At 48.2% G+C, this 121,896-nt stretch overlaps 2 protein-coding genes across 6 annotated transcripts in view; both read right to left on the minus strand.

Annotated features, from left to right (window-relative positions):
- SYT2 (synaptotagmin 2) overlaps positions 1-34,401 on the minus strand; it is an 82,919-nt gene extending 48,518 nt beyond the window's left edge. Inside the window, exon 1 of the mRNA XM_027096059.1 lies at positions 34,301-34,401. The gene's annotated coding sequence lies outside the window, so the exon portion shown is untranslated. The remainder of the gene's footprint in view (positions 1-34,300) is intronic.
- A 10,823-nt stretch (positions 34,402-45,224) lies between these two features.
- On the minus strand, positions 45,225-121,654 carry KDM5B (lysine demethylase 5B). Of its 5 annotated transcripts, XM_027096017.1 has the most exons (27): positions 121,311-121,651; positions 96,668-96,745; positions 95,193-95,315; positions 94,368-94,538; positions 78,781-78,915; positions 76,905-77,001; positions 75,458-75,567; positions 73,775-73,933; positions 73,175-73,294; positions 70,955-71,113; positions 70,131-70,312; positions 68,690-68,852; positions 66,527-66,646; positions 65,359-65,553; positions 62,298-62,479; positions 62,059-62,183; positions 61,029-61,179; positions 60,783-60,897; positions 60,008-60,363; positions 58,634-58,772; positions 56,309-56,488; positions 55,479-55,637; positions 51,484-51,969; positions 49,798-49,909; positions 48,965-49,119; positions 47,424-47,744; positions 45,225-46,964 (listed from the first exon to the last, which is right to left on the minus strand). In XM_027096017.1, exons 1-27 carry the CDS (start codon positions 121,497-121,499, stop codon positions 46,827-46,829), a joined length of 4,620 nt encoding a protein of 1,539 aa, XP_026951818.1. In that variant the 5' UTR covers positions 121,500-121,651; the 3' UTR covers positions 45,225-46,826. The 5 variants fall into 5 exon arrangements, with proteins under 5 accessions (XP_026951818.1, XP_026951820.1, XP_026951819.1 ...); XM_027096019.1 differs by lacking the exon at positions 55,479-55,637 and having other exon boundaries at positions 121,311-121,654; XM_027096018.1 differs by lacking the exon at positions 73,775-73,933 and having other exon boundaries at positions 121,311-121,652.
- Positions 121,655-121,896: the final 242 nt, after the last annotated feature.

Consider the following 121,896-nt stretch of genomic DNA (forward strand, 5'->3'; position numbering starts at 1 on the left):
CCGTGGGCCAAAAATACCCCTCACCCTCATGGCCCGCGTAATTCTTTATTCACTGACACGTGGACTCGTTCATTCTCCTCATTCATTTGCTCACTCAATCATTCATTCATTCACTCACTCATTCATTCACTCATTCATTCAACACTTCTGCGAGCCTGCTCTCTACAAGTCACGACACTAGGGGCCAAGGTTGACACGTGCAAAGCCCCCCTTGTCAGAAAAAGGCCAAGGAAGTGATGGTCCTTAGAAGCCACATGCCCTCGGGGACCCTCAGCTCCAAACCCAAGGGCAGGCTCAGGCTGACTGCCCCCCACCCCACCCAGGAGGCGGCAAGAATGGGCCCCCTGGGCTGCCCCTGCTTGCCAGGAGGAGAAGCTGTCTGGAGAGGGGGATGGCCCTCCCCAGCACACTCACCGTCACTGCCAGGTACAAAGTACTTTTTCCTCCGATCCAGCCCTGTCCCTTTACATAATTCTATGCCTTATAATTACGTGTGAGGACGGGCCAATTCCCCCAAACACGGGCGCTCCCTGGATCCGCTAGGCAGGGGAGCTCGGCCATGGCCTCGATTCTTCCTGTCGCCCCGCATCCAGCCTCTGCTCCCAGAACAGGCTGCAGGCGCAGGCCACTCCCCCACCCACGCCGTGGAGCTCAGAAAGCACCCAACCCCCTCATCCTGCAGAAGGGCGACAGGCTCCGAGCGGGGCCTCATTTGCTCTGGGTCGGTCACAATCTAGTCCATTTCCTCCATTCACCCCTCATTCATTCATTCGCCCAACACCTTGAGAGTCTATCAGGTACCGAGGCCGTGCTGGGCATCGGACACACGAGGATGACCAAGACGTGGTCAGCACAACTGCCAAAACACAGCACAGGAAGTGCACTGAGGACGGAGAGGGGCCAGGGCTCTGGGCGAAGGCTTAGGGAGAGCAGGTACAGCACAGGAAGTGCACTGAGGGCAGAGAGGGGCCAGGGCTCCGGGCGAAGGCTTAGGGAGGACGGGAATCACACCAGCACATGGCATGGGAAGGGCACCCGGGCACAGGGAGTGGCAAAAGGCTGGCGGCAGATTTGGGGCCAGGCCCAGATCCTCAGGTTCCGGTGTCTTCCTCCTGCCTCCGAGGCCTCGCTGCTCCCTAAGGCTTCCTGACCCCCTCCGTGGACCTGGGCCTGCCTCGGGGAGAGCTCTGCACGCAAGGCGCCAGAAAGTTCACACCCTCAGGTTAGCAGCGATGTTCAGAGCAGCCCTTCAAGGGCGCGTCAGGGCCAAGGGCTGCCCTTCACCCACTCAGGGACAGGACAGCCAGGCTGCCCCAGGACACGGACCGGTGGTGCCCCCAGCTTCTCTGGGCAGGTGCCAGGTCACTGGAGACACTGTGCACAGAGATGACAGACGCAGCTTGGGCATCACACACCGCTTGTTTCGACCGCTGGCTCAGCCACCGACCATCTGAGGAGACGCGGCAAGTCAGGTCACCACTCTGAGCCCCAGATCGTCATCTATGAGAGGGTCAGTAACAGCCATTTAATAAGGTTGGAGGAGTAAACAGAAGGTACACAGACGGTCAGCATAAGTGCACAGGGTCAGCAGGTCTGTGTGATGGGGTGGAGGGACACGTGGCTCGTTCCTTCCCAGAGAAGGGGCAGCAGCAGAGGCTCCGAGTCCCCGGAGAGCCTGTCCTCCACCCGAGTCACTGTGTGGACCTGCGCGAGTTGCTTAACCTCTCTCGGCTTATCTCTGGCTCTCTTGGGTTTTGCCCTAGTGGAAATGGAAATACTTCCAGGGTTATTATGAAAATTAAATCCCCCTACGCACGGGAGCGCCTGCCTGCGGTGAGAGTGCAGTGAACACTTTCCTTCCTTCTACAGAACCAGGCTCCTGCGCCACCCTCCTCAGCATCATCTCAGGTCCTATGCCCTGAAGTTTTCCTTCCTGAGACTGAGGATATGGGATGTGGGGCAAGGGATGGGGTCGAGGTCCCAGCCCAGCATGGGGGGTACCCTTCGCGGTCACCGAGAGACAGAACTCAGGCGTCCTTCTGCTCCAGGATGAGGGGCATCACCCTTGGCAAGAAGAACGATTCTCCCCATCGAGCGCCCCAGCTTTGCCTCCAAACGGGCTCCTCCTTCAGGATTCCCAGAGCCCATTCACGGCACCTCGGGCTTCTGTCTGCTCTGCTTCAAAACTCAGGGTCAACGTCTCACAAAGACATTTTATTACAGACATCATCAAACTCATGCAGAAGCAAAAAGAACGGCCTCCTGTGCTTGGCCCCCAGCTCCAACATTTATGAACATTTTCCAATCTTGTTTGCCTAGATCCCTCGTGCTTTGTTTTTTGTTTTTTTTTTCCCCCTGGAGTATTTTAAAGTGAGTCCAGATATCATGTTATTTTTTCCCATAAATACTTCAGTATAACTAAAAGTCCTTTTTAAAAAATATCTCTCTCAACGAACTTATGGTTACCGGGGGGAAGGGTGGGGTGGAGGGATAGACTGGGAGTTTGGGATTGACACGTACACACTGTTATCTTTAAAATATATAACCAACAAGGACCTACTGTATAGCACAGGGAACTCTGCTCAATATCCTCTAATAACCTAAATGGGAAAAGACTTTGAAAAAGAATAGATACATGTATAACTGAATCACTTTGTTGCACACCTGAAACTAACACAACACTGTTAATCAACTACACTCCAATATAAAATTAAAAAATTAAAAAAATATATATATCTTTTTATGACTATCTGGCCATTATCACACCTAGCACAGTAAGGTTCTTTAATAGTATTAACACCCAATCCACATTCAAACTTCCTTGATTGTCTCAAATTTTGCCCTTTTTTTCTAACTCCTATATTTTCTTCTAGGTTTCAGGTCTTATGTTCAAGTCTATTTTGAGTTGACTTCAGTATATGGTGTAAGATAAGGGTTCAGTTTTCCCAACACCATTTATTGAAGAGACTGTCCTCCCCCCTTTGTATACTCTTGGCTCCTTTGTTGTAAACTAATTGACCACATACATGTGGATTTATATCTGGGGCCTATTCTGCTCCATTGATCTGTGTGTCTGTTTTTATGCCTGTGCCATAACGTTTTGATTACTGTAGCTTTGTCATATAGCTCTTTTTATAATTTTATTTAGTTTTTTGGCTGCATTGGGTCTTCATTGCTACACACGGGCTTTCCCTAGTTGCAGAAAGCGGGGGCTACTCTTCATTGTGCGGCTTCTCATCATGTGAGAAGCCCGGTGTGCGGGCTTCTCATCATGGTGGCTTCTCTTGTTGCAGAGCACGGGCTCTAGGCACGTGGGCTTCAGTAGTTGTGGCACACAGGCTCAGTAGTTGTGGCTCGCAGGCTCTAGAGCACAGGCTCAGTAGTTCTGGCACAGGGGCTTAGTTGCTCCATGGCATGTGGGATCTTCCCGGACTAGGGCTCCAACCCGTGTCCCCTGCATTGGCAGGCGGATTCTTAACCACTGCACCACCGGGGAAGTCCCTGTCACATAGTTCTTATAAACTGATGGTTGGATCTCGAGGCTCCATTAGCTGCAGGTTAGATTTCTGCCATGACCCACTCATCTCATGTTCACCCCAACTCTCCTTCCCAGCACCACCGGCCCAGCCACAGCTGTGTGCCCTCTACACTGCGGCTTCCTCAACATCTTGTAAATCCTAGACGCAGGCTCTCTTTCACCTCTAGGCCTTTGCACCTGCCGTCTCCTTCTTCTGCTTCCCTGGGTGGGATGTAACTTTTCGGACGCAGTTCAGAGACACTTGTGTGGGTGGGTGCGTCCCCTGCTGTGCCCACTCCCCCTCACATTTCCCGGCTCCGGGCTCCTCACTTACCTCTGTCCTTGAATGCATCCCCCACCCAGACTGGGAGCCCCTGAGCTGCAGGACTGACACTAGTCCTCTTCCTACCCCCAGGGCCTGGCACAGAACAAGCATTTAATCAGTGTTTAGGAGTGGACGCAACTTGCCCAGCAGCAGCGCCGGCTCACAGGGTGGTAGGGCGGTGATGGGGTTTTAGAAATGTTCTCAGGCCGGGCGCTGGATGAATGGCTAGCACCGGGCAGCAGCAGAAACCCACAGGCCAGGGAGAGCCCGCCTTCTGCGGGGGTGGAAGAACAATCCAGCCAGGCTCTCCTGGGCCCCAGAGCCCGTCCTGCCCTCAGTGAACTGGAGACCAGCACTCCCCAGGCTGCGCTGCGTAAGGAGAGCCTACTCTGCCTCGGGCCGGTGGAACTGTTTGGGGACCCATATCACAGGCCTTCAGGTGGAGTCCACAACCACAGCCAAAGAGTTAAACGTCCCCAAAGGTGTCCAGATGGGGCGTCTTGACTGGTCACAGCAGGGGCCTGACAACATCACACGTCACGTCTTCCTTCATTTCTCTCCTTTCCGCTCATTACGGCCTCCAAGCACGTTCCCCCCACCCCCTTCGCTCTATCTCCCTTCCCGTCTGTCTTCACACCCATCACACCATCCCTTGTTCTGTTTTTCCACATTAATTGGTCATCAGTCCAACATTTATATTTTTATTACTTGTTGTGCTTATTCAGTAGAATTCCGTGGTCACAATTCCTAATTTAAGAAGCAGATAAATGGGACACCAATGTGTTTCTTCAAAGAGCTCACTAAAATAAGTCAGTTTTGTCAGCAGCTCTCAACAGGAAAAAAAGGTTATCTGGTCCCTGGTCCTTACGATGCCAAACAATTCATTTAACTTAAATTTCCCCAGGGATCTGACAGCTTCACTGGCTGTTTCAGCAGAATCTAATCCAAGCTGCTAGGGGAAATGGTAAAATTCTCTTCACCCAGAGAACTTCCCATCCAGGAAACTGGGGCAGACTGACGCCCGCGGAGCAGCCCGATGGCTCAGGCCTCCCTGGGAACCTGCGTCTACTTTGTCTCACGCTTAATACCAAGAGGAGGGACAGTGTGGGGGCAGGAGCCAAGCAGGGAAACTCTCCCCCAGAGGGAGGCGCTAGTAGGAAAGCAAAGCTTCTCCAGCTGGCAGAGGGATGGCTGCAGGGGCAGGGGGCGGGGAGGGGACGATGAGGGCCAGAGTCTGGACCACCTGTTAGGAACTAGAGCCACAGAGGACACCCAGGTGGCTGCCGGAGCGGCCTCCTGAGCAAAGGGAGAGGGGCCTCCCCCCGCCCTCCAGCCTCAGCCTCCAGCCTCAGCCTCCAGCCTTGCCAGCGCCTACCTTAGAGCTGAACATGCCCAGGTTCCAGTTGGCAAAGGAGCCTGGGAGATGTAGTTCCCTGCCTTCAAGGCCGAGAAGAGGGCAGGTGGGGAGTGGGTCTCAGGGCAGCAGGCGACCAGCACAGCGTGTGTGTGTGTGTGTGTGTGTGTGTGTGTGTGTGTGTGTGTGTGTGAATGTCGGGTCTGGCCCGAGAGAGGCACTGACACTTTAGTGCATTCTGGTTTCCCAAGAAGCCCCACGAGGTAATGACCTGAGCACACAGCAGGACCCTCCCCTCGCTGTCAGGGCCCCGACACCACGAACGGGGTGGACAGCTCAGCGGGAGCAGAACAGAGGCCAGGGTCTCGGGCCCTCCGGGACGCAGTGCCCTGAGGGTCCAGCAACAGTGCAGTCGTACCCACGGACACGTGTAAGCAAACGCCACGCGCACGCCTCCTGACTCATACGTGCACGGCACACTCAGACACGCACAGGAACTGTGGCTGAAACTCCTCGCATGCGCTTTAAATCTTCTTCCTAACGTGGTCTAAAACTCTCAGATGTGGTGTGTGGGGTGAACAGGTAATCGTACCTGTGAAAGTGTTTCTAAAGTTCATGGCGCGTCTCACACAAGTGCAGAAACGGCACCTGGGTCGTACCGAACCTCTGTCTGGTCTGTGCTCCATCGGCTGGGAGTGGAGGCGACACAGACGTCACAGGTGGAGTCACTGTAAGGGTCACAGGGTTCAGAGGTGCCCCTGACCTGGGGGAAGGTCGAAGGACAGCACCGCCCCCCGTGGAGCCCCCCAGGACCGGGTGTCTCACAGGCGTGGCTCTGCGTCACCGGGAGCCCCTGCCTGTCAGGTCAGGGCGCGAGCCAGGCCCCGCTGTGGCCTGGTGACACTTCCCCGCAGCCGTGGGAGGGGCTCCAGGGAATGCAGCGCACGGGCTCGGTGAGGGGCCTACAGCCGAGCAGCCCAGGAGGACGGAGGCCCAGGGACCAGCCTGGCACCGGGAGCCGGGGTCACAGCCAGGGCTTTCAGGGCTCCATGTGAGCCTGGACTTAGAACACAGCCCCTGCAGCTTGGCACGTCCCCTGCACGACCCCACCTTGGGGCTCTGCGGGCAGACAGAGGGGGCCCAGGGGCGCCGTTACCCCCAGACCCAGGCGGGCGGGTTGCAGGGAACAGAAAAGCTCTTTGGCCAAGTTTCCTTTGACACCAGGGAGCTTCTGGCTGACACTGGGGTTAGGTTCCTGAGACCCCCGTAGCTGAAGACCCGCAGACCCCCCAGATCCCCAGCTGCCATCTCAGGAAGGACATTCTTCCCGAGCCATTTACGAGTAGAAGGAAGGGGTCAGGCGGGGGGCGGGGCAACTACACCAGCCACTAAATGGAGATCAATGAAGTTCCTGCCAGGACTAATTACTGCACTCTCGAGCCGGGAGCATTTCTACCGGCCAAACGGCCTCGTCTGCCTTGAACAGTGTGGGTGGGATGTGCTGGTGCCTTAACCCCCTGGCGTCTCCGGTTTGGACGCAGCTGTCAAGGAAGCAGGGTGAAGGGGGGCACAGCCGGCGGCCCTGGGTCGCGGCTCTGCATTGAAATTCATCACGGTTTGTCCAGCTCCCACATCTTTGCTCAACACAGGCGCTGAACAGGTCACGCAGCCACTGGTGCAACAGGCTGGTCCACACACGCCCTTGCTCCCCGCCTGGGTCCACACGCGCCACACCGAGGCCTCCCCACCATCTGCTCACGTGGGCAGTGCTGGCCGAGGCGAGTCCAGTCAGGACCAGTGACAGGTCACACCCACGGGCCACTGGCTGGTCTAGAGAAGCAGCCAGTGCAGCACAGCCCAGGGGTGCCGCCCCCTCACTTCCCCGCGGCTTCCACGGCCGGGCCAGCCCTCAGCCGGAGCGAGCGCAACGTGGTCTTCCTCCGACTCTTGAAGAAAACCTGAAAGAGGTTTTGGGGAGAACAAGGACCAGAAGCTCCGAGCTGAAGAGCAGCGTCTGCAACAAACCCCCAGCTCCAGATGCCAGCCCGGTGTGCCTCAGGCCGAGGCAGCCGTGTGTGGGCAGGACAAAACAGAGGGACCCCCTCTCAGTAAAGGGAAACTAGGCAGCTAAGATCAACCCTCCTCGAAGGCAGCTAGGAGAAGTGTGATGTAACAACAATCATCTTAAAAGTATCCAAGACGCAACAAGGTAAGAAGGAGACACTGGGCTGAAATCTGGCATTGGGAGTCCAGAGGTAAAGGCACTTCTGTCCTGAGAGCGTCCGTCCACCGTCTGGCAGGAAAATCAGCTGAGCAGCCTCCCTGGGGTGGGGCCCACCCGGCAGGGACTTTGATAAAAACGCCTCATCACGGATGTGCATTTCAGAATGGACCAGACGGACTTCTGCTCTGACCTTTCACCCTCTGGTGATGGAAACCCAAGCCTTGAACTTGAATTAAGGTGCCTGCTTGAGGAATGCCCCCAGCACCTGCCGAAGCAAACAAAAATCCTCTCTGGGGGAAGAGAGCAAACGATTTGTCACACTCGATGCTCAGCAAAAAGCTGAAGATGAGGTGCAAAAGGAAACAGAAGCCTTGAGTGCAGGCTGTCAGGAAGGACAGTGACAGGAGAGCCACAGGGCGCCAGGGGGTCAGGATTCGCAGGTGCCGACCCTAAATACGAAGCCTGTAACTGCTAAATACAATAAAACCCGGTGCACGGAGCTCACTGCAGGTCTGATGCAGCTCAGGAGGAAACTAATGAACTGGGAGACAGCTCAGAAGAAGGCGTGGCGCACAGCGGCGAAAACTCGCCAACGCCCCAGGAAGGGTAAAAGACTGTGAGGAAGACGTAGACGTCCCTGGAGTTAGAGCGAGGAAAGACAGATGACGGGGCAGAAAGGTCGAAAAGGATGCTCAGGGCTGAGAAAAGACATCAGCGCACAGACTCAAGAACCACAGCAAATCCCAAGTAGAAAAAATAAAATAAACGTGCATCTAGACATATCAGAGAGAAAACAAAGAAGAGAGTTCTAAAAACAGAGACCGAAAGACCAGGCGCAGAGTGGGAGAGAGGCAGGTGCCTCCTGATGTCCAGGAGCTGCTGGGACAGAGCTGACGAGACCCTGCCCCTGCTGGACACCCAGGCCTGTGGGTGGGGTGGGCAGAGTTAAAAAGAGCAAAGAAACCCTGGGGCCAGAAACAAACGTAAGGGTCCCCCGACAGCAGGTGGTGGGCCTGGGTCCCTGATCATTGTAACAAACCTCTGGAAAGGGGGAAGGTGCTTCTCAGGCTGGCTTAGAAACTGACGGAGGACAGAGAGCAGGACAGCCTCCAGGACAGGCCTGTGTGGCCCAACAGCTTCAGGGCTGGAATGCATAAGTTAAAAAGCGGGTGTTGGGGATGTCCCTGGTGGCACAGTGGTTAAGAATCTGCCTGCCAATTCAGGGGACACGGGTTTGAGCCCTGGTCCGGGAAGATCCCACATGCCGCGGAGCAACTAAGCCCATGAGCCACAACTACTGAGCCTGCGCTCTAGAGCCCACGAGCCACAATTCCTGAAGCCCACGCGCCTAGAGCCCGTGCTCTGCAACAAGAGAAGCCACCGTGATGAGAAGCCCGCACACTGCAACGAAGAGTAACCCCCACTCGCCACAACTAGAGAAAGCCCGCACGCAGCAACGAAGACTCAATGCAGCCAAAAACAAATAAATAAATTAAATTTAAAAGAAAAGCGGGTGATGACGGCCCAAACGATCATACAAAATCATGGGCCTGAAACCTCAGTTACCTTCCAGGAAAGAATCAGTAATCTGTGCCTAAATGAGGCCCAAACAAACCAAAAACCAGATCATCTTGCCCACGTACTCCAAGAGCAGTCTGCAGCGAGTCTGGACTCGACTAGCATCGAATGACGTGGCTGTTTCTGTGTCAAGAAGACCTACCCTCACGCTGGGACACGTCGGCTCCAGCCGTCCGCCCTGGGGTGACCTCAAGGGAGCCGTGTCGCCACACGCCTGGCCCCTGCCCCGCTCTTGGGTGAGCAGGGAGCCCAGATGCCGGCCGCCCCTCGAAGATCTACTGCTCTGTTCCCACCACCGTCTCCAGCCACCTCCAGTCTCTCAGCCGGTAATGCATTTTCTACATCCGTACAAGATTTATTCGAGGGGGGGAGGTTTATTCAGCACATTCAGGCCAGCAGAGAGGACGGCTCCTCCTCGAGCTCCGAGCGCGTTTGCCGTTAGAAGCCTGGATGGGCGGCTCGGGTACTGGGCGGTGGCGCAGGGTGGGGTGACGTGGGGACACGTTCACGCGGCCACGACGCTGCTCTGCCGTCCCGAGGGGACGGGCCGGCGTGCGGGCACCCAGGTGCATTTAATTACGCACGGGCCCGGCGTCAGCTGGCCTGCCGAGCACAGGGACGCCTGTGTGGAAGGACGCAGAAGTCCATGGCCCGTGTCGCCTGTGTAAATACAGGAGCCGAGCTTGCAGGCTGAGTGCACGTGCCACCACCACTGCGCAAGTCCTTACCTGTGCACCTGGCGGCCGTACGACCCACCGCCGACCAGATCATCCTGCCTCTGTCCAAACCTCTCCCACAGCTCCTAGTCTGAAATCGCATCTCCCAAATCCCACCTCGAAGGCCTTCCACGGTCCAGCCCTGCCCTCCAAGCTGAGCTCGGCCCCGTCGCGTTGCCCTGCACGTGCTGCTCTGGTCCCACGGCACCACCTGTCGCTCTCAGGGCCCCCGAGGCCCTGTGACCACCCCGGGGTCTCAGTCTCCCCGGCTGCTGTAACAAGACACCCCAGACAGCGGCTAGTCAACAGCACTGATTTCTCACAGGCTGGAGGCTGGATGTCCAAGGTCAAGGCCCCGGCAGATTCTGCGTCTGGTGAGGACCCGCGTCCTGGTTCACAGCCGGCGTCTCCTGAGTATCCTCACGTGAGGATGGGGCAGGGGGCTCCAGGGCTCCCTTCTCATAAAGTCACTGACCCCAGCACGGGGTCCAACCCCCAGGGCCTCACCACCCGCAGAGGCCCGGTGTAGGTCGGGGGTCAGCGCAGGGATTCGGGGGCCCGGCCTTCAGCTTGGAGCCCCGTCCCTGCCCGTCTCGCTTTCTTCGGTGCACTCAGCCCGTCCGAGGCTTTCCTGACTGTCCCGTCTCCCACGGATGCGGGCTGCACAGAGAGCTGCTGCCTGTTTATCGCCAACCCCCGGGACTCTGTACGTGAGACCACACAACACACGTTGGGGAAAGTAAGAGGCAGTGAACGCCGTGCTTGTGGGGCATGTGAATGAGAATGAGCCGTGTTGCCACACATTTCAGTTCAGTCATTCATTCAACAGACCCTCCGGGGCACCCACCAGACGCTCCAGCCGACGGTGGGGACTTGCGGCAGGCCCAGCTCCCACTGAGCTCACGGACGTGGACACGACCGGACGTGAAATCACGCGAGACTCTGGATGCCGGCCCGGGGACGTGGTTGCACAGGGGCTCCTGGGCTGCGGGCACAGCGGGCGCAGAAGGACACTGGGCACTGCCTGACCCTCACGTGTGCGCGTCCACTCGCCGGGGTCTGAGCGCCAAGCAGGAGGACTGTGGTCCTGATGAAACACGTTCTGACCCCCAGGATTCCTCTCTGGCCTCTGCGCAGTCCAGCCGGCCGGGCTGACACAGCCGAAGGGCACCGACAGGGCCGGGTGAGGGCTACTAGGCTGAGGTTCGGGCCGCCTGTCACCGGGCCTGGCCTCAGCAGGGGTCACTCTCGCCCTGTCCAGACACTCTGCAGTCCCACCCCGTCACGGGCCGTGCTGGGCAGTGCCTCGGCCTCCTTCACAGACGGGAAACCAGACCCTGAACAACCCCAAGGACCAGTCCCTCAGGGGCCTCTGCCCCTGCAGCCAGACAGGTGACCCGCCCTGCTCCAGCTGTGACCCAGCCGGGGCCCCTCCCCCTCCCCCCATGCAGAGTCCACTCAAGTCCCACCCCCTGCACCCGATACGCACTTCGAGGTTCTGGGGACTGGAGGGAGGCCGGATGAGAACCCTGTGGCCCGGGGGGCCCAGAACATCCCTCACGAAGCCCACCTGGCCCACCCGCTCTGAGCGCCACACAGCTGACAAGCTCTCGCCACCCCCATGGTGGTGTGTCTCTCCCGATGGGTTGCTGGTTTCTCCAGGGCGAGAACCTGCCTTATATTTCTTGTCCACCTTCCAAGTCCTGGCACACAGACCCTCCCTCAACTCATATCGACTGATTACGTTTCTCTCGGCCTTTTCTTACTGAGACTAATGCTTTAAACAAGTGGCATGAATCTTGCGTTTCATACCAGACAACCAGGCTCAGCTTTTTGGATATAACAGCTCTCATCAAAACAGAAGCTTTGGGCTTCCCTGGTGGCGCAGTGGCTAAGAATCCGCCTGCCAATACAGGGGACGCGGGTTCGAGCCCTGGTCCGGGAAGATCCCACATGCCGCGGAGCAACTAAGCCCGTGTGCCACAGCTACTGAGCCTGCGCTCTAGAGCCCGCGAGCCACAACTCCTGAAGCCCGCGCGCCTAGAGCCAGTGCTCTGCAACTAGAGAAGCCACCGCGATGAGAAGCCCTTGCACCGCAACGAAGAGCAGCCCCTGCTCGCCACAACTAGAGAAAGCCCGCGCGCAGCAATGAAGACCCAACGCAGCCAAAAATAAATAAATAAAATTTTAAAAATTGTTAAAAAAAAAAAAAAAAGCTTTTCACTAGGCTCGCATTTGGCCTTAATGATAAAAGGCTAAGCTGAAGCCAAATTCATGGATTTGCTGCTAATCGCTCTTCCTGGCTGCCTGGACCTGAACTAGACTTGACAGGCACAAAGGAGTCAGCTCAGTTCTGAACCCCATGACGAGATGCTAAGCAGGAGAAGCAAGCAGAAGAAGAACACGGACTACAAAACGCTATTTGGGTAAAGGCTGTGGACACACAGCCGGCAGCCCGTCTCCCATCAACCTCCTCTTTCCACGTGACTTCCACACTGAGAGAGGCCTCTGTCCTCCCCTCGAAACAGGGTGGATTTGTGACCGACAGATCACGTGGAAGTGACGCTACATGGCGACGGTTAGATAACGAAGTGCGTTTCCACCTTGGTCTCCCGGTACACCTGCCCTCGGAACCCAGCCACCATCGCCCAGAGAGGGACGGAGGTCACCCACCTCCAGCGGACGGCAGCGCCAACTCGCCACACGTGATGAAGCCGTGCGAAGTGGACCCTCTGGGCCGTCCCGTCCCCGCGCAGGTGTCAGAGTCTCAGCAAAGCAGTCACTGCTGTCGCCGGAGCCACGGAATCAGGGCGGTTTGTTACCTGGCATCTCCCCAGTATTAGCAGGTCCTCTGCTGTAACTGATACCAAGGCCAGCCCGCCACGCTCCGTGGGCGGTCACAGGGACAGGACCGGAGGGGACGCTCCAGCGGGGACTGTGCCTTACCCAGGATGCTTTCCGTCCATCCGCACATTCTTGTGAAGGAAGAGAGCATGGGTATATTATTTGTGTTGTTTTTAAAATATGGAAAAAAACTGACGAAACATTCATTCTGTGAAAATGGATGTTTGTTATATTTCCCTGCTATTTTAATTTTCTAAATTTCTTTTAATATGGTAGCCTGTGAAGACTGATTCTATGACCGCGTGAATCCGGATTTAGGGTCCGTGACTGGGAGGCAGAGACTGTTCCTCCCGACGTGTCTGCACCCCTTCTCCTCTCTTTCCTTCCGCTCTGAGGCTCCCCGGACCCGCCTCGTCACGGCATCGCCATCTCCGGCGTCCTCTCTGCCCGAGCCCCGCTCTCCTGAGCCGCCACCTGCACCGTCCCCCAGCCCGCTCCCCGCTCTCCCCAGGCTCTCTCCTGCCCGGCCCGGGCCCCACCTCCTCCGTGCGCACGCGCTCAAGCGCATCCCATCCATGAATTCACACGCGCGCCCACGCACGCCCCGCCCATCTGCACGCTAACCCGATCCCTGGCGCCGGCGGCCTCCGAAGTGGTAGTTCTCGTCCGACCTCAGCTGCCCGTTACCCCGTCCTTGCTGTGGCGCAGCACCCGTCTCCTGCCCTCCTGCACCTTGCCCCCCTCGGCCTGTCCTCCTGGGGCTGACACCGCCACCCCTTCTCCTTCCCTCCCTGCCCTGCTCCCGAGATGCCCCAACAGTGAAGACCCCGCGCCCCCTCCCGCACTCCCTTCCCGCCCCCTCCCGCACCCCTCCCGCACCCCCTCCCGCGTCCCCTCCCGCGCCCCCTCCCACATCCGATGGCCAGAGCCAAGCTCTTCCCCACCCCTCAAGTCGCGTCCACCTTCCCCCTCCGTTTCTGGCTCAGCTCTCGGCATCGCCTGGTCCGGGGCTCGGGGCTCATCTCCGGCCTTCTCCTCCCCTCTCCCGCTACCAGGTCTGGGGCATTATTCTCCTAATCAGCCCCCAGTGCAGGCACACCCCCAGAGGCCCAGGCCCTCACCGCTCCTCACCTGGATCCCATTACCGCCACCCCCCCCACCCCGTCTCCCTGCCGCTCGCCTTTAACCAGGAAGCACGTCTCTGCCAGAGAAAACTTTCTAACACTCACATCTGGGCCCACCTCACCCGTCATCATCCTCGATGGGTAACACGCAACTCCCAGCCCTCACGTCGCCTCCTGCAACCTTGCGTGCAGCTCACGCCTCCCTGCTTTCTCCTGCGGGACTCCCTCCGCCCAGGACGCCCCGATTCCTCAGGTGACCCCTACTCCTCCTTCAAGGTCAGCTCCAGTCAGAGTGTCCTCAGCACGACCGGAACCTCGTCTCACGCCGTTGCCCAGGATACGGGCTCCTGAGAGCAGCGCGGTGGCCCTTTTTCCCGTGTCTCAGAATCCAGCATGAACATATGGGGCTCCATACATTTTGGCTAAATACAGAGCTTCCTAAAATCAAACCTGAAAATCCAGAGGATTCTGATTAATGTGGGCCGTCGTGTGACTGTTGCTGAAACACGAGAGCAGAACACATGGCTCCGCCCCTTGGACACTCGGCGCTGGGGACGTACCTCTGGGGTCAACGAACCCGCGGAGCCAGTGGCGACAAGGTGTCACTGCTGGAACCGAGAAGTGCGTCCCGTTGGGGCGTACCCAAATCCCGCACCCCAGTCTCAGCCCTGCCCACGTCAGACACGCCTGGTGCCGTCCACCAAGTGATCCTGAGGACGGACGAGCCACAGGGGCAGGTGGACGGAGGGGCGGCATCCAGGGCTGTGTGCCCGCTGGGGGCCCCAGGCTGCAGGGCGCTCTGAGGGGCAGGAGGAGAGCCCTCGCAAAGGTAGCGTTTCACGGCGCTCCTGTGCCACAAGGCTAGGGCCACGGCCACGCCGTCCAGCCGGTGCCTGGGGACCGCGTCCCACACACACGTCCCTGGCCACACACGCACACACGTGCCCCTGGCCACGGCCAAGCATCGGGGCCCGACTTCCCTTGTTGCCACCCGCCCGCTGGCCTGACTCCAAGGCCATGGACCGTCCCTCAGGCCCTGCGGCCACGGGGAGTTAGAGGAAGGGCCCTGGGGCAGGAGCCAGAGATGTGCCCACCCTCCACAGGGGGACCCCACGGTCCACTCGGGACGTCGAGTGGAGGCCCCACCGAGAGCCCATCAGCCTCCAGGGCTTCAGACCAGACCACAGGAACTTGGCCACGTGGGCAAAGCCGGGGCAGGGTCCCCAGAGCAGGATGGGCCCTCCCCAGAGCGGGGGCAGGGATGCTGCCCTGACCTCGGGTATGGACGGCAGGCCTCAGGTGGCTGCTTGGGGGACTGCTTCCGTCCAGCGGTGGGCAACGTGAGGGCTGAGCTACGCCCCATCTCCTAGCACTGCCTGCCGTGGAGTGGGGAGTGGGGTCCTTGGTGCCGAGCTTTCTGGAGGGCAGCTGTGAGCCTGGCTGAAGGGTCACATCTCAGATGGTGCCCTCGTCAGCGGCCCATCGACCAGCCAACCAGGGGCCTTCTGGGTGCAGCATCCCTGACGCGGCAGGGGCTGCAGCCGGGGGGCCCCTCAGGCTCTGACACCACCCCCTGGCTCTCTGGGCCCCCATCCCATCTCCCCACTGAGACGGCCCCCATGCAGGGCAGGAACCACTTCCCGCTGCATCAGCCCGGCCGCTCGCACAGAGCTGGCGCACAGTAGGTGACAAGCAGGGCGTGCTGGCTACCTGGGGGCACGCACAGGGAGGGCAGGAGGAGCAGAAGCTGCCCTGTGGCCTGACTCCGGCTGCCCCACCCTTCCCAGCCCAAACAGGCTCCCAGAGAGGCACCACCAACTCGGGAGACTGGGCGCAAGTACAGAAAGTCAAACAGTGCGACACACAGCCACAGGGGTCACGGCAGAAGAGGGTGAGCTGCTAAAGGACACCGTACACAGCCACAGGGGTCACAACAGAAGAGGGTGAGCTGCTAAAGGACGCAAACAGACAGGAAGGGCCGAGGGAGCTGTGTCGGCGTTAGAAAAGGCTTCAAGGAGAAGCGGGCTTTCGTCTGAGCCTTGAAGGTGGGGCGGGGATGTGCAAACCCAAAACGGCTCCTAGTGAGCGACGGCCCAGAAGTGGGAAAGCCTGCGGGGGGCGGGTCTGGGTAGCCTCAGCGGACCCCCACGGTTCAAGGTGGGGCAGGTGGGGGGGAAGGCCGGCGAGCAGGGACCAGCCCACACACAGGACAGGCAGGAACCTGACCCAGCAGGCGAGGGCAGGAACCAGGGAATACTCAAGTAACCAGGCAGATCCTGGCCTCCGGACTTCCCAGCCCTTCCGCCTCAGGAAGAAAAGCACACGTGAAGGATCACAGCCCCCGCCTTCAGGAGACGTAGGGACGCCGTCCACGAATCAGTAAGGAAAAGACAGGTGACCCCGTAGCGAAAAGAGGAGAAGACTTGGGGGGGGCAAGAGGCACTCCAAGGAAGGCCAGCAAGTGCGTGGAAAGGGGCTCCACCGCTCAGTCACCAGCAAATCAAAGGAGAGACCACACCCACCCACCCGAAGACGGCTGAATCGAAGACACCAAGGGTTGGCAAGAATGCGGGACAGGAGGAGAAACTGGCAAGAGTATTCGGGGAAAATGCATAACCGCCCATGAAACACAAGACGCACACAGCCGGGTCGCAGCAAGAGGAAGGCATTTATCAAAAGCATAGCAAGCGCTTTGAGCGTGGGGCGGGGCCCAGGCTCAGGACCCACGCAGCCAGAAAAGGCCTTTGCCGGCAGGGCCTGGGCGGGGCCTCTGCTTAGCGCCTGCGCGGAAGGGGAGCCGCAGCACGCGGAAAGGAGGGCCTCTGCAGTGGGGGCTCCCGAGCGTGAAGGACCACGTGTTCCAGCAGAATGTGCTTCCTTTAGAACTGCCGAACAGACTTTTACAAGAGTAAGTACTGATGATAATACTGAAAGAAATTCATCAACGTTTATGAAGGAGATGAGAGAGCCATCATCTATTAGATGAGAAAATGAGTCACCATAATAATGATGAATGAAAATACTGCTCATTAGAAAGTCAAGGGAGCAACCCTGTGAAACTGGGCTATCATTCGGCAGTGTTGAGTTTTCCCTTCTAAATTCAGGTTATAGGTTGTTACAAGATACTGAGGGACTCCCCTGGTGGCGCAGTGGTTAAGAATCCGCCTGCCAATGCAGGGGACACAGGTTCGAGCCCTGGTCCGGGAAGATCCCACATGCCGCGGATGCAACCAAGCCCGTGAGCCCACACGCCACAACTACTGAAGCCCAGGCACCTAGAGCCCGTGCTCCGCAACAAGAGAAGCCACCGTGATGAGAAGCCCACGCACCGCAACTAGAGAAAGCCCGTGCACAGCACCGAAGACCCAACGCAGCCAAAGACAAATAAATAATAAATAAATAAATAAATGTTTTTTAAAAACATAGAAAGCAGGTTAATGACAGCACCAGACTGGAAACTACCTAAAGGTCATCAACAGTAGACGGACGGGTAAGTGGAGGTGCATGGACGACGAAACACGACTCTGCCGTGCGAAGAAATGAACCGAATGACGGGCAGCGAGACCGTGAACGTCGCAGGCGAAGCTCTGCGTGAAGGAAGACCGTCACAGGTGAGGGCGTTGGGGGCCGCGTTATTCCAGATCAAAACCAGGCAGAACTAGTCGATGGTGCCAGAGTGAGGCTGGGGAGATGCCCCGAATCCCTGCCCACCGTGGGGCGCCGGGGATGCTCTGTCCCCTGGTCTGGCTGCAGGTGGCGCAGGCGTGTTCCGTTTGTGACCCAACCGGGCTGGCAGTCTGTGCGCTCTCCTGGACTGATGTTGTAGGTCAGGCAAACGTCTCTCAAAGGAGAGCACGTGCAGAAGCTTGTCCGGGGCACCTTCTCTCCGGCATCCCCCGGCCCTGGACGTACGGCCCCTCCTGAGCGTCACACGTTTCTTCACACGTGTGGCAGAGCCTCCAACTCCCTCTCCGGCTCCCAGCATCTTAGCTGGACCCCTCCCTCCAGCCCTGACACCCTCCAGGAAAGAGCACTTGGTTGTGGGGGCGGTGACCTGCCACGTTAACGCAGCAGTGGGCTGGGGGCTTTGCCCAGGGGCCCAGCCTGCACAGGAGGGAGACAGAGCCCTGGCGCCATTGGCTCCTGGGATCCCACCCTCTCCCAGCAAACCGCCTGCCCAGGAAGTAACTGTGGGACAAACAGCACTTTTACCTCCTAAAGCATGAAGTAAACGAGAATAGAGCCGTTTCTGCTCACCTGGTGGCATCACTCACTCTCTGGGCAAAGTGTGTCTAGAGGTTATGAGAGGTGGGGCTGGGGGTATGTGTTGAGAGAGACTGATCTCACTAGTGACCCCCTCCACCCCAGGCCCCCATCCTCACCGCCGCTGCTCACGCCAACAGGAAGTCCACTAGCGATTAATCCACCAGTGACGCGGGGAGTCACCGGCGCCCACCTATCCAGGTCCAGGCATTCAGCACCCCATGCTTCCATACTCCCAATGCCGCCATCATTCTGGAAATTCGAGGCCCAGGTCCCCTGGTGTCTCTGCCCCCGAGGGCCCTCTGGAATCAGCCTTTCTTAAACATTCACAGTCTTCCCCATGTACTTCACCCCACTGCCCCACCTCACCCGCAGGCAGGGATGCCACGTGAGGGAGAGAGGAAAGTTCGGGGAAACGTACCCTTGGAAGCTGGTGTCTGGGTGAGGGGCCTGCGTTTCTCCTTTTTAATGCTCTGTTGCAAAATGCACCAGGTGTTTTATTTCAGTCCACACTGAAGCACATTCCAGGGCAAATTTCCTATCGCCTGTCACAGCTCAGGGGAAAAATGAACGCACGTTTCCCAGCTCCATCACCTAAGGAAACAGGCTCGCGGCAGAAAGCATGTTCCCTGCAGGTCAGGTGAGGGAATGAGGTCATCGGGAAACAGTCTCACGGGGTCCGAGGCGAGTGCCGGGTGCCCCTGGGGCCGGAGAGAGGACCAGCTCGGGGGACGTGGCCGTGGTCCCCGTTAGCACGTGCTCCCCGGGTCCTTGCTTCTCGCCCTCCTGCTTCAGCCTGGCTTCTCCTTGTCACGCCGCCTCCCATCCTAACCTCGGACAGACAGGGTCTCAGGGAAAACAGACAACTTCTCTCCTTCTCGAGGGTGGAGTCCCTGCCACCTGGGTCTCCAACGGCCAAAGAAAGAGGGGCCAAGGTCTGGGGCAGGGGCTCCCCACTACCAGGTCCCCCACGGGGCCGAGGACAAGTTACCCTGAAACCCATTCCCGACACTCTGCCGGGCGGGGCAGGCGGAGGCCCACCACCCCTGACCGCCGGCCCTGGCCCTCGGCCCGCACACCCCCTGGCCACTCCCCGGCCCCACACGCGGCCCAGCTGCGCCCCCAGCCCCTGCAGTCTTTGTTCCGTGACGCCCTCCGGCTCTCCTTCAGGACGCCTTCCTGACTTCCTTGGGCAGAACTGACAGCCCCTCCTTTCACCACTTTACCGTAGGAGTTCATCTCGACACACCGTCCTGACGTGGCACGGGGCAGGGACCATGTCTGCCACCTCCACACACGCAGCGCCTGCCCCCTGCCGAGTCCCCACTAAAACGTCGGCCACACGAATGAGCGAGGCTGGCAAGGACCCCGCCCGCCGGCTGCGTGTCCTCGAGAAGGTCCCCGGCCCCCGCAGTCCCGCACGTGCCGGGTGTGAGATGCCGCCCCGTCACGCCCTCCTGCCTGGAGCAGAGAGGAGCTCAGAGCGCGGCCCCGCTGGGCGGGTTGTGGGCCTTCAGCTGGACTGGGGGCTGAGTGACTGGTGGGCAGAGAAGGGGGCTGTGAGGGGGGCCCCCCACCGGACACTGGAGAGAGAGCCTGAGGGTGGTGACATCCCGGCCCGCCTGCGCAGACAGGAAGGGCTCAACTCTGAGAAACAGCCTCGCTGGCTTGTTTTTAAAGAATAGCTCCTCTTCCATGCCATTAATTCTTCCCTTTGGGAACCTGAGACATCAAAGCTATGCTTTCTTCCCACTCCCGTGCCTTCCTATTTGCCAAGTCCTTTGCACCAGACACTGAACTGAAGCTGAAATAAGGAGAACGGCCGTCTCTTCAGCCATCACAACCCTGAGGGCACATTCACAGAGGGGGGACAGCGCCCCAGACGGCCACCGGTCAGCCAGTGCCCCTCCTGCCGCGGCAGAGGCTGGGACAACAGAGACGCCATCGTGGGCAAGAGCTCGTGGCCACGGCCTCTGGTCCCCGTCACCTCTCGGACCCCGGGCTGGACTTCAGGGCACAACACCAACGTGCGTCCACCCCCCCCCCACCTGCAACGTGAACTCCGGCCACGCTGCTGTGAGTCTTGGTCGCCCCGTCTGTAAAGTGGGCTGATGCACTGCCTGCACCCTCCTCCTCCACCCCTGGCACCAGCGAGGAGGACCCTGTCACTAAAACACTCTGCCCACCCTGACGGAGGACACAGGCACAAGCAGGGCACAGTCCTGGGAGACCTTCTACTGGACGGCGCCCAGGTAGCAAGGGCAGACGTGCGTCAGGTTGGCAATGAGAGAGCTACCGAGGGATCTGGCTCTGCACCCAAATCCCCAATCACATGTTCCTCTCTGCCGAGCAAGCATCACTCACTGTCTCCCCTGCCCGCCACGTTACAGGAGAGCTTGCGGGGGGTGGGGGAAGTGCAGACCCAGGCGGCTGCAACAGGGGGGCGCGGGCTGGAGCCCGGGAAAAACTTCTCGACCACGGAAGGAGCTTGCAGGACGTGGAAACAGATGGTCAGAGGAACCGGCCCATCTCTCGGGGTCTTTCAGAACTGGCGAGTGTGGGCCGAGTTAGTCTTTGCGCCTGAAGCAGTGTCCGCAGGCAGCCCTCGCCCGCCTCCGGCAGTGATGGGAGAGCCGGGACAGCGCGGCACAGGGAAGATCAAACGGGGAGTCAGGGTGTGCAGGCCCTGGTCGTGGCCTGCAACTCCGTGGAGGGTTAAACGCTCATGGGAGCAGCTCCAAGGGGGCCGACGCCACACCGACAGAGCGGGGGGCCGTGGAGGCTCCGCCGGGGAAGGCTCTCCCTCATCCCCACCATGGAGCCAGGCCCCGAGCAAATCCTGGCCCAGGCTCCTCCCTAAACACGGTCTCTGCTGTACTGTGCACCCTGCAGAGCTGATCAGCAGTGGTGGGGCGGGGGGCGGGGGGAGGAGGCTGGTGCCGACCCCTGAGCACACACCCCGAGCACAGCAGACTCTGCCCGACACACACACACACACACACACACACACACACACACATACATACACACACACACACACACAGGCACACACACACACACACACACATTCCCATCCTCCCATCCCCCACAGGGACCAGCCAGCCTTCTCAGTCGCTGTGGCTGTAATTCTATCCCGGGATCCCAATGACATCATTTACTACCCACCAGCCATATGACCTTAGGCAAATCACTTAAATCCTCTGAGTGTCCTTCCTCATCTGTAGAGAAGGCCATTCTCCAGGACTGTCCACCCTCAGTGTCCCACTGCCTCGCAGACACCCCAGGGGCTGCCTGCCTGCCCCCTGCCCCGCTGCCCGCCAGTTCACTGACATTCCAAACACTGGGCAGCAGAGACACCCCACAAAGCAGGCAAGTCCTGTCCCCAGAATTAAGGACTCTGGGCCCTGCCCCTCCCCCGCAAAGTTCACCCTGAGAAGGCTGCCCCACCGGCCCCCTTGCACAAAACCCCGTTCCCCCCGTGGAAAAACCCCCCACCCCAGGGCTCTGAGAGTCAGGGAAAGCCAGGAGTCCCACACGTCCCAGGAGGGCAGCGGGAAACATCTGATTACCCCAGCCTGCTCCAGCCCCGCTCAGTCTTTCATACAGGAGCAGTGGTCCATCAGTCACCATCAATTATTCATCCATGTCAGGGCCAGAGCCAGGCACGCAGCCCGGGAGCCGCTGGAGCGGGTCCCACCGCCACCCTACCTCCACTCCCCCAAAGGCAGTCGATCACCTCTCCCATCCCGCCCCCCCCCGCCCCGCCCACCCGGGGTCTCACGAGCGCCCACCTCTGGAACGTGTACACGATAGTCAGATGGCTATCACCCCGCTGAACACATGGCCAGCACGTCACAGGCCAAGCTAAGGCCGGCACACAGGAGCCTCACAGCAAGGATTTCCAAGAACCAAGAAGCAGAGAGACCTGCTCTCTGTCAAGGTTGACAGGCATGTCTGGTGGCAGAGGTGCCTGCACAAAAGGTCCCAGGCTCCGTGTCCCCAGAAAGACGCCCACTGCCAGCCCAGCCCCGGCCCCATCCTGAAGGTCTCCTTTCCGCAAGGAGAGGTCACAGGATCCTGGACTCCAAAAGTCAAAGAGGAGGGACTTCCCTGCTGGTCCAGTGGTTGGGACTGCGCCTTCCAATGCAGGGGGTGCGGGTTCGATCCCTGGTCGGTGGAGGAGGGGGTGGTGCTGAGATCCCACATGCCTCGCGGCCAAAAACCGAAACATAAAACGGAAGCGATATTGTAACAGACTCAATAAAGACTTTAAAAATGGTCCACATCAAAAAAAAGATCTTTAAAAAATAAATAAAATAAAAGTCAAAAAGGACAGGCCCTCAGGACCGAGCCAGCAGTGCTGCAGGGCCCTCCAACAGCGCAACCACTGAACCCACCCGCGGACAAGGCCCTCCCGTCAGCATTCGCCCAGTAAACATTTACTCGGCATCTTCCAAGGACCAGGCGCCAAACACGACACTAGTTTACACCCAGCACAGCGCAAGTCCTTGCTGACCGCCTTCCTAAGAGTGGGTCACGGTCAGTCTTTGTGGATCAGCTGCTGTTCACTGGCCCAGCAGGAGATGAGACGGGGAATCAGTTCTCCTTTGGACCAGAGCCTGGAGCTCGCAGCAGTGAGGCCGAGGCGCCCAGCTTGCTCCCCCAGGGCCCCCGCCCACAAGAACACTGTACCCATGCGTGCGCCCAGCTGTCTTCTCTGCCAGGATCTGCCTCACTGTCCCTGCCCTGCCCTACTCCCGGACCTGGTTCTGCCCACAGGTAAGGAAGGCAGCCGTCCACCCGGTGTTATGAATGGCACGAGGAAGCACTGCCCCAAATACAGCCCGGGGGGCGCAGGGGAGGGGAGGCCTGGGTGGCAGGGACACCAAGGAGGCACTGGCATATCTGAGCGGAGTTTGCAGGGAAAGGCACCAAAGGGGAGACAGCAGGTAACCGGACTATTGCGTGGGTTCTCCCTTTTGTTAGGTGAGTCCTGGAGGGTCCTAGTGACCCCATGAGGAGGGTGGCACCTGGGCTGCCTGCCTCTCATGACTCAAGGGATGACAGTTACACCTTCTGCCCTGGCCATGTGCACTAGACAGGGACACGGGAGGGCGTGGATTATCCATTTTGGAAGGTATGTGGTGGTCCAGGTGGAGCTGTGGGTGGGGAAGGAGAGAAAGGGAAGGAACAGAGGCGGAAGAGACCTCCTCCACCTTCAGGGCATCCTGAGCTCTGGAAGCAGAGGAATGAGCCTGTTCAGATGAATCGAGAGGCCGGAAAGCAGCGCTGCCCAGCTACAGGGCCCTTAGAGCTCTGGAGAGCCGCCAGCCCCTGCCCACCTGCCCCGGCAGCTGGTCCCGCCCCCTCCTACCCGGCCACGCCCCACCCCGTCTGCAGGCGGCCCCCAGCTCAGCCCTCACGCCCGCTCTGACCCACCAGTCTCGAATCCTGGTGCAGCCCCCGCTCCAGGGAGGCCCACCCCAGCCTCGCTTCCTGCTGGGTCCCCGCAAAAGCCTGCCCCTCCCACCAGCCCAGGCTGGTGTCCGCACGAGAGGAGTGGGCAGTGAGGCGTCAGGATAAGGGCCAGAGGGACCGAGTCGCTGACACTGGGAGGCCGCAGCCGGATTCCAGGGCCTGAGGTCGTGTGTCGTGTGTCCCTAACGCCCACAAGCTAACCGTCCCAACCCAGGCCACGCGCGTGAAACTGCTCCTGAAGGCCTCCTGCTAAAGGAGTCCCAGACACGGGCTCACGGCAGAGGTGCTTGGAGCCCGTGCCCCCATCTTATCGTAAGAAGTGGGACCCAGGGGGAAAAGGCGGCTCGGCCACGGTCTCAAAGGGAGGGAACAGTATCCACCACACTGGTTGTCCCCTCGCCCCCGCCTCTGTCTCCGCCGAAGGTTAGGACGCAGCCGGGACCCTCCATCAACTGAGGCGCGCGGGGCTCTGTCCGTGGTGCTGAACCGCCGCCGCCCCGCGCCGCGCGGGCCTTGGCATTGCGGGCGCCGGGGGCGGGTCCATCCTTCTGCAAGGAGGGGGGATAAACAGGCAGATGTCCCAGAGCATGGGAACGGGGAAGCGCAGCACTCCAACACCTCTGCTCGTCACCTGAACTGGGCGTGTGCACCTGAGCGGAGATGCTGAGATACGGTCCGTTCAGAGAAGTTAAAAGTGAGAAAACAGGACTGATCTGGTGAGTCCCAGGGTTCCCAAGGGGAAACTTTCAAAGAAGGAATTCACAAGAGAAATGTGGAGGATATGCGACAGGAGAACCTTTCAAGGGTGTGGGGGGATTCTGAAGGGTCCTGCCAAGAAGCTGGAGGTCAGGTGTCAGGATCTTTCAATGTCACACGTCCAAAGTCCAGAACCGTGACCGTGACCCTTCTGGGGTGCGGTCCTTGGAGTCTAGTGGGCAGAGTGCCAAAACATTAATGCACTGTCCACCCGTCCTCTGTTGGTGGCAAAGTAACTTCAGATTAGGTTTATGTGTTTCTAGCATAAACCCTGAGACTCGTTGGGAACATTTGGAACAACATCAGGGTTGTGTTGAAAAGAAGGGGCTGAGTCTATCCTGAGCCCCAGCCTGGAGTCCTTGCTGAAAAACCGAGAAGCTGTATTCCTCAGGGACCTGGTTCTCCACTGTGCCTTCACTACTGAGGTTGAGTGATGGTGGCCTGTTGCAGGGCAAACATTCCACATGTGTGAATGGACCACATACAAAAGAGCCGTTTCATGCACAGCCTCCTGGATTTAAATGGGCAGAACAGGTGGTGGGAGCATCTGCGAGTTCTCCTGCAGGTTTCACTCTCACAACTGAAGTCTCCTGATACTGAGTCCACACACAGACACACACACACACAGACACACACACACCCACGCACACCACCCCTTACCCTGGAGATAGCGTCACGGCACGGATGAAGGGGGCTTTCACCCTGCTAAGCCCCTCTCGCCCAACGCTGTTCTCCCCACACACACACTGAGATGCACCCACTGAACACGGTGACACCGGCACGTAGCTCTCCCCACACAGACCCTAGGAGGGAGGCAGTTGTGGTGGTCAGTCTACCCTCTCCTGAACCTACCCTGGCCCAGACTCTCCTCTGGGAGGGAGGACTCACCACCTGCTCGGTCTTCTGTCACAATGTCTAACAACATTTATTGTTCAGAAACTCCTCTTGCATCCACTTGAAATACTTCACACTTTAGGTTAATCCTATTGCCTTTCTGACATCGTGAATCATTTTTAAAGATGTGGAGAGTCTCCCTCGTTGGAAGTGGGGCACGGACCCCCCCGACCCACATACACACGGAGAACCTGTGGCCACGGGTAACGACAACAAAAAAGTCCAAGGACACAAAGGCCCCTCGAGAGCACATCTGATCCTCCCATTTCCAGGGACAGCACTGCCCCAGGGTCCCCTGAGGAGAAGCCCTGGAGGAGCCTATCTCCCACCCTTGTTTCTGGGTCTGAAACGTGAAACACCCTGGCCTCCCTTAACCCCCAAGCCCAGCACCCCCCACCCCAGCAATCACATCACCAGCAACTAATACACTTCTCAGAAGCCATATTTCTATTACAGCAGGACAAGAGAGCAAAGGTGTGATTGGGCTCCATGTGACTGAGTGTGACAACTGCACAGTTAGCCACATGTGTCATCAAGAGACAAGAACTAGGGACAGTTCATGCTCAAAAACTCATTTCCAAGAGGACCTGACACCTCCCCCCATCTTTTGTTTACTGTCCTGCCTCCTCAGACTGTAAGGGCCGCGAGGGCAGGGACCCGTAGGCTCTGTTCCAGCAGAGTGCCTGCTCGTGGGTGGAATGAACGAGTGAGTGGGAGGCTGGAGGGGCTGCAGGCCTGGCCAGGGACACACAGGGAGGGGCTGTGAGGCCGGGGGCCCTGCTTCTCTACCAGCTCCAACACTGAGGACGGAGGACAGGCAACGTCGTGACTTTCCTTCCCTGGAGAACTCAAGCACAGAAAGGATGCTTGACACTGGGGGCTGGTTTGAGAGGCCCCTGCTGCAGGCGAGGCTTCAAGCTGCTGGAAGGAGGGAATGAGTCTACATGCTTTTGTACGTGCCTTTCCCCCCTCATCCTTCCCCAAACACCTCTGTCACCGGGGCAGGGCGCCAGGTCCTGACGCAGACACATCATCTCACCCACCCCGCACCAAGCCCCTGCAGCCCCTGAGCGACGCCCTCCAGGAGGAGCTGCAGCCTGGACATACGGCCTCAGGGTCAATTTCGTCCTCAATTTCCAAAGGATGTGAGAGAGAGGAACCCGTGCCCACGGGCAGGCTGCCAGCCGTGTGTGCACAGCAGGTGTGCCTTGAGTGTTTGTGTGAAATCGTGGCTCCTTCCTACCCTGAGCCACATGCCCGGAAGTGCCGCAAACCCCAGACAAGAAGGAACTGCTCTCTGGAAAGGGGGCCGCTTCGGATCTCTCTCGTTCATTAAGGGCCAGAGCCCAGGGCCCCAGAACTGAGAGTCCTGGGAGTCCCAACCCGCCCTAGGGAGGCCCTGCCATCCTCTGAGCACCTCCAGTCACTCTTGAGTTCTCTGCCCACTAGTGCCAGCCCAGGGCCCACCGTCAGCTCCTGGGTACAAGGAGGATGAGCCGGAGGGGAGGAGAGCTGGAGAGCAAAGAACTCCCGCTGCAGCTGGAAGACCCCACGGGACACGGCCAGGGTCTGAACGCCCACCACCCTCCTCAGGAAAGGACCAACTACTCCAGTGACCCTTCTCATCCGGGGCTGGCGGAACCCATCTTTTCCTGTCTTGGTCTTTCCCCACTCCTGGACTACGGCGGGTGTAGCCCAGGATGGCTGAGTCGGAAGCAGCCACGTGCCAGCGCGTCACTCACCTGGTGTGGCCGCGAAGAGCAGGACGTGGGGCCCCACACGGCCCAGTGCGCGGGTGCAGACACCTACCCTTGCCCGAGGCAGCCCTTCCAGCAGCCTCCAGGCCTCCCCGCCCTCTGCTCACCCTCCCGGGATGATCTGACCCCAGCCTCTCAGAGCCAGAGCCCGGAAGCCGTGGAACAGACAGCAAGACTTCCTGTCCTTCCCACCCCGGAGACCACGGCGCTGGATCTGCCTTCCCATACCCCCCTGCACCCCCGCTCGCCACCTACCCCTGGGGGGAGCCTGGGGACGCCTCCCAACCTCTGCAGGGGGGGACCTGGCTTCTGTCACCGTGACCCCTGGGCGCCCCTGCTGCTCCTCCAGCGGGAGCCCTGCTTGGCTGAGGGTGGGCCCGGGTCTCCCCAGGAAGCCTCAGACCTCAGGGCGGCTGCCGACCGCGGGCTGGGCCCTGTCCCCTCCCTGACCCCAGCAGCACCCAGGTCCCAGCATCAAAAAGCTAATCCAATCTTAGCTGTGCTCCCCTCACAGGGCCAGGATGGATCTGTGCTCCCTCCCTGCAGGGCCAGGGCAGCCTCATTAAAGGGATGCCTTTTCCTCCCCGTGGGAGAGTCACACTGGGAGAGCCAGCCCTGTCCCCTCTCATCACTTAACCCCGCGCTTTCTGCTCACAGCGAGCCGGCCACACCTCCACCTTCCTTGGGTCCTGGCGGTGGGGCTGGGCGTCAGCCCCCAGCCCTCCTTCCTGGGAGCCCAAGCACTCGGCCCCCAGGTTCTTCTTTACCCTCCCTGCACCCCTCCCTCCAGGTGCGTACAGGGAACCCAAGGGCCTGGCCTCTGACCTCTGACCCCATCACTGGGCCTGAGGTGGGCTCACGTCAGTGGGCACAAGGGACCACAGCTGACAGTGAAGGGGGAGCCAGGCAGCCCCAGGAGGACAGAGATGCAGGACGGTGTGCTGGCTTTTGTGCAAACACACACAGGAGGTCACAAAGGTCACAAAGGGCTTCATTTTTGCAAACAGCAGGAAAGTTGCTCCCTCGGTCACTTTCCAAAAGAAGGACACGCCCAAGACTCGGGGCCATCAGTTCAGACCAGAGTCAAGGTCAGGAGGAGACACTCCACGCACACCTTCCCGCCCTCGGGGAGGGTCCTTGCAGTCCAAGGCTGACCTGGGGATGTCACCTCTGCTCCGGGAGGGGACAGACAGGCAGCCCCACGGGCCCCAGGCCACACACGCGTGCCCACCCCACCTGGGGCCGACAGCACAGCATCTGCGCTTCAGAGGAGCCCGAACCTAGGAGCGGGCGTGAGGAAGGGGCTACAAGGAGAAAGCGGAAGACAGGGGCTGAGAGCTGAAGGTGCAAGGCAGCCCCTCTCGCTCGCACACCCGCCGCAGTCAGTGCCAAGTCTGCTCTTTCTCCACACCGAGCAGGAAGCTGGGTGCAGGGCCATCTGCCCCCCGCCTCCCCAGCGACCAGCTGCCGCTGTCACCCCCCTGCCCCTGCCGGGCAGCCTGAGCTAAAGGGCATGCAGGAGCCTGGGGTGTGCTTCCATGACTTGGCCTCCGTCCCCCTGCCTCTGCTGGGCTGTGGGGAGGGTTAAGTGCCTCCGGCCCCCCATCCTCAGTCTCAGAGCCCCTCCCACTCCTCCGTTCATCTCTGCTCCCATCCCCCTAGCGCCAGGCTCACAGTTACAGCCGCTATCCTCGGTACTAAGTGCGTGGCATGGGTGAACTATGCTCTAATTGCAATATTCCCTAAGTGCTAAATTCCAGGGCCACGGCATCAGCCCAGTTATGGGAAGCCCTGCTAGGGCGCTCCGTGGGCTGAGGACGCCCTGTCCCACTCAGAGGCGCCTGGTCCCCACAAAGACCTCAGGGGAGCCTCCCCATGCCCGGCCACGGTCCTAGCCCAGTCCCGGGGTGCCCAGCGATGGGGTTCAGGCTTCCCAGCTTCTTGGTGGAGGGCACAGAGGGCTCCACAGTCAGAGGAAACCCGGCCTTGGGGGGCAGCTGTCCTGGGCCAGGAGCGCCTGGAGGCCCAGCTCCCAGGTGCCACGCCCTGCCCCGCGGAGGCGCTCCCACGCTGCTCCCTTCTGCGCCGGCACCTTTTAGGAGTAGGTCTTAGCCCATCTGCACTGGGAGTGGAAGGAAGGGAGCAAAGCAGAGCCTGTGGGTGGCTCTAGCCACCCTCGCCGGCCAGGCCGGGAGCAGGGCTGTGAGTTCCTCAAGGATCCTGCCTTCTCAAGCCCGCACGTGAAGGACAAGCAGTCAGACACCAACTAGATCCCATTTCCCTCTGCTTTCCAAGGAGCCCCTCTCTATCCAGTCGGTCCCCACGGCCCCCAACATGCATGCGCACACATGTATGCGTGCACACACGTGTATACACACGCGTGTACACAGGCCTATGTCCTGCTGCTGCTGGGAGGCAGAGGAAGCCTGCAATTAGAGAATTCGGACCTTGCGGAGGCTTCTGGTGCCAAGGCAGCATCCCACTCAGACGAGGCTACTGAGGCCGGGGCCCCACCGTCTCTCTGGCGCACCCACCACGGCTCCCCCCGCCCCCTTCAGGGCAGGCGCTCCTGAGGTTGCCCAAGCCCCATGGCAAGTCCCACGAAAACCCAGCACCAGCAAAGGAGGCCGACTCAACTTTGCCAAGGGGGCACCCCCTCATCTGGTAAACATCTGTTGCTCGTGCTCAGAGTATGAATGGCCTCATCCCTGAGGACCCGTGAGCGTGTTTGTCGAGGGCTCCACAGGCGGAGTTGGTGGGAAGGGGCGGGAGGGGAGGAGAGCCCCCAGGACGCCCCTCGTTGGTGTGAGATTCTGAACAAGTCAGATAACTTCCCTGGGCCTTTGCCTCCTCATGGTGAAACGGGACAGGGATGGCTGTTCTGAGGACCGCAGTGACGAGAGATGCAAAGGCTTCGTCACAGGGGATGGACTGAGGGAGAGGAGGGCTTGATGAAGCAGCGGGTCGGCACCCAGCTCCGTGTCCCCCCGGCCACACCGGCCACTGTGGCTCTGCCCACGGTGAACGCTGAGCTCCAAGGCCCCAGACAAGTAGCCAGAGATGAGTCTGTCCTGACTTCAAAACGGCAGTCAGGCTCCTTCTTCTCCTTTTGCCCGACCCCCAATCTGGGGGCTGCCCGGTAGCACCAAACCCTCTGAGGTTCAGTAACCATTATAATGGCCCCGGCAACTCGTACCCCACCTTCCTGAGCGGCCAGGTCTGGAAGGGACCTAGCATCCAACCTCCGGACCCTGGTGTTCGGTCAGAAAGTCCCACGGCCAGATAGGTGAGGAACTCTGGTGGAGAGTATCCGGAGAGGGAGCTTTCAGGACACCTCTGCGTCCCATGCGTTTGGGGATCCTCCTTGGTGTGTAACTTTGGACCCCTGGCTGAAGTTCAGACGTCTTTCGGGGAGGGGCTGATGGCCAGGGGCTCCCTGCAGTCCGGACTCACAATGACTGGCCAGGATCCAAATCTACCCATCACTCTGGCCACTACCCTGAACTCTCAGTTGCAGGGATGAAAATGAAGAATTCTGGGACACATCCTTCCCCAAAATTAAGCTTTGGTAAGACACGGCTGGGGAGGCATAAATAGCTACCTGCAAGTCAGATGGATGAAACGCTGGAAGAGCGCCCAAGGAAGCTATAGCTGCTCCTTCCCTTGAGTTTTTAAGAAAAGCCAAGGGGGAAGTGCCCAGTCCAGCTGCGGAACCCAGAAGGAGCCATCTAAGCGCTAGGAGGCAACACAATAATGATAAAAGCGCTTCCACAGTGCTCCCGGAGCTGTGCACTGCTCCAAGCACGTTCCTGGAATTAATTCATTGAATCCTCACCAAGAACCTGTGTCACACGTGTGAGTTTTAGCTCCATGCTACTGATGGGGAGACTGAGAAACAGAGTTTGGTTAACTTGCCCACAGTCGGGGTGAGTGGCAGAGCCCGAGGGAACCCAGGCGATCTGGCTCCAGTCACCACCCGGCCTCAAATAAACATCCACTGTGACACTCCTCCAGGAAGCCCCGTAGCTCCGCGCGGGCTTCCTCCTCACTGAGAGCGCAGGACTGGACCCCAGCTCCTCTGACCGAGTGGATGACGGATATCAACCCGCTGTCTGTGCAGTGATTGTTCACGTGGAGAATTTAGAATTTTATCTGTCCGGCGGGCTATGTTAACAGTTACCAGTTATTGAGTGCTTACTACCCTGTGGAGTGAGTGTTACCACCTCTGTTTCATAGATGGAGCTCACCAGACCTGGTCAGGTTAGCCCATTATGTGCTCTCCAAGCATCCTGTACGTGCGCCTAACACCTGTCACAGCCGTGATTAATTACCTATGTAATTATCTGTTTAATTGTGTTACTCAGGTGTAAGTGCCATGAAGACAGGAAGCAGGTCTGTTTCGTTCCCACTGAATCTCCACTGCCTAGCATAGCCCCGGCAGATAGCAGACTCTCAGAAACTAACGGCTGAGTGATGCTCAGAGCAGCTAAGTAACTTGCCTCGGGCCCAAGGAACGCAAAATCCAAAATGCCAGGGATTCCATCTGCTGTGCTCACCGTGGCATCCACAGTGACTAGAACAGAGCCTGGCACATAGCAGGGCTCACCAACAAGCACTTGTTGAATTCATAAAGTCACACTCTGTAATTAGTGGCCAGGAGATTTGAACCCAGGCCTGCAGGGCTCCCAGCCTCTATGCTTCGCTGCCTCCTATGTCAACCACACCGCCCCCGTACTGAGTGAGCACCTGCTACTATTCCTTCTGGCTGCCATTCCGGTTCTGAAAGAGTGTCCCCATCACCCTGGACCCTGTGTTGTCCGGCTCAAGAAAAGTGAGCCCAGCTTCAGCTAGAACCTACATCATGAAAGTCCAACTACCCAACCACAGCGCCAGGTGAAACAGTCCCTCCTCATCTACAGCCTTGGACCACCCGTGAGGAAGCTCTGTCCAGGGAGGGGGCGGCGAGTCCCACTGTCCCAGCCCAGGAGCCCCAGCCTCCTCCCCCACCATCCCCACCGTCCCCACACCCGCTCCCAGCCCACACACCTGCTGCCCTCTACCTGAGGGGACCCAGCTGAGCGCCCAGCGGGAGACAGAGGGGCCAGTAGAGGTCGCACTTGCCTGGGGCTGGGGAATATTGATTGGCTTGGAGAGGACAGGGAAGAGGCTTCTGCAGGTCTCTGCTGTGCCAGGGACAGCCCTGTGGCATCTGCCTGGAAGCCGCCTGAGGGTGAAAGGGAGGATGCCCTCCGGCTGCAGTACAAAGTCAGGAGAGCCTGGCCCAGCTCCACAAAGGGTCTCCCTGCCCCTGCCAGGTCTGCAACTAGGGGCGTGCTTTGCCCAGGGATAAAACCAACACCAGTTATGAGATGAAGCCAGTTGCAAGCTCTTCTGTAGGGAAAGGGCAATGTTTACAAACACTAACACCTTTCTCTTTCCCTGGTCCTGATCGGTGGGTATCAGGTCCCAAAGCTGAAAAAATGAAAATTGTATTTGCATAATCCCCCCCACCTAAAAACTGTTGCCTGGAAAAAAGTCCTGGACTGCGGAACAAAACAGACTCTCAGTACAGCAGGCTGGGCTCTACTTCCCGGGGACGGAGGGCCCGGTCCACGTGAGGCTAGAAGTGGAACGCTTACCTCTGCGTCAGCTCCTCCTTGGACAAGGCAGGGAGGGGAGGGGGCGAGCCTCAAGCCCAAGAGGTGGTCAGAAAAAGCCGGGCCCCCCAGGGTCATCTGTCCAAGAGCCAGCAGGGCAGGGGAAGTTCACCCGCAGCGCGGAGCCTGGGGTGAGGACCCAGGTAGCACTGGTCATTCCCTGGGGCCGTGGAGAGGAGAAGGGCTGGGGCCAGGTTCTCTGGGCCAGGCTGCAGCGTGCCGGGCCAGGACCCCTGGCGCTGACTCACCCCCAGAGCCCAGACACAGGCCGCAGCTTGCAGTGCCTGCCAGGCCGCTGCTCACCAGGACGCCAGGCACGTCCCACTGCATCAGAGCTGCCCTGCCCCTCCCACCGGCCCCTGTGCCTGGGTTGCAGGGGCACTGGGCACGGCTCTTTGGCTTCTCTGGTGGTAACAGAGATGCTTCTAGCAGCCTGGAGACTGGACTTGTCGGACCTAAGCAGGGGGAGATGACTTGGGAGGATTAAGGCTGCCCTGTTCTTACGGTCACACCCTCTGATGAAGTGCCCAGGTTATGGGGAGCTGGATGGGTGGGTCGAGGACCATCTATTATACATGGGAGCCTCCCCCCAGGGCCGAAGCAGGGGTGGGGTGGGGGGAGGGGGGAGGGGGCCCCCCAGCTCTCCAGGTCAGACCCTAGCCCACCCTCCCGTCTTTCTGGGTAGCCCTGGATCCTAAGGACTTCCTGGGCCTTGAGCCCACCCCACTCCAATCTGGGCAGCCCTCTCTCCCCACTGCAGTGTCCCCTTCTGGGCCGCCGCCTCCTCTGTCCTTGTGCCGCTTTCTCTCGGCCACCACAGGAGAAAGCAGCAGTGAGTACTTAATCCTCTACCCTAACAGCGGCGGGGGGAGGATGCTGCAGAGGGGAGAGATGGGGCTTTGGCGGCCCCCCTCACACACACACACCATGGGCTGGGGGTGTCCTGGAGGCACCTGTGGAATGTGGGAATGAAAAGGGGGAAGGAGAAACGATAAATCACATATCTTTTTAGTTAAAAAATAAGCACCCGGTGTCCTGAGACGAGGAGGGAATAGAGGCAGGGGAAGGGGGAACCCCAAGCGGGAGAGTAAATGAAGGAGCCCAGGAGGCGGGTGGGTCTGGGCGCCCAGCGGGGGCGGAGGGCTGCCGTGGGACGGGACGTCCTAGGTCTGCTGAGTCATGAGATTTGGAGGAGGTGAGGGGCGCCTCCATCCCCTTCGCGGCCCTTGTCCCAGCTCCTCCGGACCCTCACTTCCAGACAATCCCCGTACTTTGCCTCCTCGCCTTCTCCCCATCCAGGGTCTCCGCCTCCCGGAGCTCTAGGACGCTCCCCGCCCGCCCCCCTCCCCCACGACGGCGGGGCCGGCGGTCCCCGAATCTTGAGGCGGGTGCAAGAGAACCTCCGTTGGAGACCGCTCAGGCGGCAGGGGTGGGCGAGACGCGAGTGAGGGTGTCCCGGAGACGCGGGAAGGGCGGGGGGCGCAGAGGCCGGGGGTTCAAGGGACGTCGGCCGCCCCTTTGCCCTGCAGCTCGCCCCGGGGTGCCCAGGGCAGAAACCTGCCCCCTCCTCCCGCCCCAAACCGGCAGCGCAGCCGACTGCTCGCCGCTCGGGTCCAGCTCCCCAAACGAAGCTTCATCCGGACCCGTGCAAACTCCCCCCAAAGGACGGGGCGGGCGCCAGGCCCCCTTGGCCTCAAAGTTCCCCGACCCCACCCACCGACGGGAGCAGACCCCACCCGAGGCCCCTCGCCTCAGTAGCAGAAACTTCGGAGGCGGAGGCCGGTGCCCCCCACGGCGCGGGGGTACGACTCACCGGGGTGGCCAGCCAGGAGAGACCCGGATCCCCGAAGTGAGGCGCGGCGGGCTGCAGACGACGGCCGAGGGGGCGTCCGCTCCCGGCCCGGAGTCCCGCTGCGCCCCGGCCCCAACTCGGCCCGAGTGTCTTTGCCGCAAGACTTGCTGAGCTTGCAGCCTGCGCCGCTGCCAGGGAGGCGCGCGACCCGTGGTGCGCGCTGCAGTGCGGGGAGGAGGCTGGGGGCGGGGTCGGAGGAGGGGGCGGGGTCCCAGAGGAGGGGGAAGGGAAGGGGAGGAGGGAGAGGGGACCAGGAGGAGGGGGCGGGGTCCGGGGAGGAGGTGGAGACCTGACAGGAGGGGGCGGAGCCCGGGAGGAGGGGCAGACCTGACAGGAGGGGGAGGAGTCCGGGAGGAGGGGCGGAGTCCGGGAGGAGGGGCGGAGGACGAGGAGGAGCGGGGCGGTCTGGAGGAGGTGCAGGGGCGGGCCTGCTCTGAGCAGACCCGGGTACCCCTTCGCGCAGTCCCTCTGAGCCCGCCCCCTCCCCACTTCCTGCTCAAGGTCACGGCTGCTGCTCAGGGTCAGGGAGAGTCGAACCGGAACCAGGTCTCTTAGTCCCCGCCCGAGATGGGCTGTCTCCGTAGGGCCAGCTCATTCGCCCCAGCCTCCCCAGCCCAGTGCAGCTCGAGGCTCCATTATTGGCCTCAGGAGCCCCGTAGCCATTTGGGATCTCTAAGCCCCTCTCCTCGCCGTCCTCCTCCTCCTCCTCGTAAGGCCACCTCTACCTGCAGTTGTCACCTGGAGGGAGGGGCTTCTGAGCCTAAAGGATTGGGGAGGAAGGGGAGGATGCTTGGGAGAAGTTAAAGGTGCCTGGGGCAGGTGAGAGAACGGGGAGGGTGGGCAGGAGGAGGACCCAGAGGGAGTGCGGATGACCATTCACCACATGACAGGGGTTTCCACACGCGCTGGCCTCTCAGTGCCAAGGACAGCCCTCTAGGTGGGTACGAGGGCGGTTCGCAGGGAGGAAACGGCCCCCGATGGTACTTTGGCCAAGGAGCCGCAGACTGTCCGTGGTGGATAGAAGGGGCAGGGGTGGCAAGCGCCAAGTGGAGCTCTTCCTTCCCGGGCAGCGGGAAGGAGCCCGCGCCAGGAGCTCCTGGCAGCACGGTGCGACTATCTGAATATTCACGAGCTCATTTCCAGTCAACTTTACAACAGGACTGCGGGCACCTGCCTCTCCCAGGGATGCCCAGAGAGGTTCCCGCCAGAATGCGCCTGACCTGACGTCAGTCCTCAGTACATACTTACTGAGTGAGGGATGGAATACCGCAGTAGGCGGGAAGCAAAGAGAAGGTAAGCTTCGTGGAGAGGGGAGGGGGGAGGGGGGGAGAGAAGCAGGGCTTTTCCAGATCACTTGGCCGATAATACGAGCTAGAACATGGAGGCCATCCCAGCCAGCTTGCCTCAAGGGGATGGAAGGCCTGGGGGATCCTAAATGAAACTGAAGCTGTGCCCGCCCACGGCCTGGAGGTCACCCCCACTCACCGGGCAAGGGGCAGAGGACGAAGCCGGGAGTGGAGTCTGAATCCGCGGCCACGAGGGAGGGTGTCATCAGGCTACCCACCTCAGCCAGTACGTCCCAGGACCCCGCTGCTTCCCTAAAAGGCTCAGGTCACTCCTTCCTGCTCTTCCCAGCTGATGGTGAATCTGCAGGACGCAGGCCAGAGAGAGGGCTGCGGTCTTCTGCCACAGAACCCGGCCAGGCCAACTGGGCCGCCGTGCCGCCCACCACTCCACTCAAAACCTGTGTCGCCTACTGGCCCCGCATCTGTTAAATGAGCCCGGGGACCTGGGGCAGAGGGAGCCAGCCTGCCTCCCGGACTATTTAGAGAGTCAAGGCTATGGTCAATCTAGTTACACGAAAAATGTGGTGTCCCTGGCCACGGCCTCCATGTTCTTTTACTTCATCAGGACCAGCAGTGTCGGCCACAAACCTGACTGGGAGCTCAGCACCCCTGGCGTCCACTCCCCGGGGCTCAGGGGCTAGAAAAGGAAAGGGTGGGAGGGACGTCCACCACCCACCCGCCAGTTATTAGATACTTCCTTTTCAACTGTTTGTCCTTTGAAAGAAGAGTCCGTGGTCGTCCTAGACCACCGTCTCTGAACTGCTGCTCAACTAGGCCACCAAGGCAATCCCTCTGTCTCCGTGCAGTACCATTTGAACCCATGAAGATGGGGGAGGGCTGCCTAGTTTTGAGAGTTCTCCAGGGAGAAAGAGCCCATAAGCCCCCGGTTACGCGGCTTCTCCACTTTCTACTGGACAAGAGCTTCCTGCTGTTTCATTTCTGGTTGTTCCCAGGTCGGAGACAGGGCACAGAGGGAAGAGCAGCATCTCCCCCATCAAGGCTCTCCCCGGGGACCCAGACTCCCTGCCCCAATGTCCACCGGCCGCTGATCTGCTTAAATAATCCCATTTTTGCCCATCTTCTTCTCTTACAGGTCTGCTGGCACTTGGATTGCTCCCGCCCTCTGTTCTGGTGATGTCTTTGTCCTCACGAAGCTGTCAAAGCTCTGCTGTTGCCATCAGAGCAGACAGAACACAGCCAGAGCCGCCATAACACCGCAGGGCCTGGGCAGCTCCCGGGCTCTGCTTTCTCTTCACACCCCTCCCAACATAAACCGCTCCCAACCCTGCCCTTCCCATCCTCCCGCGGCACCCCCGCCCGCCCCGCCCATCCTGTCACTCTCGGGAGCAGTTTGCATTGTTCCTGACAATTCGGCAGACCTTGGTGAAGCTCTCCACTGAGACACCTGCTTTCCTGCTTGTAAGAGAGTGAAGGCTTCTAACACTTCTGTGCAATTCCTGCCACTCAGGTCTTGGCGACCTTCATCTAATCTGATTTCGTAGACATACCAAGCTTAAATGTATTTTGAATTTACTTACATCAACATATTTCACACTAAAGTCCACTTAATTTTAGCTATTGCATAAAAATGCTTTTAATACAGAAGACATTAACTCATTAGATGGGGCGAAAAAATGAAACATGGATAAAGTTAAATATCATACAATTCACGTAATATCTTACATTTTAATTTAAAAAACCCCAAAAACCCAAAAAAGCCGGTGAAGGCCAACTCCTCCAGGAAGCTGATTAAGTGAACTATAATTGTTTATTCCCCATGCAATGAACAAAATAAAAACAATTTTTAAAAGTGAGTCCAATGAAACTTTTAAATACTACAGAATGGGGAGGGTGGAGGAGGCCTTCTCATCTCTAATTTCACACTGCCAGAGAGGGGGCATCTTACGGTTTTCAGGACCATACCTGGCATAGAGAAGAAACTAAGTCACAAAGATAACGATCTCAGATTCTCATCAGATCGAAGGACCTAGTGAACATCATGGGGCCTTCCTCTTTTCACATTCTTCCATCCCCTAACTTGGCTGAAAGTGAACGTGATTTCTCTTCTTTCTCAGAGTCAAAGGGAGTAATAATTTTAAACACCGGATTTTATCACTGTATTTCCTCCTTCCTCGGTGAAGCTCCAGTCAGTCCTGTATCCCAGGTAAATCCTCTGAGCCCGGGTTCTCACTCCCCCCAGAGAGGAGAGGTTTCTCCTGGACTAGGCTGCCCCTTCCCCAGACCCCCCGGCCCTCTTCCAGTGAATCCAGAAATGCAGGAGGGGCTCTGCACAGAGGGGCGTGCCCCCTGGCATGTGCAGGGCACGTGCTCCGAGCTGGAAACCACAGCGGGCAGGACGACTCCTCTTTCCCAAGGGCAACCATGGCTCTCAGGACACTGACCATCGAGGGGGTGAAAAGCAAATCAGTTGAGACATTTTCTGAATAACTCACCCGGGCCCTTTACCATGCCCGCGTCCATGAACTCTCTCTGTGTTGAGGTCGTGTCTCAGAGCGGCCTGGTGGGGCCCGGCGAGGTGAGCGCCGGAAGCTAGAGGAGAGGACAGCAGGGGGAGAGGCCTCGATGGACACAGGGCCGGCTTGGGTGTCCCAGGGCCACCAGCCACCCTTCTCCGGGCCTCGGGTGCAAATCTGGAGCAAAACCTCGACTTCAGCCTCATTCGCGTGCCTCATCTTGTCCAGTCAGAGCTCTCCCATCACTGAGGATGTTGTCTATCAGGCACCCGCCAGGGGCTGGCGGCACGGAGGCCAACACTTGCACGCCGCCCAGGGCTCACGGCCTCCTTAGAGAAGACGGTGGAAGCCATGTGCACCAACTGGAACCCGAGAGAGACCCCCAGGGGGACGGCAAGGGTCCCGCAGTGACTGACCAAGTGACTTTCCAGTGCCTCCAGGCCAGATGGCAGCAGCGGGTCAGGTGGACAGTTGAACTGGTGGGTCGGACAGGAAGCCGCATGGCCAGGGGCGTGTCTCCTAACTCTCTGAAGCTCAGCCCCCGAGTCTGTCGGATGGAGACTCCAGCACCTACCGAGGCACTGCTGTCACCACTGAGAAAGGACTTCAGAAACCCTGAGCAGGACCTTGACAACAGGCAACTACTGTTCTGACGCTTTAGGGACAGGAAAATAGACCCACCGGGGGCCACGTATGCTGGGACTCGGGGGTTGTGCAAGGTCAGACGCGAGGGCAAGACCAAGGTGGTCGGGCTCTAGACCAGGCTGTTAGGATTTTCTTCAGAAGAGAACGGAGACCACTGAAGGCGTCTACACACAGAAGGAACCTGGTCAAGTTTGTGGTTTAGAAAAGCCACTCATGTCAGGTGGTTGGAGGCCCAGGCTGGTCCCCTCCCCTGCTGGCTTATCAAAGGGGGCCGCATGTGTGTTGCCGGCCAGTTTGGGTTCTGAAGCCCAGCCGCCTGGGTTCAAATCTCAGCTTGCCTCCCACAGGCCTGGGTCCTTAGCAAGTGAGTTCACTTCATGCGAATGAGGGGAGGATCAATGGAGGGGGTCCAAACACCCGGCCCAGAAGGGGCTCCATCGGAGCCAGGGAGTACGTCACTCTTATGTCATTCTCGTGTGTATGTGTGCGTGCGTGTGTAAGCTCACAAGCGGCACGGCCTGATGGGTCCTTTATCTGGGCTGCGGGTGTTGACTGTGGACTTCTGCCCAGATAAGGCCCTGCTACCACAGAACCCTTGCTTCAGGCCGGGCCAGTCAGGCCAGTCACCTGGAAGCCACGGCCCTCCCATCGCTAAAGGCCTTGTTCCCTGGCGCTGACTTGCTCTCGTTGCCAGGATCTCAACGGCTATGCCTGGCCTCCATCCCAAGTGATGTGCCTCTGCCCACCCCAGGAGCCCCTAAGGGCAGGGTGCCGGCACCCAGGCCTGCATCCTGAAGCAGCCGATACCCAGACCTTAACGAGGCAGCTGAAATGCATTTCCAACTTGAATTAGCCAAACAAGTTTAAGGCGAAAAACAAAAGGTCACTCAGTTCTCTAAAAGTAAGGCTTCTGTGAGCTGTACCCTACTGGTGGTGGAAGAAAACCCACAGCCTTTAAGGGCATCAGAAACTTTGCTGTGGAGTTTTTAGGAATTCTTTATTGCTCTGGGGAGCCACACATCCCAAACGCTAGGCTCAAGGATACACAGAGGCCTTCCATCTTGTTTGTATGGGTTCAGACTCTCGAATCAGACTGTCTGGGTTTGAATCCTGGCTCCTCTATACCAGCTAGATGGCCTTCAGTCTTAACCTCTCTGAAAGCCAGTTGCCCATCTGTGAAATGGGTACGAGAGTACTGACCTCATTGGGAGGCTGCGGAGATTGAGTCACTTTATGCAAGGCTTTCAGAGAGTGCCCAGCATGTATGAAGTGTCGGCTTTTATTTCTTGTCGTTGTTCGCCCCACACATACATCTTGTTCTGGCCACACCGGGCGTCCTTGAAGGTGTCTTCTCTACTCACATGAGCAGAGTTTGTACCCAAGGGTCCCACTCGGAGGCAAGGCCTGCCCCTTCCCCAGAACAACGTGCAGTCAGCATCTCTGATTCCCTTAGGTGGGAACTGGGTGGCAATTGGGTCGGGGGTGGGGGGGGGGCGGGGAAGGGAGTCAAGTGGGCCAGGCCTTCATCCTCAGCATGGCCACACGGCCAGTTTGTAGTGAGATAACCCAAGGGCAGCTCTTCTCTGACCCCGTCACAGTTGTGACGCCCATGAGAGCAAGAAATCCCAAAGATCTGTTTACACAGGCCCCTCCCCCACTGGACTTGAGGTGCTCGGGGAAGGCAACCACGTTCTGTGGGCCCCGAATCTACAAGATTCGCGCGGGGCACAGAACTGGGACCAGCAGCAGCTTAGGTAGAAGGCCTGACTGCCCATCTGAAGTCCACGACTCAGTCTCCCCTAAACGGAGCAGAACCTCTAAGGTGCTCCACGTTGCAGCCGCTGGCGTAGAGGCAGGACGGAGAGGCCCAGGCAGGGTTCCAGCAGGGGCCGCAGAGGCCCGGCTCAGGGACCTGTTAGGAAAGCGGCCCGGCGCCGGCCCTCTGCTGCCCTCTGCCGCTCGCGAGACACTCCTGCAGGATTGTCCTGAGGGCCACCCGACTGTGTCGGCGCATTCAGAGACTGCGGTCGTCGGCCAGAACTGTGATTGCCATGAGCTCAGGCTAGGACAGAAAAGCCAGGCCGGAGGCACAATCTCCTCAGGAACCTGGACGTCTCTCCCTCGACTGATACCCACCTGCTCCCTATTTCCAATCCTGAAGCTCAGGATTAAGGGCACAATTTGGCATCAAAATTCCGGCCATGGCCGCACACCCAAGGGGGAATGTCAGCTCCGGAGCTGGGGTAAAGCCTTAAGAACGGCACCCGGCCGCCGTAAAGCGCTGTGCCGTGCAGCGGTCTCGGCACAGTGGTAAGGCCTGGCTGCGTTATTTCTAGGACACAGGCTTGGGGTCCGGCTCATGAGTGCCCCCGCAGTCCTGCTCAGGCCACACCCCCACGATGCTTGCTCGGGGCTCTGGAGTCCGGAACCAGCTGGGAGGCTCCCAGTCATCACAGCTCAGTCCTCTGCCGGCCCAGCCTTTCCCTGTGGTCATCCTGTAAACTGTGATCCCTGCACCGAGGGCCTCGGTCCCCAATCCCTCCCTCCCCATTTCCCGAAGACTGAAGTTGGGGAAGGGGGCATGCGAGGCAGCGCTGGACCCTTGGTAAGGTCTAAGGCGGCCAGAGACTGCCTGAGCCCACTCTGCTCCTCTCCTGGCCGATCCGACCAGGGAAACCTCCGCCCGCACCCACGAGCAGGGCTCCAGGGGCAGAGCCTTGGGCGGCGGTAGGGTCTCGCTGAGCCGAGAGCCCCGTTCCCAGGCACGCTGCCTCATTCCCGCCTCCGTCTGCTCTGCTTTCTGGGAACTGCTTGCCCTTCATGCAGCAACAAGTGCTCACTCTCTAACTTGCTCACTCTCCCTCCTTGAGAAGTTTCTTGGAGGGCGGGGGGTGGAGGTGGGAATGAAGAGAGCAGGAAACGGGCTGGGCACCCACGTCCACTACGACCTCAGCTAGTCAATGTCTCGAGCACAACAAGGTTGGGAGGCCCGTGCCCAACAGACCCTGGCCTCACGGGGAACACGCAGGCACAGTAAGGCAAGCACCGTCACAGACACACCGCTGTCCTTGACATCTGTGGGGAAAAGGAAACTTAGTGAGGAATTTGGGGGGCGGCTAGATTTCAAGGCATCTCTGTAACGTAAAAGCCCCTCACAACCAGGGCCACAAAGGCACAGATGACTCATCGATGGCAGTGACCTAGATCATCACACTTGCCCCCTCTAGTCCCTGCTGTCTAGGAACAGAAAACAGTGGGGCACGGGCAGAGGGGTGCAGCAGGCTCGCCGGCCCCGGGCAGCACGCTCCGATCTTTGAGAGCCCCGAGGCTGGCTCTCACTTAGAGTAGGTGTAGGGCCAGACCAGGCTCATCCAATTCCAAAGCCCACGCTCCTAGGACTGCCGCCCCTCAGCTCTCACACCCGTGAGACAGGGATGCTCGCCACCCGCGCTGAGAACAGAAGCCCCGGTGGGCCGCACCCGGCCGGCAGGTCAGGACGGCCCCGCCCAGAGGACACCGAGCTATCTCCCAGGAGCTTATGAAGTCTTGCAAGAGCTGGACCAGGTAGCTGTGAACACAGCAGACGCCCGACTGGCCAACGGCAGCTTCTCCCCAGCTCGGGTCTTCCCTGGCCCGAAGTCGGCCCTCTTCCGGTCTCACCTGTTCCTAGTTGCCCACAAGTCAGTCTGTTGTAGCCATTATGTTTTGATTATTACATAAACCTATGAGTGTGAAGAGCTGTTTTTATAAAAACTAGATTGAGTTGCTTTAAAAAGTTGCTGTTAAATTAGGTACAGGTGAAAACTCTAACAAAAGATTGGAGAAAATAAGTATCTTGAATTCTAAAGTCAAATTCCTTCACAATGTCTAAATTCTTTATCCATTTTAAAGGAAGCCGAAACTGAAAAATCATACACAATGCATGTGATTACTGTAAAGAAAAGCCCTTGCCTCTCCAAACTAATTTTTCTCAATTTTAGTTTAAGTGGATGGACATACAACTTAGGTAAGCATATCTTTTTTCATCTGTTAACTGACTTTTTGATGAACTGTCCAACGACCTGTTCCGGCCCTATGCAGAAGGGGCCTCCTTCTGTGTATGTTCCTACCAGGATCACCGGCAGACAGGAGCCAGTGCTTTTGAACCCGCACTCCCCCCAACCCCAACATCCGGCTAGGGGAGCTTGCAGGAGCCCCACATTTCCTTGCGGGGAGAGGGTGTCTTGGGCATTTCTTTTCAACAGAGCAAATAACATTGTTCCCTGATAAAGGCCATTTAAAATTTCTCTGTGCTCCCATTCAAGGGAAACAGAAAGAAGAGTCCTTTGGCCTCCACTCACCTGCAGCAGCTCCAACGACCTCGCAATCCCATTCTTCCATCCAACGCAGCGGGTCCTCCTGAAAGTTAAGAGCACATCGCTCGCCACCCTTCATCCTAGTACAAGTAGCCCAGAACAGAAGAGGGAGCTGGGTCACCATCTAAAGGTTCCATCCTAACTGATAAAAAGGTGAAGATGTATTCCTATGTAAGCAATCTTGAAACACGAAAATGTTTACAAAAATTTGGAAGAAGTGAAAGGTACACTTTACAGATGGACTCATTATGCTTTGGAAGTGGATTTATAATGGTACGACTTCATACGAGGTCCAGGCAGCTTCTCTGTCCCACGGAACCGCCCAGAGAAGTCGAGGGCCTCAAAGGATCCACGTGCTGGGCTAGAGAGGGTGGAAGATGGGAGCCATCGCCCCGGTGCTCAAGGAAAGGCACCGGGCTCTTCATCCTTTTCCTCGGCTCTTCCTCCCAGCAGGTGAAGTTCAGCAGAAAGGAACTGTGTTCTCTGCATCTTTACGCCGAGGAAGGACCATTCTAACAGAGGCCAACGCGCAGCACAGACTAGGCACAGGTACTGAACAACAACAGGCAACGACGGTTAAAATCCCTGCTGTGCCATTCCGCCTCCTGTCCCAGGTACGTGGCATCGACAGTCCACCCCAGTCTGTGTCACGTGGCAGGAACCCCAAGTGGGGCTGAGCCCAGAAAAACACCCACAGGCACGAAGGCCTGGTGCAAGCCGAAAGCGGGTCTCCATTTGAGAGGGCGGTGAGATTAAAGGAGCGGCGGGGCCCATGATGAGAGCCCAACCAGAGGGACAGGGGGGCCGGTCTTCAGCCCTCCAGGAGACACCCACCCTGTCCGCAGGCTTACCCCTGCCCAGGGACCCATGCTTCCACCGAAGACCTCAAGTCTCATGAACACCTCTGCCTCTCGTTACTAGAGCGTGCAGGCAGAACAAAGCAGGTTTCTACCAACTGCCACAACCTCAGGTGGCATCTCTGGCTTCAGATTCGCTCTGAGAGGGGTAAACAAGCCCCTCCTCCCAGGATGCTGAAACGAAGCGGTAAAGCAGCAGACCTTCCTTTTACAGCGCGTCCAAATCCCAGGCTTCCTGCAGGACAGAGGCGACACACAGGCAAGCCCTTTGCGCTTGGTGAGAAATCCTACAGCCTGATTTGGGAGGAAAAACAAACACAGCAGTCACGGCACTGAGGTGGGGGCACCAGATTCTTCACCCACGTGCCCTCCTGGCTTAGGCTCCAATCTCACTCAGCCCTTTCTTCCTCACACCTCACGCAGCTGCAAGACCCGGGACGGAACAGTGTCAGCTTGCGTGTGGTACCGTCTCGCACGTGTTGCCTCGTGCATCCACGAGGGTACAGGTCAGCCTGTACAGCTCACACGCACAAGCACGGTTTGTAGACAACACACCCCACTCCGGGGTCTCGGTGGGTCCCTCACAGAAGGCGTCCATCGGGGGTCCGTGTTTCCACATCATGCTGGCGTGCAGGTAGGATGGAGGCTCCAGGAGAGCCGTCATCATTCACTAGCAGGATAACTGTTGGCACGTGACAGGCCTTTAACTTCAGTATCGACGTGTGTAACAGACCATGGCCCCACCTGGGTGGGAGGTGGTTTACATACACACACTCCTGCCCACCCCCCCTAACCGGGGCAGAGACTCTTCAGCACAAGGGTGCTACTGTCAGGGACCCTCCAGGTGAAGAAGAAAAGCTCGTGGGGCAGGGGAGGTGCACAACAGATGGGCAGAAGCTCCCTCCCTACAGGCAAAGGCTTTATTCCAGGAGCAAAGTCCCCTTTAACCTTATGTTCTCCGTGGAACTGGGAGAGTCAGCATCGTGCCCCAATGTCGGGGAGTCTAAGAATCGGGGTGCTTAAAAAGGCCAGAAACCAGCGGAGATTGGCACAACGTTGTGAATCAACTACACGTCAATGAAAAAACAAAGGCCAAAACCCCTGCCACTCCAGATCGGACTCTGGAGATTGCTCTTCTCCACTGGCCCCAGAAGCCCATCAGACAAGGAGAAATATGACAACTCTGGGAAAACTGCAGACGATTCAAAGTCATTCTTAAAGAGATTTAATTATCTGAATTGCATAAAAGGGGGCAGTACACATTTAAATCTCTGCTACATCACAAACTGCTGTTTTTGTTGTTTTATTAAAGACCCACTGTTTCTACCCATCTTCAGGTTTATGGCTATATAATGGAGGGAAAACAGGTATTATTAGCAACAGGATAGCAAACAGCAAGCAAGAGTCTGTTCACCAGAATGTCTTCTCCACTGCAGAACAGAGTCCTTTAAAAAGAAAAGGCAGGGAAAGGCTGTGAGCCATCCATGACCAGTAACAACAGTGAGAGAGAGAGAGAGATATAGCAAGGAAAGTGAGAGGGCAGAGCCTGGGTGTTCAGAAGTGTTTCCTCGACCCACACCCTCCTAGCTCTGTGTGAGGGTGCACTCTCCTTACATCTCCCCTTCTGACATCTCAACCCTAAACTAAGTTTCCCTGTCAATTCAAATATAATAAAGACATCATTCCCACGAGGAGGGCCGATCTGAGGACTGGAATGATTTGCCAACATTCTGAGAAAGCTTATTTAAAAATAGCATGGCTTTAAAGACAGGTTCTATTCCTTGAAGACGGGAGGAAAGAGGGGTCTTTGTGAGTGGGGACTGGAGGCATATGGCCCACCGAACAGAGCAGGATACAAAAGAATCCCCTAATGTCTGCAGGCTACCAGCCACCGCTACTGTAGCCTGGCTGGGCAGAGGCAAAAGCAAGCAACCCCGCCGCTCTTCAAAGCCCACAGGTGGAGGGGCAGAAGCAGATGTAGGCTAATGGCTCTAAATAACCAGCATTTAGTGTTATATTAGGACCAAGGATTTATTCCACAATATAAACTGCAACATTTGATACAAGCTACCAAAAAAACAGGCGAGGAGGGAAGGAGCAAGGAGAAAGCCAAAATACAGCTGTGGCAGGTACTTACAGAGCAGCCTCTTTTCTATGTCACTAGGTCACCAGTGACACTAGAAACTAGACGTTTGCATTCTGACATCAACCAGATGCTAAAGCACCAACACACTGTTTGGAAGTTTGTTTTAATTCCAGCCACTGAAACCAACATGGAAGTTATTGCTTAGATAAATAAACCTAGTCTACCGGGAAAAAAGAAAAATGGATAAAAGAAACAAACAAGACCCCCAAAAGTGAAAAACTTAAGCTCCCCAATATGGTAACAGAGTAAACAAGAGAGAAATCCCTCAAATGAGGATTTACTGGAATTTCTGGTGCTCTTCTGGGCACTGAAACTGAGTTGGACTCTTAAGCCGGTAAATCCCAGAAAGAGGTAAGATTTTAATGCTGTACATGAAAAGGTGCAAGCTCCAATCCTTCCACATTGGTGGGAACCCCTGCAAAAAACAGTCAGCATTTCAAACCTCAACAATCACAAACGGCTCTTAAGGAAAAAAATACAAAAAGTGTCAAAAAATTTTTTTAGTCGTTTTTTTCTTTTTTTCAAAGAGTTCTGGAAAAATGATCCCGTAAGGAATAGAAATAGCACCGTTCACAGGCTGGTTTGAGTGCCAGGCCTGCAGCTTTGCTGCGACCCTGGAGGAGTCCTCTGGCCGGGTCCTGAGTTACAGTCAGGGTCCGTTGCTCTAGCTCCGGCCTGGCGCGCCCGGCGCCGCACAGCACGCGCACACGTAGTCCTCCTCCTCGGCCGTCTCGGGACAGACGCCAACACAGACCTGATGGAACCACCGATTGCAGCTGCCATCACACTGGACCCAGTCCACCTGGTTACAGAGAGCAGGGAGACGGGGTTTTCAGGGGGAGAACAGGCCCGACAGACACCGGGCAGGCAACTGCCCCAGCACTGGGACCTCGGGCACAGCAGCCCAAGCGACCGAGTCAAAGCCAGTCTTCAAGTGGTGACTGCTCTGGGGCTAAGACAGCGCCGCCCTGTGACAAGGAAGCAAAGGGCGTGGCAGCAGCATCCCTCCCACCTTCTTAGCGCTGGGCGGTGAAAGCTGGAGGAGCAGGAAAAGGAAAAAGGGCAGAGGAAGAGTTTCTTCAAGAAAAGGGAGAAGACCCAGGAGCGATGTGAGAGCAGAGGTACCAGTGGGGGAGGGTGAGCAATCCACTCAGATGGGCTCAAGGCAGGTAAGCAGGAGAGACCCGGCCAGGCGAGCTGCAGCTTACAGGGTTTCTGAGTTAAGGGAACGCACGTCCTCCGCGGCCCAAACCTCACTGACCTCGTCTCCCTCCGGCTGCAGGCAGCTCACGGCCGGGCAGACGGCGTCCTCGTCCCCAGAGTCCTCGTGCTCCGAGCAGGACGCGTCTGCGGGCAGGGACTGAGTGTCGGCAGAAGGGACCAGCTCGTGGCCACGTGCCCGCTCTAACTTGAAACTGTTCGTGTCCTTGCGGTGGCTCAGTTTGATCCTCTTCTTTTTAGGGGTCCGCGTTTTGGCGACTCGATCCCACCGCTCACTGGAGAGACCTTCTCTTTCCAGGCGTCTCTTCAGTTTGCTCTCGAGGCCGCTGACTCCGTCTCGCTTCCCACGGCAGCCGTCACTCTGGGTGGAAGATGGCAAACTCCATTTAGCCCCTCGCCAAAACCAGTGATGCCAAGAACCGGCTGCACGAGAAGCGGGTGCTCCCCATTGACACCGACACGTGCTGCACCGCCCCCCCCCTTCACATCCTACAGGACCACCTAACTTCACTGTTTAGTCTACCAAAGCAACACTGGAAAACAGAAATGTCACAGACCCAATTCGTTTCAAATTAGTCAACCAGCTCCGGGAGAGGGGAGATGCCACATTCTTTTGGCCAAACCCACGAGGAAGTCCCTGACATCCACAGAGTGTTTTCTATCTAGGTGTTAACCCACACACAGCTAAGGAACCAAGGCAATACCTTGCTTCTTTATGCACATCTCCACCCCTTATAGGAGGAAGGTGCATTAACTGAACACAACTGATAACAGTGCTACACTATTTGGTGTCATAATGAAAAACAAATCCTAAATGCCAGCGTCTGCCCTCATGCTGTTTTCAGTGAGATTCCTCCCTATCTGACTACATTCTCAGGGGCATTAAATGTTACAGGTCAGCAAGTTCACTCACAGGAAGCAGCAGCAGCAGCATCTTACGCTGCTAAGAAACAGGACATTATTAGTTATCCCCTTCAAGTAAGTCAGCACTCAAAACGGGCACCCTTGGGACTTCCCTGGCGGTCCAGTGGTTAAGACTCCTTGCTTCCACTGCAGGGGGCATGGGTTCAATCCCTAGTCAGAGAACTAAAGATCCCGTATGCCGTGCGGTGTGGCCAAAAAATACCCAAAAAACAAACAAACAAAAAAAGGGTGCCCTTGGTCTAGTCACCTGGTCCTCACACCAGCTGCTGGGTTTGGTTTAGAAGAGTTAAAGCATTTGTTACATGTTGACTCCAAGAATGAAGGCTTTATCCCAAAGGCCTTTCCAGCTATAATTACATTTTCATCTCTACAGTAATTCTCTTACTGAAGAAAAATAATCCTACTCCTAGCTATTATCACATGGAAATGATGAGAAGCACACCTTGCTAAAAAGAAAAAACAATTTCACACAGTGGCTTAAAAACCAGCATCAAAATCCAGGTTGTGAGCCCAAAGTGCTCAGTGACAGCCGTTGGAGCAGGGCTGTGGGGCAGGTGGTCTGCATCCTTTCCTGGACCAAAGACAGCATCTCGTCCCCGAGCTATTGAAGGATGATGACACTCCGAAGCACGCTGCCGCCCAGACCCCGACGCCCACCTTCTCACTGCTGGGTCTCACTGGAGAGCTGCGGTCAGCTTGCTGCGCGGGGCTGGGCTTTGCGAGTAGCATCTGGTAGAGCTCCTGAATTTCAGGAAGGGACACCTGGAGCAGCTGGGCCTCCATCAACAGCTCACTCACTTCTGGGCTTAGGCCTGTCGGAGACAAGACCAGATCACGGTGACACCCGCCTGAGACATGAGTGGAGGAAGACCACCGCTCCCATTACCACCCTTTCCCTTCAAGTGAGGTTCACTCCACAGGTCCGGAGTCACAGCGTAGCAGGCCCAAACTGGACTGTGTAAGTCCATCAGTGACTAGGAGGACTCCCGCTGATGCAGGAGGGAGATACCTCTGCTTTCACAGAAGCACAGAAGAGCCAGGGCCTGGGCACTCTGAGTGGGCCCAAGGTTCCAGGCACAACTCATGGGGGAGAGTTGCCCTCAGGGAAGGACAGGAGGAAGGAGGTAGGGTCTCTAGAGCCCCCTCAAGTCTCCTAAGTAATGAAGCAACAAGGGAACCCATGGCTTAGCATCTGATGACCAAGATGCTTGGTGTTTAATTATCAGTTGGCATGGGACGAACCCTTTCGTCCCTGAAAGCAACGGATATAAAGACTTCCTTTCTGTTTCTTTTGCATTTATGAGCCTTTAACTACGATTCTTCTCCTACCTTGCAAATACATAGTAATCCATATCCTACATATGAGGATAAAATCCTTTTTAATGGTTCCTAGTTTATCTGCAACAAAAACCTACTGCACCATCACTTTTTACTCTTCAGCCCTCAAAATCATAACAATAATAATGGTGATGATGATAATAAATACAGACCATGGAGGGGGATACAGCTCCGTCCAGCAGAGAAGGGAGAGTGTAAATATGAGGTTCTGCCGTCCCAGGCACCGGGCAAGGAGAAGGACGTGGAGGCAGGAGGCTGAGATAGCTGGCGGAAGGAGAACATCGCACAGTGAGGCTTCTCCAGGGCTGAAGCCACTCCCACCACCCCAAGAGAAGTAGCTTGGGTTATCAGGCAGCAACCAGCAAAGAGAAAGGCTTGATTTTCCCAAACTGAAAGAAGTCTCCTGGCATCTCAGATTTGGCCAAACCAACTCATATCCACCAAGCCTTTGGTCTTCCTGGTTGTACCTGGACTGACTGCAGAGGTGAAGAGCACCACTGGGAAATAAGTCATTTTCTCTGCGTGGCAACAGATCACACAGCCTTTTAATCTTTAGGTAATCCTCCTTCTGAAGATTATAACCCGACTGACACAGACGTGTACCCGCTCTGGGTAAACCAACTGAGGAACTGCCAGAAAGCATTCACACCCACGTCCCCACCTTCACCAGAGCTTATGAGAGGAGCTGGGAGAAACAGTCCTTTGACCACAAATTACTAAGTAAATAACAGCCGTGCCTTTCCCTTTTATTAACATAGGTGAACTCCTAGCACATCGTGTGTAAGGAACACAAATGTCTCCAGCGTAGGCTGCCCAAATACCCACAACTCAACTATGAGACAGAAATGTAACACATCGTTTGCTAAGTGCCAGGCACTGTATTTCAGAAGCCTGGGGAGAACTTAAAAAGACAAGGAAACAAATACAACAGAGACCAATCTTCTGTCCTTGTCCCTAATCTGTATGACCTTCAACTCCTACACTTCACACATCTCTGCTGGTGCAGCACAAGGGACGCGTAGTATCTGCAAGAGAATCTGCCAGACTTGGAAGTCACCAGGTTAACACTATGAGAGGCCTGAGTACTGCCTGCCTGGCTGCACTCCTTGTCTCCCACGGAAGAAGACAGAAGCCCGGCCGTCCCAGTGACACTCAGGGGAATCTGGCTTTGGCAGAAAGACCACAGATGGTATGAAACCCACCGCCTCTGCTCTGAAGCAACTTACTAACACTCAAGACACATCAAAAGCTCTTCTTCCTCAAAAGGCAACCAGAGACTGGAGGAGGCACTTTCCCTTTCTCCTCGGTGACTTACACGAGAGGAAGCAGGAAAAAAACAGCCAAGCAAAGAATTTTAAAATACACGTATATTAAAAATACATCTGGGACTTCCCTGGTGGCGCAGTGGTTGAGAGTCCGCCTGCAGATGCAGGGGACGCAGGTTCGTGCCCTGGTCCGGGAAGATCCCACATGCCGCAGAACGGCTGGGCCCGTGAGCCATGGCCGCTGAGCCTGCGCATCCGGAGCCTGTGCTCCGCAACGGGAGAGGCCACAACAGCGAGAGGCCCGTGTACCGCAAAAAAAGACAAAAACAAAGAAACACATCTGGTTCCCACACATCAATGGAAAAATCCCATGCGCATACGAAGAGGTGAAATCTGCTCCACAGGACGCGTGCCCGGCTATCGGGAGCAGAGGGAACTGAGGCAACGCGGCAGGTGCGCGCAACCCTCGAAGGTAAAGCGGGCGCTGGTACCGGCGGCACCACCAGAGCTACCGGCTCCGGAAGAAGGCACAGAGCTGAGTCCGATAACCAGCGAAGGAGCGTTGCGGCTCACCTTGCTTGTCTCTGGTGCCTGTCCTGCTGCGGCCTGCCGTCTGCCACATAACAGTCCTGAGCCCGTCCGCTCCTGCGTGGGCTGGAGGTTACCTGACGAGAGCAGCTGTCGGGCTCTGTGCTGCCAGTTCACGGTTCTTTCAATCATATACCGCAGCGCATCTCCCTCGGGAAGGCGAACTCGGATACGCTGGAGGGAGGCCAGCAGGGGCAGAATTTTCTCTAATGGAGGTTTCTCTGACCTCCGACAATGGGGACACAGCCAGATCCGGGGGCCCTGCGCAATACTGGGTACTGCCACACAGCCGGTGTGGAAAGCATCCCTGCAGAGTTCACACTGGATCATGGGGGCAGCTGGGGCCTTCTGACACAGGCAGACCTTCATCTCCACATCCTGGACTGGCGACAGCAATTTCCCCTCATTGGCTTGTCTGAGAGACTGCAAGGCTTCCATTTCTCGTAAGCGGGCTTCCCCAAGCGTTGCCATCTAGAAAGGAGAAAACAATCAGGGACAATGTCACAGAGAACTCAGCCTTCTCCTAAAACTAGGGTCCTGGTGGCTAAGAACACTGGGCTCCAGAGTAGACTCTGCCTGCCTCACTAAGTCAGGTGGGCAACAACATCCCACTGTGGCTAAATTTCCACACGTATAGAGTCGGTAACAGTGCCCACCTCACAGGGCCGCCACGACGATGACACGGGCTGTGTGACAGACGCTCTGACTGGCACCCAGCAAACCCTCGGTGTGAGCAGCTACCTAACACACACCATTCTTCCAAGTCCAAATTCCTCACACATTTCTTAGAAAATGTACCTCTCTTGAAAGATACAGGCTTTTCACAGTCTGGGTGTACTAATTTCTGAGGTTTTCGATTTGTTTTCAGTTCCAGTAGCTTTTGAGTTCTTCCAGAAAGGCACGTTAGATGAGAAAGTCTGTTAAACAGCCGTAGTAACCTGTGTCTCTTACTGCCTTTAACATTACACCTTACAAGTGTGCTGGACACCAGAACTGTGTGTAGTGAAGCTGGGTCCCTCACGAAAGAAACAGAACCACTTCACCAGACTTCCCTTACATACATGCACACACACACACTCACACGCTGGAAGACCACTAGGGCAGAGATGAAAGCAAGCCGCTTTTCTGCAGCGAGTGGCAGGTGCACTCATCATGAAGGCTTTTCTCTCTGCTAAAGCGAGAGCCACGTCTCAGCGAAGTTCTGAGTTCAGTTTACCTGTATAAGCGACTTGAAAACACAAACATAATCAGCTTCACAACGAAAAGCTGAAGTGACACTGAACGTGTTTCTGACCAGTACGTGCAAGCTGTCCATACAAGGGACTTCTACGTGAACAGACCAGGCGCCCACTACATAAACCAGTCCAGGCATTACAGACTTATTCACCTCGCACCATGAAGTAAAAGCTGCCTAAGGGTGACCAATTCAAATCACTAGCTATGTCAGAGTTAGTCACTACCCCCTCGAACTTAACACGTCCATCTTCCACAGAGGAAGGCTGGACCACCAAAATCCTAATACTTCACTGAAGGAGAAATACAGAGCAACAGGGGGTAAACATAGGCCTTTAAAACTGAGCCTTCTCCTTTAGAAATAAAAACTACAGGCTGCAGGAACCATTCCCTTCCCAAGTCTATTCCTATAAGCAAGTCCTTAAAATGTTAATTTGTCATAGTTAAACCATTCTGGATGATCGGATCCAGCCACCACCAGATCCATCCCGATTCACCAAAAGAGGAAGCTGAGTCCTAAGGCCAGATCGACTCTTCTGGATGAGAGAAGAAAATGTATGAATGATGGATTAGGGAAGAAACAGATCTAGAAGTAAACCACCTAACAAACCTTTGGTATATTTAAGAAACCTACTTATTTTTCTAGCTAAAAACAATGTACAGGCGGCATATACGGGTTATGTGATCACAAAGTGATCAACAGGTAATGTACAGAGGTTCACAGACTAGATCAGCAAGACCAGACAAGCAAAGATCAAGACAGTGTCTTTACAAAAACGAACCACATAACAGTGGAAAGTAGCACCTTGAAAACACCAGAATTATGCTCAGGCAGCCGCATCTGATTAGAGCCTGAAGTAAGGGACAAACATGCCAAAGAAAGTCTGTGTCAAAATACACAAACACATCAGGGCAATCCCATGTCAATCACAAGAGAGGTCAGGCAGCTACGAAGGATCAGACCATAAAGAAGGTGCCTGGACCAAGGACGAGCCCAGGCCCAGTAGCAGCTATGTTCCTGCTCTGGGATGGACAATGCTTTGTGCCTTCAAAACCATCCTGAAAGTCTGACTTCATCAAACCAAAAAGCTTCTGCACAGGGAAGGAAATCATCAGCAAAATGAAAAGACAACTTACAGAATGGCAGAAAATATTGGCAAATTATAATTTGATAGGGGTCAATACCCCAAATCAATGAAGAACTCATACATCTCAATAGAACAAACAAAACACCATCACCACTACTAAAAACAAAAATCCAATTAAAATGGGCAGAGGATCCAGTAGACATTTTTCCAAAGCAGATATACAGATGGACAACAGGTATGTGATAAGATGCTCAACATCACTAATCATCAGGGATATGCAAATCAAAACCACACTGAGATTATCACCTCACACCTGTTAAAATGACTGTCATCAACAAGACAAGAAATAACAAGTGTTGGTCAGGATGTGGAAACAAGGGAACCCTCGTGCACCATTGGTGGGAATGTAAACTGGCGCAGCCACTGTGGAAAACAGTATGGAGGGGCCTTAAAAACTAAAAATAGAACTACCATATGACCCAGCAATTTCACTTCTGGGTATACATCTAAAGGCAACGAAAACACTAACTTGAAAAGATTATCTGTACCCCCATGTCCAGTGCAGCATTATTCACAATAGCCAAGATATAGAAACAACCTACATGTCCACTGATGGATGAATGGATAAAGAAAATGTGGTATGTATATACAATGGAATATTATCAGCCACAGAAAAGAAGAAAATCCTGCCATTTGCAAGAACATGAACTCTGAGACCATCATGCTAAGTGAAATAAGTCAGAGAAAGACAAGTACTGCATGATCTCACTTATATGTGGAATCTACAAAAACAAAACAAAACAAAACAAAAACAACCCCACAGATACAGAGAACAGACTGGCAGTTGCCAAAGGCAACTGGTGGGGGAGATGGGTGAAGAGGATCAAAAGGTCAAAATAAGTCCTGAGGATGTGATGTACAGCATGGTATGACTATAGTCATTAATACTATGTTATATATTTGAAAGTTGCCAAGAGAGTAGATCTTAAAACTTCTCATCACAAGAAAAAAAAACTGCAACCATGTGTAGTGATGGATATTAACTAGATTTACAGTGCTCATTCTGCAATATATACATATACTGAACCATTGTACTATACACCTGAAACTAATATAATATTACAGGTCAACTATAGCTCAATTAAAAAAAAAATTTTTTTTTAATTTTCAAAAAGCATCCAGATCACATAGCTATCTTCTTCTGTTCTGATACTCTGCTCGCTAAACATTAGCTAGATACTGCTTCACCTTCCTGAAGATGATACAATCTTTGAATCAACAGGGCTTATGCTAAATGCAGGTCAGACTCAAGTATCCAGTACCCTTTTAGGTGTATTTCTTGTTGTAAACTAGTAAGTTGGCATTGCAGTTCACATATCCGTTAGCCTGGGTGTCCTGAGTCTGCATCCCTGGACCAAGCCTTGGGCACTGGAAAGACTATTTCTGAATCTGGGAGGCCTTCCCTGAATCCTCTGCACCTCTATGCACCTTCCATTCAAAACTTTTACAAATGACAATTCTCCCAAAGTCGTTTTGGTAAAACAGAGTACTTTTAAAGTTATTCTTCTACTTGCCTTCCCAATATGACCAGTAAGTAAGAGAAGAGTTAGAAATTATCCTCCCCCATGGAGAAAGGAGGAGGAAAACCCCAGTACGTACAGCTGAAGCAGTCTCTCTGCTTTCAGTCAGAGCTCTCTCCAGGTCACTCAGACTCTCTACTCTGGGGCTTCTCTTCTTGCCACTTGGCAAGGGCTCCTTTAACTTTCTCTGCTTCCTCTTCAATCCCAAAAGGCCAATATCACATCGAGGACACAGCACCTAATGTGGACAAAGCACCACCGCTGGTAAAATGGATTTCAGATGAAGCATTAGGAAGTCACCAAATAAAAGCCTAAGGAGTGGGAAGGATGTGAGCTTCTTAGTATTTTCTGTGTAACATGCCTCCCTGAAGCCAGAAACTCTCTTCTACAAAGGAAGGAAGAAAGGAAGAGAGGGAGGAAAGAAAGGAGGAAATCTCACAAAAAGACAGACTTTGATTCCAGATTCAATCAAACAGTAAGTAAAAAAATGTGATACAGAATGATCCCAGTCATAATGTGTGACCAGCATCAGCTTACAAAAAAACACAAGAAGTGCAACTATAGTACTTTGAGAGGTGGATGAGATCTTTTATTGAGCTTGTTAAAAGCAAGTGGCGAAGCATGGCCAAGGTTAAACGTCCAATTTCAACAAACTGAGGAACTTCAAGGAGGAAAATTTCTTTCTTAGTGAATGCTATCCCTAAACATATGCAGAAAACATTTTAAGATTCTTCTAAGTTTCAATTGAAAGTTTCAGTAGAAACTTAGAAGAATCTCCCTGGCTCCACTGAGAAAAGTAACTCCTAGAGCATAGATCAGTCAGTGATGCCACCTCTGTGTGTGAGGGACTACATGTTTTGCCAGGCTAGGGGACCCAAGGTCTTGTAGGTGGGCTAACTGCAAACTTACCTCCAAGAGCGAATAGGACGAATTCTCAGTCAGGAATGTATTAGCAGCACATTCTTTCCAAACGTGAACCTCAGCTACTAGTGACTCCAGTCTCGGTAAAGAATTCAGATGCACCGGGATAGATCGTCCTCGTGTAACAAGTTCTATCAGTGTGTCTAACACTGGCACACGTCCTCCAGCCTAATAAATCAAGGGGAAGAAAATTACTTCTATGTAAGTGGGAAAAGTACCATTCGGACCGGGCCTACCCCATGATTTCAACATATTAAATTCACGGACGGGTGCTGACAAAACCTGCCAGCTGGCCGATGGTGGTGGAGGTGGAGCAGTGTGGGTTCTTCCACTCGACAAGGAAGAACCTACTTTGTGCTGGGCCCATGGGTACAACTTTGGACCTGGCATATACTGTGCTCCCTTTGTTCAGACTGTTTATGCCCTTGTCAATTCACTTGTCATTTTGGTCCCTATGGATGGTGTGAAAAAAATTCAACAGAAATGTAAATTTGTAATAACTCAAAGGATTTCCATACTGACTTAGAGAAAGAAAAGCAACAAAACCAATATTTTACTCCAACTCACTCACCAATGATGAATTACAGTAACTCAGTATAGATTATTGAGGAAACAAAAAATGAGTTGTGAAAGCCCACTGGCTCTCCAACTTTATTATTCATTAAGAATCACCTGGGGGTCTTCTATTTATTCTCACAGGATTGAAACTGTAAGGGCATAGGTATTCTGCTGGATGCATAAAAAAGGTGACTCACAAATTATATGCTATGCCTACGGTACTCCATTTAGAAACATATGGAGTACTCCCTAAGTGAACAGCAGAATACTGGATGACCTTTTAAAATAAATAATCCACTAAACACGAAGAGGTTCCTTGTTGTTGGTCACACCTCTCTACTAGTCCTTAAATATATGACGCAAGGAAAGACCAGGCTATTATTTCAGGAATGGAGCAAAACTTGCTTTTCGTCCTTATGGACATTGTTGCAAACACTGTACTAAGTAGTACATACATTACAGCACATGAAGGGAGCAAACCCACCCAGACATGTGTCCTTGCTTCTGATTTCATATGCTCACCTCTCCTCGTCGTCATGACCTCACCTTCTGGCTGCCAGCAACCATGAGTGGAAGGGGGGACCGTGACTGTACCCACTACAGTTCCAACAACCACAGACAAGAGCCTGCATCAAAAACCTCACTGGGGAAGTTTACGTACACAGCAAACACTTTCCTTGGTTTTTTCTTTGGCGGGCTGGGGTCACCCCTTAATTACGTAATATTTATCAAACAATGTATCTTCTCTTCCCTATTAACAAGAATAGATGTCCAGATATTTTGTTGAAAACACGTGGCTAAAACTGTCCTGTTTGGCATTTCTCATTAGCAATTGGTTAATTAGCACCACTTAAAATTACATAGATATTCAGAAGACCAGATGGCATTTTATTCCTAGAATCTGATGGATTCAACAAAACAGAATTTGAGCCTCAAGAACAATATAAATTAAAATTTTAAAAACCTATCCCATTAAATAATTCCAAGATCTTTTTTCTCAATAGGCCCGTAAGACCCACTGGTTTATGATCGTTAGAAAAAGGAAGACACTCCCACCAACCACTTTTCAAATGAAGTTATCCAGCTGAAAATTGGGAAAAACATAGAATATATTCTGTCTATACCTTAATAATGTTACAAGTGAATTTAATTTTCTATTTTAACTTATAAGTAAGTCTTAGCAAGTACAACATCTAGCACAGGGGCACAGATACTCAGTGCTGATTACTTTGGACAGTTACTTTAGAACGTGCTCATCTCACTGCTTTTGTAGGTATGGAGCACATTTAAGTCATTACTTGGTGAAAGTCCTGGGCCTGAGGGCCTAGTTTGGCCATGTAATCATGTATCAAGACTCACTGAATCTGCTACTCTTCATTATGTAAACTCCAAGTAGTTGGCAAGCCAGCAAGAGATAGCTGTACTTGACAGACGTTAGAAACTGTGTTTCTCCCACAACTTCATTTTTAGCTCTTTTTCTTCAACGCAACCAAGTAATTAAGTCTGTTATGGGAGGGTCCCAAGCTCCCAGAAAAGGTTGGTTAAATTACCTAAGCTTTAAATACTAAGTCAACTAGTCAGGACAGCAGATGGGGTGGGTTAAGTGCATCTACACAAGGTTGAAGAGAATCAGTAATCCGGCCAACCCAAACACTGAACCTGTATAGTGAGATCCAACATATTCCCCTTTGCAAGTGTTTACATTACTGCTCTTTACAGACGCACTTACACACACGGGACATTCTGTAAACCTACCTGCAGGGCCTCTACGTCCTGAAGCCAGTCTCTGGCTCTCTGCACAGAGTCTTTCAGAGCCGCGCCATTGGGCAGGTACGCGGGGATCTCCTCGATCTCCTTAACCACCGTAGCAAGGCTGTTCAATGAATGCCGAGGCCTACAAAAGCAAAATGACACTACTCAGCTTTTACACCGTGGCTCACTTTTCTCGTGGTTTACTTACCAGAGAAAATAGGAAAATCACTTCAGGGACTTCCCTGGTGGCACAGTGGTTAAGAATCCACCTGCCAATGCAGGGGACACGGGTTCCAGCCCTGGTCTAGGAAGATCTCACATGCTGCGGAGCAACAAAGCTCCTGCGCCACAACTACTGAGCCTGTGCTCTAGAGCCCGTGAGCCACAACTACTGAGACTGCACACCACAGCTACGGAAGCTCGTGCGCCTAGAGCCCATGCTTTGCAACAAGAGAAGCCACTGCAATGAGAAGCCCGCACACCTCAACGAAGAATAGCCCCCGCTTGCCACAAAAAAGAAAAATCACTTCAAAGGAAATTCAGAATAGCAAATAACTCAGTGAAGCATTTAAGTTCTACTTATTTCTGATTTGACATTGGAATAACCATAAACTTCCACTTGCAAAAGATAACTTAGGGATAATTTACGTTATGTTAAACTAGATACGCTATCAAGACTCATACAGCTTCACTAAGAAAATTAAAAATCTCCAGGATATCAACATACCAAAAGCACAGAACCTAAAACTTTTGTACTCTCTGCTCAATGACCACTATTTTAGGATTACAAAATAATGTCTGGAACTTAGGTATTTCTTGTACTTTATCTTGTCAGTTGGAATAGTAAAGATCTGTCAGACAGAAAGCAAGAATAGGGAGGGAATCATCTTCTCCCCTCGGATGGTTAGCTTGAATCCAACCCATCTCTCGCGTATAGATAAGGTCACAAAGCAACAGCACTAATGTGGAGAATTACGGCACCATTTTCATCTTAAAGACAGTGCACACTGACTCTCAGATGTTTCTCTTTAAGACTCCTTGGGATCTTTTTCATTAACTGTGGGTTTAAACAGTTCCACTTATTTGTAAATGCTTTCTCCTCTCAAAGATGTTATCCTCGAGGTCCAGGGAAATTTCATTAAACCAACTCTAGAAAAGGTATTTCCATTTGAACCATTCATTTCACAATCGGTTACGCAAGGAAAGAAATTAATATTCTTTTGCCCAAGCTCCGAAGCAGCTCCGAACAGCTCAGCTATTTCTGCACACACAGCTCAGCTACTGTGCCCACATGCCGCCCTACTCCCCATGCTCCGCGCTCCCGGACGGACGCAGTGCCAGCCTTCCCCGGGCAGAGGCATGGGCGTGCTTGTTTACCTGGCCTTGAGGAGACTCCTGGCTTTGTCATCCCAGTGCTCTGATACCGTGAGCAGTTCTTGAAGCCGTGCCATAGCCTTCTCCACAGCTGAATATGGGGCCAGACCCACCCCCAGGTCTATGAGACGTCTCATATCATCTAAGGTGAGGGAGCTAGGGTCTAGGCAAGCCTGCTGCACCTCCTCCAGCCAATGGGCCTGCTCCAGCCGGACACGCATCTCAGCAAGCTGGGGAAGCTCGACATCAAATTCAAAGCTGACGTCTAGCAAGTCTTGCAGCTCAGCGGCACTGGGCATCTCTTCAGAGAGCAATTTCTGGCTATGCTGTTGGAAATCTTCTACACGATTCAAGAGATCCTTAAAAAACACAGATTGTTGCATCAAAACAATATTTTCAGTAACTGGCTTCTTGAAAACTCAGAATCTTCAGTGCATGTTCAACATGACCCTCTGCCATTTCACTTGATTCTAGCAACAATACAGGTAAACAAGGTAATAAATACATAAGCCACCTGACAGTTACACAAGTGACTCTGAGAGACTTGTACCAACTACAGTAGCTGGTGGTCACTGTGAAAGGTAAAAATTTCCAACCTTCTCTCTCCTCTGCAGGCCTGCTACAATCTCTTTACATACACGTACCACTCAAAGGGTTACTAAAAGCATTTGCAAATAAATGTACAAATTAACCACAGGGGAAGACAACTTGATCATGTGACCTGGGCTTGTGTACAAAACACAGGAAGGCGGGCACCCCCACCTCCCCATCCAGGTACCTTCAGCAGTGGCGTCTGACTGAGGACACAGGGCAGGGCGTGCAGCTGGCTCACGAACTGTCGGAGCTCATTCACTGTCAACTGATTGTGGGATTTCCCTCCACCAGATCGATACCTAGACAGACAAAGGCCCAAGGAGACTGCATGAGAGCAGGTTCCCCACCAGCCCCAGACTCCAACGTCATGGGTAAAACCAGCCACAACAGGCTGCCAAAGAGCCCAAGCCAGGGCGTGCACAGTGCCCACCTCGTCTGCCTCTTGCCATTAAGCAGCTGCTGGGCGACAGAGGCACATTTCTCCGCGTCCTGTGTCACTAAGCGGAGGTGACGTAAAAGATCGTTGTCCGGGAATTTCTTCATCTCAGATTCCTCAATCAAAGCCTTAAAGCTGACGAGGCCTAGGAATAAAGAAAAGATCACCTTTTCTGTGATCACTATGTATGAAATACTGGTATGAAATACAGAGGGGGAGGTTCGATTTGATCAGTTCTTACCTATGGATATTTGCAATGCTTTACCTCTAATAAATTTGTTCTTTTTTTTTGGCTGAGAGTGGAATACTTTAAAAAGTGCCTAGAGCTGCCCTTCAATGTGAAAATGTTTAAGAAACAAAGAACCCCTGCCTTGTCAAAACAGAGCAAATGCAATTCTTGTGGCTGGAACCACCTTTTCCTCCTGCATTTTACTCTGCACCTGGCAGGGAACTGGTGGGCTCAGAGACAGTGACCTGCACCCACCCCTAAACAGGAGAGGGAAGAGTCACCTGCTGAGCGACAGAAAGGAAAGCAAATGAAAACGCTTTGAAGGGAAGCAGTAACTTTCAAATGTAATAACAAGAGACAGAGACTTTGACTAGAACTAAGAAGTAATAAACCAGCATTTCACAGACTCTTAATTTAATGATATGCTGTCTTTGTCCTGAGATCTAGTTCAAAAACAAGCAAAACAAACAAAAACCTTCTCTAAAGGTCCATATAAAATGTGAAATACTTTTATTTCTGAGACAAAGAGGTGTAAAGGTTATTTGGTAACAATACGATATTTGTTAAATACACGATCCTGCAAAACTCATATATCAAGACTTCACTTTGATGTAAGGACATATGCCTCATTCACTCTTGGCTTTAAAACCTCTGCTAAATGTCCAAACCTGGCTGGACAGATGGGCTAAGTCAGGCTGCTTCAAGTAATCCATTTGCTGATAACTTTAAGTTGGCTATGTTACAATCAGTCCCAATTTGCCAATCACGAAGTCACACTTTCTATATACCACATACTTTTCTTCTTATTAATCTTCGCCTCCAAAGCTTCGTTCACATTCAAGGCCCATTCGTTGTAAGATTCTGCTCGAAGCTTCAGTGCATTCATCATGGGGTAGAGATCATCCAGAGTGTATCTATACCTGGAAACAGAATAGCAGGCTTAGCTCTGAGATATGGGGGTTTGGAGGAAATCAGATGTTTTACACTAAGGATTTAGTGTTTTCCATAGAAAAAAAATCATTCTTCCTACTCACCGCAGTTTATATTTATAAGAAGGACAGGAACATAATTCCTTTACATGATGCAGGCAAACAAGCAGGCCAGGTTTACAAGAACAGGAGATGGCAGACATGAAGCATGTGGTTTTGCATTTTACACACTGACGCTCATCATCTGGCAACAGCTCAAAATCCATTCTTTCTGAATCAATTACTCCCTAGAATAAAGTGTGTACTTTAGAGATCTCCAAAGGATAATACAATCCATCAGCCCCCAAGACAAACATGTAATAGTTGAGCTTAAATTAAAAAAAAAAAAAAAAAGAGCCTTACCAAAGTAGAGAGTAGAGAGTGCGTGATTAAAAATGTGTGGGGGAATTCCCTGGTGGCGCAGTGGTTAAGAATCCGCCCGCCAATGCAGGGGACATGGGTTCGTGCCTGGTCCGGGAAGATCCCACATGCCGCGGAGCAACTAAGTCCGGGAGCCACAACTACTGAGCCTGCGAGCCACAACTACTGAAGCCCGTGCGCCTAGAGCCCGTGCTCCGCAACAAGAGAAGCCACCGCAATGAGAAGTACATGCACCACAACGAAGAGTAGCCCCCACTCGCCGCAACTAGAGAAAAGCCCACGCACAGCAACAAAGACTCAACACAGCCAAAAATAAATAAATTTTAAAAAATGTGTGTGGACCTAGCAAATGTGGGCAAGTTAATCTATTTCACCCATCTAGGGAGAACCCCTTCTGGACACGGTAGGTCCTTATGTTTGGCCATTTTGATCTGAGTATGAGAACAGTTATTAACAGGCCCATAAAACTACGGAGATTAGCTGTTTATTCTACTCCAAACTGGCCTTGTCCATATTTTGGGTCTAGATAAGAGCAATATATAAGAAATGCATATACTTTCTACTACAGCGAACATGCTATACAGGGCTTCAGAGTAATGTTGCTGGAGAATCCACAAAAAGAACAAATATAAATGAAAGGAAAGAAGATGGGGCAGGTAAAAAAGACTACCGTGCAGGAACTGTCAATGTGAAGATGCTGAGTGGTCTATTAGCCTCTTATATGGAAAGTTCTTGGAAAAGGTTCGACAATCTGTGCAACAGAGACTGTAATCGTAACAAGGAATTTCCCAATTGATACTGTCAAGATAAATGAGGTCTTGAACCAGGAAGTTTCTTTTTTTTTTTTTTGCGGTACGCGGGCTTCTCACTGTTGTGGCCTCTCCCGTTGTGGAGCACAGGCTCCGGATGCGCAGGCTCAGTGGCCATGGCTCACGGGCCCAGCCGCTCCGCGGCATGTGGGATCTTCCCGGACCAGGGCACGAACCTGTGTCCCTTGCATCGGCAGGCGGACTCTCAACCACTGCGCCACCAGGGAAGCCCCAGTTCACCCAATTTTAATTTGTAAATTTCTACATCTGGGAAAAAAATTATGCGTGCTCAAAGTTCCAAAGACCTTGGTAAGACGCTTAAACCCTCTGGGCATTGTTTTCCCAATTGTACAATATCAGGGGAAGGTGAGCTATTGGTTCAAGGTGAGCTCCACGGAGCCAACATTCTAAAGAGGCACATAAAAGAAGAAAAAAAAATCCATGTGACTATTTGTGGATATGACTGTCCCAAAAGAATCTACAAAAAACTACTGGATTTAGCAAGGAGGTAGGATACAGAGTCAATTTTGGAAAGTCAACTGTATCTGTTGTGGCCTCTCCCGTCGCGGAGCACAGGCCCTGGATGCACAGGCTCAGCGGCCACGGCTCACGGGCCCAGCCGCTCCGCGGCATGTGGGATCCTCCCGGACCGGGGCACAAACCCACATCCCCTGCATCGGCAGGCGGACTCTCAACCACTGCGCCACCAGGGAAGCCCTCAATTGTATTTTTAAATACTAGCAATAAACAATTGGAAATCAAAAAAATTTTTAAAGTACCATTCATAATAGTACCAAAAAATAAGAAATACCTAATTACAAATCCAAGAAAATATGTGTAAAATCTGTGTGCTGCAGTCTACAAAATACTGAAAGAAATCAAGAACACCTAAATAAATGAGGGGATAGACTATGTCCATGGATTGGAAGACTCAGTATTGTTAAGATGTCAATTCTCCCCCAAACTATCCATAGGTTTAATGCAGTTCCAATCAAAACGCCAACAGGCTTTTTGATAGAAATCAGTAAGCTGATTCTAAACTTTATATGGAAAAGCAAAGGAACTAAAATAGGCAAAACAATTTTTAAAAGGAACAAAGTTGGAGGACTCACACTACCTCATTTCAAAACTTATTAGAAAGTTACAGTAATCAAGACCATATGGTATTAGCAATAGGACAAATGCACAGACTAAAAGACTAGAACAGAGTTCAGAAGTAGCTCCACACATGTGTGAATTAATTTTCGACAAAGGTGCCAGGGCAATTCAATGGAAAAAGGAGTCTTTTCAAGAAATGTTGCTGGAACAGTTAGACAGCCATATGCAAAAACAATGATCTCAACCCACACCTTGCCATAAACAAAAATTACTTAAGAGGATTAAACACTTAAATGTAAAATCTAAACCTAGAAAATCTAGATGACTACACATGAGAAAACCTTTGTGACTTTGGTTAGGCAAAGATTTCTTAAGAAGGACACACCAAGAAAGATCCATAAAAGAAAACACTGATAAACTGAACTTCATCAAAATGAAAAACTTCTGCTCTTTGAAAGACACTGCTAAGAGAATGAAAAGACAAGCCACTAGCTGGAAGAAAATACTTGCAGAACATTTATCTGATAAAGGACTGGTGTCTAGAATAAAGAGAAGTCTCCCAACAATCCAATGAAAAAGGGGTAGAGCAAGACATGTGAGCAGACACTTCACCAAAGAGATACATATGCAGGTAGTAAATAAATACATGATAAGATGTTCAATATATCATTAGCCATTAGAAAAATGAAAAGTAAAAGCACAATGAGACGTCAATATACATCTATTAGAATGGTCTTAAAGGAAATTAAGGAAAAGTTTCCTTAAAATGGTATCAAAGTGCATAAGAACTTTACTAAGTAACACCCAATGACATGCAGTTGGGGTTCCAGAAACCTTACCAATTTACGAACAGTTTCCCTTAGAGCCTTCTCGTCCTCAATCATAATGGCCATGTCTTTCTGAACAGTTGATGCCACTACAACGTCTAGTACGTCTGCCTTGGAGGCCATCTTGCAAATCATCTCGTCGTGGGAAAATACACAGTAGCGGTGCAGCAGGCGGTAATGCTCTACGCACTGTCGGCCTAAGGGCAGCTGTGCCAAAAGACAGGGAGGACACGTGACATTCATCTCTCTCCTTCCTGTTTCCAAAGACTCCTGACCTTTATTATCAATTACCAAATATCACATCTTGGGTCATATATTGATATCATATATCAATCCTAAAACTAGACTCTAACAAGCCCTGGACCTTTTAAAATCTTTGCACCTCAAGGATCTGGCAAATTAGGTACATTGATTAAAATCTGGTTTAAAAACCCAATGTATTAATAATGCAGTGATGTCTACAACAATGTAGAATCTAATTGGAAATATGAATTTACACATTTCCTGAAACAACTGTGTGGAACTGGTGTGGTTAATCTACTTCAGGGAACAATAATGCTCTAAAAACTATAGAACAGAAAATAATTATAGATGTAGGTATTACTACTGGGTACTATTTTATTGGGCCAACTATTTTGGGTTGGCCAAAAAGTTCATTTGGGTTTTTCCCTGACATGTTACGGAAAAACCTGAAGGAACTTTTTGGCCAACCCGGTATTATTAAAAAAAAAAAAAGGCACTGAAGGTCATAATTTATTAGATTTAACACCACACCCACTTAAACTAGGTAGTTCTTAGGCAAATGAAAAGTATTAATACTAATATAAAAACTCCACTTTACAGCTACCTGAAATCAAATGTCATTAAAAATTACTGTGTTTGGATAATTTAAGCCAGTGCTGCATAAAGTACAGTCTTAAGACTGGAACTGTTTGCTATCAGTTTGCAATGAGATACTAAGCTTCAGCCAAGACGTCACTCAGCAGACTCTTCACCAGGTCTTGGCTGACACTGCAGGGCCCGGGCCTCTCCTGCTGGGAAGGTACACAGCTGGCTGACCTGCCATTTCAGCAGCAACTGGTTTAAGCAACTAGACACATGACAGTTTCTAAGCATTCTATACCATTTCTGCAGGAAAAACGGTAAATGTGAAAAGGCTTGCTAGGTCATAATTACACACCCAATCGACAGTGCAGAAGTTAACGGCCTCAGCGAAATTAAAACCTTGATTGAAACCGCTGTGGTAGGCTCTTGGAAATGTGATCACAAACTCCCCAGCACACTGATTAGTTCGGTAAACCTAAGGAGACAGAAATTGAAGATTTTCAGTGACATCCTCACGAAAGACAATCTAGACATAGACTATCAGATGATTCTCCAGAAAGGGTAGGGAAAAAAGTATGGCTGAATATTACCTAAAGATATTCATTTCTGCCACAAGATGGAGTAGTTCCCCAGACTGCCAGGTTGATAAGTATCTCAAGAGAAAACAGCTTACACCACAAAAATCTGGCTACATCCAGGATCAGGACACATCTTTCCAAATATTATCATACTGAAATAGGATCTCCTACCACCAATTGAAGAAATTCCACTCTATTTCAAGGATCTCATTCCACACAGAGATCTTCTTCATTTGGGCCTCAAACTTACCTCCCACCAGCAATTCCCCTTTTCCCTCTACCCGAAAAACACCTATATTGCTCTAGGCACAAAATCCTCAGACTGAACGAACTACTACATAATAGTAATAATATTAGATGTCTTTTCAATACATATCTCTCCACCAGCAGTTCTCCAAAATGTAGTTCCCATTCCAAAAGCAGCAACAGCAACTGGGAACTTGTTGGAAATGCCAATTCTCAAGCAGCACCCAGGCCACAAGGCCGTGCAACTCGGGCTGAGGCTCCGCCCTGTGCTGGAACACGCCCTTCCGGGCTCTGACAGGCCAAGTCTGCAGTCGGCAACAGCGGCAGGAGCACAGCCCTCCAGCCCTCCACCGGGAGGGCCTCCTCCTCAACTCTCTGCCACACGCACTCCCCTTCAGAGCCCACGCCTCGGTTCAAACGCCATTAGGATCCCTTTCCAGCCCTTTCAGAGTTAATGGCTCAGCCCCCGAGTCAACACCACTGTCAAACCACACCACTCTTCCGTGATCTGTGTAAACGCTGTCTTTCCCTTACACTGTGAGTTCCCGAATGCACGAGTTCATTCACCTACCTCTCTAGGTCCAGAGTCTAGCCCCACGTGGTTTGCTCAACTATTAAAGAACAGGGCGAGAGGTCTCTTCTAAAGCCAGCGACTCATAACAGATCAGAAAGACCCATCAACGTAGGGCGGGGGGGGGGGGGGGGTCAAGATGGAAAATGCCAACAACGAGGAGATGGTGGTATTTTGATGACTATTGGTCCTTATTTTCTAAGCTTTGGCCCATGAATATTTTATGATCCCTCAAAGAAAATTCCTTTCCATCTGCCCCCATTTACTGGCCTGTGAACCCAAAAGCATAAAATGAAGGTCACAAGATCAAGAATTCCTCTTAACATTGTAAATGTATCATTTACATTTGGTTGAGCTAACTAAGATGGATTCTTCAACTTCATACATCTCAATCTGGCCTCCCAAAATGCCTTCAGAGTTTCCTCCGAAAGGAAGCCACTAAGCAAAAATAACTGTCACTTCGTAGAAAAACCTCATAGGAAAAAGCACCAATAGCATCTTTCAGTCTAGAGTGGGAACCCTGAAATCCAAGCTCAAGACACTGAAATAAATTTTCTCTTAAACTTAATTAGGGGCAGCAGGGAGAATGTAAGATCCACCAAGCATGTCACCATGTAAATTCAATGAGTTATTTTCTAAAGTAGGGATGGAGTATGAAGGATTCTGACACAAGAGTTTAGATCTAATTATATCAATAACAGAACCTAGCCATTTTCAGAGTAAACTAATTTATACTAACAACACTTATTTTTTACGGTTTTTGTTTTGCTGTGTTGAAGGTCTGAAGTTATAAACAAAAGTTATAGTTTAGAAAGCAGGAATGGTGATGGTGTACAACCTGTGAATGTACTCTGAACTTAACACCAGAAAGGAAAGGAAGAGACAGCCTCACAGTCACTATTGCAAAGTAAGGCTGCTCAGCAATCTAGTCATCAGCTGCAACAACTCAGCTTTCTATGGTGTCTGAGGATCCAGTCCCACTGGCTTAATGTAATATTGTACTAAATGACACCAAACAGCTGTTTCTACACAGCCAAATCAGCTTCATAAAAACGTGAGCAAAAGGGAAAAAGAGAAGTGGGGAGTTAAGCCTGGGTGGCAGGAGGATTGACCCAAAACATACAGGCACTTCGTGAGTCATCAGGGTATTGGGGTTCATGATGGTGACGAGCTGGTGGAGGAGGTCGGGCTGGGAGATGAAGAGCTCCGGGGCCAGCCTTTTCATCACGGTCTCCAGCTGCTCGGCAGCGTACCCTGGGACTCCATACCAGGTCTTTGGCTCACCCCTAAAATAGATTGTAAAAGCAGATCAATCTCAAAATTTACATGAAATTTCAGTAGCTTCTTCAACTCATACACAAAATCAACCAGCAAACACCAATGCAAACAAGATAGTTAACCAGTTCCTATTTTTTAGATCCTGCTTTGTAAGGCAATGTTCAAACTGAAGAAGTATCACCAGAAATATGATCTGAACATATGTAATGCATTTTCCCCCTTCAAGGATAAAGTTTAAACATGAGACTTCCCATCTGAGGTCCCTCTTTTCCCTCCCATTTTACCTGACCCTTGACCCTTCAGAAAATATAGATATCTAGCATTTCTAAGAATATAAGGTATTATGTTAGCTACAGGGTATGTGGTCACCACAATTTCCTACAGCAACTAGCAAGGGATGGCAACTCTCCGCCCTGACAGCTAAACCAAACTCTAAGTAAGGCGATTAGCATTTCTAAAGAGCTCCTCTTCAAAGCACATTTAACTGTCAGCCAATTAATCTGTAACATCCCTGTGAGGTATGGTAAACATCATTTCACAGCTGGGAGCAATTGCCTGGGGAAGCAGGACTGACTCTCTGCACGCAAAAGGCCAGCTCCCTCTTTCTTGTGGTACATCCTCAAATTCCCTGTGTGGGAATTTAAGTGAGTTACAGATCTTCAAATATTTTTGTACTCAGAAAGCAAGGGAAATGGAGGGGAGGGAAACAGATGTGAAATAAAAGCTTAGAAAGCCCAAATATCCGCCCCAGCCCACCACACACACACACACACACAGACACACGCGGATGGGGCGCACTCTACCTACGGTGCACAGTGATGCTAGAACTCAGCAGGCCGTCAGGAGCGGTCAGTCCCGAGGTCCTGGAGGACCCACACGCCGCATGCCCTACTCCTCGCCAAAAGGGCTATCTGGGCCGCCAGGCCCACAGAACGGGAAGGGGTTTCCGCAGTAAAAGCAACTTGGTGCTTTCTAACCTTTCTGCGAGTAAAGACTTCTTTGACAATTAGTGAAAAGCTGTCTTATCTTCTCCCCAGAAGCCTGTTATACTTGAAAACTCTTGTGCAAGTGCAGGGTTTCGTGGATTTCCTATGGATTCTTAAGAACCTTTGTCTTAAATTGTTAGGATACCTGCCCCATAGTAATAAAATAAAAAAAAAAAAAACTATGGTAAAAAAAACCTCATCACTCTTCAGACTCAGTTAAGAGATATGTCACAACTAAGAGGTGGGTAAGTTTTCCAACTCAGCGTGCATACCATCTGTAGGTTCTCTGGAACCCCTTACCAGTGCAGGTAGTTAATGGAATAGCTCCAGTGGTCTTCAATATGCCAACAGAAGGAAGAAAAGCACATTCCCACGTACAACCAAGGAAGCTTCATGCCGCATATGTCAGCGGTGATGTGAGCGAGGACAGACTGCTCCATCACTGGCATGTTGTTCAAATTCCAGCCACTGTCAAGATATTCCTAAAAATAAGGAGAATATCTTGACATTACAAATAAAGTATAAATAAAGGTTTATACTTTATACTTAAATTCTTTATCATGCTAACATTTTGGAACTCTGCTGGTTTCAAAAAGCAAGCTGAAAAGTCTCCTTCAAAATAAAAAGAATGGCGGGGGGGCCACTATGCTTACCTCCTGGATGCCCATAGATTACTTCTGCCCAGCTCTGCGCTTTACATAAATGGACTTGTGTGTGTGTGTCTGTGTGTGTGTGTCTATATTATGGGTGTGTATCTGGTTCCAATCCCTCAGATTTTCTTCAGAACGAGAAACCAAAGTTACAGAATCGGAAGTCAAAGGGAGGTAAGTGATTCTCCCTTATCATCTAGTTGGGACTAGAATTCTTCTATGGGTTCTTTCTGCTATTTTTGAAATCATTAAAAATCTGGTAATTAAGGATTTGCTGAAAGTATCATAAATTACTTCAAGCCAACCAACAAATTTCCATGACTATCTCAAGTTCCAAGTGACATACGTGTTGTAGCACAGCTGCTACTAGCCCAGCGTGATGACCTCTGGATCAACAGTGGGCTCACTCTAAAGGCGCCCCCTGCCCGTCCCGCCGGCGCCCCCGCAAGTCCACGTGCTCACAGCCACACCTACCTCCTCCTCAGGCGAGAGCTTCACTTTCCCGTCTCTAACCGGGAAGCCACTGCCAAACTCCTTCGAGGCGATATCAGCTCCATATTCCACGGTAACATCCTCTTCAATAGTGCTCACCAGTCGCCAAAATTCTTTCTCAACCAGTTCTGTGGGAACCATCTGCATACAAAACAAGGAAGTAAAGAGAGTGACTCTCCTCAGACACTCACAAACTGCCGGTGACCAATCTGACTAGACAGGCTAAGTGACAGGAATCCCAGGATAGCAGCCTGAGGAAGAATTGTACATGACGTCCCAAGTGTTCCTCAACTGGCCCCCGACAACTCAGACATGAACCTCATTTTCTAAAAGGAATTTTATAACCAAGAGCTGGCTAAGAATTCATGTTCCTCTATCAACAACCTGGCCACTACTGTAAAAGGACTCAAGGAAAGCAAAGTGCTAAGATTTAAGAACTGGAGATGTTTTTCTGTTTTGAGGAATCTAATATACAACCTGGTTGACTTCTGTTTAGTAACAGTAGTTAGCTTAGCTGTATTTGAACAATGCTTTATCCTCTGAAATGCGTTCAAACACATCACCTGAGTCCACCCTCTCACTCTTACCACTAGACCTTGCGGAGAGTAGTGTGGGCAGCCACGAGGAAAAGGCAGGGTGCAACAACTCTGCGGCTGCAGGCCCGAGTGTAAAGGGCTGGCCAGGCTGAGTGCTTAGGATCTGCACTAATCTGATATGAGGCCAGAGGCCTGTCCCTCAAAGTGCAAAAAGCCAACCACAAATACAAGAGGCACCAGGACTGGTTAAGCGAACATATGGGGAAATAATATGTAATGCAGGAGGGGTAAAAAGAACTGAAAATTCAAAGGGAATATTACTTGAATTTATAAGTCTGTTAAATAAGGGGACATTTTAAGTAACTTAACAGTTAATGTTAGTGATGTGAGGCAAAGCAGGTTCACTCATACACTGCTATGGTCCCGTAAATGATACAGCTATTAGATGGAAAAAAAATGGATAAATATTAAGAAAATAATCCAATTAAATAGACGCATACAGGACTTCCCTGGTGGCGCAGTGGTTAAGAATCCGTCTGCCAATGCAGGGGACACAGGTGGGCTCAACAACCAGATCCCGACTGGTTCCCGGATCCCTGGTCCGGGAAGATCCCACATGCCGTGGAGCAACTAAGCCTGTGTGCCACAACTACTGAGCCTGCGCTCTAGAGCCCTCGCGTCACAGCTACTATAGCCCGTGTGCCCTAGGGCCCACGTGCCGCAACTACTGAAGCCTAGAGCCTGTGCTCCTCAACGAGAGAAGCCACCACAATGCAAGGCCCATGCACCGTAAAAAAGAATAGTGCCTGTTCGCCGCAACTACGGAAAGCTCACGCGCAGCAATGAAGACCCAACACAGCCCCCGCCCCCCCCAAAAGGAGATGCATACAATGTCTGCTATAGCACTTTGTTGGTAGTGAGGAAAAACAGCTTAAATATCCAGAAGTACGGCAGGAAACCATTCATTTTAGTGTACTCATTTGATGGAATAGTAAATGCTGAATGAAGCATGCTTATGCTTCTAAGGGAATAAAGGAGAATTTAAAATACTAACGTTTAGGGACTTCCCTGGCAGTCCAGTGGTTAAGAATTTGCCTTCCAATGCAGGGGACGTGGGTTCGATCCCTGGTCGGGGAACTAAAATCCCACATGCCGCAGAGCAACTAAGCCCGCGTGCCACAACTAGAGAGAGCCCCGTGCTCCAAAGAGCCCATGCACTGCAACTAAGACCCGACGAAGCCAAATAAATAAATAAATATAAAATCCTAAAGTTTACAGTGCTAACTTATGACAACATAACAAGAGGTAAATGTGCCCCCAGGGCACAGCACATGGATTGGCACACAGGAGTCATTCAATAAATTTTGCAAAGTTTTCTTTGAATTTTATTTGTTGAGCTGAAAGGATTGCTGGTGATTTCCTTTCATTGGTATTCTGTTACTGTCGCTATATGATTTGTCTCAAAAAGCCTATCTTTAATCAAATGAAAAATTAGAATGCATTTTGAAGTACTGTGGAATGTTAATACTACCGAACAAATTAAAGGTTTCATTGTGCAAGACAATGACTGACTATCAGAGATAAGGGCCAACTCAAACGTCTTCAGATATACCTTTCCCCAAAAGTTATTAAAATCCTAAATTGAAGCAGTTATGTATGTACATACATGGACTGGCATGTTGAAGTAATCAGATTTGAACGCATCTGCCATTTCCCCGAAAGTACGGAGGGTATAGTCCCTGGCTGCCTGTTCAAAGCCAAATGCTTCTTGTGGCTTACTGCACTCCTGTCAAAACACAAAGAAAGAAAAAGGAAAGATATTTATTTATATGTATATTTACTTATGGTTCACATATATATGTATATATGAGAAATTATATATGTTTACTAAAATTACTTGTGTAGTGTAATTCCATTTGTGTAATTTCCACTTGGATGAATATACATCGAAATATTAACAGTGATTATCTATGGACTATGAAATTATCTATTTTTTAAGTTGTTCAGTGCCTAAGAATTTTTGCAAAGAGCATGCAATGCTTTTTTTAAATGAAATTTTTAAAAATGTAGTTATTAAAATGTTTTTCTGACTCTCAGCTTGCTGCATAGCTGTGTAGCTCACTTCCAAGACCTCTTTCCTATTCAGGCCCACCCCAATTTTTGTCATGATACTCCTTATTATCAATTGCCAAATCTAAAACCGGAAGGTGAAGAAAACACCTTCTTAAGGAAATTTTCTAATGCCACCTCTGCTATTAATTCTGACCTGAGCCAAACACTTAGGACACCTCCAGTCTCCCTTGGGAACATCATGGAGCGGCGGGATCAGGCAGAAGGTGTGGTAACTGTCATCACACCCATCACACAAGAGAAGCCGGTCCTCATCGTTGCCACTGCCACACAAGAGGCAGACATACAGGTCAACCTGCAGCATGAAAATGGGCACAGAACACAGGGGCATGAGCTGCTGTTTGATTCTGTGAAACTCTAAGAATGAAATGGATCTGAGGCATAATCTAGTCTCTCCAATATGCTGCAAGTGAAAATGTTTCACCCTCTATAAGGGACATGTTAAATAAAAATGTTTCACCTTCTATTATGGGATATTTCAAAATATCTCATGCATTCCCAACTCTGAAGAGTGATCTCCAAGATTTCTCAATTGTGTGTTTTAATTAAAGTTTGCTACTTAAATATCCAGCTTTTAGTAGCTTACAGAAAGATAGTCTTCTAGAAGGATAACATGTTAGGCAATAAATTATCCACCTAACCAAAAACAGAATAAAGGAAAAGTTCAATTTTGCCATGTTAAAAGGCAAAGATTTTACAGTTTTTACAAAACTTAGTTTCCTTTTAACATGGCAAAACTGAAGTTAACTAACCACATTAAATTACCACTTTACATTCTAATTAGTCATAGTTAAGAAGTTCCCCCAAATACACAGTAATAAAACTACACAGTCATTACCTACTATGCGTTGTATCATGTTTCCCCAAAATTCCTATATTGAAGTCCTAACCCCCAGTACCTCAGAATGTGACTGTATTTGAAGACAGGGTCTTAAAGAGGTCGTTAAAAAGGTCATATGGGTGGGCCCTAATCCAGTATGACTGGTGTCCTTGTAAGAAGAGACTAGGACACAGACACACACAGAGGAAAACCATGAGGACACAGGGACATGACCATCTACAAGCCAAGCACAGAGGCCTCAGGAAAAAACCAAGTCTTCAAACACCTTGATCTCAGACTTGTAGCCTCCAGAACCGTGGGAAAATAAACTTCGCTTGTTTGAGCCACTCGGTCTGTGATATTTCATTATGGCAGCCGGAGCAGACTTTTTTGTTGTAGCAAATAGAAACCTGGGCTCTGCTAGCTTTCTGACTGCTTTGTTTGTTTCTGTGCTGGGGCAGAGGGAGATGATATTTATGAACAGAACATTTAATTGGAATAACTTCCAATTCCAAGATCAAAAGCACTGTCATCAAGCTGCTCCCAGGTGCTCAGAAGGGGGCTGAGGAAGAGAGCTTGGCTTTTTGTTTCCACCTGAGTGAACAGCTCCCCAGGCCTCTGACCCTGCTAGGCCCTAGCCTCCCTCCTACCTGTGCACTCCTTCCCTTATCCTTCCTTGCTGTAAAGTTGGAAAACATCATCTTGCTTTCTGATCTACCTTCAGCTCGCTTGGAGGTGGGCTAGTCGCTTATCGACAATTCTCCATAGGATTGAGCTCACCAATATTCAGTGCTAAACTGAACGTCCTCCAGAAAAATGGCTGTCAATGCCCCCAGCTGTTACTACTGATTTCACGACGCATCCGTGTTTCCCTGTTTATAAACTGATACTACAAACCACCTCTAAAGGTCTCTTCATTGTGAGACACTGAGCCAGCAGTCCCAGGTAAGGCACTAAGTATAAACCGGGCTGTAAAAGTGTTTAAAGATGTCGACTCACAGCACTGGTGGTTTTTTTCGCTCGACTCCTGGGTTTCTCCTTCTCGCTCTCTGTAATACACTCCTTCCTCTCAGCAGGTTCTTGCTTGAGGCTGCTTTTCCCGTCTTTCTCTGTAGGAGGCAGTCCAGGTCAGCACTCCCTCTGCTCTGCCCCGTCAGCTCCCTCCCGTGCTCATCCCTCCTGCTGCTGGGGTGTCCCGGACACACTCGCTCCAGCGCAGCAGCACCCAGAGTTACTACGTTCAGGAGCTCCGTGCTACCTACTTTAGAGTGACGTATAACTCTCACACCATTCAACTTCCAAGATACAAGCACAAGATATGATACCAGACGTTGCTCAGGTCTGTATGCTTTCAAATTGGGAGCCGAAGATATGCTCTTCTTAAGACTAAGACATAACATATGCTGGTGAAAGCAAATTCCTCTTGATCTTGACCATAAGACACTGACCGTTCACCGACAGCACCCCCTCCACGTTACAGATTATCCCTCCATGATCTAAGATTACTAGCCTCTCTAGCTTCCTGGTTTCAAAGACTGAGAATTTTCTAAAACACTAGCTATCAATTAATGAGCTATTCTGCGGACGGAAGGTATTGCGCTAAATGCTTTCCATCAATTGTTATTATATCAATCATATAACCCTTTGCAACCAATCTGTTTCAAAGACAAGAAAACTGACATTAAAAGAAGTCAAGAAGTATCTCTAAGGTCATACAACTAGTTAGTGGCTGAGCCAGGATTCAGATTCAGATCTGTATTTTTACAACTCCATCTACTTTCCATTACATTGTGCTGCCTTTCCCACTAACTCACCAGTCACTAAGAAAAGCCCATTTCAATAACTACTTCTTCATTACTAAGTGCCTGCCTATATAGAATTTCTCTCAAGACAGTGTCAAACCTACCTTTCAGTGGCTGACATCAAGCAGTGGCCAGGCGAGCATCTGTCAATTAAAACTCAGATTAAGAAAGCCTGCCTGCCTGCCATGCCTGAAACAAGCCTATCAGATATTCAGTCAAAGGCACCTATGCTTCTCACAAATCACTTCTTTACAATTAATGCTACTGAACCAAATTTCAAAGTATTGGGTTGGCCAAAAAGTTTGCTTGGTTTTAAGTAAAAATAAGACACATTTTTCATTTTCACCAAGAACTGTATGGAACATATATTCACTGACCGAATGAACTTTTTGGCCACCTCAAAAGCAACTAGTTACAGTTGAGAAATTCAATCACATTTCTAATATGCATATATTCATTTGTTTATCTCTCTTTCCAGTCATCTAATTATGAAAACAAGGATATTAATATAGTAAGATTTTATTTCTCAAGGCACAACCCAGTGACTAGTATGTAAAGTTGCTCCAATATTTTCTTAACTACCAGAGGAATGATTGTTTTTACTTATTCACTCCTCCTTCCTATTCATGGATGAACTTTCTTACCATTTTCACACTTTGGAGCTGGACATCCCATTCGACGTCTCAGGTTATGAGTTCTGGCTTCTGCTGTCTCTTCTGGTTCTATTTTAATATTCATGGCCTTAAAAAAATTTGTCATATACATGAATATTTCCTTTAAAAAGACAGAAATCTTCTAAAATCCAATTGGAATCACAAAGTGCCTATAATCTTATAAATTCTCTCTATTAACAGGACATTCAAAACTCTCTCCCTTAGAGCAGTGATTCCACCCTTAATATTATTATTACTTAAGGAATGAATGAGGAAACTTAGAAATTAGGAGTATTCTCCACTTCAACAGGTCAAAAATTTAGGAAGAAGTCAAAGGATCAGGGATGACTTATAGGAAGTGTTACTACCCAAATTGGGAACAGTGTGTATTTCCTCCTAGAAGCCCCTCAGTTCTCATCTACTCACAACTTACAAAACTTAGCCAAATCCTGAACAGTTACATAAATAACGTAATTCCATCAGCCTAGAAGAGTTTGCTGGCTCTTCCAAAGTATGATAGCATTCAAGGAAAACTCAGCTTCCACAACAAGTTTCTATTAATTCTTGTAGTGAACTGTCACTACAAACTGCTCCCCTAACACCGCTGAGTCACGGCTCCCTCATCAGTGAGAGCCTGTGAGCCAGTCTCAGTACCTGGTGTCCACGAAGTGCTCATACTGGTTGATAAGCAAAGCCTTGTCTGCTCTGGGACACAAGTGACATTGTGGAACTGTGCCTGTGTTCATTCATGCACAATCAGGATATCTACTGCTAACACAATTTCTTCCAGGGCCATACCATCACCATGATGTGTCATCAAGACAGACCTAGGCATCCACAGCACTGGGCATGTCTTACACATTTAAAGATCAAGATGTGCTCAAACAAGAACTGACTTTAAGACGAATAAACCTGCAGCCTACTTGTGGGCTTCAAATAACCATATATGTTCCTATTCTGAGGGATTCTCACTTCAAAAAAATGGAGTCGCTAAATTTTTTCATATCTCCAACTTACCTAAGTGAAAAGTAATTCTCTTATTTATCCATTTCCTCAGAAACCGAAATGGCTGATTTTTTTCATCCTCACCAATAATTATTAAATAACCCAACTATTGATTCAGAAACCTAACTAATGCCATGAGGCTTCCCAGTTCTAAACTGTTCCTAATATATTAATCACTGAGTCTTCATACTCATATGTCCATCAAGGAACCCAAAACCTACCCAGCTCTGTGTGGGAACAAGGTAACTGGGAGAACACTCTTCTCCCTTTCCAGGAGAAACCTCTCAGAGCAGAAAAATCTAAGAGCAACTTGTCTTTCTTAAGTCTTTCACTCCTCATCTTCCCTCAGGCTTCACTCTCATGTTATCTGTGTGTTACATCACCAGCCCCCTTGCTCCCTGAATATTTTCTGGCTTAGCATAAATGTTTGCCACAGATTCCATACTCCTCTTCAGGAAGTCTGAGAAAAATAGCTTTCACTACCTTCTTCGTAACTTCTCAAAAACAGTACTTTTCAGCAAAAATCTCCAACTTCACTCCTACTAACCTTAATTCCCAATAAATCTTGCCCAACATCACAAGGGTCACAATGAACGCCTATTCACCTATTCTTCCTAGCCTCTGACCATTAACCATGCAGCAGCTGACTGTCCAGGCAGCATAAACCTAGAAAGATTTCAATTCCTCACCCCTCTGACAGTGCAATTCCCCCAAGTGTAAAAGCCAGAGTATAAACAGCATCCCTCTGTGAGGTTAGTAAAGTTCAATCTATGAAGAGCACGTGCATGAGAAAAATCCAGGGTCAGACACACGTTAGCACCGGGACTTGAGGCCTGTCTGATCAACCTCACGAGGCTCTCACCTCCGCTCTCATGCGTTTTGCTCGTCGAGCTGGGGGACACGTTTCCAAGGGCTGCACAGACTGCCTCTGGGGAATATCATGGGGTTTGTACTCCTTGTCCTTTGTGTCTGTGGTCAGGTTTGGCTTCTGCAGACACTGGAAATAAAACACAACTGTACTGATGAATTCTCCCCCACCCCTTTTTTAAAAAAATAAATTTATTTATTTTTAATTTTGGCTGTGTTGGGTCTTCGTTGCTGCGTATGGGCTTTCTCTAGTTGCGGTGAGCGGGGGCTACTCTTCATTGCGGTATGCGGGCTTCTCATTACGGTGCCTTCTCTTGTTGAGGAGCACAGGTTCTGGGCGCGTGGGCTTCAGTAGTTGTGGCACGTGGGCTCAGTAGCTGTGGCTCGCGGGCTCAGTAGTTGTGGCGCACGGGCTTAGTTGCTCTGCAGCATGTGGGATCTTCCCAGAGCAGGGCTCGAACCTGTGTCCTCTGCATTGGCAGGAGGATTCTTAACCACGGCGCCACCAGGGAAGTCCCTTCCCTCTTTTTTAATCTTAAGAGAATTTCACTGGATTTTTGCAGGGTATATTTTACAATGATTTATGGAAATACATAACAGGTGTGCAATTTTTAAAATCTAAATAAACACAAAGACAAGTCTGCAGTTACCAACCATATACACACACATATAGTTATATTAACAGCTTGACTTTTTTTCAGGAGGTGAATGGTGTTGCTTCAATTCATTTAATTGTTGCTATCACCTCATCAGGTTACAACAGGCCACAGCAGGCTCGAGGCAGTCTCCATGAGCCAACAATTATCCCTGCCTGCAACTGTAAATTAAGTGAAGGCCCAAACTGCTAGAAAGGCCCCCTGTATGTTCCCCAAATAGCTTTCCATAATCAGAATATCTCATTTTTAAAATGTTTACAGTAATAAAATATGGAATCCAGTAATTTTTCTAAATTTTACAATCCTGTAGGTTTAAACATAATTAGCAACCTTCTATTATCAAAAAGATATCATTTGAATTGAGAAAACAGACCATGTGACTATTATCCCTTATTAAAGCTTTCCTTTTCTTCAATATATTCCTACAAAGTCTAACTCACAAGAAAAAGGTTAATAGATAACCCACAGCAATAACTTTGGTTCTGATCATACAAGAATCTCTTCTTGCTTTGATTTTTCTTTTTAGTTTGATTCTAAGCTCACCGAAAAAGAGTATTTAATGCCAATACAACAAAACACAGTGACCACAAAATATTACCACTGAATCTAATATGAATTTCAAGTAAATACCACTCCTTTATATAAGAGGTCCTACAAATGCCACAGGAAGCATTTTTAAAAGCAGGCTCCAAAATGTAACCACTGAAGGTCTACTGTATTATCCATACTTGTAATAAGATACACTGAAACTATAACCTTCTACAACTCTTGGCTCTGCGAGCACCATTACAACCATGCAGTGTCACTAACATGATTGGCTCCTTCCTCCTGACATTTGCAGAAAGAATCCAGAGAATGGGGAGAAGGACGAAAGAAAATACAGAGCAACCATCTAACACAATCTATTTCTGACATTTAAGTAATATGTACTATTAAAAAAATACTAGAATAGATTTCTTGATACTCTAAACAAGAACGAATCTACCACTGGGAGCACAACCTATAATATTAAATATTCTGCTTCTTCTAATTAAACCTACACACTGATCTGATCTAGAAACATCAACTCCACTAGTATGGAATATCACTGCCCACTCCACAACAAGTCCTCAATTGAGCGTTTAGAGTATGTTCAATGAAAACATGCAGATGGGAAAAAAACCTGTCCTCCATCTAAATTAACCTCCTTCGTGTATTATATACACTTTCTATTGAGACCTGAAAGTATGTGTGATTGTGGAGATATGAACTGAGCTGAATCACAGACATTTTATTAAGTGGATGGTCAGAAATTCAGATGTTATATATGTGGTTCTCATCTCCCACTAGTCTAAATGGTTCTGTAATCCATGGCCTGCCTGGCTGTATAAGGACTTTGAAGAACTAAGATAAAATCAAGCTCAGAAGCTCTTTAGAATATATATGAAGAGATTATTTTGTTTCAAACCAGGATTCAAAACATACACTTGATGTGTTTGTTTTATATTTAATGCTATCGCATGCCAACTCTTAAACCTTTGTTTGAGAAACTGGAATTTAGAGGTGATTTATATCATCACACCGTAATGACATCACCCTACAGGGGCAGAGCAATCCCTTAAGACATTTAGAAAACACAGGGATACAAGACTGAGGCTTCTGTCCCGTTATCCAGCACATCACCACACAACTTCTCTCAAGTTTCCCGAAACTTACTTTAGGCCTAAGTTTATCCTTTTGCAACAGTTCCTTCATTGTGCACTCTACCCCTGCCCCCTTTATTACGGGTTTATTCTTTAAGAGCAGTTTTAGGTTTACAGCCTAGTTGAGAGGAAGGTACCTAGATTTACCATACACCAGCTGTCCCCACACATGCACAGCCTCTCCCATCATCAACATCCCCCACCAGAGTAGTAGAACATTTGCTACAACTGATGAACCTACATTCACACATCACCCAAAGTCCACAGTTCACACATCAGGATTCACTCTTGGTGCTGTACATTCTATGAGTTTGGACAAAGGTGGAGGATCATCTAGAGTACTTTCACTGCCCTATCAATCCTCTGTGCTCTGCCTATTCATCTTACACTCCTGCCCTCAGCCCCTTGCAACCACTGATCTTTTTACCGTCTCCATAGTTCTTTTCCAGAATACCACTGAGTTGGAATCATACAGTACATGCAGTCCTTTCACATTGGCTTCTTTAACTTTCATAAAAATATGCACTTGGGACTTCCCTGATGGTCCAGTGGTAAAGAATTCACCTTACAATGCAGGGAACGTGGGCTCAATCAGTGGTCAGGGAACCAAGATCCCACATGCTGCGGGGCAACTAAGCCCATGCGCCACAACTCCTGAGCTCACACACCTCAACTAGAGCCTGCGGGCCACAAACTACAGAGCCCACGCGCTCTAGAGCCCACATGCCACAACTAGAGAAGAGAAAAAAACCTGCACACCACAACTAGAGGGAAGCCCACGCACCACAACGAAGGATTCCGCATGCCACAACTAAGACCCAACGCAGCCAAAAATAAATAAAACAAATAAATAAATCCTAAAAAAAAAAAAATGCACTTAAGGTTCCTTCTTGTCCTCTCATGACTTGACAGCTCATTGTTTTTTAGCCTCCATCATCTGGCTGTACCATAATTTGTTTATCCATTCACCTACTAAAGGACATCTTGCTTACTTCCAACTTTTGACAATTATGAATAACAAACCTGCTACAAATATCCAGGTGCAGGTTTCTGTGTGGATATAAGTTTGCAACTCCTTTGGGTAAATACCAAGGAGTGTGATTGCTGCATTGTATGATAAAAGCATGTTTATTAGTTTTCTAAGAAATTGCCCAACTGTCTTCCAAAGTGGCAGTTCCATTTTGTATTCGACCAGCTATGGAAAAACGTTCCTGTTGCTCCACATCCTCGCCAGCATTTGGTGTTGTCATGTTCTGAATATTGGTCATTCTAATGGTGTGTAGTGGTGTCTCATTGCTGTTTTCCATTCTTTTTTAAAAAAATATGTATTTTAATTCTCCTTTCCTCTAAGGATTATTTTCAAAAATCAGAAATGGGCATAAAAATTTATGCACAAATAATTCAGCAAGAAGAGACATTCACAGAAGGATGAACAAAATGAAAAGGCAGAGTACTTTGTACCAGATGAAGGAACTAATAAAACCGCAGAAAAACAATTAAATGAAGTGGAGATAGGCAACCTTCCAGAAAAAGAATTCAGAATAATGATAGTGAAGATGATCCAGGACCTTGGAAAAAGAATGGAGGCAAAGATCAAGAAGATGCAAGAAATGTTTAACAAAGACCTAGAAGAATTAAAGAACAAACACCTAGAAGAATTAAAGAACAAACAGAGATGAACAATACAATAACTGAAATCAAAAATACACTAGAAGGAATCAATATCAGAATAACTGAGGCAGAAGAATGGATAAATGACCTGGAAAACAGAATGGTGGAATTCACTGCTGTGGAACAGAATGAAGAAAAAAGAATGAAAAGAAATGAAGACAGCCTAAGAGACCTCTGGGACAACATTAATCGCACCAACATTTGCATTATATGGGGTCCCAGAAGGAGAAGAGAGAGAGAAGGGACCCAAGAAACATTTGAAGAGATTGTAGTCAAAAAATTCCCTGACATGGGAAAGGAAATAGCCACCCAAGTCCAGGAAGTGCAGCGAGTCCCAGGCAGGATAAACCCAAGGAGAAACACGCCGAGGCACATAGTAATCAAATTGACAAAAATTAAAGGCAAAGAAAAATTATTGAAAGCAACAAGGAAAAAACGACAAATAACATACAAGGGAACGGTTAACAGCTGATGCCTCAGCAGAAACTCTACAAGCCAGAAGGGAGTGGCATGATATATTTAAAGTGATGAAAGGGAAGAACATACAACCAAGATTACTTTACCTGCCAAGGATCTCATTCAGATTTGACAGAGAAATCAAAAGTTTTACAGACAAGCAAATGTTAAGAGAATTCAGCACCACCAAACCAGCTCTACAACAAATGCTAAAGGAACTTCTCTAAGTGGGAAACACAAGAGAAGAAAAGGACCTACAAAAACAAACCCATAACAATTAAGAAAATGGTAACAGGAACATACATATCGATAATTACCTTAAACGTTAATGGATTAAATGCTCCAACCAAAAAACACAGGCTTGCTGAATGGATACAAAAACAAGACCCATATATATGCTGTCTACAAGAGACCCACTTCAGACCTAGGGACACATACAGACTGAAAGTGAGCAGATGGAAAAAGATATTCCAGGCAAATGGAAATCAAAAGAAAAGTGGAGTAGCAATACTCATATCAGATAAAATAGACTTTCAAATAAAGAATGTTATAAGAGACAAGGAGGGACACTACATAATGATCAAGGGATCAATCCAAGAAGATATAACAATTATAAATATGTATGCACCCAGCATAGGAGCACCTCAATGCATAAGACAACTGCTAACAGCTATAACAGAGGAAATGAAGGGACTTCCCCGGTGGCACAGTGGTCAAGAATCCGCCTGCCAATGCAGGGGACACGGGTTCGAGCCCTGGTCCGGAAGATCCCACATGCCGCGGAGCAACTAAGCCCATGCACCACAACTACTGACCCTGCACTCTAGAGCCCGTGAGCCACAACTACTGAAGCTCTCACGCCTAGAGCTTGTGCTCCGCAACGAGAAGCCACTGCAATAAGAAGCATGCACACCTCAACAAAGAGCAGCCCCTGCTCACCACAACTTCGTTGCCTGCGCACAGCAACAAAGACCCAACACAGCCCAAAATAAATAAATAAATAACTTTAAAAAAAATAATAAAAACATTTTTGAAAAAAGAGGACATCAACAGTAACACAATAATAGTGGGGGACTTTTAACACCTTACTTACACCAATGGACAGATCATCCAGACAGAAAGTTAGTAAGAAAACACAAGCTTGAATTGACACAATAGACCAGATAGATTTAGTTGATATTTATAGGACATTCCATCCAAAAACAGCAGATTACACTTTCTTCTCAGGTGCACATAGAACATTCTCCAGGATAGGTCACATCTTGGGTCACAAATCAAGCCTCGGTAAATTTAAGAAAATTGAAATCATATCAAGCATGTTTTCCGACCACAATGCTATGAGATTAGAAATCAATTAGAGGCGGGTTTCCCTGGTGGCACAGTGGTTAAGAATCTGCCTGCCAATGCAGGGGACATGGGTTCGAGCCCTGGCCAGGAAGATCCCACATGCCACAGAGCAACTAATCCCGTGCGCCACAACTAATGAGCCTGCACTCTAGATCCCGTGAGCCACAACTACTGAGCCTGTGCGCCACAACTACTGAAGCTCACGCCTAAAGCCTGTGCTCTGCAACAAGAGAAGCCACCACAGTGAGAAGCCCACGCACCACAAGGAAGAGTAACCCCAGTTCTCTGCAACTAGAGAAAGCCCGTGCCCAGCAACGAAGACCCAATGCAGCCAGAATTAAATAAATAAAATAAATAAATTTGTTTTTTAAAAAAATCAATTACAGGGGGAAAAGACGTAAAAAACACAAACACATGGAGGCTAAATAATACGTTACTAAATAACCAAGAGATCACTGAAGAAATCAAAGAGGACATCACAAAATACCTAGAGACAAATGACAATGAAAACATGAGGATCCAAAACCTATGGGATGCAGCAAAAGCAGTTCTAAGAGGGAAGTTTACAGCAATACAAGCCTACCTCAAGAAACAAGAAAAATCTCAAATAAACAATCTAAGCTTACATCTAAAGAATTAGAGAAAGAAGAACAAACAAAACCCAAAGTTAGCAGAAGAAAAGAAATCATACAGATCAGAGCAGAAATAAATGAAATAGAAATTTAAAAAAACAACAGCAAAGATCAATAAAACTAAAAGCTTGTTCTTTGAGAAGATAAACAAAATTGATAAACCATTAGCCAGACTCATCAAGAGGGAAAGGACTCAAATCAATAAAATTAGAAATGAAAAAGGAGAAGTTACAACAGACACCACAGAAATACAAAGCATCCTAAGAGACTACTACAAGCAACTCTATGCCAATAAAATGGACAACCTGGAAGAAATGGACAAATTCTTAGAAAGGTATAACCTTCCAAGACTGAACCAGGAAGAAACAGAAAATATGAACAGACCAATCACAAGCAACGGAATTGAAACTGTGATTAAAAATCTTCCAACAAACAGAAGTCCAGGACCAGATGGCTTCACAGGTGAATTCTATCAAACATTTTGAGAAGAGCTACCATCCATCCTTCTCAAACTCTTCCAAAAAATTGCAGAGGAAGGAACACTCCCAAACTCATTCTATGAGGTCACCATCACCCTGATACCAAAACCAGACAAAGATACTACAAAAAAAGAAAATTACAGACCAATATCACTGATGAATATCGATGCAAAAATCCTCAACAAAATACTAGCAAACAGAATCCAACAACACATTAAAAGGATCATACACCATGATCAAGCGGGATTTATCCCAGGGATGCAAGGATTCTTCAGTATATGCAAATCAATCAATGTGATACACCATATTAACCAACTAAAGAAGAAAAACCATATGATCATCTCAATAGATGCAGAAAAAGCTTCTGACAAAACTCAACACCCATTTATGATAAAAACGCTCCAGGACGTGGGCATAGAGGGAACCTACCTCAACATAATAAAGGCCATATACAACAAACCCACAGCAAACATCATTCTCAATGGTGAAAAACCGAAAGCATTTCCTCTAAGATCAGGAACGAGACAAGGATGCCCACGCTCACCACTATTATTCAACATCGTTTTGGAAGTCCTAGCTACGGCAATCAGAGAAGAAAAAGAAATAAAAGGAATACAAATTGGAAAAGAAGAAGTAAAACTGTCACTCTTTGCAGATGACATGATACTATACATAGAGAATCCTGAAATGCCACCAGAAAACTACTAGAGCTAATCAATGAATTTGGTTTTGCACAGAAATTTCTTGCATTCTTATACATTAACAACGAAAGACCAGAAAGAGGAATTAAGGAAACACTCCCATTTACCACTGCAACAAAAAGAATAAAATACCTAGGAATAAACCTACCTAGGGAGACAAAAGATCTGTATGCAGAAAACTATAAGACACTGATCAAAGAAATTAAAGATGATACCAAGAGATGGAGAGATATACCATGTTCCTGGATTGGAAGAATCAATATTGTGAAAATGACTATACTACCCAAAGCAATCTACTTTGCTTTGCAAAAGTAGATTCAATGAAATCCCTATCAAGTTACCAATGGCATTTTTTACGCAACTAGACAAATCATCCTAAAATTTGTAAGGAGACACAAAAGACCCCGAATAGCCAAAGCAGTCCTGAGGGAAAAAAATGGAGCTGGAGGAATCAGTTTCCCTGAATTCAGACTATACTACAAAGCTACAGTAATCAAGACAATATGGTACTAGCACAAAAACAGAAACATAGATCAATGGAACAAGATAGAGCGCCCAGAGATAAACCCACACACCCATGGTCAACTAATCTATGACAAAGGAGGCAAAGATATATAATGGAGAAAAGACAGTCTCTTCAATAAGTGGTGCTGGGAAAACTGGACAGCTACATGTAAAAGAATGAAATTAGAACACTCCCTAACACCATACACAAAAATAAACTCAAAATGGATTAGAGAGCTAAATGTAAGACCAGACACTATAAAACTCTTAGAGGAAAACATAGAAGAACACTCTTTGACATAAATCACAGCAAGATCTTTTGTGATCCACCTCCTAGAGTAATGGAAATAAAAACAAAAAGAAACAAATGGGACCTAATGAAACTTAAAAGCTTTTGCACAGCAAAGGAAACCATAAACAAGACGAAAAGACAGCCCTCAGAATGGGAGAAATATTTGCAAATGAATCAACGGACAAAGGATTAATCTCAAAGTATATAAACAGCTCATGCAGCTCAATATTAAAGAAACAAACAACCCAATCCAAAAATGGGCAGAGGACCTAAACAGACATTTCTCCAAAGAAGACATACAGATGGCCAAGAAGCACATGAAAATCTGCTCAACATCACTAATTATTAGAGAAATGCAAATCAAAATTACAATGAGGTTATCACCTCAAACCAGTTAGAATGGGCATCATCAGAAAATCTACAAACAAATAATGCTGGAGAGGGTGTGGAGAAAAGGGAACCCTCTTGCACTGTTGGTTGGAATGTAAACTGATACAGCCACTCTGGAGAACAGTATGGAGGTTCCTTAAAAAACTAAAAATAAAATTACCATATGATCCAGCAATCCCACTACTGGGCATATACCCAGAGAAAACCATAATTCAAAAAGACACATGCAGGCTTCCCTGGTGGCGCACTGGTTGAGAGTCCGCCTGCCGATGCAGGGGATACGGGTTCGTGCCCTGGTCCGGGAAGATCCCACATGCCGCAGAGCGGCTAGGCCAGTGAGCGATGGCCGCTGGGCCTGCGCATCCGGAGCCTGTGCTCAGCAACCGGAGAGGTCACAACAGTGAGAGGCCCGCATACAGAAAAAAAAAAAAAAGAGAGACACATGCACCCCAATGTTCACTGCAGCACTATTTACAATAGCCAGGTCATGGAAGCAACCTAAATGCCCATCGACAGATGAATGGATAAAGAAGTTGTGGTACATGTATACAATGGAATATTACTCAGCCATAAAAAGGAAATTGAGTCATTTGTTGAGACGTGGATGGACCTAGAGACTGTCATACAGAGTGAAGTAAGTCAGAAAGAGAAAAACAAATACCATATATTAACACATGTATGTGGAACCTAGAAAAATGGTACAGATGAACCGGTTTGCAGGGCAGAAGTTGAGACACAGATGCAGAGAACAAACGTATGGACACCAAGGGGGGGAAATCACAGTGGGGTGGGGATGGTGGTGTGCTGAATTGGGCAATTGGGATTGACATGTATACACTGATGTGTATAAAGTTGATGACTAATAAGAACCTGCAGTATAAGAAAACAAACAAACAAACAGGAAACAACTTATACTAAACTTTCTTTGGGTTATTTGTATGGAAATATGTTAATATAAATGTTTCAGACATTACATGAAATTTCTAAAAATCTTGTATGTTCTGGTATAATGTTATAAGTCATAATTCTAGTTACTACTTTAAAATGTACATCTCACAAATAACTAAATTTCCTTGTCAATTGCATTATTATGAACTTTCATCAAATCTTTAACCGTGGTCATTTTTAAGTCTTTTGTCATTTACAGACAGTTCTGGGTGTACTCTGATGCTTTTCCAAAAATGTTCCTATAAAAGGGTTTCACCTTCAAGGAATTCATGGAAAAGACTGACAAGTACAGGTTTCTGGTAACTGACTATACTGCTGAACTGAATGAATAAGCATTTTCAGAACTCTAACGGAAAACTGATGAATTCATAAAAGTGCTAACAAAAGATCAATATGAAAAAACAATTAATTACATGGGACTGAGTGAACTGATGAGGATGATTATAATTTTTATGACTTTCTGTTTGAATAAAAAAAAAATCCCACAAGGACTCAGAGACAAAAAATATACAAATCAATTTTCACAGCAAAGTAAAGGAGCTGTTACAGTTGAGGATTCCTGAACTGAATGTCAAGATTATGACATAGTGTGAGTGTGTTTCGTGTTTGGTAATTGCAATCATTGTTGCTCCTGTTGTGGTCATCCGTTTACAATGCTTGGTATCAGTTGATTTATCTCTTGTAAAAATAAAATACAGTGTGGCGTGTGAAAAAAAAAACAACAGAAAATAAAAGAATAAAAGTCGGGAAGAGCAGGTGAACTGAAGAACACCATCTTTCACACAAGGCTCCACGAGGGTCCCCAGCGCTCCTCTGGATGCGTGATATGTGGCCTTACAAGAATTAGAAAAGGAAAATTTGTCCCATATCTTTACTCTCAATTAGTGTTCACATGCAGAATGCTATAGTGACTGTTCGTTGAAAACTTACAGGTAGTTTTCACTACCTATATGTCAGGCACTGTGTTGTATCTTATATGCATTTTATCATTTCATTTCCCTACAAAACACTATAATGTTGACACTATTAATGACACATTTTACAGATGAGGAAATTAAACCTTAGTATGCTTGAGTAACTGGTACAAGATCTCACAGCTGGTAATTATGTATTTGTATGCTTTGGTTATTGCACAATCATCCCTTTGGACTGTAACTTGTATAAAGACAGAATTGCATCTGTTGATGCCTCTATTCACCCAGAGTGCTTAAACTATTTAACAGGGTCTTCATACATATATGTTTAATAAATATTTGTTCAACCAGTGAATAAAAGAATAAATGAATGAAGTTGGGAAAAAAATTAAAAAATAAAAGGATCACACACCATGATCAAGTGGGATTTATCCCAGGGATGCAAGGATTCTTCAGTATATGCAAATCAATCAATGTGATACACCATATTAACCAACTAAAGAAGAAAAACCATATGATCATCTCAATAGATACAGAAAAAGCTTCTGACAAAATTCAACACCCATTTATGATAAAAATTCTCCAGAAAGTGGGCACAGAGGGAACCTACCTCAACATAATAAAGGCCATATACAACAAACCCACAGCAAACATCATTCTCAATGGTGAAAAACTGAAAGCATTTCCTCTAAGATCAGAAACAAGACAAGGATGTCCACTCTCATCACTATTATTCAACATCGTTTTGGAAGCCCTAGCCACGGCAATCAGAGAAGAAAAAGAAATAAAAGGAATACAAATTGGAAAAGAAGAAGTAAAACTGTCACTGTTTGCAGATGACATGATACTATACATAGAGAATCCTAAAAATGCCACCAGAAAACTACTAGAGCTAATCAATGAATTTGGTAAAGTTGCAGGATACAAAATTAATGCACAGAAAGCTCTTGCATTCCTATACATTAACAACGAAAGATCAGGAAGAGAAATTAAGGAAACAATCCCATTTACCATTGTAACAAAAAGAATAAAATATATAGGAATAAACCTTCCTAAGGGGGTAAAAGACCTGCATTCAGAAAACTGTAAGACACTGATGAAAGAAATCAAAGATGACACAAACAGGGCTTCCCTGGTGGCGCAGTAGTTGAGAGTCCGCCTGCCGATGCAGGGGACACGGGTTCGTGTCCTGGTCCGGGAAGATCCCACGGGCCATGGAGTGGCTGGGCCCGTGAGCCATGGCCGCTGAGCCTGTGCATCCGGAGCCTGTGCAACGAGAGAGGCCACAACAGTGAGAGGCCTGCGTACCGCAAAAAAAAAAAAAAAAAAAAAAGATGACACAAACAGATGGAGAGATATACCATGTTCTTGGATTGGAAGAAACGATACTGTGAAAATGACTATACTACCCAAAGCAATCTACAGATTCAATGCAATACCTATCAAATTACCAATGGCAGTTTTTACGCAGCTAGAAGAAAAAATCTTAAAATCTGTATGTAGACACAAAAGACCCCGAATAGCCAAAGCAGTCTTGAGGGGAAAAAACGGAGCTGGAGGAATCAGACTCCCTGACTTCAGACTACACTACAAAGCTACAGTAATCAAGACAATATGGTACTGGCATAAAAACAGAAATACAGATCAATGGAATAGGATAGAAAGCCCAGAGATAAAGACATGCACCTATGGTTAACTAATCTATGACAAAGGAGGCAAGGATATACAATGGAGAAAAGACAGTTTCTTCAATAAGTGGTGCTGGGAAAACTGGACAGCTACATGTAAAAGAATGAAATTAGAACACTCCCTAACACCATACACAAAAATAAACTCAAAATGGATTAGAGAGCTAAATGTAAGACCAGACACTATAAAACTCTTAGAGGAAAACAAAGGAGAAACACTCTTTGACATAAATCACAGCAAGATCTTTTTTGATCCACCTCCTAGAGTAATGGAAATAAAACCAAAAAGAAACAAATGGGACCTAATGAAACTTCAAAGCTTTTGCACAGCAAAGGAAACTACAAACAAGACAAAAAGACAGCCCTCAGAATGGGAGAAAATATTTGCAAACGAATCAACGGACAAAGGATTAATCTCCAAAATATATAAACAGCTCTTGCAGCTCAATATTAAAAAAGCAAACAACCCAATCCAAAAATGGGCAGAAGACCTAAATAGACATTTCTCCAAAGAAGACATACAGATGGCCAAGAAGCACATGAAAATCTGCTCAACATCACTAATTATTAGAGAAATGCAAATCATAATTACAATGAGGTTATCACCTCACACCAGTTAAGAATGGGCATCATCAGAAAATCTACAAATAACAAATGCTGGAGAGGGTGTGGAGAAAAGGGAACCCTCTTGCACTGTTGTGGGAAAGTAAATTGATACAGCCACTATGGAGAACAGTATGGAGGTTCCTTAAAAAACTAAAAATAGAATCACCATACTACCCAGCAAACCCACTACTGGGCATATACCCAGAGAAAACCATAATTCAAAAAGACCCCTATGTTCATTACACCCCAATGTTCATTGTAGCACTATTTACAATAGCCAGGTCATGGAAGCAAACTAAATGCCCATTGACAGACGAATGGATAAAGAAGATGTTGTACATATATACAATGGAGTATTACCCAGCCATAAAAAGGAGTGAAATTGGGTCATTTGTAGAGACGTGGATGGATCTAGAGACTGTCGTACAGAGTGAAGTGAGTCAGACAGAGAAAAACAAATATAGTATATTAACGCATATATGTGGAACCTAGAAAAATGGTACGGATGAACCGGTTTGCAGGGCAGAAATTGAGATACAGATGTAGAGAACAAACGTATGGACACCAAGGGGGGAAAGTGGCGGGATAGGGTGATGGTGGTGGGATGAACTGGGAGATTAGAATTGACATATATACACTAATACGTATAAAATAGATAACTAATGAGAACCTGCTGTATAAAAAATAAAATAAAATTCCAAAAAGAAAAAAAGAATTCAGCAACAGGAGAAATCAAATCAAGTTCTGGGTATAAAAATGGAATGACACAGAGTCATTAAAATCTGTATCTTCAGGCTTCCCTGGTGGTACAATGGTTAAGAATCCGCCTGCCAATGCAGGGGACACGGGTTCGAGCCCTGGTCTGGGAAGATCCCACATGCTGTGGAGCAACTAAGCCCGTGCGTCACAACTACTGAGTCTGCCCTCTAGAGCCTGCGAGCCACAACTACTGAGCTCGTGTGCTGCCACTACTGAAGCCCGAATGCCTAGAGCCCATGCTCTGCAAAAGAGAAGCCACCGCAACCAGAAGCCTGAGTACCTCAACGAAGAGTAGCCCCAGCTCTTCACAACTAGAGAAAGCCTGCACGCAGCAACGAAGACCCAACACAGCCAAAAATAAATAAATTGAAAAAAAAAAACCAAAAGACCTGTATCTTCAAAAATATACAGTGACACGTTAAGCAGGAAAAATACTGTATATGTAAAGAATACACTTCCAATTTGTGTATATGCGCATAAAAATAGCCTTGAAAGAAAAAACAGATGAGAGGATTAGAAGGGATTTATTTTCATCATACTTTCCTTTGTTTTTATACTTTCCACAGTGAACATGTATCAGTAGGCCCTTCAACAGATATTTATCTGTGTTGTAGATGTAATGTTTGTAAACGGTATCTTTGAATACCTGTTCCTTTCAGACTATGATTGTATAAATGCTTATCCACTTTTCAACTATGAAACTTAGGGCCTCTCTAAGTATACAGACGAGCTATTTCTAAACCCATAAAGCAGAGAGACTCTCTCTCTCCCTTTATTCTTCTAACTTCTACACCGAGATAAGAAGGTTCAAAGGAGAAAATCTATTGTGGGCAACTGTATGTAGATCTGACTATAAAACAGAGACATAAAGGCTCCATATACAACATTTTAAACAATTTCATCCATGGGTTCACTAAACATTCACACAGTGCACATTTCTTTAAACAAGTTTCTGAGTATTAGTCACACTTTCTAGGCTAAAAAGAAAGCCCACCTGGAATCAAGGGAGAGAGAAAAGAAAAACACAATGCTACGAAAACCTATAGGATTTAAGCATTCCAGATGGTATGTCTGTATCAAGACAGAGTTTTGATTAGCAGGTTTACCCTCGGAAACTATGCTGTGATCTTCCTCCCTCTCTATAGCACAGTAACAATTTCTAAAATTACAGGGCTCACTGCTCTAGTGTAGAATATCTCAAAGGGTGTAAACAATTATGACATTCTGCTTTCTACCAGGGCCTAAAATAAGTGGGAAGTTTTTATAATATTGTTTTGCTTTTAATTAGAACAAATGTTTTTATCTGAATAATTTGGCAAATACCACCTTTGTAAGGAAACAAACACAGTTACATACGAACTATTAGCAGAGGGCTCCATGAGCTGTCCAGCATTACTGAGTCCCCTACTCTCTACCAATGTCAACATTCTATGAAAATCTCCTTGGAGACCTCAGAGACCTCAGCTGGCAAAAGAGAGCAGGCAGGCAAGTTATTTCACATGTTGTATTTTCATGTGACAACCAGGAATACACTTTAAACAGTAAGCAAATGCAAAAGCATAAGCCGCAACAAGTAGGTAATAACCAACTGCTGTAAGAAAGGAACATCTATAGCAAAGTTAATACAGATTTCAGTTTTTGATAACAAAAGAATATTTCCTCTGTACCCTTATTCACTCCAAACCTTCTTAGTATGGTTGCTCTCAAAACAGAACTAAAACATTGGAGGAAAAAAATCCATAAAACAAAAGTCTTCCAAGCAAGTCTTCCACCTATAATCAAGGCTTTTTCATTCCTCCCAAAGACCATGTGCCAATAAGCAGTGAAATAAAACAGGTTAAGGCTAGCCCCACTCACCCTCAAACTGTCTCCGGACAGGAATAAGTTGTAGGGGTTGAGAATTCGCTCATAATGCCCTCTGATATGGGAGCCCACAGCTTTGCCAGGAGCAAACCCCATCTTGGTGGCAATTTTGGTCCATTTTCTATCCTTGCAAACAACTGCAAATCCACCTTCCTCTGCAACTAACTGTTAAATAAAACAGCAAAGGAAATTAGTTTTTGGCTGTGGTCATCTTTTAAAAATACATTTTCCAAGTAAAATATATATATATATATGCACTATTAATTTTAAACTAGAAATTTTAAACACTGCTTTTAACAGCATATTCCATAAACTTTTTGTACCCCTCCAAAAGCTACTTCTCAGTTCCCCAAAGCAGCCAAGATTTTCCATGAGGAAGAATTAAATTAGCAATGAAATCTCTGATAAAGAAAAGATTCTAGTAAACTGAGGAGTAGCAAGAACGGCAGTATGTCTGGTGGAAATAATGCAGGCTTTAGACTGAAATGAACTTTAAGATATAGAATTATAACTCAGCCTTTTCAGTTGGTCAACTTGGACACTGAAAGCCTCTGTTGTCTTGTCTACAATAAAACAGACAGGAATATCTAAGAGGACCATTACGAAGTTTAAAAATTACCAAAAAACAGGTGGCAGCAAAATATTTCACGAGATAAGGCTTTCAGACCAGACAAGCAGAGACCAATTTAATCACAAAACTAAATGAAGAATTTATTTTACATATTTCAAGCAGTAAGTTTCTTATTTTAAGGCAAAGAAGATCAAATTCATGCTGTCAGAAAAATTATTCAATGAGAAAGATGGTCATTAGGCTTTTACCTTATTAAGCTGAAACAAGTCCAAGATCTTCCTCTCCACATGTGGAATTTTCAGAGTACTTCCCTGTAATTCCCAGTACTTTGCAATCTGGTCCAAGAAATTTAATTTTACACGAGTTTGAGCCTAAATGACAAAGAACTGAGTTTTACTTTTACCTAGCTTATTATAAAGCTCCTGTCTATTACCTGTGCATGTGATATTTTCATTCTTAGACTACTTAAGTGCAATACCACTTATGAATTCAATAGGGGAAACTTCCCCAAAATATACAGAATAAAACTGGTTAAATAATTATACGTTAACTCAACAAAAATTTAATTCAGCCCCTACCATGTGCCAGGTAAGTAGTAGTTACACACTCAGTAAGTCCTCTCGTAACATAAATAGGCGACCTGAGAGGTGCTTTATTTATGGAGTATCATAAGTAAGATTCTATATGCCCCTTTCGTCCTTTTACAGTTTGGGTATTTTAAAGTCTTGTTCTCTAAGAATACAAATTTTCTGATTTGCTCAAACACAAATCTAAAAGCAGATTTACAACAGAACCACTTATCTTTAAAGTCCTGATAACTTAAAGATAACAGAAAACCAGAAACTTTCTTAAATGTTATTCCCTTAACAGATTATTAATGTCACCTACAAGTCATTTTTTAAAATTTTGTCATTTTTCTTTCCGCTCATTGTGAAATTAAGTCAGACAGTTTTAAGACTTTTACCTTGCACAAGACCAAAATTGAGATCAATATTCAGAAATTCCCAACCACGTCAAAGTTAATACCCACCTCCCCATCTTTCAAGCTCAACATGAAAATACATTGAAATACTTGAAAATACATACACTAGATGCTACTACTGCCAATGCCCACAGAATTCCAGTGGGCATATGTGCCATTTAAGTTAAGAATGTTTGGTTTAGTATAGAAAAACAAAACATGGTTCAATATGAAAATCAGATTAGCAAAACATTCATATAAACAATGAACCTCTATGCTATCAATACCCAAGCCTTATTCACCCAGCACTTTAGGGCTTAAGTCGCCCACAGACTAAAGAAGAAATACTACCTCTTCTCTAGAGAATCCCCTGTGCTATTCACTCCTCCTAGGAAAAGTAAAGTGTGTTATTAAATCTAACTGAAGACATGTATTTTGGAAGAATATCAGAGCTGGAGAATCTTTTCCATTAAATGGTTCTGAAAGCACATGCCTTTCAAAACCTAAACTCTATTGGTTGTCACCTAGATTGAGAAGGATTTAAATGCATTTATTAATTAATAGGCTGGCAATTACTGACAAAAATCAGTGTTTTTAATGAAACTGGGTTGGTTGCAAAGGCTTATCGCCATTTGTTTTACCATGATTATCAGTTACTAGCCATGTTTTCGCTTCACTGAAACCACTAGATTTGTGACACAGACTCTTTCAAAGAAGCCCCCGCTGGAATACAGGCAACCAGCATTGTAGTTAAGAGATTACCTCCAATTCATTCAGCCTCTGGATACGTGGGGTAAAATGAAGTTTGTCAACATCACATGCAAATGGTGGCTGCCAATCCTAGTGGAGAAGCAAAGGTTTTCATTAGAAAAATTTATAATTCTGACATTTAAAAAATGGTTTTAAAGTTAAAACCCTGGTTAAGTAAAGCATGTTATCTCTAATGAGTCAGAACACAGGGCAGTAGTTTCTTAACTCTTTTTCCACCAGAACAGCAGAATATGTATGATGACCCTTCTCCAAATGACACATTCTGCACACACCCCGCCTAGCACTCCTCCAACCAACAACGTCACTGAGCCTCAACTGCCGCTGAAAAATCATCAACTCAGGCAAAAAAAGACTTTGACTCCTCTATTCCATAAGTATCTCTCCTCCTACAAAATAGCTATATTAATGTCAAATTATCTACAGACTGTATATTAATATATGTAACCCAGTTACATTAACTTTTTTTTTTTTTTTTTTTGTGGTACGCGGGCCTCTCACTGCTGCGGCCTCTCCCGCTGCAGAGCACAGGCTCCGGACGCGCAGGCCCAGCGGCCACGGCTCACGGGCCCAGCCGCTCCGCGGCACGTGGGATCCTCCAGAACCAGGACACGAACCCGCGTCCCCCGCACCGGCAGGCGGACCCTCAACCACTGCGCCACCAGGGAAGCCCTACATTAACTTTTATTATAAAGTTGAGGATAAGTTCTTCTGTGGGGGGAAAAGAAAAAAACTGACATCCAAAACCAATTTTAAGAATCACCCTTAACATATCTACTGATACAGGTTCTTGGAAGAATTGCTATCAGGAGAAAACAGACAGGAAGGAGAATGTGTATGGACTGTTGTCTGTAAGTGGAGAAAACTGGAAACAACTTAAATGTTCATGATAAGAGAATAGTTTAAAGGCATAAAAATTATGCTGTGTTAATAGGTAGAGTTTCAGTTTGGAATAATGAAAAGGTTCTGGAGACGGACAGTGGTGATGGTTGTACAACACTGTGAATGTATTTAATGTTACTGAATTGCATGCACCCTTAAAATGGTTACAATGGTATATTTTATATTATTCAGTATTTTAATATTTCAACATAATTTTTTAAGACAAAAACGTTCATGCTGTTATATAGCTCTATTGACACTGAAAATTTTCCTTATATATATTTTATGAAAGAAAGAAAAACAGGCTGTGCAATAGAAAAATAAAACACTGGAAAGAGACAGCAAAATGGTTAACAGCGGTTTGTCTTTGGTAGGATTATAGGTGATTTTTCTTTTGCTTCCTTACCCATCTTAAATACGATCGGAAATACATTAAATACACTAAGTAATACCTATTAAATAATAAATTATTTTAGAGTAAGAGAACAAGTTAATACAAATGTTGGTACATCTGTAAATAACAATAAAATACTCTACAGCAGTAATAAAGAATACCTAGATGTTATAAACATGTAAAGATAGCCAACAGTGGATGAGTAAAAAACTGAAACATGGAAATTTGTGTTAACATATGTAAATTTTAAAGACTGTTGTAATAGGAAGGGGGAAAGAGGTTATTTACTGCAAATTTATACTGCTGGAGTTTATCACTGCTTTTAGTTTAAAAGTAAAACAGGTTTTGTTTTTGTGATACAAACACTTAAGTAAAAATGCCCACCAGCAATGCCTGATTAAATGTTATGTTAAAAAGTAAATTTTACAATTGTTTTTCAAAGGAAAAAAGCGGATTACAAATTGGTACAAAGCTATTTACTACCACCCCAAAAAAGAATAGGAAGAAAAAAAAGAAAAGAAAAAATGGCAATACTGTTTAAGAAGTCAATGACAGATCAGGACTTCAAGTGCCTAATGCTGTCATACAGCCTCTTCAACAAAGACTATGGCTAATGTTTAAATGCCAGTTAAAGATATACTGTACTGCTAATAAACTTAAAAAAATACTACCTACGCCATCCTGGGTCAAAATGATTACAGTGATTTTTGTTTACCTTGATAACTAAAGATAAAGAAAGCAATGTGTTTAATTATACATAATACAACGTAGCAGAAGGAAATCCCATCGCTTCTTAATATTCTGTGGCAGGCTAATGGAAGACTTGATATTGCTCAGAGCTTTGCTCTCTAATACTTTATAGAAGCTGTAGGCTTTCTGAAATGAATTGATCTGGGTTGAAGGTTAGACCAAAAATATATCAAAGACAATGTGTCAGAATATACAAGTAAATGATTAACATACTGTCCAAATGACCTGCAATTTTTATAGATTAAGATTTATGAGTAATGTATAATGATATCCTCCAATGAATCAAATATGCCTTCTACTCCCAAAATACGATACAAAAATTAATCTCATCTTAAGTCTACATATTAAAGTTTTATAAATTAAGGTGAGCTGTGTCTTTGTATGTATGTATGTTATTTAATTTATACTTGTTTTAGCCTGAACCCATTTTCAAATAAAATAAATCCTAAAAATCAAACATCAAAGTGAAAACACTATGTATCTGTCACTAAGGAAGTTCACACAGTGGGTATAATACGTTTAAAACTAAAACTGTGTCAGTAGATCATTCCTTCATTAAACACAGATCACTGCAAATTGTCTCCTCCTCTGGTTACAAAGAATGAGAGAAAATGGGATAAATGTCATTCGGTTTTGAGACTTTGTCAGCTGTAAAGCTCTACTCCAATAGAACGATTACATATTATTTGCAATGCTCACTGTCATATTAGAACAAAGATATTCCTGGTAAAGTCTGGCCTCTTTGGGCCATGACTTCTACATGCAGAAAAAAGCCATTTACACAACATTGTAAATCAACTAATTTCAATAAAAAGATTTTTAATTAAAAAAAAAAGCCATCAGGGCTTCCCTGGTGACGCAGTGGTTGAGAGTCCGCCTGCCGATGCAGGGGACATGGGTTCGTGCCCGGTCCGTGAAGATCCCACATGCCGCGGAGCAGCTGGGCCCCGTGAGCCATGGCCGCTGAGCCTGCGCGTCCGGAGCCTGTGCTCCACAACGGGAGAGGCCACAACAGTGAGAGGCCCACGTACCATTAAAAAAAAAAAAAAAAAAAAAAAAGTAAATAAAGAGGTAACAACAAAAAAAAGTCATCAGAGAAGGAAAGAGACCATATTAAAGCCTCTAAGAAGTGAAAAATTTCAAACAGGAATATAATCCTCAAATTAAGTAGTCAAAAAAACAAATTAAGTAGTCAAATAAATAATGAAAATCTCCATTTAGAAACGTGATAATTTTTGGTTTGACACTTAAGTATCTAAAAGGGATATCATGTAATCTAACCAAAACTTTTAGCCTCTACCAATAAAATGGTTCATAAACTCATTTTTTTCCTAACATAAAAATAGCATTTCCAGGGCTTCCCTGGTGGCGCACAAGTTAAGAATCCGCCTGCCAATGCAGGGGACATGCGTTCGAGTCATGGTCCAGGAAGATCCCACATGCTGTGGAGCAACTAAGCCCGTGCGCCACAACTACTGAGACTGCACGCTAGAGCCCACAAGCCACAACTACTGAGACCGCATGCCACAACTCCTGAAGCCCACACATCTAGAGCCCACGCTCCACAACAAGAGAAGCCACCACGGTGAGAAGCCCGCGCACCGCCACTAAGAGTAGCCCCTGCTCACCGCAACTAGAGAAAGCCCACACTCAGCAACGAAGACCCAATGCAGCCAAAAATTAATTAATTAATTAATAATTTTTTTTAAAAAAACAGCATTTCCATACAAACAAGATAATAGACTGCAAGGAGTTCCATGTAAATTCCCTGCTAAAATTCATCTTAATTTCCTTTAAAAACTTTAAAATGGTTTTATTTTAACCCTTTCAGAATAAAAGTACAGCTATATTATTTAAAAGCTCAATTATTTTCCTGAGCATTAAAAAACATATTCCTTGGGAAAGCAGTTAAGTAGGCCATCGACGCTTAAAAACCCTCAGAGAGGCCTGAGAAATACCAGGTAAACATTTTCCTTAGTCCTAGCACTAACCAAGCAAAAGTAAGTTACCACACATTTAACTGAGAGAAATGTTTGAAATTATAAAATTGGCCAGTATGAAAATAACTTTCATCGAATGCTAAAGATTTTTCAAAAACACCATGAAAATTCACTCTGTAAATGATCCACTGTTAGCATCCACATACTTAACATACTGGAATACTGTTTTAATCTTTCTAGAGGTTAAGACCTAATGATCAGCAAAACAAGAAAGTATACCCTCTACAGAGCTCACTACAAGTTAGTTCCCTGATTCCCTGCAGACAAAACCAATTAAAAATCAGCCTCAAAAGCACATTCTGGTTAGTTTACAAATAACAACATGAATTAAGAACCAAAGCATTTTTCTAATTGCGTATATTCTATCAAACCCAGTCATCCAGCAGAGGTAAACTCAGTGTTGTTAATACAGGTTCTTATAGTTTCTGTGTTATCAACATTACCACAGAACTTCGGGGAAACTTTTAAGGATCCAAACAAAGAATTTATCTTAGTATTTTAAGGCAAGCTAGAAAAGCTTTCTGTTGAGCCTAAGATTTATCAACCTTAATAAAGATTTCAGTAACACATATATGAAATACAATTTAAAAGACTACTTTCTCATCAATTAAATGGTCTGTCATTAAGATATCCTTAAGACACCTGCACAAATGGAAGAGGTAGTACACGGCACAGCATAATCATTATAAATTCCCACTTATAAATGACAAGAACAGACGTACTGTTTACGAACCCCCAGGCACCTATGTGGCTCCTGACAACACTGAAGGCGGTGTCTGTCAGGAAAGCTCTGCAATACAAAAGGCCTCGTTCCAAGTCTTCGCAAAAAGGTAAATAGAATGCTAGAGCCGCTTCTTACTTCCCTCCGGGCAGACTTGGCCCCAAGCAGCTTTAATTAGCCACCAATTTGTTCAAAGCCTGTTTAAGATCTCTGGTCCTCAGTGAGCCACTAGTAAAAACACTTTATTTTGAGGATTTCCTTTTTAGACTATGGAACCACACTTTTATACCCTAAAGCCTAGGCATTTAAATTGTAAATAGAACTGAGTGTATGTGGATTTTTCTGGGAAGGCTCACAGCTTTCACCAGGGTCTCAAAGGGGTCTGTAACCAAACAAAGGTCCTGAGAATATGTCCGGCTTTCCTTTAAAAATTTTGCACCTTCAGGTTCTTATCTCACTACCCCAACCCACTTTCTTTCAATCCCTTCTCTTTTTACTTAACCAAGCATATTAATAATGGATAAGACACTTGTTCCTCAGAAGGTAAGCAGGCGATTAGTATAGGACCAAAAAAAAAAAGAGCAACGCACTGAAAGTCATAAGACCAGAATTTGCGATTCGTTTCTCTTACCACCACTTCAGGAATCTCAACTTTTCCATCTGTAAAGTACGAACAATAGCTACTTTCAGGACTATGGTAAGAACTGAAATTACAAATGTAAAGTTTGTTTTATTATAAAGCAAAAATAACAAGTATTACATGACATTAAGTTCTGACCACTGAAATGTAATTTTCCTCTAACAAGAAGTGAATGCAACCTCAACTTTCAAGGAGCAACTGACCTCTGAAGTTTACCTTTAAGGACCCCATCCTTTCAGCCTAACTCTAGTTAGCATCTAGTGGCCAACCAGCACTTTTCATCATAGCAATTTCAACACAGGTTAAAGAGGTCCCCTAAATAAAACAAACATTTTACAATAACTATAAATGGAGTATAACCTTTAAAAAAGAAGAGAGCTTCCCTGGCAGCGCAGTGGTTAAGAATCAGCCTGCCAATGCAGGGGACAAGGGTTCAAGCCCTGGTCCGGGAAGATCCCACATGCCGGGGAGCAACTAAGCCCGTGCACCACAACTACTGAGCCTGTGCTCAAGAGCCTGCGAGCCTGCATGCCACAACTACCAAAGCCTGCACAACTACTGAAGCCCACGCGCCTAGAGCCCATGCTCTGCAATGAGAAGCCACCGCAATGAGAAGCCCGCGCACCGTAAGGAAGAGCAGCCCCCGCTCACCGCAACTGAAGAAAGCCCGCGCACAGCAACAAAGACCCAATGTAGCCAAAAATAAATAAATATATAATAAAGTTCCCTTTAAAAAAAGAAGAAAGCAACATTTTTTTTAATTAAATTTATTTATTTATTTATTTTTGGTTGTGTTGGGTCTTCGTTGCTTAATGCGGGCTTTCTCTAGTTGCGGCGAGCGGGGGCCATTCTTCATCACAGTACGCGGGCCTCTCACTGTCACGGCCTCTCTTGTTGCGGAGCACAGGCTCCAGATGCACAGGCTCAGTAGTTGTGGCTCACAGGCCCAGTTGCTCCGCGGCATATGGGATCGTCCCAGACCAGGGCTTGAACCCGTGTCCCCTGCATTGGCAGGCAGATTCTCAACCACTGTGCCACCAGGGAAGCCCAAAAGCAACATTTTTTAAAAAAGAAATAACAGTATATTTGGGAGAGAAAATAACTTTTTGTTTTAACTTGCATCCTGACTTTTTAAAGATAATTATATATATTATGTATTAAATCCCTCTGTGTACACATTGCTATTTTATACATTTAACTCAATAAAGTCAGAATAAACATATAAAATTAAAAGCAAAAACAAAAAAGGGCTCCCCTGTATCATCCTCATCTGTCATTTCTTCAGTGCTGAGTTTTAAGGCACAGTGGTGCCCTTTACCACCTCCTGTACAGTAGAACAGATGTTAAAGAGGGTAGGCTCTCAGTCACACTGCCTGGGTTCAAATCCTGACTCTACTGTGTGGGTCTGAACTAGGTTCATCTTCCTGTGCCTTAGGTACATGTAAAAAGGGGAAACCAGGAGGCTTAAATAAAATAATAGGGGCAAAGCCTTTAGACAGGTGCCTGGCATTTACAAAGTAAATGGTAAAAAAAAAAAAAAAAAAAAGACAATGATTAGGGAATGTTCATGTTGCAAAGCTTTGTAGTTTCCAAGAAGCCTACTGCAACCTTGTTTTTGTTTTTGATTGGTTATGTTTAACACAGTGGTTTTGATTCTCTAATCTTCATTATAAATCTGTATAAGATAGAATTCATTAATATATACTACTCAAGGTCCATTAATCTATTTTTTTGCTGTACTCTTTTTCCAGCATTGAGATACATGCATCTTGCTTTTTAAAGTCAGAGAATGTACTGTCATATTTCCATGCTTAAAGAGCTTCCTAGGGGATTCCCTGGCAGTCCAGTGGTTAGGACTCTACGCCCAGGTTCAATCCCTGGTCGGGGAAATAAGATCCCACATGCCGCGTGGTGTGGCCAAAAAAAAAAAGGAAAAAAAAAAGAAAAAAGAGGACTTCCCTGGTGGCGCAGTGGTTGAGAGTCCACCTGCCGATGCAGGGGACACGGGATCGTGCCCCGGTCCGGGAAGATCCCACATGCCGCGGAGCGGCTAGGCCCGTGAGCCATGGCTGCTGAGCCTGCGCGTCTGGAGCCTGTGCTCCGCAAAGGGAGGGGCCCCAACAGTGAGAGGCCATTGTACCGCAAAAAAAAAAAAGAGAGAGCTTCCTATAAGATTGTCTTAGGTTTATTAATCCAAGGGTAGAGGCATGGATCTGCCAAGAGAGGAGCTGCTAGGGTGGCAATGGAATTCAGCTTCTGTAACACAAAAAACAACACTCTAGTGTGCAAGCCTACATACGGTCCCATATCAGTATTTTATATTGACCAAGCCATTTCCTGTATATCCACTACATAAAACTTCCTGATACTTTTTTCCTAATACAAAAGTAACGCTTACTGATGAAATTGCAGAAAAAACATATAAGGAAGAAAAAATGAGCCAAAATCTCAGAGAAAAACCTGTTACATTTTGTTACACGTCCTTCCAGTATTTTTTCCAAAATGCTTATCTTCATAATTTCAAACCAAAAAAAATTATATTGCCTTCTACTTATTACTATACTGGGAACATTAACATTTCATTGTATTGATACTTAAAAAATTTCTTAGTATTTGACATTTAGGCTATTTCCTTTACTTTCCAATGTTATTCATTATAAACAAAATATCTATACCTTCTAGGAAGCTTGTTTCAGCTCCATTCAGGGTCACATTTTACATACTGCAGTTACAGGAAAAAAGAAATCAACATGATCACAGTGATTGCAGATGCCTGCCTGAGACTGCCTTTTATTAATGATGGCGTGTTCTGCCTCTATAGAGAAGTGTAAAAATGGTTATTAAGGAAGAATCTAAAATGAAAACTACCTTCCTAGAACAGTGCTATGGATGTTCAATAAATGTTACTGAACAAGTAAAAAGTCTAATTAATTTTAAATGTCTCTGTAAAGCTAAAGATTAAAAAATATAAAGTCAAAAAAGCTCTGCTGGGGCTTCCCTGGTGGCGCAGTGGTTGAGGGTCCGCCTGCCGATGCGGGGGACGCGGGTTCGTGCCCCGGTCCGGGAGGATCCCACGTGCCGCGGAGCGGCTGGGTCCGTGAGCCATGGCCGCTGGGGCTGCGTGTCCGGAGCCTGTGCTCCGCAGCGGGAGAGGCCACAGCAGTGAGAGGCCCACGGAACGCAAAACAAAATTTTTAAAAAAAAAAAAAAGCTCTGCTAAAAATTTGCCAATGAAGAAAACCCGGTGACAAGAATTTGGAAACAAAGAGAACAATGTTTTAGTAAAAACACATCATGCGGGCTTCCCTGGTGGCGCACTGGTTGAGAGTCCGCCTGCCGATGCAGGGGACATGGGTTCGTGCCCTGGTCCAGGAAGATCCCACATGCCGCGGAGTGGCTGGGCCCGTGAGCCATGGCCGCTGAGCCTGTGCGTCCAGAGCCTGTGCTCCACAACGGGAGAGGCCACAACAGTGAGAGGCCCGTGTACCGCAAAAAAAAAAAAAAAAAAAAAAAAAAAAAAAAAAAACACACACACACACAAAAACACATCATGCTCCTTATTTAGATACGGGCAACTGTATCAAGCGAGGTTCATACTGTAGCACAGGGTTTACTTTAGTTAAGTGTAATACAAAAACTCCCAGAGCTTTGGTGTTTAAATCATTCCACAGCCAACAGAAAAGACTGCAAGAATAAATGTCCCTTTAAAAAAAAGAAAAAAAATTTGCCCATATACCCAGTCAGTCCTCCTCAAAACGGTCAAGGTCATCAAAACCAAGAAATCTGAGAAACTGCCACAGCTAAGAAGAGCCTAAAGAGCCCTGACAACCAAACGCAATGTGGTGTCCTAAATGAGATCCTGGAACAGAAGAGGACGTTAGGTAAAACCTGAGTTCATCTGTGTAAGTTCATGGACTTGGGTTAATAACAACAGTGGTTCACTGATTATAATAAACGTGTCATACTGATAATACAGAATGGTAAGAAACTGGGAAATGAGGTGAGAAGTATATGGGAACTCAACTATCTTCTCAATTTTTCTGTATATCTAAAACAGTTCAAAATAAAAAGTCAATCATTTGGATCAATTTTTATCTTTTGTGTTCCAAACTCTTCTGATTCCAATAGAGAGCTCTCAAAAAATGAAACACAATCATATCTTTAATATAATAAAATTTAAACTTGACAAAATGAGACCATAAAGGCCCACTTCGACAGTTCAGTTGTTACTGGCTATGTGGAAAAACTTACTGTTTGCCTTTTTGAAAACACTTTAAAATTTTCACTTCACAGAAGCAACAGATAGGTGTTATAATAAGGGAAGTTTTTACCAAACCCTCTACTGGTGTTATAATATCCTCTTCAAAGGTTGAGCACAAAGAGAAACTGCTTATGCATAGGTCCTAGATTTATTCCTATTGAGTCAAGCCTTTGCAGAAGTTAAGTTCCTTTTTTAGTAGTGCAACTCTCAAATTTTTGGCCTTAGGTCCCCTTTAAACTCTTAAAAATTGACGGCTTCGAAGAGTTTTACTTCAGATGGGTTCTATCCATTCATTTTTATTGCATTAGAAATTAAAAGACATTAAAAAAAATTCATTTAATAATAAGCAAAGAATTGGTGAAAAGAGTTTTATTTTGCAAATCTCTTTAATGTCTGGCTTAATAGAAATAAGCTGGAGTTTCATATCTTCTGCTGTCAACCAGTTGTTGTATATGTTGTTTTGGTTAAAATATATGAAGATAAGCTGGTCACAGATAAACATTTAGTTGGAAAGAGGAAGTTCCCGCGGACCTGCTGAAAAGGTCCTGTGAACTCTCCAAAAGTCCTCAGCCCAAACCTTGGAAACAACTAACAGACCCCTACAGGGTTCCCCATCCAATCTGCCCCTCCAGAGAACTCTGTCCACACAGATTTTAAAAGCGGCCACTTCAAGTGTTTTCTCCATTCACTAACAATGATTTCTTGACCTGCTTGTGTAATGCCAACGTTTTTAGAAAAGCATATGGCAACCCATTCTTCCCTAAAGTCCTACCACCAAAAAGAACCTGAAAATACCAATGCAATCATTTGCAAACATACACGGACTTTTGATAGTTGTACTAAGATAATAAGTACCAGGAATGAGAACATTTGTTAAAGTTTTAACTCCTATAGGTGGGGCTTGGTAAGAGCCAGTTTTCAGTTTTACACAACTTCTTGTTTAAAAGAGTGTTTTAATTTCTGAATATTAAGTATTTGGGAAGGCAAAGCATTGTTTCTATGGACCATCTATTAGTAAATGAAAATACACCAGTAAAAAAGAGACATGTCGGGACTTCCCTGGTGGTCCAGTGGTTAAGAATCCGTCTTCCAATGCAAAGGATGTGGGTTCGATCCCTGGTTGGGGAACTAAGACCCCACATGCCGTGGGGCAATTAAACCCACATGCTGCAATGAAAGATCCCGCGTGCTGAAACTATGACCCAGCATGGCCAAAAATAAATAAATAAATAAATACATAAGAGGCATGTCATGGTGTTTACTTATTAAGCATTAGTCCCAATAAGTTCCTTTTCCACCACTTTTAATAAATCTTGGAAATGATAATCTGTATTTATACGGCCTCTAAACTACTTAAATTTATTATTGTTAAAGCCATATGAAAATATTGATATAAAACAGTCCTCCCATTGATACTGCTTCTCAAACCTCAAAGAAATAGTTTCCTCCCCGGCCCCTCTGTACGAACAAGCTAAGTATAATCTGGTTTATAAACAGTAAGAGGGAATAACTAGATCACATGGAGGCCATCTTACTCTTCCAAAATGTCCTTAATAGATAACTACCAAAGTTACCTGGAGTGATTCATACAGATTTTTGCACATCCCAAAAGTCTCATCAAGCCTATAAGGGAAGTATCCTTTTAAATTCACAGAGGGGGCTTCCCTAGTGGCACAGTGGTTAAAAATCCACCTGCCAATGCAGGCGACACGGATTCCAGCCCTGGGCCAGGAAGATCCCACATGCCACGGAGCAACTAAACCTGTGCGCCACAACTACTGAGCCTGCGCTTTAGAGCCTGCAAGCCACAACTACTGAGCCCTCGTGCCACAACTACTGAAGACCACGCACCTAGAGCCCGTGCTCTGCAACAAGAGAAGCCACCGCAATGAGAAGCCCACGCACCACAATGAAGAGTAGCCCCTGCTCGCCACAAGAGAAAGCCTGCACGCAGCAACGAAGACCCAATGCAGCCAAATAAATAAATAAATAAATTTATTTTTTAAAAAAATTATAAAATTCACAAGGAAGGATTCTAAGAAAGCTAAATCCCTAGAACAAATCATCTTCCACTGAAATGGGCTGACAACATGATGGTCAATCATGAAAAGTTAACAGGAAAGCATTATTCATTTCAGGCCATTCACAGACATCTTATGGTCACTGAACGAGTCCAGAAGAAATTTCAGATCCTTCTCCCTTACAGCAATTATAACTGGTGCAAACGTTACTTCAATATGCCTACACCAAACCATATTATGATCAAGTAGCTACAGTGCCACGGTTCCCCCCCCTGCAAGGAAATTAGTTAGTAAGTAGTTTTGATTGTTTTCTTTCATACCTAGGATCCCAGTGAGGAAAAGGCAGTTTTCTGACAGAAAACTGAGACTGCTAAAGTTAAGAAAAGATTACATACTTCAGAAAGGTTCAAAAAATGATTTGTCAGGCTTCCTTGGTGGCGCAGTGGTTAAGAATCTGCCTGCCAATGCAGGGAACATGGGTTTGAGCCCTGGTCCAGGAAGATCCCACATGCCACGAAGCAACTAAACCCGTGCGCCACAACTACTGAACCTGCGCTCTAGAGCCCAAGAGCCACAACTACTGAGCCCACATGCCACAGCTACTGAAGGCTACATGCCTAGAGCCCATGCTCCACAACAAGAGAAGCCACCGCAACGAGAAGCCTGAGCACCACAACGAAGAGTAGGCCCCGCTTGCCACAACTGGAGAAAGCCTGCGCGCAGCAAAGAAGACCCAATGCAGCCAAAAATAAATAAATATTTTTTTTAAAAAATGATTTGTCAAAAAAAAAAAAAAGATTTGTCGGGGAAGGGGTTTAGGAACAAGGTTGAACTCTGCTCCCTCAACCTTCACTCAGCAACACCCAAACCCACCTGGGCACCAAGGGCAGGGAAAGTTAAACATCCCACACCCTAACTTTAAGGCCGCATTAGATCTGTAAACACTTGCTGCTCTACACCTTTAGTACTTTACAAACTGGCGGTCACTCCTGGAGATTCAAAATCAAAGTCAGGAAAGGGACAGTAGTGACACTAAAAATCAGCCTGAGCCTCAGAGAAGATACTAAATCTTTGTTTTGTTTGATGTTCCATCTCAAGACACATTTGCAACTGCACTAAAAAAACAAACAAAAAAGAAACAAATAGTAAGCCATACATTTCACTAAAAGCAAATATTTAACAGCTCTTCAGTCCTGCTGCAATTAAGATATATTAACTATACGTCTAGCAATAAAAGTGGAAATAATTTTAGAACACGTATGATCCCTAATAGCCATATCTGAAGTAAAAGACTGAAGCTTGAACCTGAACTGGAATTGCTAGGAAGCGGCTCTGTTTATCCCACTGCAGATCATCTAATATTTACACAAGGACAACCTGATAGTCTATTCAGTATACTCTAATTCTGACCATGCTTCAAGGCTAGATCTCCTGTATGAAAGATAAAAGGGTGTACTATTACACAGGCAAGCTCAATTTAGGATGGTAGATAAATAAATCTCACGTCCAAAACTCTTAAAATAAATTTATAATGTATCTCAGTGTTACTGTTTTAGAGAGAGCACTATCTTATTTCTTTCACATTTATTGCCACATTTAATAATCAATTTCGGGAATCCCCTGGAGGTCCAGTGGTTAGGACTCTGCGCTTTCATTGCCAGGGCCCAGGTTCAATCCCTGGTGGGGGAACTAAGATCCTGCAAGCCATGCGGCACGGCTAAAAATAATAATCATCAATTTGACTTAAAAGATGACCCACTTTAACCTAAAATATGAGGAAGTTCCAACCTGATAAAACTGGTCCTCATTTGAATGGCTGCCTGGTATCAATGGGACACACTATAAAAACTCTTCTATTACCTACTTTCCCAGATTTTAAATAGAGGATTTTACAGCTGTGTCTACAGTTGAGACTTAAGAAAATCATCACCAAGAAGTCATGTAAGTCTGAAATACAGGCTCAACAAACCAGCTTTTTTCTCTCCTTGGCTTCCCTGCACATTTCCTGCGGCCTCCAACTAGATCCTCTTTATTCCTTAAATGTTGGTGTTTCTTCGAGTTCTCATGACCCTCACTCTCATTCTACACTCCTATTTCCTCCCTAACCCAATGCTTTCCCAGATGCCCCCAGGCAGCCCCCTCTCCCCATACTCCACCCACCTCCATATTCCCCCAACCCTATTATCTTCAACCATTCTATATGCAGTTTCCGTTACTTGCACACATCCTACTATATAATCTAATTACTGATCTTTCTCACCAGCAGATTATGAGTTCCTTTAAGTCAAAGTTGTAAACTGCAGAACCTTAACACAATTCCTGGCACTTACTGACATATCAATAAATGTACTGAATTGAACCCATAACCAACCCCAAGGACCCAATCCATTTCTTCATTCACCAGAGCTGACGGAAAGGATTCCTTAGTTTCTTGTAGTGGAGCTGAGAATTTCTATTAATTCAAAGTCAACAGGTAAGAAAATTCCTTATATTAACAGCTGCCTAAACCTCATCGGGGAATTACCTAAACTAGTAGTTCTCAAACCTAGCTGAGCTTTCCAACGGCCAGAGGAGCTTCTTCCATATTCTACCAATTGAAGCTAAGTGGTCACTGAAACTGATGAGCCAGGAGTTTCCACACAAATGAGCCAACCAACCAAAAGTATATGGAATGGCCAAGCTCATACACATTGTTTAGTTAAAAAATAAGGGCACACGGTTTACTTAAAATTTTATAATTACATTTTACAGGCAACTATAACAGACAAAATAAAATGGTACTGTACTTTGTTATCACATAAGGGCAGCTTTCTAGTACTGATTTTCCTTCAGTGCGTTAGGATAACCAGAAAGAAGCAAAGGAAGATCACACTCTCCTTCCCCAAAAGCCCAGCTAATTTCTGGGATCTATGAAAGGAGCCACTGCCCACCACATATTAGAAAGAAGAACACTGAACTTTATCTATAAAATTGTCCTTGGAATTCACTGGCAGTCCAGTGGTTAGGACTCGGCGCTTTCAATGCCGTGGGCCTGGGTTCAGTTCAGTCCCTGTTCGGGAAACTAAGATCCTGCAAGCCACACAGCACAGGCGGGGGAAAAAAATCCTACCTTAGCAGCAAGAACTAAGTTAACAAAAGGGAAAAGGGAACCCTCCTACGCTGCTGGTAGGAATGTAACTTGGTGCAGCCACTATGGAGAACAGTATGGACGTTCCTTAAAAACTAAAAACAGAGTTACCATAGGATCCAGCAATCCCACTCCTGGGCCTGTATCTGGAGAAAACCACACTTTGAAAAGCTACATGCACCCCAACGTTCATAGCAGCACTATTAACAACCGCCAAGACACGGAAGCAACCTAAGTGTCCATCAACAGGTGAATGGATAAAGATGTGGTACATATAAACAATGGATTATTACGCAGCCATAAAAAAGAACGAAATGATGCCATTTGCGGCAACATGGATGGACCTAGAAATTATCATACTGAGTGAAGTAAGTCAAAGACAAATATATGATATCAGTTATATGTGAAATCTAAAAGATAACAGCAATGAATCTATGTACAACACAGAAACAGACGCACAGACAGAGAAAACAAACTTAGGGGTACCAAGGGGGAAAGGGAGGGTCGGGGAGGGATAAATTAGGAGTATGGGATCAACAGATACAAACTACTATACATAGAATAGATAAGCAACAAGGGTTTACTGCATAACACAGGGAGCAATATTCAATAGCTTGCAATAAGCTGTAATGGAAAATTATATGAAAAAGCATATATATAACTGAACTACTTTGCTGTACACCTGAAACTAACACAATACTGTAAATCAACTACACTTCAATTTAGAAAAAAAGAATAAAAAGATTCATAATTTTCCATCTGCCGTCTCATGTAATCCCAATTTCATGTGGATATAGGCAATATAAATAATGGTTAAGAGTACTGTGTGGGCTCATATCAGGCTCCTCCACTTAGCAGTCAGGTGACCTTGAGCATGTTTACTTACCTCTTTATGCCTCATCATGTAAAGCAGGGCCAGAATTATCCTCATTTTAAAAGGCAGGTTAGGGCTTCCCTGGTGGCGCAGTGGTTAAGAATCTGCCTGCCAATGCAGTGGGCACAGGTTCGAGCCCTGGTCTGGGAAGATACCACATGCCACGGAGCAACTAAGCCTGTGTGCCACAACTACTGAGCCTGCACTCTAGAGCCCGTGAGCCACAACTACTGAGCCCACATGCCACAGCTACTGAAGCCCACGCGCCTAGAGCCCGTGCTCCGCAACAAGAGAAGCCACCAAAATGAGAAGCCTGCACACATAAGAGTAGCCATGCTCGCCACAACCAGAGAAAGCCCACGCACAGCACAAGGCAGCCAAAAATAAATAAATAAATAAATTTATTAAAACAAACAAAAAAAGGCAGGTTAATGGAATAAAACCTTGAAATTCCAACCTCAAGGCTGGAAGCTCAAGGATAACATGAAGATAATGGAACACACATCAGAAGCCAAATGTTTGGATTCCTGCTCCACGATTTTTCCATGAAATCCCTATTCTCTGCAAGTTTTCACGTCCTAGCTAGCTAATACCAACCGCCAAAAACAAATTACCTTGGATCCTAAATCAAACTTTAAACCCTGTTCCCCTCAAAAAAAAATCTGATGAGCAATTATCTATTAACATAAGTCAAGGATGTATTTTACACTTGGAAGACAGGAAAAGCCACAAGGTTAGCAGTAGAAAAAAAAAGTACTTATAGAAAGAATAGCAGAATGGGCTGCCATTAAGTACAATCTTTAAAAACCCCAAACTCACACCCTACACAAATCCCCGAAGCCAGCCTTCCGCTGGAAAATCTGGTGGCTGTTCTCAATTTGTCCAAAATATTGCATAAGAGCCTCTCTGGGAGAGGAAAAAGCTTGGAATATCTGGAATTTTACAAAATGGAGGTTATAGTCCCAAAATTCTTTCTAGACCTTGCTCATCTCCATGGCCTCACCCCCTGTCCCACAAATGAAAAGACACCAGCGTACAAATCCTAAGAGATCCTCACTCTCCCCGTCCAAGTTAAAGCCTGGCAAGGGTGACATGTTCCCATCTGGTTTAAATATCACCAAATGATGAGTTGGTACAACCGCACAGAAAATTGGGAGGATCTTGCCTTAAAGACCTTGAAATTATGTGGTTTTGACAGGATTTGTCCTTTGTCTCTGGAGTTAGCAGTGGAGTAGATGGCCATGTTCAGGTATCTGTATGCCTCATAGGAACGCATGCTTAACAAAAGCTTCAGCCAACTGCTAAAAACACACTCAGGTTTAAACTTAGTTCTCTAACACTACAATCTGATCAAGCTCTGAGGTGGCAAGAATTAATGTAGGAATGCACAAAAATCTGCCTAGGGCCACACAAGGAACATAGCTGGGAAGAGAAGCTCAGCCTAGCTACGTGCTCACAATTAAACAAACACTTTCAACATTTAAAGATTTTAAAACTTCGTATGTACACCACTAGACAGTGTTTTAACACATGCAGAAAACCGTACTAAGTGAATTGCTTGATTCAAGACAAAAACAAAAAAGCCACAATAGTAGAAAATACAATATATACGGGTCCACCTAAGAAGCAATGTTATGAGATCCCATAACATATTTGAACAAAAAAACACGGTGGGGCTTCCCTGGTGGTGCAGTGGTTGAGAGTCCGCCTGCCGATGCAGGGGACACAGGGTCGTGCCCCGGTCCAGGAAGATCCCACATGCCGCGGAGCGGCTGGGCCCGTGAGCCATGGCCGCTGAGCCTGCGTGTCCGGAGCCTGTGCTCCACAACGGGAGAGGCCACAGCCGAGAAAGGCCCGCGTACCGCAAAAAAAAACCCAAAAAAAACCCACGGTGAATCCAAATCTGTATGATCATATAGAAACTCTAATTAGATTTAAAAAAAAAAAAAGTCTGCCTACTTCTTAGTAAAAGAATAAAATATAATCGGGCTCTGTCCTGAAGACCAAAATAAACCTTTTCCCTGACACCTCTTCTACTTTTCTCCTCACTTTACAAGCAACTTATTAAAGACTCAATCTACCAACCCTTCAGGCAAGAATTGGGACTATTTAAATTATGTTAGACAAAATATAATGCTCTCCATCTGCAGGGCTTCCACAGCATCACAGCCTTCCCACACTAGGGAAAATTAAATAATTTTAAACACTTCTTAAAGCTTACCAACCTCCTGCCTGTATAACACACATACACTGCAAAATTTCTGAAATAATTTATAACAGCTCTACCTGAAAAAACTTTTTTATTTCAACTAATTTAAAAGAACATCCAGGTACAGAAAAGCTTCATCTTAACCAACAGAAGAATTTACACTTTGTATATTCTAGTTTTGATGTTGGGCTTTTGACTTTTCAAGTTTCACTTTTAAAAATCCCTTCACTGTAGGAGAAGTGAGGGATATGTATTTGGCACTAACCCTCGTCTCTCTAAATCTGTCCCCAGACCCTTCTTAGCAGCGAGCAAGTAAAAGCTTTGGAATTTAAGCTCCTTGCAATCCATCAATTAATCTGGACAACAGCTCTAAGTCAGTGTCAGATCTCCTTATAGCAGATAAGAAGGCATACACTGGAAAAAAATAACTTTGTCCAAGGTCATGATGGTATTAGATTCAAAACTCTACCCACTCATTTAAAAAAATTTAGAAACACTGACTCCTTCTTTTACGTAATAGAAAAAATAAAAATCCACATACACTCCCCTTGATAAAGCTTATTTTTATCCCTGCAAAATATTTCTTAAAATTTACATCAGTTGTAAAATAACATTTCCAAATGAAATGGAATCAACAAGTTTAAAAAAAACCTGTTTATTATGTCACCTTCTGCCTAGTGATGTTTAACTTAGTTCCTGAAAAATGAAGTTATTATTTTGGGGAGGAGAGTGCTTAGACGTTAAGGGGTTATTTACAGAAAATATTTTTCAATGGCTTGACTTTTAACTCACTTCTTTTGAACATCTGAGGCTACCTAAGTGTTCATCAGCAATTCTGCTGAAACAGGAACTGCATCATCGAGGCTGGAAGTGGAACCACCATCTTCACAGTAAAGTGAACCTAATGACATCCTGACCAGCCACTCATTAGACCCTTTGACTCTCATTTCCTTCAAACTCCTTTTCCAGAAGGGACTTCGTTCTACTTCTTGGTCACCCCCGACTCCCAGCTCTATGCTGCTGAGATGACGTCAGACAGGAAAATGGATCAAGGGCAGAAAAGGGAGCGACAGGCACCACCTCCAACCACCACCTCTGACCACCACGCCTCTGCATCCAGGAGCTGGCCTGACAGCGGTCAGGTTCCCACACAGGCTCCAACAAACGTGTCACAAAGCAACAAAGGCCCTGGAAAGACTGAGAAATCCAATCCCCATCCTGATTAGGCAAAGAGTGGCCATCTCTCACTAAAGGCTAGAAACCTCATTCCTAATTGCCCCAATCTCACTCACCCTGAATAAGACAAAAGCTAAGCCAAGTTGTTCTCTACACCTGAGGTCACTAGTTTGCTCTCAATTCCAACACTGCTGCTCTGCTTTCCGTCCTCTTACACCCAGGAAAATACGTAAAGGGACTATATTCTCTACACTTTTGTGTATGCTTGAATTATTTTCATAATTTAAAAAATGTCATTTATACCCTGGAAATGAAGCCTCTAGCAGAGCAAAGTAACTGGTCTTAAGTCCAGAAAGAAAACTTAAATGATTAAAAGAAATAAAACAGAAGAACAGATGGGATGACTCTAGGCCATGTCCAAAGGCATAATATGGCAATAATGCTTTAAGAGGAATGGTCTACAATTAAAATTCTGAATGTTTAAAAAAAAATTTTAAAAGGCAAGAATACATTTAGTCAAATTCTTCCATCTTACAGTTACGAAACAGAAATGTCCCACTGCCCTAGAGGCCGCTTCTCCCCATTAGTCTTCATAAACTTGGAGATTGAAAAAGCAAAGTCACCACTGAACTCATCTAATATTTAATGACAGAAAAAGCATTTTTAGAAGAATTTGTTTTAGGTGTACAAAGGTAATGTCTCATTTTTCTCTTTAATCCCATGCTAGGACACAGCAGTTGATAAATACTTAAGAAATCCTTGTTAAGCTGCATACAGTTCTCATGTCTTAGACAAGTTTCTCACAACTCAGATTTTAAAATCCAGTTATTAGTTTCTCAAACCCTAAGTAATCAAAAGTAAATGAGAGTGGCCCAGTGATAGGGCACGGACCCACTCACCCCAAAGAGACTCACTGGTGTGCTTCTGATGATTCCTCTTCAAGGGACCCAAACTTAGAACTTTCTGAAAGTATAGTCAGTCCTTCAGTTCCCAACATTTATTCCACATTATTAAAAAAAATTTTTTTGAGACTGCAGTGATCTTCTACACATAAAACAGGTATATTAGCATAATCTCCAAAGAATATCTAATTCTCTTAGAAAGGAAAAATCACACCACCAGCTCAATGCAAGGACTGTACAATGAGGAAAGCAAGGTCTTTCCAGGTTACTGGTTTTTAAACCCATAGATGGCCTTTGCCAAGAGATACACAAGTAGGCTTCGTGGAACCTAAATCCAGGAACCTAATTAATCAGCACTTTCATTTGGGGGCATGAGGTCTCCCTCTATCCTTTTCTACAACCAAACTTTAATGTGGCCCAATTAAAACAACGAGAGGTTACCAAAGCCTGCAAAAAGCTCCCATTTACAGCACATAAACCAGATTCCTTTTTGTTTTTATTTTAAATTGAATAGTTCACAATGATATTTTTGCCTTTCTAAAAGAAAATTCTCTCACTGGCAGATTTCTGTCTGCCTATATTAAAGTATTGTAAGCATCCTGAACTTTGTTATTGTCTCCCAAACTAAACAAATAAGTAAATGAGTTTACTACTGATCTGTCAATCGGAAATAAAAAAAATTAAGGACCTTAGAGACAAAGAATGAAACCGAGGGTTGATCATTTTCTCTAATTTTCCTTATCAGTGTCTCTCAATAATGAACTCAACACCCCAGCTTTAAATCAGAACATTTATTAAGACTCTTCAAAGGCAATTCTCTAGTCATTCTGCTCTTTAGAAAAGGTTTAGACTGCATGTTTAAAAACAAATCCTACAACCACAGGAAAGGAAACTTTTCCAGTGGGGGTGGGGATGTAAACCTAAAGCTGTCTCATATATTTGCAATATCACTCACATTCCATTCTAAGAGTCTATTATTAACTTGTTGATTAGTTCACTAAGAGTTACAGCTAGATGGATGTCTGTGAGTGTGACCAATCTACCACTGGCAAAGTCAAATTTAGCCAATCACCCATTCAAAGGCTACAACAAATGAAGTTTGTTTTTACTTTAAGGCAGACGCACTTAAACTAAAACTGCAGGACTTAATCCAGCCTCCTACCAAGTGAGAAAAAAAAGTTCTTCTTTTGAGAGGTATAGTTCTAAATTTCTCTTTAAAAACTAGTTACAATTGGGTACAGGGTTTCTTTTGCGGGTGATAAACATGTTCTAACACACTGATTGTGACGATGGTTGTAAAACTCCATGAAAATACTAAAAACTACTGAATTGCACACTTTAAATTGATGAATTGTATGGTAAATATATTATGTCTGAACAAAACTGTTATTTTAAAAAAGTAATTATAAGTTCTTCCTTTGCTCAAGGATATTTCTATTGATAAGCTTTTCCCCCAAATATTAAAAGGTTTAAGGTGGCAAGGAATCACAACTAGAGAAAAATTTCATGACACCAAAGAAACTGGAAAAACAACAGAGAGGATTAGGCCACAGTCAAACAAACCTAACATTAGGGAGAATGATGGGCTGGAATGAGAGTAAAAGAGCTCTGTATCGCTCACACCTCCTCCCCGTACAAAGAGAAGTATATTTAAGTTCCTTCATGTTCTAAGGGCGGAACCAACAGGCTCAATCAAAGACACTGACTGGATTAAGACACTGACTGTATTAGAACATTTCAAAGTTTTACACTTTGGCTATGAAGCCTAAGGGATCAAACTAATGACCACAGGAAGTTAAAGTTGAAAAATGTGTCTATTGTGCCATCTGGGGTTTGACTTAAATCTCTAACGTCTGGACACCTCCAGAGAAGAAATTTGTGGAATCTGCCTATCTATGGCCAAATGTTACATGTTTGAGAGCAACAGAGTAAATTACTGAAGCCATCAAATATATTCCTATCAAACTCGAGAGACTGAGAAAAGTATTTACTGAGCAGTCCACTATTTTTTGCCTAATAGTTATACCCCTAAAATTAATCATCCGCAAATACCACAAAGTGACATGGAAAATTTGTCCTTAAAAAGAAATCTAAGTACATCAAGAAGGAAATGAAAATTTGCATCTAAAGGTAACAAACCAGAAGTCAGATTAATTGTAAATTGGAAAAAAAAAAAAGTCGAGGAAACAAGCCTAGTTATCCTACATACTTGATGTAATTTGAAAATAGGTTTGTTTACTACCCTATTTAAACTTATAACTCAGGATCTGAATAACATCTTCTTGATTTTATTACCTTTTATCATACTTATCTTACTATATTTTCATTAACAAATTTCTGTGAACCTCAAGTTTCAGTAGCAAAGCAGTTTAGGACCATCACTAAGAAGCAGCTATAAATTGAAGCTACGTTAAGTACCATTAATTAAAGATGCAAAGTTAAGGACAAAAGGAAATAGAAATGCTTTGTAATTCTTCCCCTTATCTCCGAGAAATAAAATACCAATAAACCCAATCCCCATTTTAATACAGTCACTTGTATTCCAAAAACTTAGTGGTAACAAATCATCTAGAAACACGGGCATTATATAGCTATCGCCATGGAAAATATTTCTTATCTCTTGGTTTGTTGTTGCTTTATTTCAACTATATGAAACCACTTGTTCACAGTTAGCTTTCTAAAAGAAAACGGTTTCTAAAACAAAGACTTGTTTACATCTCCATCTCTTAAGATCCCTTTGTTCCAACAAGACCCTTCTTCAAGAGCTACAACTTCTGGAAAGGTTTCCCTTTTTGCGGTTATATCAACTAGAAATACTCCCAAACTCTTTCCAATTGGCACAGGAGTTTGTTAAACAAAGGAGGAAGAAGCCTCCTCCACACAAAGGAGGTCTCTAAAACAGAGCACTGGTTATGTTTGTGGATTATTTATTTGTGCCTCTTTAATACCCTTCCTCGGCTGTAGTAAGTACCACTCTCAATACAAAATGGTGGCCATCACGTCTGTCTGACATTCAGAATGGGGAAAGGCAGAAAGATCACACATTTTGCAGAGCTTACCATTAATATTCTGGCCAAGATGCTGAAATGAGTAGCCAAACCTAACCAGAGCAACACTATCTTTCTAGGAAAAGAACCCGACAAAAGGAATAGGAAAAGAAAGTAGATAAAGGGTTTACCCCAGCCCTAGTGCACCACAATACCAACATGGAGGACAACTCCCCCCCAGGAACCGACTGCACACTTGGGCTACCGAGAACTTGCTCAAGTTGCCTAGTTTCAGAACGGACGCCCATGGATGCGAACGCGGACTATTCACAGTCCCCGTCCCTAACGCTGACACAAAGCTCCGCTGCTACCTGTCCATGCCCTATTCTTCCACAACTAAAACCCTGGCCCCAATCACCGCACAACTTCTGCAGGCCTCTGCGCTCCAACCGACACGCACTTCCCTTGAGCAACGACAATCAACCTTGTCTACTTCTTGAGAGAAAGGCGTCTATTCTCAATAATCTCCCCCATCCTAACTGACCAGTTATTCCCGGAGACAGGTATTTCATCTCCATTTCAAACTAGTCCAAGAAAAACTCCAATATAGAGTCCGCATTTCAATTCGGGGGGAGGGGGGACTTGGGATCAGACAGACTCAGTCGGGATCTCCCTCGACACAGCTCTCCAGGCTGAGCGGTTACGCACAGAACCCCTCAACTCCAACGTCATTACAAAGAACAAACCTAAGAAAGAAAGGGGCGGGAGGGGGGGCTTCCTCCGAGGGAGCGGGGGCGGAGCGGGGAGAAGCTTCTCAAACTGTCGGAAAAGCAGTTAAACCTCCGGCCAACGGTCCCGGCCCATCCAACTGCTGAGGTCGCCTCGGCCGGTCCGAAAGGTGGGCACAGCCCAGGGGTCCGGAGTTTGCGGCCGGGGGCTGGGGGAGGGGGAGGGGAAGTGACGGGAGGGGAGGGGGGAGGGGAGGAAAGGAGGAGGGGAGGGGGCAGGGGCCGGCAGGGCTTCTCCGCCGACGTTGCAGCCGTTGGTGACCGTTTCGGGAACACCCACCCTCACGCCCACCCGGGCAGGGGGCTGCGCTGGGGCCTCCGCTCCGGGTCGGGACGCGGGGCGGCCTCCGCCTTCGGGGCTGACACCGCCCGCCGCGTGCAGCTCTCGGGGCGGGGGCCGGGGAGCCTCTGGGCGGCCGCCCCCCCAACCCCACGCTCACGCCCCCTCAGCACGTCCGCTCGGCCCGGCCCGCGGTGCCCCCGTCTGGCTCCGTCGCCCCGCCTAGTCCCCGGCCCGGGGGGCCCGCCAGGGGTCCGGGCCGGGGCGGGGGGTCCGGGGCCGGAGGGTGGGGCGCCAGGTGAAGCCGCCCGGGCCGCCGCCGCCTCCACACAAAGGACCAGGGGCTCCGCCGCCATATTGAAAACTTTCCTCCTCGCGACAACTCGCGGGGCGCGCACCCCGCACCCCCGGCGCCCCGCACCCGCCGCACCCGCGCCCGGGGGCCTCCGCGCCAGCCCGCCCTCCGCCCCGCGGGCTCCGGCGCACGGCCACGACCCCGGTGCCGGTGGTGCTGCCGCCTCTCCGTCCGGATACGAACCCCGGCCGCGCTCCGGCCGCTGTCCCCTCGCCCCGCGCAGAGGCCCAGCCGCCCGCCGGCCGGCCGCGAGCCCCGCTCGAGACTCACCGGCGGCGGCCGCACCTTGCAGATTCCTGTCTGCTCGGCTATGGGCCGAATCTTGTGGATGAAGGCGAAAGGGTCGGCGAACTCCTCCCAGCTGGGCTCGAAGACCGGGCACTCGGGCGGCGGCAGGAACTCGCCCAGCGGGCCGGGGCCGCCGAGGGCCGGCGCGGGGCGCGGGCCGGGGGCCTCCATCCTCGCGGCGCCGCGGACGCGGCTGAGCGACGGTTCTTGGCCTCCTCCGGTTCCTTGGCCTTTCTCCTAATCCTTCGCCTTCTTCTTCTCCTCCTCTTCCTTCACCTCTTCTCCTCCTTCTCCTCAGTCTCGGATCCGGTTCCTCAGACTCCGGCTCCTCCGACTCCGACTCCGACACCGACCGACGACGCCGCGCCGCGCCAGCCACGCCGTGCGCCTCCGCCGCCACGGCGAGGAAAAGGAGTCCCACCCCACCCCCACCTGGCCCGTGCTGAGCGCCCGGCCCTCGGGCGGGGCGGCCCCCGGGGGATGGAGCTCGTCCTCACGGTCCAGCCCAGCCGGCACCCACTGACCACTGACTACGTGCCAGAGCCCCTTCCCTCCCTCGGGAAGTTAC

This window comes from Aethalodelphis obliquidens, unplaced genomic scaffold (assembly GCF_003676395.1).
Source record: "Aethalodelphis obliquidens isolate GAN/ISIS:26980383/991018 unplaced genomic scaffold, ASM367639v1 scaffold97, whole genome shotgun sequence".
NCBI lineage: Eukaryota > Metazoa > Chordata > Mammalia > Artiodactyla > Delphinidae > Aethalodelphis > Aethalodelphis obliquidens.

What these genes read in the sequence shown, in the direction of transcription:
- KDM5B (XM_027096017.1), bottom strand. Translation starts at nt 121,499, where the DNA reads ATGGAGGCCCCCGGCCCGCGCCCCGCGCCGGCCCTCGGCGGCCCCGGC. An exon ending in ACTTGTTTCAGCTTAATAAG is followed by an intron (nt 94,539 to 95,192) that starts GTAAAAGCCTAA and finishes TTTATTTAACAG; the next exon opens with TTAGTTGCAGAGGAAGGTGG. An exon ending in AGCTCTCGCCTGAGGAGGAG is followed by an intron (nt 70,313 to 70,954) that starts GTAGGTGTGGCT and finishes CCTTATTTTTAG; the next exon opens with GAATATCTTGACAGTGGCTG.